The 143920-nt window shown below is 47.8% G+C and overlaps 2 protein-coding genes across 8 annotated transcripts; one reads left to right on the forward strand and one right to left on the reverse strand.

The window, feature by feature from the left end:
- Nucleotides 1-60848: 60848 nt before the first annotated feature.
- Nucleotides 60849-116050, reverse strand: LOC132828668 (zinc finger protein 239-like). Of its 7 annotated transcripts, none has more exons than XM_060845727.1 (5): nt 115967-116050; nt 96467-96629; nt 89418-89530; nt 80640-80745; nt 60849-64249 (listed from the first exon to the last, which is right to left on the reverse strand). In XM_060845727.1, exon 5 carries the CDS (start codon nt 63543-63545, stop codon nt 62871-62873), a length of 675 nt encoding a protein of 224 aa, XP_060701710.1. In that variant the 5' UTR covers nt 63546-64249; nt 80640-80745; nt 89418-89530; nt 96467-96629; nt 115967-116050; the 3' UTR covers nt 60849-62870. The 7 variants fall into 7 exon arrangements, with proteins under 7 accessions (XP_060701710.1, XP_060701708.1, XP_060701712.1 ...); XM_060845725.1 differs by lacking the exon at nt 115967-116050 and adding an exon at nt 106858-107020; XM_060845729.1 differs by lacking the exon at nt 96467-96629.
- Nucleotides 107287-118641, forward strand: LOC132828670 (gastrula zinc finger protein XlCGF26.1-like). Its single transcript, XM_060845734.1, has 4 exons — nt 107287-107473; nt 108615-109598; nt 117249-117255; nt 117410-118641. Exons 2-4 carry the CDS (start codon nt 108925-108927, stop codon nt 118436-118438), a joined length of 1710 nt encoding a protein of 569 aa, XP_060701717.1. The 5' UTR covers nt 107287-107473; nt 108615-108924; the 3' UTR covers nt 118439-118641.
- The last annotated feature ends 25279 nt before the right edge of the window (nt 118642-143920 follow it).

Below are 143920 nucleotides of genomic sequence, written 5' to 3' on the forward strand. Positions count from 1 at the left end.
GAATTAAAATTAGAATTTAGAACTAGCATTAGAATTTAGAACTAGAATTAGAATTTAGAATTAGAAATTAGAATTGAATTTAGAATTTAGAACCAGCATTAGAATTTAGAATGGGAATTAGAATTTAGAATTAGAAATTAGCATTAAATTTTGAATTTAGAACTATCGTTAGAATTTAGAATAAGAATTAGAAACTGGAATTAAATTTACAATTTAGAACTAGCATTTGAATTTAGCATAATTTAGAATTACAAATTAGAATTAAAATTAGAATTTAGAACTAGCATTAGAATTTAGAAAAAGAATTAGAATTTAGAATTAGAAATTAGAATTAAATTTAGAATTTAGAACTAGTATTAGAATTTAGAATGAGAATTAAAATTTAGAATTAGAAGTTAGTATTGAATTTTGAATTTAGAACTATCGTTAGAATTTAGAATAAGAATTAGAATTTAGAATTAGAAATTAGAATTAAATTTACAATTTAGAACTAGCATTAGAATTTAGAATAAGAATTAGAATTTAGAATTAGAAACTAGAATTAAATTTAGAATTTAGAACCAGCATTAGAATTTAGAATAAGAATTAGAATTTAGAATTAGAGTTTAGAATTAAATTTAGAATTTAAGAACTAGAATTGGAATTTAGAATTACATTTAGAACTAGCATTAGAATTTAGAGTAAGAATTAGAATTTAGAATTAGAAATAAGAATTAAATTTAGAATTTAGAACTAGCATTAGAATTTAGAACTAGCATTAGAATTTAGAACTAGAATTAGAATTTAGAATTAGAAATTAGAATTGAATTTAGAATTTAGAACCAACATTAGAATTTAGAATGAGAATTAGAATTTAGAATTAGAAATAAGAATTAAATTTTGAATTTAGAACTATCGTTAGAATTTAGAATAAGAATTAGAATTTAGAATTAGAAACTAGAATTAAATTTACAATTTAGAACTAGCATTTGAATTTAGCATAATTTAGAATTACAAATTAGAATTAAAATTAGAATTTAGAACTAGCATTAGAATTTAGAAAAAGAATTAGAATTTAGAATTAAATTTAGAATTTAGAACTTGAAGTGGAATTTAGAATTAAATTTAGAACTAGCATTAGAATTTAGAATTAGAAATTAGAATTAAATTTAGAATTTAGAATTACCTTTATTGTCCCACACGCTCAAATGAGTACGGTGAAAAGTACACATTGCCATCTTAGGTACAAGGTCCTTTGGTATAACCAGTTTGTTGCAGGTCTTGGAAAAAAGGAGAAGTTAGAGCTGGGGCCGAGCAGATTTAGGTATAGGTCATTACATGGAGAAAACAAAAGTTGAGAACCATGGTCTTCCGACCCAGTCTCCACACCAAACAGGGCCGGAACTCCAACACCACAACTAGCTTCACCTCAGGGATCACGAGGCTGGGAGATTGCTCGGCATCACCTTGAGACGGGAAGTCCACACTAAGGCCATGCCAGGCCAAGACACCACCACGTACTGCCTGAAGACCACCGCGCTGGGCTGCTAGATCACCACGCCAGGCCGAGGGAATGCCACACTGAGGTGGGACAATGCCACACCAGGCCAAGCGACTGCCATGCTGGGCTGGGGATGATGCCATGCCAGGCCGAGAGGACACACTGTTACGTCTCTGCCGAGGCCAGGAGGTCAGTGGCCGGAAATTCTGAGGCTGGGAGGTCTGAAGCCGTGAGTTGTGAGACCAGGAAGAGGAAGAGAAAAGACAAAAGGGAAGAGAGTGGATGAAGTGGATATGTTGTGGTATCATGGAAGGACATAGGATTCATTAGGTTAGATACCCTACAGTGTGGAAACAGGCCCTTCGGCCCAACCAGTCCACACCGACCCTCCGAAGAGTAACCCCCAGACACATTCCCCTCTGGCTAATGTACCTAACACTATGGGCAGTTTAGCATGGCCAATTCACGCTAACCTGCACATCTTTGGACTGTGGGAGGAAACCGGAGCACCCGGAGGAAACCCACACAGACACAGGGAGAATGTGCAAACTCCACACAGTCAGTCGCCTGAGGCTGGAATTGAACCCTGGTCCCTGTCGCTGTGAGGCAGCAGTGCTAACCCCTGAGCACCCGATCACATAGACATGTGTCCACAGGTTGCAGCATTGAGTTTGAAGGAGAGAGGAATGAGTCTGAGACTAAGTTTTTAAAATGGCAACAAAGGCAACTGTGAGGATATGAAAGCCAGGCTAGCTGAAGTCAATTGGCAATTAAGGTTAAACGGCTGCTCCCTGACTCAGCGGTGAACCTGTCCAATTACTGCCTTTGCTGTTTGAATTGAAGCATTGCTGGACATTGGAGTGCTCCTGGGAAAGTGAACAAACAGTGAAATTCACAACTGATCTTGGAGAGGTCGCAGCACAGAATCAGACAAGTGAATATATTTAAGCGTGGGCTTACAGTAAGTCTGCAGTAGTGAGGAGAGTGGGTTCTTTCCTGGTTATGTTTTATTGACATATGTCTCTTGATTAACCTTAAAAATATAAGGCATAGGTATGAAGTTAGCCTGGATCAGTGTTTTGGAGTGGAATAAGACGGTGTTATTTTTGGGGTCTGTACATTGATAGAAGCAAAAATGGCCTTTAGTAGAGTGATATGCTCTTCTTGTCGGATGTGGGAGTTTAGGGAGAGTTTATGTGTCACTGAGGATAATATCTGCAATAAATGTCATTGGTTGTGAATCCTATCATATTGAATGGATCGGTTGGAGAGACAGTTAGAGGCAATGAGAAATTTACAAGAGCAAGGGGATGTGATGGATGGCAGTTATAGGAAGGGGGAAAGTTGCAGATACAGTCACATAGATGGGTTAACTGCAGGAGAGGTTAGGGAGGTAGGCAGGTAGTACATGAGTCTTCTGTGGCAAACAAGTCTGCTGTTTGGAAAATGTAGGGGGTGACGGATTCTCAGGGGAATATAGCACGAACAGCCAAGTTTCTGGTATTGAGACTGGCTGTAATGCAATGAGGGGTACATCGGGTTCCAAGGGATCAATTGTGTTAGTGGATTCTGTAGTCCGAGGCACAGACAGATGTTTCTGTGGTTAGCAATGAAAAATCAGAATGGCGTGTTGCCTCCATGATGTCAGGATCAAGGATGTCTCAGAGAGGGTGCAGAATGCTCTCACTGGGGAGAGGGGCCAGCAGGAGGTCATTGTCCACATCGGAGCCAACAATATTGGAAGGGAAAAGGTTGAGATTCTGAAGGGAGATTACAGAGAGTTAGGCAGGAATTTAAAAAGGAGGTAATATCTAGATTACTCCCAGTGCTACGAGTTAGTGAGGGCAGGAATAGGAGGATAGAGCAGATGAATGCATGGCTGAGGAGCTGGTGTATGGGAGAAGGATTCACATTTTTGGACCATTGGGATCTCTTTTGGGGTAGAAGTGACCTGTAAAGAAGGATGGATTGCACCTAAATTGGAAGGGGACTAATATACTGGCAGGGAGATTTGCGAAATCTGCTCGGGAGGATTTAAACTAGTAAGGTGGGGGGGTGAGACCCAGGGAGATAGTGAGGAAAGGGATCAATCTGAGACTGGTACAGTTGAGGACAGAAGCGAGTCAAACAGTCAGGGCAGGCAGGGTCAAGGTAGGACTAATAAATTAAACTGCATTTATTTTAATGCAAAGGGCCTAACAGGGAAGGCAGATGAACTCGGGACATGGTTAGTAACATGGGACTGGGAAATCATAGCAATTGCAGAAACATGGCTCAGGGATGGGCAGGGCTGGCAGCTTAATGTTCCAGGATACAAATGCTACAGGAAGGACAGAAAGGGAGGCAAGAGAAATACATCCAGGGAAGTTATTTGGGTGGAACTGAGAAATAAGAAAGGGATGATCACCTTATTGGGATTGTATTATAAACACCGTAATAGTCAGAGAGAAATTGAGAAACAAATTTGTAAGGCGATCTCAGCTATCTGTAAGAATATTAGGGTGGTTATGGTAGGGGATTTTAACTTTCCAAACATCGACTGGGACTGCCATGCTGCTAAAGGTTTTAGATGGAGAGGAATTTAAGTGAGTACAAATCAATTTTCTGATTCAGTATGTGGATGTACCTACTAGAGAAGGTGCAAAACTTGACCTACTCCTGGGAAATAAGGCAGGGCAGGCGACTGAGGTGTCAGTGGGGGAGCACTTTGGGGCCAGCTACCATATTTCTATTAGATTTAAAATAGTGATGGAAAAGGATAGACCAGATCTAAAAGTTGAAGTTCTAAATTGGAGAAAGGCCAATTTTTACCGGTATTAGGCAAGAACTTTCAAAAGCTGATTGGGGGCAGATGTTCGCAGGTAAAGGGACGGCTGGAAAATGGGAAGCCTTCAGAAATGAGATAACGAGAATCCAGAGCCAGTATATTCCTGTCAGGGTGAAAGGGAAGGCTGGTAGGTATAGGGAATGCTGGATGACTAAAGAAATTGAGAGTTTGGTTAAGAAAAAGAAGGAAGCATATGTCAGGTATAGACAGGATAGATCGAGTGAATCCTTAGAAGAGTATTAACGCAGTAGGAGTATACTTAAGAGGGAAATCAGGAGGGCAACAAAGGGGGAACATGAGATAGCTTTGGCAAATATAGTTAAAGAGAATCCAAAGTGTTTTTACAAATACATTAAGGGCAAAAGGGTAACTAGGGAGATAATAGGGCCCCTCAAAGATCAGCAAAGCACCCTTTGTGTGGAGCTACAGGAGATGGGGGAGATACTAAATGAGTATTTAGCATCAGTATTTACTGTGGAAAAGAACATGGAAGATATAGACTGTAGGGAAATAGATGGTGACATCTTGCAAAATGTCCAGAATATAGAGGAGGAAGTGCTGGATGTCTTGAAACACATAAAAATGGATAAATCCTGATCAGGTGTACCCTAGAACTCTGTGGGAAGCTAGAGAAGTGATTGCTGGGCCCCTTGCTGAGATATTTGTATCATCGATAGTCACAGGTGAGGTGCCGGAAGACTGGAGGTTGGTTAACGTAGTGCCACTGTTTAAGAAGGGTGGTAAAGACAAGCCAGGGAACTATATACCAGTGAGCCTGACCTCAGTGGTGGGCAAGTTGTTGGAGGGAATCCTGAGGGACAGGATGTACATGTATTCAGAAAGGCAAGGACTGATTAGGAATAGTCAACATGGCTTTGTGCGTGGGAAATCATGTCTCATAAACTTGATTGAGCTTTTTGAAGAAGTAACAAAGAGGATTGATGATGGCAGAGCAGTGGATATGATCTATGTGGATTTCAGTAAGGCGTTTGACAAGGTTCCCCATGGGAGACTGATTAGCAAGGTTAGATCTCATGGAATACAGGGAGAACTAGCCATTTGGATACAGAACTGGCTCAAAGGTAGAAGACAGAGGGTGGTGGTGGAGGGTTGTTTTTCAGATTGGAGGCCTGAAGGATCAGTGCTAGGTCCTTTACTTTTTGTCATTTACATAAATGATTTGGATGTAAGCATAAGAGGAACAGTTAGTAAGTTTGCAGATGACACCAAAATTAGAGGTTTAGTGTACAGCGAAGAGGGTTACCTCAGATTACAACAGGATCTTGACCAAATGGGCCAATGGGCTGAGAAGTGGCAGATGGAGTTTAATTCAGATAAATGCAAGGTGCTGCATTTTGGGAAAGCAAATCTTATCAGGACTTATACACTTAATGGTAAGGTCCTAGGGAGTGTTGCTGAACAAAGAGACCTTGGAGTGCAGGTTCATAACTCCTTGAAAGTGGAGTCACAGGAAGATAGGGTAGTGAAGGCGACGTTTGGTATACTTTCCTTTATTGGTCAGAGTATTGAGTACAGGAGTTGGGAGGTCATGTTGCGGCTGTACAGGACATTGGTTAGGCCACTGTTGGAATATTGCATGCAATTCTGGTCTCCTTCCTATCGGAAAGATGTTGTGAAACTTGAAAGGGTTCAGAAAAGATTTACAAGGATGTTGCCGGGGTTGGAGGATTTGAGCTACAGGGAGAGGCTGAACAGGCTGGGGCTGTTTTCCCTGAAGCGTCGGAGGCTGAGGGGTGACCTTATAGAGGTTTACAAAATTATGAGGGGCATGGATAGGGTAAATAGGCCTGTTTCCGTGCAGGTGGGGTGCATGAGAGACTGGTTAGCGCGGTTAAACTCCACCTGCCACTCCTTGGCCCATTGATCAAGGCTTTGTTGGACTCTGAGATAACCTTCTTCACTTTCCAGTGCACCACCAGTTTTTGTGTCATCTGCAAATGTCCCAGCCATCCCTCCGATATTCACATCCAAAGCTCTGAGATAGTACGACGCCCCATAAATACTTATAAAAGAAAGAAGATGACGCAGTGTGCGCTGATCCTGTAGAAAGTGGGTCTGGAGAATTAATAATGGAAAATAAAGAGGTTGCGGGTGGATTGAACAGGTCATTTGCCTCGTTCTTCACACCGAGGGTACGAGGAACATTCCAGAAGCAGCAATAAACGAGGACATGGGCAGAAGGGAGGACGAGCACAAAATCACAAGCACCAGAGAAGTGCTTGGAGCTGGGGCACTGACCTGGGAGAGTGCCGGTCAGTGGAGTTGAAATGCCCATCAGCCATGATTGAATGGCGGAGTGGACTCGATGGGCCGAATGGCCTTGCTTGCACTCCTGTTTCTTATGGCCTTCTGGACTCTGATGGATATGACGGCCTTCAGAGAAGGGGGCTAGGGATCCCGAGTCAGACAGCACCCAAACAGCCCTGTGTGTCTGTGTGGAACGTAATCCCCAGCTCAACTAGTCTCACCTGCCTGGCCCTCCCAACCTCTCCTACTCATCGACTGACCTAAACGTCTTTTAAACCTCATCATTTCGCAGGTTCGTTCCACAAGTGAACCACACGTGAATTTGGGTGGCACGGTGGCTCAGTGGTTAGCACTGCTGCCTCACAGCGCCAGAGACCCAGGTTCAATTCCCGCCTCAGGTGACTGACTGTGTGGAGTTTGCACGTTCTCCCCGTGTCTGCGTGGGTTTCCTCCAGGTGCTCCGGTTCCCTCCCACAGTCACAAAGATGTGCAGGTTAGGGTGAATTGCCTGTAGTGTTAGGTAAGGGGTAAATGTAGGGGTATGGGTGGGTTGCGCTTCGGCGGGTCGGTGTGGACTTGTTGGGCCGAAGGGCCTGTTTCCACACGGTAAGTAATCTAATCTAATCTCAACCCCCATGTAAAGTTGATTTGCCTTTCATGTCTTTCTGAAATGTCTCTCCTCTCACCTTAAAAATGTACCTCCTAGGGTTGAAATCCTCAGGAAAAGACGCCTGTCATCAAATCTATCTATACCCCTCAGTATTTTGAAAACTTCTATAAAGTCTCCCCTCAACCTCCTTCGCTCCAGTGAAAAAAGTCGCCTAGCCAGCTTCTCTTGAGAACTCAAATCCTCCATACCCGGCAACGCCCTGGGAAATCTCTTCTGTACCCTCTCCAGTTTAATAATACCCCTCCGATAACAGGGCGATCAGAACCAGACACAGTATTCCAGAGGAGGACTCACTAATGTCCTATACGACCTCAACGTGATGCCTCCAACTCCTCCACTGAAAGGGCTGAGCAATGAATGTAAGCACAGCAAATGTCTCTTTCATCTCCCTGTTTATATATTTTTTCTTCTTTTTGTTTCTTTCTTTTTATAACTAACCCCCACACTACCGCCTAACTGTGGTAGTGCTTATTTTTCCCCAGCACCCATGGTGTGTTTTGTGTGTGTGTGTGTGCAGGTGTGAGACACAGTGAGAGACACAAAGCGCACGAATCTTTATTCAATTTCCACCACCAGGAAGATAGGAAAACACCCGGGTGGCCAGTGACAGGCAGTGCCCTTCACATCAAAGGGCAATGCTGTGTGATCAAAACAGTGAAGGGGAGGGCAGGGACTAAATCAAAATAGAGTTGGAGGGGGAAATGATGCACTCCACTCCCTGCGGCGCCCACCTCTCCCTGAACAACTCCAGGGTGTTGGTGGACACCGCGTGCTCCTTCTCCAAGGACACCCAGGCCCTAACGTAACCGCGGAAGAGGGGCAGGCAGTCGACCCTCACGACCCCCTCCACGGCCCGCTGCCTGGACCTGTTTATGGCCAGTCTGGCCAGGCCCAGGAGCAACCTCCCTGTTTATAGGTGACACAAACTCCAAAGAATTATGGATCTGAACCCCCATGTCCCTAAAGAACCTCACCAACGTTTATAGATGCCCCCATATTGCCTGGGTGCATGATGGTCTGAGATGGCAACTGCTCCACAACACGACCCCCAGGCTGTTAATGGTACATGCCCTGTTGTCCCAAAATGCAAGGCCTTGTATTTATCCAAATTGAGCTCCAGCTGCCAATTCTCAGCTCATCGAGCCATCTGGCCAAGATCCCTTCTGTAACCTGGGATAACCTTCCTCACTATCTCCCACCAATTTTGAGTACCATCTGCAAACTGACGAATGACGTCTTCGATTTTCATTGGTGTAAATGAGTGGGCCCAGCACCGATCCATCCCTGTGGAGCCGCCGCTGGTCCCAGGCCTCCCAGTTCAGAAAGCAGCCCTCCGGCACCGCCCTCGGTCTCCTGCTGCTCAGCCGATTCCGTACCCAACTGGCACTCCCAGCCTGAATCCCGTGTGACCTCATTTAGGCATTGGACGCCTTGGCTTTAACTTCCCGAGATTCCGGGAAAGGTTCGGCAGATTACAAGGTGTCAAATGGAATTCCGTTATTTCCAGAAAGAGAGGGAGACAAAAAGTAGGAAACTTGCGGACCGGTTAGCTGGACAATCGTTCGGGAATGTTGGGAGTAGTTATCGCAGAGCACTGCGATAATTTGAAGGTGATTGGGCAAAGACAATGGGGATTGCGAAAGGGGAAACCTTGTTTGACCCATCCTTTGAAGTATTTTAAGTCAATGACAGAAAGGGTGATTGAGGGCTTGGTGATAACCTGGGGCAGCATGGTGGCTCTGTGGTTAGCACTGCTGCCTCACAGCGCCAGGGTCCTCGGTTCAATTCCAGCCTCGGGTGACTGTGTGGAGTTTGCACGTTCTCCCCGTGTCTGCGTGGGTTTCCTCCGGGTGCTCCGGTTTCCTCCCACAGTCCAACGATGTGCAGGTTTGGGTGAACTGGCCGTGTGAAATTGCCCGTAGTGTTAGCTGCGTTAGTCAGAGGGAAGTGGGTCTGGGTGGGCTACTCTTCGGCGGGCCGAAGGGCCTGTTCCCACACTGTAGGGAATCGAATCTAACCTCTCTCTCTCACGCTCCCAGATACATCAACGGAGCTGAGCGGGAGAAGGTTAAGAGCATCAGGTTCCTTGGTGTGACGGTAACTGACAATCTGTCCTGCACCTCCCCACAGAGATGCGGTGGGCAAGGCGGCACAGGAGCACCCCTTCCTCGTCAAATGGCTCTCAGGAAATTCGGCATCTCCATTAGGACCCTCACTAACTTTGACAGATGCGTACTGTGTAACGGTCTGGTACAGCAACTGCTCTGCCCAGCGCTGGGACTAGGTGGTGGGCACAGCCCAGTACATGAGGGAAGCCAACCTCCCGCCCACCCACTCCACTTTCACCCCTCGGGGAAAGGCTGCCAACCTCATCGAAGACCCATCCCACCCCAGTCATGCCCTCCTAGACCCTCTCCCGTCAGGCAGACGCGACAGAACACACGCACCGGCAGATTCGAGGACAGCTTCTTCCCAGTTGGTATTAGAGCGATGAGTGAGCTCTCCAGCTTCTCCCGTTAACATGCACATCGGGTGCGGTATAACCTCTATCCTCTGCTCAGTCCAGGCTTTTTTCTCACCTTATAATCTGTACGTCGTTGCTTGCTATGATCCGCATGTGCTCCTCACCAAAAACCAAAGCTTTTCACTGTACTTAGGTACACAAGGCGAGAAATCAAATCAAATCAATGTATTCACGCACATGACGTGGAGATGCCAGTGTTGGGACTCAGATGGTTAAAGTTAAACACTAGGTTATAGTCCAACAGGTTTAATTGGAAGCACACTAGCTTTCGGAGCTTACTGCACTAGCTCCCTGAATAACGGCAGTGCTCCGAATAAACGTGAAATGAAATAAATATAGATCTTGCCTAGAACACTTCATGTGCAACTTAACCCATATGCCTTAATCTGTCCATGCTTTCTCTTCCACCCCATGGTCTATATTTCTTTGCTTGCTGTAATCTGCCTGTTATGCTTGCAAACAAAACTTTTCACTGGACTTAGGTACACACGGCAACAAACGAAGGGCGACTGGGTGGATGAAGGGGAACCGGTAGACGTACGGTAGTTAGAATTTCCAAAAGGCATTTGGTAATGGGCCCAAATCGGAGATGATTGCAGAAAATTAAAGTTCCCGTTGTCGGGGATAGTTGATGATTGGCTGGCTAAGAGGAAGCAGTGTAGGCAGAACTGGATGCCTTCCGTTTAGCAAGCTCAAATGCACAAGAATTCCCAGAAGCATGGCATTGCAACCGGAACTCTATCAACAAACACATCGGAGTTAGACCACCCCCTGAGAAAAGGAACAGGAAGTGACGTCACCACAGGAACTCACATCACCACAGGAAATGACGTCAACCCCCCCCCCCCCAAAGAAACCCAAACATATAAATAGAAAGGTGGAATTATCAGCAGTGCTTAGCCTGAGGCCCACTGAAGATGTTACCTAGTAGGGTGACGAAACGTCTGGAAATGAACCTTCCAGCTCAGCAAGCTAACCTACATCCAGAACCTCAACCTGAGCTGCAAATCTTCTCAAAACTCGCTAAGCTCAAAAGAGGTTTCAGTGCCTCAATTATTTACAATTTATCCAAGTGACTTGGATACAGAGAACGCAGGAACGGTCGGCAGGTCTACTGAAGACACAAGAGTAGCTCAGAAAGAAAGCTGCAAAGGAGGCGACAGAGGGATTAAAAATAGGTTTCGTGAGTGGATAAGTTGTTTCGAATGGGGTTAAAAAAAACGGCAATTGTCTGTTTCGGCAGGAAGAAGGGAAAAGAAACATGTTGGCCAAATGGTGGGAGGTTGGGAAGCCAAGGGCATGCAGAGGGATCTGGTTCTCCCAGTGCATGGATCAGAGAAGGTGACTGAGCAGGGACAGTAAGTAATCAGGAGAGTTCATCGAGCCTGATCACCAACGATGAGGGGAATTGGACACAGAGGATGGATGTTAGGCAGGGCACTGGTGAGATCACACCTGGAGTACTGGGGACAGAACCGGGCCCCTTGTTACAGGAAGGGTAGTAGACCAGACTGATACCCGGAATGGGGTGCGTTACCGTTGGGGTGGCTGCGTTGTCTTGGTGGGACAGGTTGCACTCGGGTCCACGGGGATTTGGTAGTGGAAGAGCTGACTTGACTCAAACATGTCAGGTCCTGAGGGGTCCTGATGGGGGTGGGGGGTGGGGTGGCTGTTCCCCCTCAGAGGAGAAGCATCAGGGCTTGGCCATTTACAACAGAGACATGAGGTGATGGTCTTTTCTCTCTCAGAGGGTTTGTGCGTCGTTCAACCTCTCTCCCTGAAAAGGTGGTGAAGGAAGGGTCCTTTTAAGAGAGAGGTCAATTGATTTTTGCTAAACTAGGGGGAGTGGGAGTGGGGGGAGGGGGTGAAAGTTAAGAGGGGTGGGCAGAACTAAGTGGATTTGAGTTTTCAAATCATGATCAGCCATGATTTTGTGAAGTGGGGGAGCAGATTCAAGGGGCTGTATCGTCTATTTCTGCTCCCTTGCTCAGCTCGGCCCGCTGGCTCAGGGGCTAGAACCACTGCCTCACAGCGCTTAGGGGCCTTGGGTTTGATTCCAGCCTCGGGCGACTGTCTGTATGGAGTCTGCACCCCCTCCGTGTCTGCATGGGTTTCCTCCCACAGTCCCAAAGGTACGCAGATCAGGGTGTTAAATTATCCCAGAGTGTCCAAACTAAGTGGATTAGCTGTGGAAAGGGTGGACGCTAGGAAATTGTTTCCGTTAGGCGAGGAGACTAGGACCCGTGGACACAGCCTTAAAATTAGAGGGGGCCAATTCAGACCAGAAATGCGGAGACATTTCTTCAGCCAGAGAGTGGTGGGCCTGTGGAATTCATTGCCGCAGGGTGCAGTGGAGGCTGGGACGCTAAATGTCTTCAAGGCCGAGATTGATCAATTCTTGATGTCACGAGGAATTAAGGGCTACGGGGAGAATGTGGGTAAGTGGAGTTGAAATGCCCATCAGCCATGATTGAATGGTGGAGTGGACTCGATGGGCCGAATGGCCTTACTTCCATTCCTATGTCTTATGGTCTTATGGGTCTAGAGGGTCAGTGTGGACTCTGAATGTCCTGCTTCCACACTGTAGGATATGGGCCAAGTGCAGGGAAACGGGATTAGAGTTAATGGACATTTCAGTCGGAGGGTCTGCCTGGTATGGCAGGTGCAAGCTATGAAGAGAGGTTGAGTAGGTTAGGTTTATTTTCACTAGAAAAAAGGAGATTGAGGTTTACAAACCCATGAAGGGTATAGACAGTTGACTCAATGGTTCACTCTGCTGCCTCACAGCTCCAGGGCTCCAGGTTTGATTCCAACTGTGTGGGGCAACTGTCTGTGCAGAGTTTGAACGTTCTCCATGCTCCCCCCACCCCCATCCCATGTCTGCATAGTTTCCCTCTGTGTGCTCCAGCTCCCCCCAACTGTCCAAAGGGTGTGCAGTTTGGCTAAACGAGCCATGGGAAATGCAGGGATAGCGTAAGTCTGGGTGGGATGCTCCTCAGAGTACTTTAGTTGGGTCAGTTTCTTTGTCCAGTGTGTGCTGGAGGACTTCCTGACCCAGTATGTAGACAGGACCTACAAGGGGTGAGACCACATTGGATTAGGTACTGGGGAATGAACCAGGCCAGGCGTTAGATTTGGAGGTAGGTGAGCACTTTGGTGATAGTGACCACAATTCGGTTACGTTTACTTCAGCGATGGATAGGGATAGGTATATACCGCAGGGTAAGTGACGTAGCTGGGGGAAAGGCAATTATAATGCAATTAGGCAAGATTTAGGATGCACTGGATGGGGAAGGAAACTGCAGGGGATGGGCACAATTGAAATGTGGAGCTTATTCAAGGAACAGCTACTGCATGCCCTTGATAAGTATATACCTGTCAGGCAGGGAGGGAGCAGTTGAGAAAGGGAACGGTGGTTTACAAAAGAAGTTGAATCTCTTGTCAAGAGGAAGAAGGAGGCTTATGTTCTGATGAGACGTGAAGGCTCAGTTAGCGCACTTGACAGTTACAAGTTAGCCAGGAAAGACCGAAAGACAGAGCTAAGAGGAGCCAGGAGGATATGTGAGAAGTCTTTGGCGGGTAGGGTCAAAGAAAACTCTAAAGCTTTCTATTGTATGTCAGGAATAAAAATGACTGGAGTAAGATTAGGGCCTGTCAAGGAGAGTAGTGGGAAGTTGTGCGTGGAGTCCACAGAGATAGGAGAGACACTAAATAAATATTCTTCCTCAGTATTCACACAGAAAAAAGATAATGTTGTCAAGGAGAATACTGAGATACAGGCTATTAGACTAGATGGGAATAGAGTTCATAAGTAGGATGTGTTAGCAATTCTGGAAAGTGTGAAAATAGATAAGTTCCCTGGGCCGGATGGGATTTATCCTAGGATCCTCTGGGAAGCCAGGGAGGAGATTGCCGAGCCTTTGGCATTGATCTTTAAATCGTCATTGTCTACAGGAATAGTGCCAGAAGACTGGAGGGTAGCAAATGTGGTTCCCCTGTTCAAGAAGGGGAGTAGAGACAACCCTGGTAATTATAGACCAGTGAGCCCTACTTCAGTTGTTAGTAAAGTGTTGGAAAAGGTCATAAGAGATAGGATTTGTAATCAATGAGAAAGGAATAATCTGATTAGAGATAGTCAGCACGGTTTTGTGAAGGGTAGGTCATGCCTCACAAACCTTATTGAGTTCTTTGAGAAGGTGACCAAACAGGTGGGTGAGGGTAAAGTGGTTGATTGTAGGAAATAGGAAACTACCTGCAAACAGGGCCTCGCAAGGAGTCGACCATATTCGGCACCATCTTGTATCTTGATGTAGTACATATGGATTTGATAAGGTTCCCCACAGTAGGCTATTGCAGACAATACAAAGACATGGGATTGTGGGCGATGTAGCAGTTTGGATCAGAAATTGGCCAGCTATAAGAAGACAGAGGGTGGTGGTTGATGGGAAATGTTCGTACTGGAGTCCAGTTCCTAGTGGTGTACCACAGGGATCGGTTTTGGGGCCACTGCTGTTTGTCATTTTTATAAATGACCTGGATGAGGGTCAGTGCAGATGATACTAAAGTCGATGGAGTTCTGTGCAGTGCTGAAGGATGTTGTAGGTTACAGAGGGACACAGATAAGCTGCAGAGCTGGGCTGAGAGGTGGCAAATGGAGTATAACGTGGAAAAGTGTGAGGTGATTCACTTTGGAAGGAGCAACAGGAATAAAGAGTACTGGGCTTAATGGTAAGATTCTTGGTAGTGTGTATGAGCAGAGAGATCTCGGTGTCCATGTGCATAGATCCCTGAAAGTTACCACCCAGGTTGATAGGGTTGTAAAGAAGGCATAAGGTTTGTTGGCTTTTATTGGTAGAGGGATTGAGTTTCGGAGTCACGAGGTCATGTAGCAGGAGGATAAAACTCTGGTGCGTCCGCATGTGGAATATTGCGTACAGTTCTGGTCACCACATTATAGGAAGGATGTGGAAATATCAGAAAGAGTTCAGAGGAGATTTACTAGGATGTTGCCTGGTTTGGAGGGAAGGTCTTATGAGGAAAGGCTGAGGGAACTGAGGCTGTTTCTGTTAGACAGAAGAAGGTTGAGAGGTGACTCAATAAAGACATATGAAATAATCAGAGGGTTAGATATAGCGGACAGGGAGAGCCTTTTTCCTCAGATGGTGACGGCTAAATTGAGTAGCGATAGATATAGGACAGATGTCAGAGGTATCAGAGTGTAGTAAGGGCATGGAATGCCCTGCCTGCAATAGTAGTCGACTCACCAACTTTAAGGGCATTTAAATGGTCATTGGGTAAACATATGGATGTAAATGGAATAGTGTGAGTTCGATGGGCTTCAGATTAGTTGGTGCAACATCGAGGGCCGAAAGGCCTATACTGCGCTGTCATGTTCTACGAGGGTAGCAGTGTGGACTTGATGGGCTGAATGGCCACACTGTAGGGGCTCTCTGAGGTGATCACATTCATAGCCATCAGAGCCTGAAATGGGAACAGCTCACTGCCTGGCAGTCAGAAGGAGCCAGGCAGGGAGTGCAGGAGTACCCCATGGAGCTCCATCGGTGAATTAGCTTTTCCATTTTGGATATTGAGGGTATTGGCCCCTTGGAGTATCAAATCAGCATCAACTTCAAAAGCCCTTCACCTTCAGCTAAGGACCTTTCACTTTGACCCAGAAATCGCACCGAAAAGCATTTTTCCTGAAATAAGCTTTGAGTTTGTGGTGAAGTTTTTTTTGAAGGGTTGGGTTGGTAAGGGTTGTGGAAGAACGGATTTAGTTTGGAGATAACTGGGTCAATGAAAGGAGCATTTACTTTAGCAAAGCATCCTTTTGGAAAGCCCATGGTCTCGGCTGGTAGCTGGACTTGTTTGCTGTTGAGTCCCTCGACTAGATCTTCGGGCTGCTCAGTTTCCTTTCTCAGTGGCGAGGGATTCGTGCTGAAGACCAGACGGCTCTGCTCACCTCTCCCATTTCTGAAACACTTGCATTGTGAAACCTCATTGACCTCACAGAAAAACGTGGAAAATCTTTTGATACCCTGTTGCAGGAGCAAGCTGCATCCGCTAAGATTCCAGAGACAACTGCCAGGTCTGGTCACAACATGCCAGATGGATAGCCATCTGGAGATTTGACCTTGTGACCTTTTGCTTCTTTGAAGACCTAACCATTATGGGCCGAAAGTGATTTCCCACCAAGTTATTCTCTGCTTAGAGATCCATTTTTGTTTTCCTTTACCCTGTTCTGATGTGCATGTGTGGGAAGAGATTAAAAATCACACAACTGCAGGGTATAGTCCAACAGGTTTATTTGGAAGTGTGTCGCTCCTTCGTCAGGGAGCTAGTGCTGCAAGCTCTAAAAGATTGTATTTCCAAATAACCCTGTTGGATTGTAACCTGGTGTTATGTGATTTTTAACGGTGTCCACCCCAGTCCAACATCGGCACCTCCACCTTATGGTGTGTGAATGGATTGGCTCATTTGATTTATTGTCATTTGTACCTAAGTACAGTGAGAAGCTTTGTTTTGTGAGCACTACATGCGGTTCATAGCAAGAACATACAGATTATAAAGTGAATTAAAGCCTGGACAGAGAAGGGCTTAGAGGTTATACCGCACACTATGTACATGTTAACGGGATCAGCATAATTGCAGTTGAGAGAGTCCATTCGTCGCTGTAATAACAGCAGGGAAGAAGCTGTACCTGAACCTGTTGGTGCGTGTGTTTTGTCGCGTCTGCCTGACAGGAGAGGGGGGTCGGAGGGCATTACTGGGGCGGGATGGGTCGTTGATGATGTTCGCAGCCTTTCCACAGCAACGAGCGGTGTAAATGGAGACCCTGGGTGGGAGGTTGGCTTCCATGATGCTCTGAGCTGCATACACCATCTTCTGTAGTTTCTTCTAGTCCTGGGCAGAGCAGTTGCCGTAGCAGACCGTGATGCACCCAGATACTATGCTTTCAATTGTGCCTCTGTAAAAGTTGCTTTGGGTCCTTGTGGACATGTCTGGGTTATTTAAAGGGGTCAATAGAAATATTTTCACATTATAATCTGTGTTAATCTGTCCTCCTTTATAACAAATCAATAACTCTGTGCTTATTAGAACAACTTGTTTGATGGGTCTTTTTATTCAATCTCGGGAAAGTGTAGGATTGCCATTGCAGGAACTGGGAGAAACAATTACATTTATGCTGGGACAAGAAAGATCTCCCAGTATATAAAAGAATTAAACAGAAGTAACACTGCATAACAGGGGCGGTTTAGAATCATCTATGTCATGTGTTAAAGTTTCCTTATTCGTGTAAATCTTAAAGTTCTGCCAGAACCGCAGCATACCAAAACCTTCTGGAGAATTTCCCTCAGCTCCACCTTCTCTCGGACGGAAAAGTTTAATTTACCATCTTTTAACTGCTCCTTCCTTTGTCTGGCTGTGTTTCCAACACTCCCCTGCCAGCTACTTCCTTTTACAGTGAGACACTGTGAGGGCTCGGAGGGCTACTGTTGCTTCCTCCACCTGCTAGAATCCAGGCCGTCTTTAATCTTTTGTTCCTCACAAGGTTTAAACTGGGATTGAGCCGCACCCACCTGCCCCCGTGGTCACCAATGATGTTAACAGGTTTACTCTGCTTACAGCGCAGGCCTGTCAGGCGGCTTTATTTTGGCTAAACTTGCTCTCTGAGCTGAAAGCACACCAAGTCCGAACTGCAAACAAAGCTTCTGCAAGGACAACATGGGGAATGTGAAGCGAGTTGGTCATCCAGTGCTCAATCCATCTCCATACAATCTGTTGCTGCTCTAACACTTTGCAAAAAAGTGTTCTTAGGTGTTCCTAGCTTTCTCAAGTACAACATATCTCTGAACTCCAACCTCAGCAAACATAGGCACCATCCAAAGATTCTTTGTAAATGCAAAACCATGAGTAGGACCCTAAAACATGACTGGATCTTCCCCTCTTTTGCCTCATAACAAGCTTACATTGAGCCAATTGCTGCTTTTTAAGTGACATTTCTATTGTTGAAACTGCATCTCTTGCCTGATTTGCTTTCCTTCCTGGTTGATGTCAGTCGCTGGAGTTCTGACAAAATGGCCACCGACGCCCTTCCCCACACTGTGTTCTATTTGCCCAGTCATGGTCTATGTCCGTGTGTGTGGGCTCCTCTGTTCCTCTTCACAACCGGCCTTCGTGTCGTCAGCACAATTAGCTACCACCCCTTTAGCCAAGTCAGCCACACAAATTGGGAGGGGTTGGAGGTCCCATCATAGACCCCATCGCACTCCCCTTTGTAACATCCAGGGGAAAAAGATCCACTTTATTCCTACTCACTGCTTCCTGTTTGCCACCCAGTCTTCTACCCGTCCGGATGTGTTCCTCCCTCTATTACGAGCTTTTATTTTTTGCTGAGACACCTTCTGGAAACGTCAATACATCCACTGGCTCCCCTTTATCTAGAGTGCAAGGTATTTCTTCAAAACATTATTCCAATGTTATTTCCCACTGACAAAAACACATTCACGCTGCCTGATGACCTTGATTACAAGCGCCACGTTATGACATCTTTAATAATAGCTTCTGACATTTGCCCTGTAACATATGTTAAGGTAAATGGCCTGCAGTTCCCCATTCTCTGCCTCCCTGTTTGAAGAAAGAGATTTACCGATCTAAAGAAGCCTTCCCTGAATCTAATTAAAATTAAAACGAATACATTAACTAGTTCACTAGCTAGTTTTCTTTAAGAGTTTCGGGTGAAATCCTTCGGGAACTGGGATTTGTTGACTCGTACTCCCAACAGTTTACTCAGTACTACTTCCCTGGTAATTGTAATTTCCTTTCAATTCCTGACTTACAGCCGGTTGTCAGATGTAACTTGTATCCTCTCGAGTGAAGACGGATTCAAACTGTTCAATTCTTCTGCCCTCTCTTTATCCTCCATTATTGACTCATTTTCTGCAGAACCAGCACTAATTGCGGTGCTACTGCCTGCATTATTTCTGATGTTTTGCCCCCAGCTCTCAACTCTAGCGTCAACCTGTCTGCGTATTCTATTGAACTGACCTTGGTTAAGTGTTGCAAAACACACAAGGGCAAATCTTTCCTCTCCAGAAAGTCTTGGTACTTAACACGATAAAATTCACTTTGAAATATCGTTCATTCAAACTTTACCAAGCACATCCTCCAGATTCAACATCCCACAATGACATGCAGTTTTGTTACGATCATTAATTTTGAAGAGAAAAATGATTAATTTTGAAGAGAAACTTGAACACCCAGTGATTAACTGGAAGAGCGACTCATTAAGTTTTCACATTTTAAAACTAAAACAAAGTTAATAAGCAACTGGAGTAACTTAGCAGAATAACATGCACGGCCTTAAATTGTAAATCTAGTTTTCTTTACATCCCTGCAAGAGTTCCCTCTACTCTTCACAGGAATCTTGATAGTTCATTCACTTTCTGGGAGTTGTCCAAGGCATGCCACATCTCAGTGGAATTCACTTGAACCCTTTTCAGGATTTCAAGTATTCCTGATAATTTTAGGAGGATACCTCCATTAGCTTTCGGCGAAGTGAACTTCCAGATTTCCTTTCAGACCTCAAAGGTTCAGGCTGATCAGTTTGAATGTTGGTTGGAAACACCCCTGATTCTGTATGTATTTTTAATCTCCCAGCACCTACAGCCACACACTTACTGTGTGACGGAGCTGCTGCTGAACACAAGCTGCTTTGTGGTATTCATGCAAACTCCACAGTGGGTTGTTTGAGTGTTCTCACCATCTGGGATAACTATGGCGACAATCTGAGTCAAGAAAACACAACCACGCCTCTTCTTCCCTCAGGATTCTGAGGAAATCCAGCAGGTCCATAAGGACCCTCACCGACTTTTACAGATGGACCACAGAAAGTGTTCTGCCTGGGTGTGTAACAGCTAGGCACAGCAACCGCTCTGCCCAGGACTGTAAGGAGCTACAGAAGGTTGTGTGCACAGCCCAGGCCATCACGGAAGCCCACCATGGTCCCTATCTACACTCCTCATTGCCACCGAAAGGCTGCGAACATCCCCAAAGTCCCCTCCCACCCCAGTAATACGGTCTGACAATCTCTTCCGTCAGACAGAAAATACAGAAGCTTGAACACACACAACAAGAGTCAGAAACATCTTCCCTGCTGTTATTAAACTGATGAATGGACTCTCGATGGAATGAGCTGCCAGAGGGAGTGGCGGAGGCTGGTCCAATTACAACATTTAAAAGGCATTGGATCAGGATATGAATTGGGAAGGGTTTAGAGGGACCGGGATGAAGTGTGGGCAAATGGCACTCGATTGATCCAGAATCTCTGGTCAGCATGGACACGTTGGACTGATGAGTTTGTTATTGTGCTGGACATCTCTATCCCTCTCCGTCCAATGCTCACTTACCGTCCCTTCAATAACTGTATAATTGGAAATATAATGACATAGCTACAACCCAATATTACAACAAATAAAATATAATCGAACCTTAGAGAAACCATGAATAGCACATTGAATGTTTAACCATTTAATAACACGAGATAGATCCCTGCTCTTTCTCAAGTTCCAGTCCTGATAAATGCCATGAGGATGTGAAAGCTGGAGAGAGAGAATCTGAAACCCCTTCCCTTACATTCACCCTCTCTGCCTCCAGTTGCCACCAGCCAACAGTTTCATCCACCATCTCTCTCTCTCCTGTCTTTCTCCCCACTGCCAGGATGAGGAATGGAAAGGGGAGACATCGCTTTGCTCCCAGATATTGTCCAGAGAGAGAGGAGACGTCCACAAAGGAGGGACAGGGGCAGAGAGGTCCCGAAGGAGCTAATAGAAGTCGCAGTGTTGGACAGTGACGTCTATGTTTACTCCAAACTGTTTGTCCTCTATTGGCCAACCATCCTTGTGTCACCCAACGCCATAATCAGCAGTGCCTGGAGACTGACCAATTGGAACCGTTGGAGGACCGGATGGAGATTGGTCCTCCTGCCAATCAGAGCCTCCTTATTGTCTGAAGTTGGACCATGAGCTGCTGAAGCTGCTCCTCTCTCTCTCTGAATGAAGATTGAGCTTCAGCCCAGACTGCAGCTTCCTCCCTCTGTCCAACATCTGAGAGTACAGCACGCTCTCTTTTCTCACCATCCCCACTTTCCATCCCCTTTTTCTCATTTTGGGGTCAAACTGCTCAGTTTCATGAACTGAAAGGAAATGAGTTCAGGGAGGGGACAGACTCTGGGAAGGTTGACCTGGTCTCTCTATTGAGGACATTTGACAGCCTTTGCTTCCTGAACTTTGGCAGATTCCTTTGTTTTAGAGAGTGGTGCTGGAAAAGCACAGCAGGTCGGCACAGTGGTGGGCAGCACGGTGGCACAGTGGTTAGCACTGCTGCCTCACAGCGCCTGAGACCCGGGTTCAATTCCCGACTCAGGCGACTGACTGTGTGGAGTTTGCACGTTCTCCCCGTGTCTGCGTGGGTTTCCTCCGGGTGCTCCGGTTTCCTCCCACAGTCCAAAGATGTGCAGGTTAGGTGAATTGGCCATGCTAAATTGCCCGTAGTGTTAGGTAAGGGGTAAATGTAGGGGTATGGGTGGGTTGCACTTTGGCGGGTCGGTGTGGACTTGTTGGGCCGAAGGGCCTGTTTCCACACTGTATGTAATCTAATCTAAAGGTCAGGCAGCATCCCAGGAGCAGGGAAATCGACGTTTCGGGCATGAGCTTGGTTAATGCTCTCAACTATAGGGACTGCCTACCCCAGGAGATGGTCAGCATTTAATAGGACGACATATTTTCATTAGCTGCTTGGCAGTACAGGCTATTGAGTCATACTCATGGAGTCACAAAGCACAGAAACAGACCTTACGGAGTCCACGCCGAACATAATCCCAAACTAAACTAGCCCCCACCTGTCTGCTCCTGGCCCATACACCTCCAATCCGTTTCTAATCACGGAACTATCCAAATGTATTTTAAATGTTGCAATTGTACCAGCATCCAACTCTCCCTCAGGAATTTCATTCCACACCTTACTCACCGTCTATCAATAAAAATTGGCCATGTGTTTTTGTTAAGCCTGCCTCCCCTCACCTTAAAAATGTGCCCCCCCCGCCCCCCCCAGTTTTGAAATACTCCATTCTAGGGACGAGACAAACTGTACTTATACCTCTCACTATTTAATAAACTTTTATCAGCTTCCCTCTCAATCTCCCTATGCCCCAGTGAAACTGGTCCCAGCCTTTCCTTCTGGCAGATTGGGTCTCCAGTCACTGGGTTTAGCAGGATCAGGGCTGAAAATGTGTTGCTGGAAAAGCGCAGCGGGTCAGGCAGCGTCCAAGGAGCAGGAGATTCGACGTTTCGGGCATGAGCCCTTCTTCAGGAAACGTCGATTCTCCTGCTCCTTGGATGCTGCCTGATCTGCTGTGCTTTTCCAGCAACACATTTTTTTTCAGCTCTGATCTCCAGCATCTGCAGACCTGACTTTCTCCTTAAAAGGATGAGAGGTGACCTTATTTAAATGAATAGAATTCTGAGGGCGGAGGGGGGGAGGGGGGATTGTCAAGACCCATTTGGACAAAATACTTCCAAATCAGAAAGCCCAGTACTCGCTCGACACAGATTAAAAATAAGGGCTCTCCCATTTCAGGCAGAAATTAGGAATTGATTTTCTCTTGTTAGTTTGTGGAATGCTCCCCCCACACAGAGAGTAATGGAGACTGGCCCATGGAACATATTCAGGGCTAAATTGAAGAGAATTTTGAGTGACAGGGGTATGAAAGGTTACAGAGAACAGGCAGGAAATGGAGTGAGGACGCCCACAGCACAGACATGGTCTTATGGAACTTCAGAGCAAGACCCAAGAGCTGATGAGCTCTCTCCTGGTCCAACCTCTTACAGCCCTGTGTCTAGGGCAGGAAGAGGTGAGCAGAGATTTGTCAGTCGACATCCATCAGCAGTTTTAGGAGAATTGGGAGTGGGGACAGCAAGAGCCACAGCAGAGTGAGAATGGAGGGAGACTGTGGCATTGAGGTTCACATTCTGGGGGGAGGGAGAGAAGAAAAAATGTTCCACAGGAACCAGAATTGTCTGTTTTGAGTTTCTGTCCTGCGTAGATGGTGATGTTTTCTCTAATCTCCTTTTACAGGATATGAGAAAGGAAAGGAATTGCAGCCAGAAATCTCAAAACAAGATCTGATCGAGACAATCGCTTCATTGGAATGGGAAGATCATCAGCCTTTGAATCTCACGGGATTTATCATTTCTCTTCTGTCCTGTCCGCTTCGAAAGGTTGCAAACATCAGTGAGACGGAGACACACAGACCCGAGTGAGAGTGTCCCAGTGAACTGACTGTGGGGACAGCTGAAGTAGCAACACCCCGATCCGCAGCAGAGAGAGACAGAACAGGTTCTCTACGCGAGTGGTCTTTCAACTGAAGCTGCAGAGTGACAACAATTCCCACCTGATGGAGAAACCGTGGGAATGTGGGGACTGCGGGAAGGAATTCAAATTCCTGAGCTTGCTTGAAAGCCATCGCCGCCGTCGCACTGGGGAGAGGCCGCTCACCTGCTCCGTGTGGGGGAAGGGCTTCATTCATTTATCCACCCGGGTGACCCACCAGCGGGTCCACACTGGGGAGAGGATATTCTCCTGCTCTGAGTGTGGGAAGGGATTCCCTAGTTCCTCCAGCCTGCAGGGACACCAGTGGGTCCACACTGGGGAGAGGATATTCTCCTGCTCTGAGTGTGGGAAGGGATTCCCTCGTTCCTCCAGCCTGCAGGGACACCAGCGGGTCCACACTGCGGAGAGGCCATTCACCTCAGCGAATACGGGAAGGGATTCAGTCAGTCATCCCATCGGCTCAGAAACCAATCCGGTCATGAGCTGAAGGGCTTATGCCTGAAGCATCGATTGTCCTGCTCCTGAAGTGCTGCCTGACTGGCTGTGCCTCTCCAGCACCACACTCTCGACTCAGATCTCCAGCATCTGCAGTGCTCACTTTCCAGTCAGACTGAGTAGAGAACGTTTGGATTTGGTGTGGGTGTGACTTGGATTAGTATTGAAGAGGGTGTACATTCCCTGGTCAGCTCAGCACCTAGGGAGACACATTTACTCATTTGGAACATGCAGTGGAGTCGGGAGGTGTAGACGTGTCATGTTGGACTCTGTGAGGAAACCTACCCTGCGTAAAGATTAGCTCCGGTTTCTCCCTTCCCTGTCAGAACGATAACAGGGTGTGAGATATTGTATTATCGGTCTCTTTACTCACCAACTCACAAACACTTTCTATTTACTCATTTATAAGTCTTTACTAACCTGCTCACAGGAGCCCTATATCTAACAATACTGCACTCCCATTTCATTCATTCATAACTCCTTTGTGTAATGTGGCTTCATTCATAAAACTGTGGTTTTGTAGTCTATTTTACTATTACAAGATAGACTAAATTAAAACATCTCTTCCAACTCATTCCTGCTTTTTCACACTTTCATCCCTTACCAGCTCTTGCTACAAGCAGTGTCTAGGCCTATTTGTACAGCAAAAGCTACCCCTCAATAACTGTCAACACAGTAACATATTCAGAACAATACCATCCCCTGCCATCGTGTCTCCATGAAAGATTCTGATATTAATTATCCCTCACTAATTGTCTCTCGGGACCTGAATAGACACAGGACATCAAACAGTTTCCCCCACTTGAGCCACTGTCCCCTTTCAGAAACTGAGTATTGAGACTACCTTCTGTGAAATTGTAGGAATGAAACTCATGCTGGCAAATACTAAACAAATCTCACAATCCAGCAGTGATAAACAATTTAATATCCTATGTTATTATATTCAGTGCAGGTACAATGTCTAACTTATTTAGAGCACACAGGCCTCGTAATTTTACTAACATTTGCTGACTTAAAAGGCAAAAGGACTGTCACCTCTTAGTTCTGCAATTAGACCACACAGACAATCTCAATCCCATCGGGAGTAGCAGCCAGCGTTTGTGTACAATAGATAAAACAATGGGACACCATAGTGATGGAGTGTTAATCTCTATAAGAACTGTGTGTAAAGAGGCTGCTGTAAGGACGGTATTTCGGGTTTCCATCACCACCTCAAACTTGTACAACTTGCAGTTGCTGAATAAAGAGACTATTTTCGCCGGTCGCTGATTTTGGTCGCTATTTGAACACGATCCCACAACGGGAACAGAGAATGCCTGCCCAGTGCTGAAGGATGGATAAAAAGGGCAACTAAAGTTTCTGACAGTGGCTGACAATCTGAGTGGCGTTTGTGAGAAATGCCCAGAGCTATGTGGAAATTGTCAGGGTCTGGGTGACTCAACGATGTTCCCGGGCTCTGAGCCACACAATGAGTGGCAGGGTGGAGGGGGGAATGTGGACACAGGTTATGTTCCAACCATAGAACTGGACAGCACGGACACAGTCCACTCGGTCCAAAACAGCCATGCCAATCAGATATCCGAAATTAATCTTGTTCCATTTACCAGCATTTGACCCATATCTCTCTCAACACATAAACCCATCCAGATGCCCTTTTAAGTGCTGTAATTGTAGCAGCCTCCACCACTTCCTCTGGCAGCTCATTCCATACACGTACCACCCTCTGTGTGAAAAAGTTGCCCCTTAGGTCCAGTGATGGATAAGGATAGACCAGATCTACAAGTTGAAGTTCTAAATTGGAGAAAGGCCAATTTTGACGGTATTAGGCAAGAACTTTCTAAAGCTGTTTGAGGGCAGATGTTTACAGGTAAGGAGATGGCTGGAAAATGGGAAGCCTTCAGAAATTAGATATCGAGAATCCAGAGAAAGTCTATTCCTGTGAGGGTGAAAGGAAAGGCTGGTAGGTATAGGGAATGCTGGATGACTAAAGAAATTGAGGGTTTGGTTAAGAAAAGGAAGGAAGCATATGTCAGGTATAGACAGGATAGATCGAGTGAATCCTCAGAAGAGTATAAAGGAAGTAGGAGTATACTTAAGTGGGAAATCAGGAGGGCAAAAAGGGGACATGAGATAGCTTTGGCAAATAGAATTAAGGAGAATCCAAAGGGTTTTTATAAAAACATTAAGGACAAAAGGGTAACTAGGGAGAGAATAGGGCCCCTCTAAGATCAACAAGGCAGCTTTGTGTGGAGCCGCAGGAGATGGGGCAGATACTAAGTGAGTATTTTGCATCAGTATTTACTGTGGAAAAGGACATGGAAGATACAGACTTTAGGGAAATAGATGGTGACATCTTGAAAAATGTCCAGATTACAGAGGAGGAAGTGCTGGATATCTTGAAACACATTAAAAGTGGATATATCCCCAGGATGATCAGGTGTACCCTAGAACTCTGTGGGAAGCTAGAGAAGTGATTGCTGGGCCTCTTGCTGAGATATTTGTGTCATCAATAATCACAGGTGAGGTGCCGGAAGACTGGAGGTTGGCTAACGTGGTGCCACTGTTTAAGAAGGGTGGTAAGGACAAATATGATGAGGGCAGAGTGGTGGACATGATCTATATAGACTTCAGTAAGGCGTTCGACAAGATTCCCCATGGGAGACTGGTTAGCAAGGTTAGATGTCACGGAATACAGGGACAACTATTACTGTGCCTACCTCTCCCACCTCTGCTGGCAACGCGTTCCAGACACCCACCACCCTCTGTGTGAAGTACTTAACGCGTGTGACCCCCTTAAGCTTTCCACCTCTCACCTTGAAAGCATGGCCTCTCGCTATTGAATCCTTCACTCTGGGAAAAAGCTTGTCTCTACCCACTCTGTCTATACCCTTCTTGATTTTGTAAACCTCAATCAGGTCCCCCCCTCAATCTCCTTTTTTCTAGTGAAAATAAACCTAACCTACTCAACTTCCCTTCCATACCAGACAACATCCTCGTAAACCTTCTCCGCACCCTCTCCAAAGCGTCCACATCCTTTTGGTAATGTGACGACCAGAACTGTACACAGGATCCTAAATGCGGCCGAACCAATGTCTTGTACAATATTAACATGACCTGCCAGCTCTTATACTCAATACCCTGTCCGATGAAGGCAAGCATACTATATGCCTCCTTGACCACTCTGTCCACCTGTGCAGCAACCTTCAGGGTACAATGGACCTGAACTCCCAGATCTCTCTGTTCATCAACTGTTCCCAAGGCTCTTCCATTCATTGTATAATTCACTCTGGAATTAGACTTACTTAAATGCATCACCTCACATTTGTTTGGATTGAAATCCATCTGCCACTTTTCCGCCCAACTCTCCAGTCTATCTAAATCCTCCTGCATTCTCTGACAGTCCCTTATGCTTTCTGCTACTCCACCAATCTTTGTGTCATCTGCAAACTTGCTGATCATACCAACAGTGCCCTCTTCTAGATCATTTATGAATATTACAAACAACAGTGACCCCAATACTGACCCCTGTGGAACACCACTGGTCACCTTCCTCCATCTTGGTGAATTGGGCCTATCGTCCCTGATCTGCGTAAAGGTCCGGCTGTTGCCGTGTCTGCACCCACCTTTTGTCCCCGTACTTGTTCTGCTGCCTTGTGGCTTGCAGCTTCCTGTTTTAAAGTTAGCCATCGCCCTTTTGGGACGGTGACAGGGGAAAGTGATTTCTCTCAGCGGATTTTGCAACCCTACGATTTTTTGAAAAACGGATGCACCGTAGAAAGCATCCCTATCCAGATGGTTTGGAATGCTCTGCCCAGGATCCGTCAGAAACTCTGGAGAGAGGGAGAGTCGTGGACACAAGCCAGTCCATCACGCAAGCCAAGCTTCCATCCAGTGACTCCATTTATACTACCCCACCCCACACCCCCATCCCCACCTTGCACCAGCCCCAGAGCCACCATCATCAAAGACCCCTCGCATCCCAGTTTTAAGCTCTTCCATTGGAGCAAAGACACAAAAGCTAAATCACACGTACCAACAGATTCAAGGACAGCTTCTTCCCTGCTGAGGTGATACTTCTAGACCAACCTGCTAACTTTTCAATGTAATGCTGACACAATTCTCTGTGCACCTTGTCTGCAGCCAGAACATTGTATTCCTCGCACTGTTACCCTACTGCTCCCCGTGTGATCGGTCTGTAATAGAGACATTGAGTCATGGAGATGTACAGCACAGAAACAGACCCTTCGGTCCAACCCGTCCATGCCGACCAGATATCCCAACCCAATCTAGTCCCACCTGCCAGCACCCGGCCCATATCCCTCCAAACCCTTCCTATTCATATACCCATCCAGATGCCTCTTAAATGTTGCAATTGTACCAGCCTCCACCACTTCCACTGGCAGCTCATTCTATACCCGTACCACCCTCTGTGTGAAAAAGTTGCCCCTTAGGTCTCTTTTATATCTTTCCCCTCTCACCCTAAACCTATGCCCTCTAGTTCTGGACTACCCAACCCCAGGGAAAAGACTTTGCCTATTTATCCTATCCGTGCCCCTCATAATTTTGTAAACCTCCATAAGTTCACCCCTCAGCCTCTGACGCTCCAGGGAAAACAGCCCCAGCCTGTTCAGCCTCTCCCTGTAGCTCAGATCCTCCAACCCAGGCAACATCCTTGTAAATTGTTTCTGAACCCTTTCAAGTTTCGCAACATCTTCCAATAATTAGCATTTCTCTCTGGATTGGTTGATTGGCAGATTCCACACAATGCACGCAAAACTGAACTTTTCACTGTACCGAGGTGCGTGTGACAAGAATAAATCAAGTCAAAAGAGGTGCTGCTCAGGTGTGGAGTTCCGAAGGGCCTGCTATACTTCCTTGGAGTGATTGTGGATGTGGAACAAGGCCAGTGAGCCTTTGGCGCCATGCTGAAAATGTTTCAGGAAACATTCCCGCAGTTTCCAGGGTCGAGCTGCATCGGGCTTCATGTTTCTTCGTTTCGGATTAGCTTCCCTACAGTGTGAGAAACAGGCCCTTCGGCCCAACAAGTCCATACCAACCCTCCGAAAAGTAACCCACCCAGACCCGTTATCATACCCTATATTTATCCCTGACTGATGCACCTAATGCTATAGGTAATTTAGCATGGCCAATCCACCCTAACCTGCACATCCCTGGGCACTATGGGTAATTTAGCATGGCCAATCCACCCTAACCTGCACATCCCTGGGCACTATGGGTAATTTAGCATGGCCAATCCACCCTAACCTGCACATCCCTGGGCACTATGGGTAATTTAGCACGGCCAATCCACCCTAGCCTGCACATCCCTGGGCACTATGGGTAATTAAACATGGCCAATCCACCCTCACCTGCACATCCCTGGGCACTATGGGTAATTTAGCATGGCCAATCCACCCTAACCTGCACATCCCTGGGCACTATGGGTAATTTAGCATGGCCAATCCACCCTAACCTGCACATCCCTGGGCACTATGGGTAATTTCTTCTAGGAGAAAGTGAGGACTGCAGATGCTGGAGATCAGAACTGAAAATGTGTTGCTGGAAAAGCGCAGCAGGTCAGGCAGCATCCAAGGAACAGGAGAATCCACGTTTCGTGCATAAGCCCTTCTTCAGGAATGAGAGAGAGTAGCCAGGCAGGCTAAGATAAAAGGTAGGGAGGAGGGACTTGGGGGAGGGGCGATGGAGATGTGATAGGTGGAAGGAGGTCAAGGTGAGGGTGATAGGCCGGAGTGGGGTGGGGGCGGAGAGGTCAGGAAGAAGATTGCAGGTTAGGAGGGCGGTGCTGAGTTCGAGGGTTCAAACAATTCTTCCACCCCCGCGCCCACCCTCTGATGACCCTTTCTCCCGCCTCCAACACACGCCATCCACCTGGACACCCCGTGCTGGCCTCTTACCCGCCCTCGATCTCTTCATAGCCAACTGCCGCCGCGACATTAACCGACTCAACCTGTCCACCCCACTCACCCACTCCAACCTCTCACCCTCAGAACGTGCAGCCCTCCACTCCCTCCGCTCCAATCCCAACCTCACCATCAAACCCGCAGACAAGGGAGGCGCGGTAGTAGTTTGGCGCACCGACCTTTATACGGCTGAAGCCAAACGCCAACTCGCGGACACCTCCTCCTACTGCCCCCTTGACCATGACCCCACCTCCCACCACCAAACCATCATCTCACAGACCATCCATAACCTCATCACCTCAGGGGATCTCCCATCCACCGCCTCCAACCTCATAGTCCCACAACCCTGCACCGCCCGTTTCTACCTCCTGCCCAAAATCCACAAACCTGCCTGCCCCGGCCGACCCATTGTCTCAGCCTGCTCCTGCCCCACCGAACTCATCTCCCAATACCTCGACACGGTCCTGTCCCCTTTAGTCCAAGAACTCCCCACCTACGTTCGGGACACCACCCACGCCCTCCACCTCCTCCATGATTTTCGCTTCCCCAGTCCCCAACGCCTTATCTTCACCATGGACATCCAGTCCCTGTACACCTCCATCCCCCATCACGAAGGACTCAAAGCCCTCCGCTTCTTCCTTTCCCGCCGCACCAACCAGTACCCTTCCACTGACACCCTCCTTCGACTGACTGAACTGGTCCTCACCCTGAACAACTTCTCTTTCCAATCCTCCCACTTCCTCCAAACTAAAGGAGTTGCCATGGGCACCCGCATGGGCCCCAGCTATGCCTGTCTCTTCGTAGGATATGTGGAACAGTCCATCTTCCGCAGCTACACTGGCACCACCCCCCACCTTTTCCTCCGCTATATCGATGACTGTATCGGCGCTGCCTCGTGCTCCCACGAGGAGGTTGAACAGTTCATCAACTTTACCAACACCTTCCACCCCGACCTCAAATTCACCTGGACCTTCTCAAACTCCTCCCTCCCCTTCCTAGACCTTTCCATTTCTATCTCGGGCGACCGAATCAACATTGACATCTACTATAAACCGACTGACTCCCACAGCTACCTAGACTACACCTCCTCCCACCCTGCCCCCTGCAAAAACTCCATCCCATATTCCCAATTCCTTCGTCTCCGCCGCATCTGCTCCCAGGAGGACCAGTTCCAACACCGCACAGCCCAGATGGCCTCCTTCTTCAAGGACCGCAGTTTCCCCCCAGACGTGATCGACGATGCCCTCCACCACATCTCCTCCACTTCCCGCTCCTCCACCCTTGAGCCCTGCCTCTCCAACCGCCACCAGGACAGAACCCCACTGGTTCTCACCTACCACCCCACCAACCTCCGTATACAACGTATTATCCGCCGTCATTTCCGCCACCTCCAAACGGACCCCACCACCAGGGATATATTTCCCTCCCCTCCCCTATCAGCATTCCGGAGAGACCACTCCCTCCGCAACTCCCTCGTCAGGTCCACACCCCCCACCAACCCAACCTCCACTCCCGGTACCTTCCCCAGCAAATGCAGGAAATGCAAAACTTGCGCCCACACTTCCACACTCACTTCCCCCCAAGGCCCCAAGGGATCCTTCCATATCCGCCACAAATTCACCTGCACCTCCACACACATCATCTATTGCATCCGCTGCACCCGATGTGGCCTTCTCTATATTGGGGAGACAGGCCGCCTACTTGCGGAACGCTTCAGAGAACACCTCTGGGACACCCGGACCAACCAACCCAACCACCCCGTGGCTCAACACTTTAACTCTCCCTCCCACTCCACCGAGGACATGCAGGTCCTTGGACTCCTCCACCGGCAGAACATAACAACACGACGGTTGGAGGAGGAGCGCCTCATCTTCTGCCTGGGAACCCTCCAACCACAAGGGATGAATTCAGATTTCTCCAGTTTCCTCATTTCCCCTCCCCCCACCTTGTCTCAGTCGGTTCCCTCGAACTCAGCACCGCCCTCCTAACCTGCAATCTTCTTCCTGACCTCTCCGACCCCCACCCCACTCCGGCCTATCACCCTCACCTTGACCTCCTTCCACCTATCACATCTCCATCGCCCCTCCCCCAAGTCCCTCCTCCCTACCTTTTATCTTAGCCTGCTTGGCAAACTCGCCTCATTCCTGATGAAGGGCTTATGCCCGAAAAGTCGAATTTCCTATTCCTTGGATGCTGCCTGACCTGCTGCGCTTTTCCAGCAACACATTTTCAACTATGGGTAATTTAGCGTGGCCAATCCACCCTAACCTGCACATCCCTGGGCACTATGGGTAATTTCGCATGGCTAGGACTGGAGTGGGCCCTTCACCAGGGACTGGAGAGTGCCCAGCAGCACGGACTGGAGTGGTCCCAGCAGCATGGACTGGAGTGGTCCCAGCAGCACGGACTGGAGTGGTCCCAGCAGCATGGACTGGAGTGGGCCCAGCAGCACGGACTGGAGTGGTCCCAGCAGCACGGACTGGAGTGGTCCCAGCAGCACAGACTGGAGTGGTCCCAGCAGCACAGACTGGAGTGGTCCCAGCAGCACGGACTGGAGAGTGCCCAGCAGCACGGACTGGAGTGGTCCCAGCAGCATGGACTGGAGTGGACCCAGCAGCATGGACTGGAGTGGTCCCAGCAGCAGGGACTGGAGTGGTCCCAGCAGCACAGACTGGAGTGGTCCCAGCAGCACAGACTGGAGAGCGCCGGACAGCACGGACTGGAGTGGTCCCAGCAGCACAGACTGGAGTGGTCCCAGCAGCACAGACTGGAGAGTGCCCAGCAGCACGGACTGGAGTGGTCCCAGCAGCACGGACTGGAGTGGTCCCAGCAGCACAGACTGGAGTGGGCCCAGCAGCACGGACTGGAGTGGTCCCAGCAGCACGGACTGGAGTGGTCCCAGCAGCATGGACTGGAGTGGTCCCAGCAGCACAGACTGGAGTGGGCCCAGCAGCACGGACTGGAGTGGTCCCAGCAGCACGGACTGGAGTAGTCCCAGCAGCACGGACTGGAGTGGTCCCAGCAGCATGGACTGGAGTGGGCCCAGCAGCATGGACTGGAGTGGTCCCAGCAGCACGGACTGGAGTGGTCCCAGCAGCATGGACTGGAGTGGGCCCAGCAGCACGGACTGGAGTGGTCCCAGCAGCACGGACTGGAGAGTGCCCAGCAGCACGGACTGGAGTGGGCCCAGCAGCACAGACTGGAGTGGTCCCAGCAGCACGGACTGGAGTGGTCCCAGCAGCACGGACTGGAGTGGGTCCCAGCAGCACGGACTGGAGTGGGGCCCAGCAGCACAGACTGGAGTGGGCCCAGCAGCACGGACTGGAGTGGGGCCCAGCAGCACGGACTGGAGTGGGCCCAGCAGCATGGACTGGAGTGGGCCCAGCAGCATGGACTGGAGTGGTCCCAGCAGCATGGACTGGAGTGGTCCCAGCAGCACGGACTGGAGTGGACCCAGCAGCACGGACTGGAGTGGTCCCAGCAGCATGGACTGGAGTGGTCCCAGCAGCATGGACTGGAGTGGTCCCAGCAGCACGGACTGGAGTGGGGCCCAGCAGCACGGACTGGAGTGGTCCCAGCAGCACGGACTGGAGAGTGCCCAGCAGCATGGACTGGAGTGGGCCCAGCAGCACGGACTGGAGTGGTCCCAGCAGCACGGACTGGAGTGGTCCCAGCAGCACGGACTGGAGTGGGCCCAGCAGCATGGACTTGAGTGGGGCCCAGCAGCACAGACTGGAGTGGTCCCAGCAGCACGGACTGGAGTGGTCCCAGCAGCACAGACTGGAGTGGTCCCAGCAGCACGGACTGGAGTGGTCCCAGCAGCATGGACTGGAGTGGTCCCAGCAGCACGGACTGGAGTGGTCCCAGCAGCACGGACTGGAGTGGTCCCAGCAGCATGGACTTGAGTGGGGCCCAGCAGCACGGACTGGAGTGGGCCCAGCAGCACAGACTGGAGTGGGGCCCAGCAGCACGGACTGGAGTGGTCCCAGCAGCACGGACTGGAGTGGTCCCAGCAGCACAGACTGGAGTGGTCCCAGCAGCACGGACTGGAGTGGTCCCAGCAGCACAGACTGGAGTGGTCCCAGCAGCACGGACTTGAGTGGTCCCAGCAGCACGGACTGGAGTGGTCCCAGCAGCATGGACTGGAGTGGGCCCAGCAGCATGGACTGGAGTGGTCCCAGCAGCACAGACTGGAGTGGTCCCAGCAGCATGGACTGGAGTGGTCCCAGCAGCACAGACTGGAGTGGGGCCCAGCAGCATGGATTGGAGTGGTCCCAGCAGCACGGACTGGAGTGGGTCCCAGCAGCACGGACTGGAGTGGTCCCAGCAGCACGGACTGGAGTGGTCCCAGCAGCACAGACTGGAGTGGTCCCAGCAGCACGGACTGGAGTGGTCCCAGCAGCACGGACTGGAGTGGGCCCAGCAGCACGGACTGGAGTGGTCCCAGCAGCATGGACTGGAGTGGTCCCAGCAGCATGGACTGGAGTGGGCCCAGCAGCACGGACTGGAGTGGGCCCAGCAGCACGGACTGGAGTGGTCCCAGCAGCACGGACTGGAGTGGTCCCAGCAGCACGGGCTGGAGTGGGGCCCAGCAGCACAGACTGGAGTGGTCCCAGCAGCACGGGCTGGAGTGGGGCCCAGCAGCACAGACTGGAGTGGTCCCAGCAGCACGGGCTGGAGTGGGCCCAGGTACACGGACTACCACTCCGGGGACCTGGGTTGGGTTCCAGCGTTGGACGGACTGTCTGGGTGGAGCTTGCACCTTCTGCCCGTGTCTGCCTGGGTTTCCTCCGGGTGCAGGTCAGGGTGGACTGGCCGCGTGAAGTTGCCCGTCGTGTGAGCTGCGTGAGTCAGGGGAAAGGTAGAGTAACAGGGCTGGGGGAATGGGTGTGGGTGGGTCAATCTTCAGAGGGTTGGTGTGGACTCGTTGGGCCGAATGGCCTGTTTTCTCATGGTCGGGATTCTATGAATTCAGAGAGAAGTGGAGACAGTCTTCCAGAAGGATCCTGACCAGGATCCTGGATAACCTCGACATCATATCCCAACGTCCCTGCTCACAGGTCTGTAGCCAAGCCTGCTAAACACCTTCTTAACCACCCTCGCTGTCGGTGAGGGAACCTTCCAAGATTTCTGGGCCTGAACCTAGGCCTCTCTGTTTTTTTCCACCACCCGAGGGTCTACATTTGATTGTCTGAGTCTTGTCTGTTTTTCCGAAATGCAGTACCTCACGTTTATCCAAATTAAACTGCAGTTTGTCGCTCCTCAGCCCATTGACCCAATTAATCCGGATCTCTTTGCAATCTTCGATTCCCAAGCTTGGTGTCGTCTGCAAGCGTACAGACCAAACCCATCGATATTCTCACCCAAATCATTGACACCATTGACAAACAGAGGTGGACCCAGCGCCGATCCCTGCTGACCAACGCTGGTCAGGGGTCTCCAGTCCGAGAAACCAGCCCCCGCCGTCACTCTGGGCGCGTGGTGAGTGTCATCGGTCCCTTCCCTCCCCCCCTACTCCCCACTGCCTGCTCGGGCAGCAAGTGCTTTGCCAATGAGGCACGGCCCACCCCTCCAGCCCAGGGTGGGTGTGACGTGCACAGCGGGATCCCACTCGCCGCTGCCTTAACAGCGGGCGGCGATGGGTTGAGGTCTTGGAGGTTGGTTACCGTGATGTGGCTGTTGCCTGGACCCCCTCCGCTCCACTGATTTGGGAGGGAGGGTGGAAGGGGGTTGGGGTGCCGATATGCTACCGTCCTGGCTGAGAAAATGCAACCCCCCCCCCTCCCCTCCCATCCCACTCCACTCCCACCAGGAAACCTGGGACTAGTGAGGCACCATCTCCAGCGTGATGTTTCAGGCCAATCCCCATCTCAACCCGACCCTTTTGATTCCTCCGTCCAATGAGAAGCTACTTGTCGATACACTTTCTGATAGGAAGGAGACCAGAATTGCACACAATATTCCAACAGTGGCCTAACCAATGTCCTGTACAGCCACAACATGACCTCCCAACTCCTGTACTCAATACTCTGACCAATAAAGGAAAGCATACCAAACACCTTCTTCACTATCCTATCTACCTGCGACTCCACTTTCAAGGAGCTATGAACCTGCACTCCAATGTCTCTTTGTTCAGCAACACTCCCTAGGACCTTACCATTAAGTGTATAAGTCCTGCTAAGATTTGCTTTCCCAAAATGCAGCACCTCACATTTATCTGAATTAAACTCCATCTGCCACTTCTCGGCCCATTGGCCCATCTGGTCCAGATCCTGTTGTAATCTGTGTGAAACTTGAAAGGGTTCAGAAAAGATTTACAAGGATGTTGTCAGGGTTGGAGGATTTGAGCTACAGGGAGAGACTGAACAGACTGAGGCTGTTTTCCCGGGAGTGTCGGAGGCTGAGGGGTGACCTTATAGAGGTTTACAAAATCATGAGGGGCATGGATAGGGTAAATAGGCAAAGTCTTTTCCCTGGGGTTGGGGAGTCCAGAACTAGAGGGGCATAGGTTTAGGGTGAGAGGGGAAAGATATAAAAGGGACCTAAGGGGCAACTTTTTCACACAGAGGGTGGTACGTGTATGGAAGGAGCTGCCAGAGGAAGTGGTACAGGCTGGTACAGTTGCAACATTTAAGAGGCATTTGGATGGGTATATGAATAGGAAGGGTTTGGAGGGATATGGGCCAGGTGCTGGCAGGTGGGACGAGATTGGGTTGGGATATCTGGTCGGCATGGACAGGTTGGACCGAAGGGTCTGTTTCTGTGCTGTCCATCTGCATGACTCTGTGACTCCACCATCATTTTGTATTTAAATTTGATTCATTGTTATCACACGTACAGTGAAAAGTTTTGTTTTGTGTCCATTTCAGGAAGATCAGACCATACAAGGTATATAAGGGTAATAGAGGGGGGCACGGTGGCTCAGGGGTTAGCACTGCTGTCTCACAGCAGCAACGTCCCAGGGCTGATTCCAGTCTCTGGCAACTGTCTGTGTGAAGTTTGCACATTCTCCCCGTGTATTTGTGGGTTTCAAAGATGTGCAGGTTTGGGTGGATTGGCCATGCTAAATTACCCATAGTGCCCTGGGATGTGTAGGTTAGGGTGGATTGGCCATGCTAAATTACCCATAGTGCCCAGGGATGTGTAGGTTAGAGTGGATTGGCCACGCTAAATTACCCATAGTGCCCAGGGATGTGCAGGTCAGGGTGAATTGGCCACGCTAAATTACCCATAGTGCCCAGGGATGTGCAGGTTAGGGTGGATTGGCCATGCTAAATTACCCATAGTGCCCAGGGATGTGCAGGTCAGAGTGAATTGGCCACGCTAAATTACCCATAGTGCCCAGGGATGTGCAGGTTTGGGTGGATTGGCCATGCTAAATTACCCATAGTGCGCAGGGATGTGCAGGTTAAGGTGGATTGGCCATGCTAAATTATCCATAGTGCCCAGGGATGTGCAGGTTAGGGTGGATTGGCCATGCTAAATTACCCATAGTGCCCAGGGATGTGCAGGTTAGGGTGGATTGGCCAGGCTAAATTACCCATAGTGCCCAGGGGTGTGTAGGTTAGAGTGGATTGGCCATGCTAAATTACCCATAGTGCCCAGGGATGTGCAGGTCAGGGTGAATTGGCCATGCTAAATTACCCATAGTGCCCAGGGATGTGCAGGTCAGGGTGAATTGGCCATGCTAAATTACCCATAGTGCCCAGGGATGTGCAGGTTAGGGTGGATTAACCACGCTAAATTACCCATAGTGCCCAGGGATGTGCAGGTCAGGGTGAATTGGCCATGCTAAATTACCCATAGTGCCCAGGGATGTGCAGGTTAGGGTGGATTAACCACGCTAAATTACCCATAGTGCCCAGGGATGTGCAGGTCAGGGTGAATTGGCCATGCTAAATTACCCATAGTGCCCAGGGATGTGCAGGTTAGGGTGGATTAACCACGCTAAATTACCCATAGTGCCCAGGGATGTGCAGGTTAGGGTGGATTAACCACGCTAAATTACCCATTGTGTTAGGTGCATTAGTCAGAAGGGAATGGATCTGGGTGGGTTACTCTTCGGAGGGTCGGTGTGGACTGGTTGGGCCGAAGGGCCTGTTCCAACACTGTCGGGAATCTAATCTAATCAAACAGTGGGGAAGAAGTGTGTGTTTAAGCTTTTATACCTTCTGCTGGTTGGAAGAGTGTTACCGGGGTGGGAGGGACCTTTTGATTATTTTAGCTTCCTTCCTGAGGTAGACGACGGAAGTATGGATGGAGACAGTGGATGGAAGGTTGCCTTGCGTGATCGACTGGACTGTGTGCACGACCCTCTGTAGTTTGTCACGGTCCTGGGCAGAGCACTTACCATTCCAGGCCGTGATGCATCCGGATAGGGATGGTTTCTATGGTGCATCTGTCAACACTTGCAAGCTGAGGCAGAGAGTCGCACTGTCCACTGATGAATAAAAAGGCGTTTTCCCTCATCGCTGTCCGATAAGGGCGATGGCTAACCTTAAAAACAGGAAGGTACAAACCACGAGGAGATGGCAACAGAACAAGTATGGGGACAAAAGGTGGGTGCAGACATGGCAACGGCGGGATTAGATTAGATTAGAAACAGGCCCTTCGGCCCAACAAGTCCACACCGACCCGCCGAAGCGCAACCCACCCATTCCCCTACATTTACCCCTTACCTAACGCTACGGGCAATTTAGCATGGCCAATTCACCTAACCCGCACATCTTTGGACTGTGGGAGGAAACCGGAGCACCCGGAGGAAACCCACGCAGACACAGGGAGAACGTGCAAACTCCACACGGTCAGTCGCCTGAGTCGGGAATTGAACCCGGGTCTCAGGCGCTGTGAGGCAGCAGTGCTAACCACTGTGCCACCGTAGGCAGAGCAGGGACGATGGGCTCAATTCACCGAGACCAATCTTGGGCGTGATGTGGCGATGGCGGTGGGGTGGACAAACTCAAACGTCACACGAACACCAGCTTATACCCCAGCAGGTTTCTTTGAAACCCCAAGCCCTTCCCTCAGATGTCCTGACTTTGGGCCAGTCATCTCCAACTGGCTGTTTTTCCTAAACGATTCCCTTGTGGGCCATGGTTAACTTGGGGTGGGCTAGCGTTGGTGTCTGGGTGCCTTGAGAAATGGAGACAATGAAGCAGGAAAGGGCCATTCGAGCCTTCACGCCTGCTGCAGCGTTCAGTAAGCTCACGGCTGACCATTTAGCTGAGGACCCAGTTCCTGCTTTCTCCCCAGACCCCTATAAAACCATAGAGAAGGCGGTGGTGGGCTGTCTCCTTGAACCACTGCGATGGTCCATGTGCTGGAGGGAGATGCCCAATGCCGATAGAGGGGGCTGGGGAGCTCCAGGATTTTGACCCAGTGACAACGAAGGAACACGGATATATTTCCAAGTCAGGACGGTGAGTGGCTCCGAGGGGAATCTTTGCTCCCAGATGCTAGAATTCTCAGACTGCTTCCGAGAGCAATATTTCAGGGAACCAACCAGGGATGAAGCTATTTTAGGACCTGGTCATGTCCACAGGAACAGAGGCAGTATGGTGGCTCAGCAGTTAGCACTGCTGCCTCACAGCACCAGGGACCCAGGTTCGATTCCAGCCTCAGGTGACTGTCTGTGTGGGGTTTGCACATTCTCCCTGTGTCTGCGTGGGTTTTCTCTGGGTGCTCTAGTTTCCTCCCACAGTCACAAAGATGTGCAGGTTAGGGTTAACTGGCCATGCTAAATTACCTGTAGTGTTAGGTGCATTAGTCAGAGGGAAATGGGTCTGGGTGGGTTACTCTTCGGAGGGTCGGTGTGGACTGGTTGGGCCGAAGGGCCTGTTTCCGCACTGTAGGGAATCAGATCTAATCAATACCCGATCTCAGAGCTAACGATCCCCTGGGGTTATGGTCCAGACCAAACCCCCTCAAACTATTCAGAGGATAGTGCAGACACTACATGTTTCTTATTGTGTTGCGTTGCAGATGCAATTCGATTGAATTTGAATTGGACGTAAAGCCAGGACACACTTTATTCCTCGCCGATAGTAATAATACATCAAAAGAAAGCAGTTGTTGGAATAACTGAACTCTACAGAAAAGCCTAACAGAGTAGCAGATGCAGCAACTAAATAACGGCTCCAATACAATAACATCCCATAAACACACCCTTTGAAAACAGATTGTCTCACCTATAGACCCCCTCCCCCACACCCTTGAGAAACATACAAGATAGGAGCTGGAGGAGGCCATTTGGCCCATTCATCACCATCATGGCTGATCGTCCAACTCAATTGCCTAGTCTTGCTTTCTCCCCATAGCCTTTGATCCCTTTCACCCCAAGTGCATATCTAGTCGCCTCTTGAATACACTCAAAGTTTTGGCATCAACTACTTCCCGTGGTAATGAATTCCATAGGCTCCCCACTCTGTGGGTGAAGAAATGTCTCCCTATCTCCGTCCAAAATGGCTCACCCTGAACCCTCAGACTGTGACCCCCACCCCCTGGTCCTGGACACACTCACCGTTGGGAACATCCTCCCTGCGTCTACCCTGTCTAGTCCTGTTAGAATTGTATAAGTGTCTGAACTCCAGCGAAAACAATCCTAACCTCGTCAATCTCTCTTCATATGTCAGTCCCTGGGATCAGCCTGGGAAACCCTCGCGGCAATCCCTCCAGAGCAAGAGCATCCTCCCTCAGAAAAGGGGACCAAACCTGCCCACAGTATTGTAGGTGTGGCCTCACCGGGGTCCTGTATAACGGCCACAACACATCCCTGTCCTCGAAACCTCTCGCAATGAAGGCCGACATCCCACACACCTTCTTTACTGCCTGCTGCCCCTGTGTACTTACCTTCAGCGCCTGGTGTACAAGGACACCCAGCTCCTGCTGCACACACCCCTGTCCCAATGTACAGCCCGTCAGGTGTTTGTTTCCAAAGTGTAAAACCTCACGTTTATCCCAATGATACTGCATCAGCTATTGACATACCCGCTCACTCAATGTGTCCGAATCCCACTGAAGGATCTCTGCCTCCTTGGCACAGTTCACCCTTCCACCCAACTTGGTATCATCTACAAACTTTGAGATCTTACTTTTTGTTGCCTCATCCAAATGGTTAATATCTATTGGGATTGGCTGGGGTCCCAGTACAGATCCCTGTGGCACCCCACCAGTTTCTGCTTGCCAATTTGAAAAGGACCCATTAATTCCTCTCTGTTCGCTTCCTCTCTGCCAACTAGTTTTCTACCCATCTCAATAAACGTCCCCAATGCAATGTGCTTTAATCTTGGTCAAATGCTTTCTGAAAGTCCAAATATACCACATCGACTGGCTCCCCCTTGTCAGCTGGTTACAGCTTCATAGAATTCCAACTGATTTGCCAAGCGTGACTTCCCCTTCATAAATCCAGAAAAATGTGAGGCAATGCATTTAGGCAAGACTAATTCTAGAGTGAATTATACTGTGAATGGAAGAGCCTTGGGAACAGTTGATGGGCAGAGAGATCTGGGAGTGCAGGCCCATTGTACCCTGAAGGTTGCTGTACTGTTGGACAGAGTGATCAAGGAGGCATATAGTACGCTTGCCTTCATTGGTCTGGGTATTGAGTATAAGAGCTGGCAGGTCATGTTAATATTGTACAAGGCATTGGTTCGGCCGCATTTAGAATCCTGTGTACAGTTCTGGTCACCACATTACCGAAAGGAAGTGGATGCTTTGGAGAGGGTGGGAGAAGGTTTACGAGGATATTGCCTGGTATGGAAGGTGCTAGCTATGAAGAGAGGTCGAGTAGGTTAGGTTTATTTTCACGAGAAAAAAGGAGATTGAGGGGGGACCTGATCGAGGTGTACAAAATCATGAAGGGTATAGACAGAGTGGATAGAGACAAGCTTTTTCCCAGAGTGAAGGATTCAATAACGAGAGCTCATGCTTTCAAGGTGAGAGGTGGAAAGCTTAAGGGGGTCACACGCGTTAAGTACTTCACACAGAGGGTGGTGGGTGTCTGGAACGCGTTGCCAGCAGAGGTAGGAGAGGCAGGTATGGTAGATTCATTTAAGATGCATCTGGACAGATACATGAGTAGGTGGGGAGCAGAGGGATACAGAGGCTGAGGAATTGGGCGACAGGTTTAGACAGTAGATTTAGATCGGCTCAGGCTTGGAGGGCCGAAGGGCCTGTTCCTGGGCTGGAAATTTCCTTTCTTCTTTGTTTAAATCCATGCTGACTGTCTGACCCCACCACTGCTTTCAAAATGCTCCGTTATAAAGTCCTTGATCATGGGTTTGAGTATTTTCCCCACGACTGATGTTAGACTGACTGGCCTGTAATGCCCTGGTTTCCCTCCACACTCTGTCTGAATACTGGGCTGACTCTCCACTCTGCAGGGACTGGAACAGGGTCTATCGAATCTTATCGGCTGTAACAGACAGAGATGAAAAATAACTTCCACTTCTTCAAGACCTCAAAAGCAACTGCTGAAAGCGAAACTAGAGATCCAGGTTCTGTGGGATTTTGACCACAGTCAGCTTCTGTTACAAAGAACAAAGATAAACAGAGCACAGGCCCTCCAACCCTCCAGCCCTCCAAGACCACACCAGCACATTTTGCCCTTCTATACGAAAACTGTCTTCACTTACATGATCCATATCCCTCTATTCCCTTCATATTGGTGGATGTGATCTATATGGACTTCAGTAAGGCATTCGACAAGGTTCCCCGTGGAACACTGATTACCAAGGTTAGATCTCACGGAATACAGGGAGAACTAGCCATTTGGATACAGAACTGGAGGCCTGTGACCAATGATGTGCAACTAGGATCGGTGCTGGGTCCATTACTTCTCGTCATTTGGATGTAAACATAAGAGGTACAGTTAGTAAGTTTGGAGATGACACCAAAATTGAAGGTGTAGTGGACAACGAAGAGGGTTACCTCAGATTACAACAGGATCTGGACCAGTTGGACCAATGGGCTGAGAAGTGGCAGATGGAGATTAATTCAGATAAATGCGAGGTGCTGCATTTTGGGAAAGCAAATCTTAGCAGGACTTATACACTTAATGGTAAGGTCCTAGGGAGTGTTGCTGAACAAAGAGACCTTGGAGTTCAGGTTCATAGCTCTTTGAAAGTGGAGTCACAGGTAGATAGGATAGTGAAGAAGGCGCTTGGTATGCTTTCCTTTATTGGTCAGAGTATTGAATACAGGAGTTGGGAGGTCATGTTGCGGCTGTACAGGACATTGGTTAGGCCACTGTTGGAATATTGTGTGCAATTCTGGTCTCCTTCCTATCGGAAAGATGTTGTGAAACTTGAAAGGGTTCAGAAAATACTTACAAGGATGTTACCAGGGTTGGAGGATTTGAACTACAGGGAGAGGCTGAATAGATTATTGTGTTCAGTTTTGTTTGGTATGGATGGATTGGGCCAAAGGGCTTGTTTCTGCAGTCTATGACTCAATCCAGGCAGAACTGATACTGTTACTGGACAGTAGTTTGGAATCACAGGCTCATGTTCTGGGGGCATGGGTTTGATCCCATGGGTGATGTTTGAATTTGATTTTTTTTTAAAACTGGAATTAAAAGATAGCATGATGATAACTATTTATATGATTGCAAGTCACCATGTGGGAGCTTTTGGGAAGGACATCTGCTGTCTGACCTTGGTATGGCTCCAGAGCCACAGTAATGTGGTTAATTCTTGAAGATTAAATCTAATGGACGGAACGGTGGCGCAGAGATTCAATTCCTGCCTCAGGCGACTGACTGTGTGGAGTTTGCACATTCTCCCCGTGTCCAAAAATGTATAGGTTAGTTGAATTGGCCATGCTAAATTGCCCATAGTGTTAAGTGAAGGGGTAAATGTAGGGGAATGGGTCTGGGTGGTTGCGCTTCGGTAGGTCGGTGTGGACTTGTTGGGCCGAAGGGCCTGTTTCCACACTGTAAGTAATCCAATCTAATTCCACTCCCGGAGCCGGGGAACTGTCTCTCCCTGGTGTTCTGACTGAATGAATTCTCCTAACTCCCCAGATCAGGCAAAAGGGCTGTTCCCTGTATGTTCATGAATGATCTTTAAGGAAGGAAATCTGCCATCCTTACCTGGTCTGGCTGATATGTGACTCCAGACCCACAGCAAAGTGGCTGACTCTCCATTGTCCTCTGGGCAGATTAGGGATGGGGCAATAAATGCTGGGTCAGACCAAAATCAGGACAAAGAGCAGGCTCGATCATTTAGTGCCTTCAATCTGCTCTGCTGTTCAATAAACCGATGGCTGGAACAGAGCGTTACCTCCTGCCTCCTCCCAATTACCTTTCACTCCCTTGCCTGGCAAGAATCCACCCACCACTGCCTTCAAAGTATTCAAACTCTCTGCTGCTGCTACTAGCTTTTCAGGAGGAGCCCTCCATGGCTGTGACTCTGGAGCTTAATTCAGACGGATGTGAGGGGCTGCATTTTGGGAAGGAAACCTTAGCAAGACTTATACACTTAATGGTGAGGTCCTAGGGAGTGTTGCTGAACAAAGAGACCTTGGAGTGCAGGTTCATAGCTCCTTGAAAGTGGAGTCACAGGTCGATAGGATAGTGAAGGCGGCGTTTGGTATGCTTTCCTTTATTGGTCAGAGTATTGAGTACAGGAGTTGGGAGGTCATGTTGCCGCTGTACAGGACATTGGTTAGACCACTATTGGAATATTGCGTGCAATTCTGGTCTCCTTCCTATCGGAAAGATGTTGTGAAACTTGAAAGGGTTCAGAAAAGATTTACAAGGATGTTGCCAGGGTTGGAGGATCTGAGCTACAGGGAGAGGCTGAACAGGCTGGCGCTGTTTTCCCTGGAGCGTCAGAGGCTGAGGGGTGACCTTATAGAGGTTTACAAAATTATGAGGGGCATGGATAGGATAAATAGGCAAAGTCTTTTCCCCCAGGGTTGGGGGAGTCCAGAACTAGAGAGCACAGGTTTAAAGTGAAAAGGGAAAAATTTAAAAGGGATTTAAGGGGCAACTTTTTCATGCAAAGGCTGGGTGATGTGTATAAGGAACGAGCTGCCAGAGGAGGTGGTGGAGGCTGGTACAATGACAATATTTAAAAGGCATCTGGATGGGTATGTGAATAGGAAGGGTTGAGAGGGATATGGGCCAAGTGCTGGCAAATGGGACTAGATTGATTTAGGATATCTGGTCGGCCTAGCCCGAATGGTCTGTTTCTGTGCTGTACATCTCTCTGACTCTGGTCACCACACTGTCAGAAGGACGGGATAACACTCGAGAGGGTGTGGAAGAGGTTCACCAGGACATTGCCTGGCCCATAGCGATTCTGCTACGAGGAGGGACCCAGCAGGTTGGGTTTGTTTCCCTGTGTTTCTGTGTGTGTGAGGGAAAAGGGAATACGATTAACGTGCACAAAGCTATGAGGGAGACAGATGGAGAGACGACGAGAGAGAGAAACCGCCCCCCCTTGGTTGAGACATCAATGACCGGGGGCAACATTTTAAGTGGAAAGTTCAGAGCAAGTTTGAAAAAAGAAAACTTCACTCAGAAGGTGATGGGAATCTGGGACTCACCGTCTACAAGGGCGGTAGTGGCAGGAAGCCTCAAGACATTTAAGAAGTTAAATGAATATGTTAGGGTGAGGTGGTCCAGGGCGTTGGTGAGTCCTGTGCCCAGTTCCAGTCTCCCTGCTATACGAGGGATACTATTGAAGCTGGAGAGATTTCCCAGGGGATGTTGCCAGGTATGAAGGGTTTGAGTTATAAGGAGAGGCTGGACAGGCAGTGAACATAGGAGACCGAGGTGTGACCTTATAGAGGTTCATAAAATCATGAGGGGCATAGGTAAGTGAATGACAGGGGGCTGTTCCCTCAGCTTGGGGGGGGGGGGGGCGGTTTCAAGACGATGGGGCATATTTTTAAGGTGAGAGGAGAAAGATTTATGACACATTTTTTAAAAAGCTTTTTTTAAAAAGTTTTTTTTTACACAGAAGTAGTTTGTGTGTGGAATGAACTTCCAGAGGAACTGGTGGATATGGATACAGTTATGTTTAAAAGACAGTTAGGTAAGGACACGAATAAGAAACGTTTGGAAGGATATGGGCCAAGCGCAGGCAGGTGGGACTAGTTCAGTTTGGGGTTATGGTCAGCATGGACTGATTGGGCTGAAGGGCCTGTTTCCATGCTGTATGACTCTAGGACTCCAAGTATTGAGATGAGCACTTGAAATGCCACAGCATATAAGACCAAGTGCTGGAAAATGGGATTGGAATAGATGGATGTTTGATGACTGACATGGACATGACTGGTCACTGCTGTAATACCCTCTGACTCTGCGCTGTGACTCACAACTCTCAGAAACAAAGGAAAGGTCATCTCATTTCTGTCTTAAATGGGCGACCACTGATGTGTAAGAAGTAACCCTAGCTCTGGATTCTTCAGGTACACCCTGAGAAGACACCTCAGGATCTGACATGGTCATCTCTTCCTCTCCAAGCTCCAGCAGATACAAACCAAGTTCTGCCCAAACTTTGGGAAGACAAGAGGGGAGATGAGAAAGTAGGGAGGTGATGGCCTCGTGGTATTATCACTGTACTGTTAATCCCGAGACCCAGGTAGTGTGCTGGGGAACCATGGATCCATAATCCCACCATGGGCAGATGGTGCAATTTGAATTCAATACAAACTTGGAATGAAGACGCTAATCATGGCCATGAATCCCTTGCCAATATTTGGAAAAACCCACTAATGTTCCTTTCGCCATAACTAATGTTACCTTTACCTGACGTGGATTCCATGAGACTCCAGACCCACAGCAATGTGGTTGACTCTTAACTGTTCCTTGGGCAAGTAGGGATGCCAATAAATGTTGGCTTAGACAGCGATGCTCTCATCCCGTGAATGAATTTTAAAAAAAGGTTTTTGCCTCGAAGGGTGGAGGGTGCTGGAATTCACTGCGTGGAAGGGCGGTACAGGCAAAATACCTCACCACATTTAACAAGTGCTTGAATCTCTGTTTGCAAAGCAAAGGTTCAGCCAGGGCTACAGCCTCGGGTGACTGACTGTGTGGAGTTTGCAGATCCTCCCCGTGTCTGCGTGGGTTTCCTCCGGGTGCTCCGGTTTCCTCCCACAGTCCAAAGATGTGCAGGTCAGGGTGAATTGGCCATGCTAAATTGCCCGTAGTGTTAGGTACATTAGTCAGAGGGAAATGAGTCTGGGTGGGACACTCTTTGGAGGCTCGGTGTGGACTGGTTGGGCCGAAGGGCCTGTTTCCACACTAGAGAATCGAATCTAATCTAACCTAATCACAGATGGAGTTCAGCAAAGGCTGGGATGCTCTTTGTTTTGGTTAATTGCAAGGAGTTTGGAGTATAGCACTAACAGAAGTCATAGAGCTGTTGCACAGCACGGAAGCAGACTCTTTGATCCAACCTGTCCATGCCGACCAGATATCCTAAACTAATCTAGTCCCATTTGCCAGCGCTCGGCTCATATCTTTCTAAACCCTTCCACCACTTCCTCTGGCAGCTCATTCCATACACGCACCACCCTCTGTGTGGAAAAAGTTGCCCCTTAGGTCCCTTTTAAATCTTTCCCCTCTCACATTAATCCTATGTCCTTGAATGCTGGACTCGCCCCACCCCAGGCGGAAAAGATCTTGTCTATTTATCCTATCCATGCTCCCTCATGATTTTGTAAACCTCTACAAGGTCACCCTTCAGCCTCCGACGTTCCAGGGAAAACAGTCCTGGCCTATTCAGCCTCAAACCCTCCAATCGCCAGCAAAATCCTTGTAAATCTTTTCTGAACCCTTTCAAGTTTCACAACATCCTCCTATAGGACCTTGCTGCAACTGGACAGGGTCCTGTTGAGACTACATTTGGAAGACCACACGTGGTTTTAGTCCATACACTGAAGACAGGATATACTTGCTTTGGTGTGGTGCAGGAAAGGATGAGAGGGAGAATAAGGGGTCAAGGTGTACAGGATATGGGGTAGGCTACTTAGCACTGGGAAGAGGAGAAATCTCTTCAGAGTGTGGTAAACATGTGGTCTCTCCACCGCAGAATGCCATTAAAGACAGGGTCACTGATAATATTCAAGGAAGAAGCAGGTAGATTTCTGATTGCTGAAGGTGGGTACAGCAAGAGAGTGAGAGAGTGGTGGAGATGAAGGATCAGCCAGGATCTTGTTGAGAAAAGGAGTGGTTTCGATGAGCCAAATGTCCTCCTCCTATTTTCCGTGTTCAGGCAGACGGTGAATCGGAAGTTCTAATCAACTGCAGGACCAAAACATTCTGGCTTGATGTCTCTCCAGTCAGAGGAAGGAATGAGGTCTGGTTCTGCTTGTGTGGGGAACGAGGTCAGGCAAAGTGGAGTGTGCGACGAGAGGAAGAAGTTGAAATAACCGAGACCACAGCAAGTTTTTCAAAGGAAAAGCGATTAGAGAACACTGCACGTACAGAAATGATCTGCCGGTTGCCTGGGCTAATTTCAGCCGATTAGGAAGTGACCTCGCAAAGGTAACTCAGGGAAGGGGAGAACCAGGAGAAAACAGGAACATAGTTGCTCTCCCGGCACTTTTCAAAACCATGACCACGACTGTGTAGAAGGGTAGGGGAAGCAGATATGGGGGAACACTACACCCTGCAGGTTCCCCTCCAAGTCACTCACCATCCTGACTGGGAAATAAATTGTTGTTCTTTCAGTGTCATAGATTTGTACATTCTCCCAGTGTCTGCGTGGGTTTCCTCCGGGTGCTCCGGTTTCCTCCCACAGTCCAAAGATGTGCGGGTCAGGGTGAATTGGCCGTGCTAAATTGCCCATAGTGTTAGGGGCATTAGTCAGAGGGGAATGAGTCTGGGTGGGTTACTCTTTGGAGGGTCAGTATGGACTTGTTGGGCCGAAGGGCCTGTTTCCACACTGTACGGAATATAATCCAATCTAACCTTATCTATAGCAGCAGACCATCATGTGCACTTACTGACCCTCCGAAGAGCATCTGACCCAGACCAACCCCTGTATCCCTACGTTCCACTGGCCTGTACATCCTTGGACACTAAGGACAATTGAGCATGGCCAATCCACCCTAACCTGCACATCTCTGGTCTGTGGGAGGAAACTGACGTAGACACGGGTAGAATGCGCAAACTCCATACAACAGTCGCATGAACTGAATCCTGGTCCTTGGCGCTGTGAGGCAGCAGTGTTAACCGCTCTACCACTGGGTCAACATCCTGGAATTCCCACCCTAAGGACATTGTGGGTCTATCTACTGCACGTGGATTCAAGAAAGCAGTTTCTCACCATCTTCTGAGGAGCAAGAGGGACGGTAATAAAGGTTGGTCCTGCTCACTCGGACTCTCCCATTCACTTCCTCCCCTCTCGCAATCAGTCTTTCTTGCACACACTCACTGACACTCTGCCACCCCCAACTCCCAACCTCTCAGTAAAAACAAACCTGGAACCAACATAAAACAACAAAGATTTACAAAAAGGAGGGAAAAACAAAAGGATGAGAGAAAGTTAGCTAAAAATATAAAAACAGATATGAAAAGTTCCTTCAAATACTTAAAAAAGAGAGTATTAACAAAGTATAGTTCTATAGAAAATGAGTATATGGAATTAATGATTGAGGATTAGATTAGATTCCCTACAGTGTGGAAACAGGCCCTTCAGCCCAACAAGTCCACACCGACCCTCTGAAGAGCAACCCACCCAGACCCATTCCCCTACATTCACCCCTGAATGATACACCTAACACTACAGGCAATTTAGCATGGCCAATCCACCTGATCTGCACATCTGGCTCAGTGGTTAGCACTGCTGCCTCACAGTGCCAGGGATCCGGTTTCAATTCCTGCCTCGGGCAACTGTGTGGAGTTTGCACATTCTCCCCGTGTCTGTGTGGGTTTCCTCCGGGTGCTCCGGTTTCCTCCCACACTCCAAAGATGTGCAGGTCAGGGTGAATTGGCCATGCTAAATTGCCCATAATGTTAGGTGCATTAGTCAGGGGTGAATGTAGGCGAATGGGTCTGGGTGGGTTCCTCTTTGGAGGGTCGGTGTGGACTGGTTAGGCTGAGGGGCCGGTTTCCATACGGTAGGGAATCTCATCTAATCTTTTGACTGTGGGAGGAAACCAGAGCACCCAGAGGAAACCCACGCAGACAGGGGGAGAATGTGCAAACTCCACGCAGACAGTCACCCGAGATGGGAATTGAACCTGGGTCCCTGGCGCCATGAGGCAGCAGTGCTAACTACTGAGCCACCATACTGCCCCCAAAACAGGATAAGGAGATGGCAGATGAATTGAACACATACTTTGCATTTGTCGTATTAAAGAGTGTGCAAGTAACAAGGGAGTGTCAAACACAAGAAAATTACATCAGTGCTGTTAGTTTCTGTTTTATTGCAAATGGAATTTAATACAACTGTATACTTCAGTTATACAGGGACTGGCAAGAACACATCAGGAGAACTGTGAACAGTATTGGTCATCTAGGTAAAAACAATGACTGCAGATGCTGGAAACCAGTTTCTGGATCAGTGGTGCTGGAAGAGCACAGCAGTTCAGGCAGCATCCGAGGAGCAGTAAAATCGACATTTTGGGCAAAAGCCCTTCATCAGGAATACAGGCAGAGAGCCTGAAGGGTGGAGAGATAAGCTAGAGGAGGGTGGAGGTGGGGAGAGTAGCATAGAGGACAAGAGGTGAGTGGGGGAGGGGACGAAGATGAAAGGTCAGGGAGGAAGAGCTTCAGGGCAGAGGAAATGACCTGGGAGTTGCAATTCCCTTAGGGTGGGAATTGCAGTGGGAGAGGGACTCCCTGAGATTCTTGTAGAGAGAGGAGGAAAACTTCTTCAAGGCAGGCATCCTTGCAAGAGGATTCGCAGTAGGGTTAAAATCAAACTAGGTAAAAACAAGGACTGCAGATGCTGGAAACCAGATTCTGGATTAGTGGTGCTGGAAGAGCACAGCAGTTCAGGCAGCATCCAAGAAGCAGGAAAATCGGCGTTATTGGTCATCAGAAGGGTGTTAATGCATTGCGGGCAGCACAGAGGGAAGGTTTACTAGGTTAATACCGGGAAGAATTGGATTGCGTTTTCTGATGAAAGGCTAGAGAGGCTAGGCCTGTATCCTCTGGAGTTTCAAAGAGTCAGAGCTGACTTTATTGAAACATTTAAGATCCTGAAGGGACTCCACCACGTGGATGTGGAAGGAATGCTTCCTCCTGCTGCTGAAGTTAGAACTGTAGGTCATATAAAAAGAAAATAAACGACGGATTATGAAATATTTGTTTCTTTCAGAGGCTTGAGGGTCTTTGGAATCCTCTTCCTCAACTGGCAGTGATTTTGTTTTAAAGGCAGAGGTAGATATACTGTTGATCGCCAAAGGAATGAAAGATTATCGGGTTGCGTGGGAATGTAGACTTGAGGTTAAAATCAGATCAGCCACGATCGTGTTGACTGGCTGGAAAAGCTGAGTGCCCTCCTGTTCACATGTAACCTGCACACAGCAGACGGTGCCTCCTGCTGGCTCCCCCCCAAAGTCAGCGTTTCTAACTGACTGTTCTAAAGAGCCCGAACCTGATATTTTAAAAGCCCGTAAACAGAAAAGGAAATGCCACTCGTTGACTGGCTCCTGACTCTGGATTCTTCCCCAAGTTGGAAAGAGAGCTTGCACCAAACTGAACACCCTGGAGTCCCCCTGCTCCAGCCCAACCTCATTGACCCAGCACCTTCCCCTCTCTTCCCCACCCCCCATTGTTACATCCCCGAGGGGGAGGGGTGGGCGGGGCTGGGAGACGGACTCTGATTGGTCGGGGAGCCGCCCGGCCGATTGCCTTCTCCTGATTGGTTGAAGCCACCCGGCCCATTGCCTTCCCCTGATTGGTTGAAGCCGCCTTGGCCGATTGCTTTCCCCTGATTGGTTGAAGCTGCCCGGGCCGATTGCCTTCTCCTGATTGGTTGACACCGCCCAGCCGATTGCCTTTAGCCGATTGGTCGGGGCCCACCCGCCTGCCGATTGTCCCGCCCTCTGATTGGCTGCTCCCCACGTCAATCCGAAGTGCACTTGACCCCCCCCAATCGGGAGGGAGGGACATTTCGAGGCGGTTGAACAGTGAGTTTTTTTTTTACAAAAATTAAAACTTAAAGGTGAAACTTGCCCTGAAGTTTTACACTTATAGCAATAGCGGGGGGACGGGGCGAGCGACCGGATGTGACCATTTACCTCCGGTCAACGACCTCCTCACTTTCTACGGGACCGCGCATGCGCGCCCTACTCCGGCAGCTCGGGATAGAGCGCTTTCCGACGCCCAGCGCCTTCTGGGTAGCGCCGCCCGCCATTGACCATTAGCCCCGAGCGGTGACACCTCCCAGTGGGAAGAGGGACGGTGTCTGAGGTGCGGGTGAACATTCAAAGTGGGTGGGGTGATCACACTTGATGTCTACAGTCCCTCTCTTCCCGGGGAGAGTTTCCAGTTCAAGGGGAAAGTGACTTCTTTTGTTCAGTCGTAACCAACTGGATCGAGGCCCCTGGGTCCCACGCCGGCTGCCTGAGGAGTGATCCAGTCAGTTTCCTCACTGTCGCTGGCTCAATGGTTAGCACCGCTGCCTCTCTGGGAATCTGGGTTCGATTCCAGCGAGTCTCTGTGTGGAGCTTACACATTCTCCCCTTGTCGGCGTGGGTTTCCTCCGGATGCTCCAGTTTCCTCACACAATCCAAAGATGTGCAGGTCAGGTGAATTGGCCATGCTGAATTGTCCATGGTGTTAGGTGCATTAGTCAGGGGTAAATAGTGGGTGGGAGAATGGGTCTGAGTAAGTTACTCTTCGGAGGGTCAGTGTGGACTTGTTGAGCTAAATGGCCGGTTTCCATATGGTAGGGAATCTAATCAAAATCTAAAATGTGAATGAACAGCAAGGAGGAAGTGATTAGGCACCTACATGGCTCAACTGGACCAGAATAGGGAAAGGAACAGAGCGAACCTGACGGTGAAAGGCAGCAGCACAGCTTCTGGACGAAAACCTGAGGAGCGGGCACCAGTTCAAACTCAGTACAAGTGGAGCAGGAGGGCTGTGTTGCAGTAGGAGAGCAAAGAATTGAGCCCATTTGGAGCAACAGCGGGGGAAGAGTGGATTGAGCTTAGTCAGAACAGCAGCAGAAGAGGAGTGAATCCAGCTCAGTCACATCAGCAGGAGTGGAGCAGGTGAAACCTTCAATGAATCAAGAAGCAGAGCTCCCGAGATGATGCCAGGCTTGAAAACTGTTATGTAGGGCTGCTTATGAACTAGCTTTAAAGATTGATTACATTGTTTGCCTCTGGTACTATTCAAAGTCCTTACTTTTGTTGTTCGTAGTTAGGAATAGAGTGACAATGAGAGAGAGAAAAATCTGAGTTGGTGAAGAGTGGATAAAGTTGAGTCATTTGTTAGTTTATTGTTTGCAGTTGATAATGTTCGCAATGGAATGCTCCTCCTGCAATGTGGGAAATCAATGACACTTCCAGTGTCCACGGTATACATAGCAGCTGGATATAAATAGTTGTAGAAGGAATACTGGGACAGACCAGTAAGTGGAGAAGACATGGGCAGGATAAGACACTTGGGAGGTCTACGGAGTTAAACTGTACCTATTTTAATGCAAGGGACCTGACTGGTATGGCAGATGTACATTGATCAGCAAGTGGGATATTGTTGCAATCACTGAGACATGGTTGAAGAAAGGACAGGACTGGCAACTCGAAATTCCAGGGTATAGAAGTTTCAAGCATAACGGGAAGCAAGAAGTGGATGCATTGCATTATTGATAAAAGACACCTATCATTCACCTTAAAGTGGTGAGTGCTTAGAAATAAAAAAAGGGTGGTGACCTTGTTGGGAGTATCGTACAAGCCTCCCAACAGTCAGAGGGAGGAGCACAATGGAGGCAAATCACAGAAATGTATGTGAGGAATACGGTTATAGTTGTAGGGAACCCTAACATGGTAGACTAATTGGGAAAGTGAGATCACATGGGATTCAGGGTGAACTGGCCAATTGGATCCAGAATTAGCTTCCTGGCAGGGAATAGAGAGTGGTCATGGATGGATTTTTTGGACTGAAGGCCTGTGACCAGCAGTGTTCCACAGGGATCGGTGCTGGGGCCACTTTTGTTTGTCATTTATATAAATGATTTAGGTGAGAATATAGAGGTTGGAAGGTTATCTAAGATTACAAAGAGCCCTGGATCAATTGGGTTAATGAAGAGTGGCAGATGGGGTTTAATTTGGACAAATGCAAGGTATTGCATTTTGGGAAAACAAGTCAGGGCAGGACTTGTACAATTAAAAGTAGGGTCTTGGGTAGTTTTATTAGAACAGAGAGACCTAGGGTTCAGGTACACAGTTCTTTGAATTCTGCATCTATAGATATGGTAGTGAAGAAGGTGTTTCATATGCTTGCCTTCATTGCTCAGACCTTTAAGGATAGGAGTTGGAACATTATGTTGAGGTTGAACAGGATGTTGGTGAGATCACTTTTGGAGTACTGTGTCTGGTTGTGTTTGACCTCTTGTAGAAAGGATATTAACAAGGTGGAGAGGGTTCAGAAGAAATCTTATCAGGATGTTGCCAGGAATGGAGGGTTTGAGTTAAAAGGAGAGGCTGGACCAGCTAGACTTATTTTGTTGGAGGTTGAGAGGTAACCTTAAAAAGGATTTTAAAAACATATGGGGTATAGATTAGGCAAATGTCTTTTCCCTAGGGTGGGAGATTTCAAGACTAGGGGGCATATTTTTAAGGTGTGAGGAGAAAAATTAAAAAAGAATTGAGGGACTATTTTTTATTACACAGAGTGGTTCATGTGTAAAAAGAACTTGCAGAGGAAGTAGTGGATGCAGGTAAGGTTATAGTTACGATGTTTAATTTAGGTAAGTGCATTAAGAAATGTTTGGAGGGATATGGGCCAAGCGCAGGCAGGTGGGACTAGGTTAGTTTGGGATTATGGTCACCATGGACTGGTTGGACCGAAGGGTCTGTTTCCGTGCTGTATGATTTGATGACTGTCCTCGCGTTAATTAGGATAGCTGTAGTGTGAAGGGATTGGGAGGGCTAGAATTTTTAAATTGCATTCAGGAGAGCTTTTTGTGCAGGAATAGTCCTATTACAGATGGGGCAATGCTAGACCTAATCGTAGAGACTGAAGCCGGTCAATTGGTTGAGCATTTTGGAGATTGAAACTTAAGTAATGGTCACCAACTCATTGTGGAAAACAATCAGGATATTTCAGAAGTTAACCATTTAAATTGGGGGAAGGAAGATTTCAATATCAAAAGATGGGATCTGGCAACCATAAACTGGGAGTTGCAACTTGCAGGTAAGTCTACATTTGGAAAGTCTTTCAAAAGTAGTCCAGTAAGAATTCAGACTCAGCGTGTTCCTTGAAGAGTGAAAGGCAAAGGCAGCAAGTCAAGCGATCCCTGGATGTCAAGGGACTTTGAGGGTTGGATAAAGGGAGGAAGCATATAACAAGGTACAACACATTGAAATTGAAGTGGCCTTTCAAAAGTATAGAGTGTGTGAGGTTAATTGAGAAGGAAATTAGGAGGGTAAAGACGGGCCATGGGATCAAGGAAAACCCCAAAGTTTTGTATAAGTTAGAGGATTACCAGGGAAAGACTGGGACCTATTCCAGACCAAAGGGTGCGTGTGGAGCCAGTGAACATGAGTGAGGTCATAAATGAATACTTCTCATTTGTATCCACATGGTAGAAAACATTGTAGCCAGGGATTTCATTTGGGATAATGAAGTTCTGGAACATAAGATTAAGAAGGAGGAGGTGTCAGATTGTTTAGCAGTCACAAACGTCCCCAGGGCCGAATGAGATTTAACCCAGGCTATTAAGGGAGGCAGGAGAGGAGATAGATGGGGGTCTTGGCAGGGATAGTTAATACTTCACTGGCCACAAATGAAGCGTCAGATGACTGGAGGTTAAGTAATGTGGTTCCTTTGTTCAAGGACAGGATCAGGGATAGGCCAGGTAATGACAAATGAGTTAGTCTGATGTAAGGGGTAGGAAAATTATTGGAAAGATTTCTGAGGGATGGGATCAAACAATATTCGGAAAGGCAGGGATTGAGCAGGAACAGTCAGCATGGATTTGTTAGAGGGCAATCCAGTCTAATTTAATTGGGGTGTTTTGAAAAGGTGAGGAAATATATTGACAGGGGTAGTGCGGTTGATGTGGTTTACATGGACTTAAGTCATTCCTTTATCAAGTTCCCACCTGGAAGGCTGGTCTAAAAGTAAAGAGCCCATGGGATCCAAGGCAAGTTGGCAAACTGGATCCAAAACTGGCTTAGGGATGGGAGGTGAAGGATGATGGACGGTTGCTTTTGTAATTGGAAGCTTGTGACGACTGGTGTCCTACACAGATCAGTGCTAGCACCCTTACTGTTTGTTACGTACATTAACAACTTGGATGTGAATGCAGAAGGTGGACAGGTAATGAGTACAATTGATGCCAGTTAGTGTGCTGTTGGTGAGCTGGATGAGCTCAGCTACAGTTTGTTGAGCAGTTGTAAACTAAGCAGGTCAATGGCAGGCGAAATTTAATCCCAATAAGTGCAAAGTCATGCATCTTTGGAGGTTGATGAAGGGAAGGAAATATACAATAAATGGCCAGTCCTGAGGGGGCACTGAGGAACAAAGGGACCTTGATGTTCAAGGCTACAGATCCCTGAAGGTATCAGCACAGAAAGATGGTACTGAATAAGGCATACAGGATGCTTGCCTTCATTTGCCTCATTAGACATAGACTATAGCGGCAAGGAAGTCATGTTCCAACTTCATAAAACCAGGTCTTGGCCACCGGTGCAATACAACATGCAGTTCTGGTTGTTACACCATTGAAAAGATGTGTCTGCATTAGAGAGGGTGCAGAGGAGATTCACCAGCATGTTGCCTATGCTGAAAAATATCAGTTATGAGGAGAAACTGGACACGATGGGTTTTTCTCCTTCCCACAGTCAGCTCACTGGGACACACTCTCTCAGTCTGTGTAACTGGTGACAGCTCCATCCCACAGTCAGCTCACTGGGACACACTCTCTCAGTCTGTGTAACTGGTGACAGCTCCATCCCACAGTCAGCTCACTGGGACACACTCTCTCAGTCTGTGTAACTGGTGACAGCTCCTTCCCACAGTCAGCTCACTGGGACACACTCTCTCAGTCTGTGTAACTGGTGACAGCTCCTTCCCACAGTCAGCTCACTGGGACACACTCTCTCAGTCTGTGTAACTGGTGACAGCTCCATCCCACAGTCAGCTCACTGGGACACACTCTCTCAGTCTGTGTAACCGGTGACAGCTCCATCCCACAGTCAGCTCACCAAAACCTTTCGTTTGAATGTTCATATGTGTGCGCCTCAATATTTTTCCGGTCACACTGATATATCTTAAAACGTTTCCTGATGAAACTAGATTAACAATGTAGGAAATCTACCACCTCCTTATGGCTATATATTTTTAAGTTTCACATTTATGAACTGAATTTAAACATGACAAGGGCAGCACGGTGGCTCAATGGTTAGCACTCCTGCCTCACAGTGCAAGGGACTGGGGTTCAATTCCAGCCTCAGCACACAATGCTATTCAGCACCCCCCCCCCCATATCTATGCTGACCAACAAACACCAAACTGCATACATCCCATGTACTTGCACTTGGTCCACCCTGGTCACTTAACTACTGGCATCGTGGGCAGCACGGAGGCACAGTGCCAGAGAGCAGGGTTCAATTCCTGCCTCAGGTGACTGTGTGGAGTTTGCACATTCTCCCCATGTCTGTGTGAGTTTCCTCCCTCCCTCACTGACTGCACCCTCCCTCCCTCACTCACTCACTCACTGACCGGACCCACCAACACTCAGTGACCGGACCCTCCCAGACCCTCCCTCCCTCCATGACCAAACCCTCCCTCACTCACTCACCGGATCCTCCCTCCCCGACCGGACTATCCCTCACTCATTCACCGGACCTTTCCTCCCTCACCGACCGGACCCTCCCACACTCACTGACCAGACCCTCCCTCACCCACTGAACGGAACCTCCCTCCCTGATTGGACCATCCCGCACTCACTCACCGGACCCTCCCTCACTGGATCATCCCTCCCTCCCTAACTCACCCAGACGTGCACTCACAGACCAGACCCTCCCATCCACACTGACCGGACCTTCCCTTCCTCACTGATGGGACCCTCATCCCTCACTGACGGGACCCTCCCAGTCCCTCTCTCACTGACTGGACCCTGCCAGTCCCTTGGTCACTGACTGGACCCTCACTCACTCACCAGACCCTCCCTCTCTCAACGGTCTGGACCCTCCCTCCCTCACTGACCTGACCTACCATCACTCACTGACCGGACCCACCCTCCCTCGCTGACCGGACCCTCCCTCCCTCACTCACTGACCGGACCCACCATCACTCACTGATCAGACCCTCCCAGTCCCCCCCCTCATCCACTGACCGGACCCTCCCACCCTCACTGACCAGACCATCCCTCCCTCCATGACTGGACATTCCATCCCTCACTCAGTCACCAGATCCTTCATCTCCGACCGGTCCTTCCCTCCCTCACTGACTGGAATCTCCCTCCCTCACTGACCGCACCTGCCCAGTCCCTCCCTCACTGACTGGACCATCCCTCCCTCCATGACTGGATCTTCCATCCCTCACTCACTCACCAGATCCTCCCTCCCCTACTGGTCCATCCCTCACTCACTGACCGCACCCGCCCAGTCCCTCCCTCACTGACCAGACCCTCCCAACCCCTTCCTCACTGATCAGACCCTCACTCCTTCACTGACCAGACCCTCCCAGTCCATCCCTCACTGACCAGACCCTCCCTCACTCACTGACCGGACCCTCCTAAACCTTCCCTCACTGATCGAACCCTCACTCCTTCACTGACCAGACCCTCCCTCACTGACCGGACCCTCCCTCCCTCACTGGCTGGACCTTCCTATTCCCCCTCTCACTGACTGGACCCTCCCTCACTGACTGGACCCTCCTAGCCCCTCCTTTACTGATTGGACTCTCCCTCCCTCACTGGGAGGGTCTGGTCAGTGAAGGAGGGGCTGGGAGGATCCAGTCAGTGAGTGAGGGAGGGTCTGCTCTGTGAGTGAAGCTGGGTCCGGTCAGTGAGTGAGGGCGGGAGGGTCCAGTTAGTGTGGGAGGGAGGACCACTTGCAGTCTCCGGGGGGCGCTCTCTGTTCTCCCACTGGGCGAGGGGATGATTGGCATTCTACACTGGTTATGCTCTAGTTGTTTCCTTTTACTTCATGCACAGGATGATGGTGTAGCTGGCTAGACCCAGCATTTATTGCCCCATCCCTAATCTGCCCAGAGGACAATTGAGAGTCAGCCACTTTGCTGTGGGTCTGGAGTCACATATCAGCCAGACCAGGTAAGGATGGCAGATTTCCTTCCTTAAAGATCATTCATGAACATACAGGGAACAGCCCTTTTGCCTGATCTGGGGAGTTAGGAGAATTCATTCAGTCAGAACACCAGGGAGAGACAGTTCCCCGGCTCCGGGAGTGGAATTAGATTGGATTACTTACAGTGTGGAAACAGGCCCTTCGGCCCAACAAGTCCACACCGACCTACCGAAGCGCAACCACCCAGACCCATTCCCCTACATTTACCCCTTCACTTAACACTATGGGCAATTTAGCATGGCCAATTCAACTAACCTATACATTTTTGGACACGGGGAGAATGTGCAAACTCCACACAGTCAGTCGCCTGAGGCAGGAATTGAATCTCTGCGCCACCGTTCCATCCATTAGATTTAATCTTCAAGAATTAACCACATTACTGTGGCTCTGGAGCCATACCAAGGTCAGACAGCAGATTTCCTTCCCAAAAGCTCCCACATGGTGACTTGCAATCATATAAATAGTTATCATCATGCTATCTTTTAATTCCAGTTTAAAAAAAATCAAATTCAAACATCACCCATGGGATCAAACCCATGCCCCCAGAACATGAGCCTGTGATTCCAAACTACTAGTCCAGTAACAGTATCAGTTCTGCCTGGATTGAGTCATAGACTGCAGAAACAAGCCCTTTGGCCCAATCCATCCGTACCAACCAAAACTGAACACAATAATCTATTCAGCCTCTCCCTGTAGTTCAAATCCTCCAACCTTGGTAACATCCTTGTAAGTATTTTCTGAACCCTTTCAAGTTTCACAACATCTTTCCGATAGGAAGGAGACCAAAATTGCACCCAATATTCCAACAGTGGCCTAACCAATGTCCTGTACTCAATACTCTGACCAATAAAGGAAAGCATACCAAACGTCGCCTTCACTATCCTATCTACCTGTGACTCCACTTTCAAGGAGCTATGAACCTGCACTCCAAGGTCTCTTTGTTCAGCAACACTCCCCAGGACCTTACCATTAAGTGTCTAAGTCCTGCTAAGATTTGCTTTCCCAAAATGCAGCACCTGACATTTCTTCACTTTCCAGGACCTTGCCATTGAGTGGAGAAGTCCTGCCCTGATGTGTTTCCATTCAATCAACTAGTTGTTTTAAGACATTTCTGAGTATTGTCACTCCTTCCTGCTACGTACAGACCTCTGCTCCAAACCTCTGAGGCTCCATACAGATTCTCACCCCTCAGTGAGATTTCAAAAGTGAAAGCAAAAAAACGACCAGGCTATAATGCAGGGTCGTGATGTGGAGGATGATGCTTCAGACCAGACCAGACCCCCTCAAAATATATTCACAAGGTAGCCTGGGCACTAACGTTTTCTTACTTTAAAAGGTACATGCGAGGTGCTGGGTCCCAGTTGCAATGCGATTCCTCAAACTACTCGATGTGGAGTAAAACACAATTTATTCAAACCCTCCAGTTAAAATACACCAAAAGAAAGAGGAACATGGAATAATTTAACCCTACCGGAAAGCTTAACAGAATAATAGATTATTCTACTACTGAACAGTAACTGTTCCAATATCGTAACATCCCACAGACACACCATGGCAAAAAAGTGAGTTCAGAAAGCAGATTGTCTAACATGCAGTTCTCCAATCCAGGGAGAAAGAATAGCAAAAATACAATTCTGAGAGGGAGAGAGAGAGAGAGAGGATGCAGCTGGGAGAGATTCCCTGTCTTCCAGGGTCAACAGGGCTGTTTCTGCCATTATCTTCTCCGGTGCCTGGGTCAAAGCCAAGCGGTCCATCAAGCTTAAAGAACAGTGCCAGGACTGCAGAGGTTAGATGTGATCCATGAGCTGTGGGATCACTCAGTCCTTCAATCACTCCTTATGCTGTTTGGCCTGTTAGTAGCCCTGTTTGGTAGCTTTCCAGCTGCAATTCAATTGAGCAAACTACCGGTCTTGAAGTAAAACACATTTTATTCAAAACATTATAGTTAAAATACAACAACAGAAAGAAATAGTGATAACTTAACTCCCATTGGAAAATGTAACAGAATCATAAATTATTCAACTACGAAACAGCAACTGTTCCAGTATAGTAACATCCCATAACCACACTCTTGGCAAAGGCAAATTCAGTAAAATAGATTGTCTCATCTGCAATTCTCGAGTGCAGAAGGAAATAAAACATTCAGAAGATTCAGAGAGAGTGAGAGTGAGTAGCAGGGAGAGATGTACTGCAACTTCCAAATCCAGCTTCAAGATCCCAGCAACGGGTACCGAAAAACTAATACTAAAAGTCCTGATTCTATGGGAGCTTGACCCCACCCATTCAGACTGCTTCTATTGTTTGAACATTTTAAGAAAAACCCAAGGCCTCTCAAGCGGTTTATTGACTCTGTGTAGATTGATTGTCACCCCTTGTCTCAACCTTTCTTCACTAAAGACAAAATAGGACAGAAGTACACTTGGTAAAGCCATCATATCGTCACAGGCCACATGTGGCGTACAATATACACTTTTGGTCCCTATGATACCGAGGATGGGTAGGAAGGGGCGGTGGATCTTATGAGGAAGGGTTGGATAGGTTGGGCCAGTCTCCTTTTAGAGTTCAGCAGCAATTATTGAGACACACAAAAGATCCTGATGGGACTCAACCAGGTGGGTGCTGAGAGATTATTTCCCCTTTCCCCTTGACCAGAACCGGAAACAGTTCGTTTAAGTCAAGTGTTGAGCAAAAATATTTTTAAAATTCATTTATTCACTTGCAGGATGAGGTCAGCACTGGCTGGGACAGCATTTATTGCCCTATCTCTAATTGCCCAGAGGCAGTTAAGAGTCAACCATGGTGCTGTGGGTCTGGAGTCATGTGTAGTCCAGACTGGGTAAGGATGACAGTTTCCTTGCCTAAAGGACATTAGTGAACCAGATGGGCTTTGCCAACAATCGATTCTTAATTCCAGATTTTACTGTGTTCAAATGACACCATCTGCCGTGGTGGGATACAAACCCGGGGCCCCAGAACACTACTTGGGTCTCTGGCTTCACAGTCCAGCGATAATACCACCAGGCCATTGCCTTCCCTGAAAACGGTCGAGAGTCTGGATATTTCACAGGCCAGGGCAGATAAATCCATGACTAACGTGGAACTCCAAAATTTTTTTGGGGGGGGGGGGGTTTGGGAGGCAGCAGTGCTAACCGTGCCACCCTCGGCATATCCTTGGACACTATGGGCAATTTAGTACGGCCAATCCACATTGCCGTTCACATCTTTGGACTGTGGGAGGAAACCAGAGCATCCCGCACATTGACGCGGGGAGAAGTCGGTCGACTGAGGGTGAAATCGAACACAGGTGCCTGACACTGACCATTGCTTCTCATACTGACTAGTCTGCAGCCTTGATGTCAAAGGCAGTCAACGCTTGCATTTGTTTATTCATGCAGGTGGGTACGAGTGTCACTGGCTGGGCCAGGATTTATTAGCCATCCCTAGTTGCCCTTGAGAAGGTGGTAGCGAGCAGTAGGCAGAACCAATTCCATTCTGGAGGGAGCTCCAGGACAGTAAAGGAGCATTGCTACTGTGGCTCAGTGGTTAGCACTGCTGCTTCACAGCTCCAGGGACCCAGGTTTGATTCGTTGATACGCATTGAATCCACCATCCGTTGAACCCAGGTGCCAGGAACATGACCTGGGTCAACAGTCCACGATAACACTGCCAAAGCATTGCCTCCCCAGGGAGTTTCAGTGGCTCTGATTCAATTAACAGAAACAGAATATTAGCTTCCACCTTAGAGCACATGAACATCAGGAGAAACAGACTCCAACTTTCGGAATGAACAGCGTTCAGTCTGACGTAACTGACTGTACAGCCGCAATGACAGAATCCATCCCCAGCGGTCACTTGTGAATTTGCTGGTGTGTCAACAGGGTGGACAGCCGAGTGAATCCCTTCCTGCACTCGCAGCAGATGAATGGCTTCTCGCCGGTGTGTACCAGCTGGTGTCTCCGTAGGTGTTGTGACTGACTGAATCCCTTCCCGCACTCGGAGCAGGTGAACGGCCTCTCCCCGGTGTGAACCCGCTGGTGGGTCAGCAGGTTGAACGACGTTCTGAACCTCTTTGCACAGTGAGAGCAGATGAACCGTCTCTCCTCGGTGTGAATTCGCTGGTGGGCCCTCAGGTCCTTAGAGCTTTTGAAGCCGTCCCCGCAGTCAGAGCACTTGAAAGATCTCTCATTGGTATGACCTCCACGATGCTTCAGCAGGCTGGTCAACTGAGTGAACCCCTTCCCACACACGGAGCAGGGGAACGGCCTCTCCCTGGTGTGCACTCGCCGGTGTGTCATCAAGTTGGACGACTGAGTGAATCCCTTCCCACAGTCAGAGCAGATGAACGGCCTTTCCCCGGTGTGCACTCGCTGGTGTGTCAGCAGGTTAGAGGGATCACTGAATCCCTTCCCACACACGTGGCAGATGAATGGCTTCTCCCCGGTGTGAGTGCGCCGATGAATCTCTAGCTGCGATGAGCAATGGAACCCTTTCCCACACTCCCCACATCTCCGCAGTTTCTTCATGGCACACGTATCCTTTAGTTTCTCCAGTTTCAACAATCAGTAGAAGTTCCCTCTACCCCCAGAAAACATGGATATTCTCTTCTTGCAGTGGATGGTAAGACTTTTTTTTAAGTCTGTGTAACTGGAGAAATTTCTTTCCAGTCAGTTCACTGGCACACTCTTACTCAGGGGAGGCAGTGGTAACCCAGAAGCCCAGCTTAGTGCTCTGAGGACGCAGATTCAAATCCCACCACGGCAAACAGTGACACTATATTCAATGAAAATCTGGAAACTGGAAAATAAAACTGGTGTAATGGTGACCGTGATGGTTGTAACATTTCACTGAATTCGTTAATGTCCTTCAGGGCAACAATCTGCCATTCATATCTCCTCTGGCCTACTTGTGACTACAGACCCATGGCAATGGGGATGATCCTGAACAGTCCTTTCGACAATTAGGGATGGGAAGGAAACCCCAGCTTAGCCAGCAATCCCCCCACATCCAACGAATGAATGAACAAGTCTGTGTAACTGGTTGAAGATCTTTCCACAGTCAGTTCACTGGAACACTCTCCACTTGGGTGAGCGCCTGTATCGATGCTTTCCCAGCCAAACTAATGTTTGAAATCTTTGCCCAGTGAATAATATTTCTCCTTCCACCTTTCAAGGCTGACGATAGCCAGGTCCTGACAAATCGAGTGGCCTTGATGTCTCCTATTGAAACCCTGCAAAAACAGTTCACAACTGAGAGTATTGGATCGAAGTTCACAATTGATTGACATCTACACAACTTTCCCCCCAACTCTTTTATCCTGAGAACTTTGAATGGTTCCTCCCTGTCCTCCACCCCTCCTGGGGGATTACAGCACCAGTGTGACCTTCTAACTGGTGGCATGTTCTTCCTCTTCTTTGAGAAGACTGGCCATCTCAAACTTCCATTCAGGACAATCTTAAGTCATTCGTACAGTCACAGCAAGACACAGCATGAACACAGACCCTTCGGACCAGATATCCTAACCTAATCGAGTCCCACTTGCCAGCATTTGGCCCGTATCCTTTCCTAATCATGTTTCAATTCAGATCATTCACCATTCTGCCCTAACAGCACCCATGATCTCTCAAAAGCCTGCCCATCCTAACCATCTTTGCTGAAACATAAAAAATATGCCAGTACTGTCCACTACATAGCTAATGTTAGAAATTGCTGCAGAAATTCAGGAGAACAGAATTCTGAAGAAGCATCGCTGGACTCGGAACGTTAACGTTTCTCTCCAGAGCTGCTCCAGACCTGCGGAGATTCTCCAGTAGTTTCTGCTTTTGCTTCTGATTCCCAGTTGTTTGTTTTAGACGCTAATGGCATTCCCAACACTGATCCTCACACCATTCACGGTAAATGACGATCCAGATCATCAACAGCTATCTCCACAATTTTTATCCAAAAATAACCACTTGGAAATAACTCAGAGGTTTGCATCTCATTCTCTTGAAGCAAATGAAACCACAATGCATCCCAATTGCTGCACCGACCCTGCCTGTCCTTGGGTGGCCATTAGCACCTGGCTGGGCCCCAGCTATGCCTGGCAATATCAAACTGTCCCTCTTCAGTCCCTACACAGGCACCCTGCCCCAACGCTTCCACCAGTACATCAATGACAGCATCGGTGCAGAGTCCTGCACCCAGGCTGAACTGGAACAGTTTATCGACATCACCCACAACTTCCAACCCACCCTCAAATTCACTTGGTCCATCTCAGACACCTTCCTCCCATTTCTTGACCTCTCCATTTCCATCTCTGGTGACTGTCTCCAGACGGTCGTTTACTACAAACCCACAACTACCTGGACTACACCTCCTCCCACCTAGGATTCGGCAAAAACTCTACCCTGTTCTCTCAAGTCCACTCCTGAAGCTGCCTGGCTTGCTGCACTTGTTGGTGCCTCTGGGCTAACAGGCAGGTTTGCACCTTTCGAGGGGGGTGGGGTGTGTGTGCGTGTGTGTGGGAGATTACACCAGAGGAAGCTCGCAGAATGGTTGGAGGACCGCTAGGTCCTCAGAGTACAATCACGATTCCTACTGGCTCGCAGACCCGCCCATCATCTGAGGTGGGCGCCACCTCTTCCGGTTCCGGTGGAAGTGGTGGGTCAAAGAGCCAGAGGGAAGTACTCAGAGGTCAAGGAGTTGGAGGGGAAGGCTGGAAATTTCTTGGGAGGTCAGCAGATATCTTAGGGGAGCAGGGGGAAAGGGAATGGCTTCTTAAATGTGACCGATGAAAGTGAGTTTTTCATGACTATAGGAACAGGTCGCCATCTGGTGGACTGGAGGGGGCGGCCAAGACCCATGTGCCACCAGCACAATAGGTGGGCGGGGCTGTAGGGTCACCTGATCCCAAGCTTGGTCCCAGAGCCCAGGAGAGAGCTTCCTCACCTTCAATTGGGCACCTTCTCACTCTGCTCCTCCATACAGATACTGTCAGCATCTGTACAGAGAAGTCAGAGTTAACCGATCGTGACAAAGGCGTATGGTACATTTCCTCTATTGCTCAGAGCATCGACTGTAGGAATTGGGAGGTCAAGTTGTGGCTGTGCAGGATATTGGTTTGGGCCACTTTTAGAATATCACGTGCAATTCTGGTCTCCCTCTTACAGGAAGGATGGTGTGAAACTTGAAAGGGGGGAATTCACAAGGATATTGCCAGGTTCAGAGGTTTTAAGTTACAGGGAGAGGCTGAATAGAATAGAATCCCTACATTGTGGAAACAGGCCGCTTGGCCCAACAAGTCCATACCATCCTCCGAAGAGTAATCCACCCACACCTATTCCCAACATTTACCCCTGACTAATGCAGCTAACCTACACATTCCTGAACACTGGACAATTTATGGGTAAAAAATGAGGTCTGCAGATGCTGGAGATCACAGTTGAAAATGTGTTGCTGGTTAAAGCACAGCAGGTCAGGCAGCATCCAAGGAATAGGAAATTCGACGTTTTGGGCAGGGCTTATGCCCGAAACGTCGAATTTCCTATTCCTTGGATGCTGCCTGACCTGCTGTGCTTTAACCAGCAACACATTTTCAACACTGGACAATTTAGCATGGCCAACCCAACTAAGCTGCACATTTTTTTGGTTTGTGGGAGAAGATCGGAATACTGAGAGGAAACGCTTGTAGACACTGGGTGACTGTGGAAACTCCACACAGAAGTCATACAGTCATAGAGATGTACAGGACAGAAACAGACCCTTCGGTCCAACTCTAAAATTTGCTTTCCCAAAATGCAGCACCTCACATTTATCTGAATTAAACTCCATCTGCCACCCCTCAGCCCATTGGCCTATCTGGTCAAGATCCCATTGTAATCTTCGCTGTCCACTACATCTCCAATTTTGGTGTCATCTACAAACTTACTAATTGTACCCCTTATGCTCGCATCCAAATCATTTATATAAATGATGAAAAGTAGTGGACCCAGCACAGACCCTTGTGGCACTCCACTGGTCACAGACCTCCAGTCTGAAAAACAACTCTCCACCACCACCTTCTGTCTTCTACCCTTGAGCCAGTTCTGAATCCAAATGGCTAGTACTCCTTGTATTCCATGTGATCTAACGTTGCCAACCAGTCTCCAATGGGGAACCTTGTCAAACGCCTTACGGAAGTTCATATAGATCACATCTACTGCTCTGCCCTCATCTATCCTATTTTGTTACTTCTTCAAAAAGCTCAATCAGGTTTATGAGACATGATTTCCCACGCACAAAGCCATGCTGACTATCCCGAATCAGTCCTTGCCTTTCCAAATACATATACATCCTGTCCCTCAGGATTCCCACCGACGTCAGGCTCATTGGTATAGAGTGCCCTGGCTTGTCCTTACCACTATGTTAGCCAACCTCCAGTCTTCCAGCACCTCACCTGTGACTATCGATGATAGAAATATCTCAGCCAGAGGCCCAGCAATCACTTCTCTAGCTTCCCACAGAGTTCTGGGGTACACCTGATCAGGCCCTGGGGATTTATCCACTTATGTGTTTCAAAACATCCAACACCATCTCCTCTGTAATGTGGACATTTTTCAAGATGTCACCATCTATTTGCCTACATTCTATATCTTCCATGTCCTTTTCCACAGTAAATACGGATGCTAAATACTCGCTTAGTACCTACCCCAGCTCCTGCAGCTCCACACAAACGGCGCCTTGCTGATGTTTGAGGGGACCTTTTCTCTCCCTAGTTACCCTTTTGCCTTTAATGTATTTGTAAAAACCCTTTGGATTCTCCTTAACTATATTTGCCAAAGCTATCTTATGTTCCCTTTTTGCCCTCCTGATTTCCCTCTTAAGTATACTCCTACTGTCTTTACACTCTTCTAAGGATTCACTCGATCTATCCTGTCTATACCTGACATATGCTTCCTTCCTTTTCTTAACCAAACCCTCAATTTCTTTAGTCATCCAGCATTCCCTATACCTACCAGCCTTTCCTTTCACTCTCACAGGAATAAACTTTCTCTGGATTCTTGTTAACTCATTTCTGAAGGCTTCCCATTTTCCAGCCGTTCCTTTACCTGTAACTTCTGCTCCCAATTTGAACGTTCTTGCCTAATACCATCAAAATTGGCCTTTCTCCACTTTAGAACTTCAACTTTTAGATCTGGTCTATCCTCTTCCATCACTATTTTAAATCTATTAGAATTATGGTTGCTGGCCTCAAAGTGCTCCCCCCCACTGACACCTCAGTCACCTGCCCTGCCTTATTTCCCAAGAGTAAGTCAAGTTTTGCACCTTCTCTAGTAGGTACATCCACATACTGAATCAGAAAATTGTCTTGTACACACTTAAATTCCTCTCCATCTAAACCTTTAGCAGCATGGCAGTCCCAGTCTATGTTTGGAAAGTTAAAATCCCCTACCATAACCACCCTAATATTCTTACAGCTAGCTGAGATTGCCTTACAAATTTGTTTCTCAATTTCTCTCTGACTATTAGGGGGTCTCTAATACAATCCCAATAAGGTGATCATCCCTTTCTTATTTCTCAGTTCCACCTAAATAACTTTCCTGGATGTATTTCCGGGAATATCCTCCCTCAGCACAGCTGTAATGCTATCCCTTATCAAAAATGCCACTCCCACTCCTCTCTTGCCTCCCTTGCTATCTTTCATGTAGCATTTGTATCCTGGAACATTAAGCTGCCCGCCCTGCCCATCCCTGAGTTGAAACACGTGGTGCTGGAAAAACACAGCAGGCCAGGCAGCATCAGAGGAGCAGAGAATCGACGTTTCGGGCATAAGCCCTTCTTCAGGAATGAGGCTGGTGTGCCAAGCGGGCTGAGATAAAGGGTAGGCGGAGGGGCGTTGGGAATACGATAGGTGGAAGGAGGTGAGGGCGAGGGTGAGGGTGATAGGCCGGAGTGGGGGTGAGGATGGAGTGGTTGGGAAGAAGATTGCAGGTCAAGAGGGCGGTGCTGAATCTGGGGGTTGGGACTGGCATAAAGGTAGGGGCAGGGGAAATGAGCAAGCTGGAGAAATCTACATTCATCCCTTGTGGTTGGAGGGTTCCTAGGCGGAAGATGAGGTGCTCTTCCTCCCGGTGTCGTGTGGTCAGGGTCTGGCGATGGAGGAGGCCAAGGACCTGCATGTCCTTGACAGAGTGGGTGGGGGAGTTAAAGTGTTCAGCCACGGGGTGGTTGTGTTGGCTGGTGTGGGTGCCCCAGAGGTGTTCCCTGAAACGTTCCGCAAGTAGAGGAAGGTGCCGGGAGTGGAGGTTGGGTTGGTGGGGGGTGTGGACCTGAAGGGGGAGTCGCAGAGGGAGTGGTCTCTCCGGAACGCTGATAAGGGAGGGGAGAGAAATATATCCCTGGTAGTGGGGTCTGTTTGGAGGTGGCAGAAATGACGGAGGATGATACGATGTATCTGGAGGTTGGTGGGGTGGAAGGTGAGGACCAGTGGGGTTCTGTCCTGGTGGCGGTTGGAGGAGCGGGGTTCACGGGCGGAGGTACGGGAAGTGGAGGAGATGCGGTGGAGAGCATCGTCGATCATGTCTGAGGGGAAATTGCGGTCTTTGAAGGAGGCCATTTGGGTTGTTCGTTATTGGAATTGGTCCTCCTGGGAGCAGATGCGGCGGAGGTGAAGGAATTGGGAATACGGGATGGCGTTTTTACAGGGGGCAGGGTGGGAGTCAGTCAGTCAGTTTGTAGTAAATGTCTGTGTTGAGTCGGTCGCCCGAGATAGAAATCGAGAGGTCTAGGAAGAGAAGGGAGGAGTCTGAGACGGTCAGGTAAATTTGAGGTCGGGGTGGAAGATGTTAGTAAAGTGAATGAACTGTTCAACCTCCTCGTGAGCACGAGGTAGCGCCAATACAATCATCGATGTAGCAGAGGAAAAGGTGGGGGGTGGTGCCAGTTTCCGCAGCTACACAAGTGCCACTCCGCCTCCTCTCCTGCCTCCCTTTCTATCCCCTAATGCGATCTTTTGGAACCCGATGTACCCATCATTGCTTAAAGCCACTCTCAATACCAGAAACTTGGCTGTTCGTGCTACGTTCTCCTGAGAATCCATCACCCCCTATATTTTCCAAAACAGCCACAGAAGACTCATGTACTAACTGCCTATCTCCCTTACCTATCCTGGAGTTAACCCATCTATGTGACTGTATCTGCAACTTTCCCCATTCCTATAACTGCCATCCATCACATCCCCTTGCTCTTGTAAATTTCTCAATGCTTCCTTCTCTCCAACCGATACATTCGATCTGATAAGATCCGCAACCAACAGCATTTATTGTAGATATAATCTGCAGTAACACATAAACTCTCCCTAAAATTTGCAGCACCCAAGCTCTCAGATATAAACTTCACCACAGTCACACTTTACCAAGCTTTCACTCACTCAAACACACACAATCACAGTCTCATGGACGCACATGCATGAAAGTTTATGGAGTGAATTTGTATCTGCAGAATTATATTTGACAACACATTCTATTTTGCTCAATAAATGCACAGTCTGCACTCAATTATTACATATAATATATTGTAAATTCCACTTTGGAAACAGAACAGTCTGACTCAAGATTGGGACACAGACAGATTAGATTAGATTTCGTACAGTATGGAAACAGGCCCTTCAGCCCAACAGGTCTATAACCGACCCTCCAAAGAGTAACCCACCCATACCCATTCCCCAACTCTTTATTTACCTTTGACTAATGCACCTAACACTATGGACAATTTACCATAGCCAATTCACCCTGACCTGCGCATCTTTGGATTGTGGGAGGAAACCCAAGCACCCGGAGGAAACCCACGCAAACACGGGGAGAATGTGCAAACTCCACAGAGACAGACTGCATTTAATGCATTGTCTGAGATGAGATGTCACTTTTTGTTATAAAATCTTAAGTTATGGCGGGAATGTATCTTAAAAGTAGTTCTCCTGATGAAGGGCTTATGCTCGAAACGTCGAATTCTCTATTCCTGAGATGCTGCCTAACCTGCTGTGCTTTGACCAGCAACACATTTGCAGCTGTGATCTCCAGCATCTGCAGACCTCATTTTTTACTGGAATTTACAGATGAATGAAACGAAACTTGCAACCCATTCTAAAAGATGAAAGACTTCACAATCCAGGTTTGGTCAATACAGAGCAACCTTGATTATTTGAGCGACACGGGTGGGGAGCATTTTGATGGGATAACTGAATGCGAGCCAAGCATCGGCACCTCGCAATCTTGCTCAGGTAACCGAGGTTCTTCTGTCTACCACCGCATGACCCCTGTAATCTTCTGCTATAAATTCTGCGTCTTATGATCTTAACCTCCATTATCACTTGATGAAGCAGCAGCGCTCTGAAAGCTGGTGCTTCCAAATAAGCCTGTTGGACTGTAACCTGGTGTTGAAAATGTGTTGCTGGAAAAGTGCAGCATCCAAGGAGCAGGAGAATCGACGTTTCGGGCATGAACCCTTCTTCAGGAATGAGGGCTCATGCCTGAAACGTCGACTCTCCTGCTCCTTGGATGCTGCCTGACCTGCTGTGCTTTTCCAGCAACACATTTTCAGCTCTGATCTCCAGCATCTGCAGACCTCACTTTCTCCTGTAACCTGGTATTGTGTGATTTTTTTATTAAACTTTGCAAACTGCTGGCACCTCCACATCATGAAGATTCCCAAGATCCAGCAGTCGGTGAGCCAGGGACTCTTGTGCAATGCTTTCCCCCAGCCCCACACTCTGGTCTCTGACCTCCGCCTGGACAATGGCTCGGGGCTGCACGACTGCGCAGCCGCCGGCCCGGTCACGTGCCCAGCGCCGGCCGCCGGCCGCGTTACCACGGCAACCCGCCGCCATCTTGCGGGCGGTCCCTCCCTCCCCCCCCACCGGACCAGTGCGCGCTTGCGCCGCCATCTCACTGCCCCGGGCTCCGCCGGCGGCGGGAGACGCCTGTCGCGGTCAGCTTTCGGTGCTCAAGAGGCCGCGGGGCAGGGACCGCCCTCGTCTCAACACACACACACACCCCCAGACGGAGAGAGGGAGGTTTTCCGAAGGGGGAGGAGGAGGAGGACGACAGGATGGCGCTCGGGCCGCAAGATGGCGGCCGGTTGCCACGGTAACGGGGCCGATCTTTTTTCGCATCGCGGAAGGAAAAGCCACCCTCGCCGTTTACCTTGGAGGAGCTCCTCCCACTGACCCGCCGGTATTTTTGTTCTTGTTTCCCTTTTCCCCGCCGCGTCTTCCCCTCCAACCTCCACCTTCGTCTCTCCAAACCGTCGCCGGCTCCGCGAGGCGGCCGGAAGAGGCGGGGATTGGGGGGAGCGGGAGAGAGTGACAGCTGCCTGCGCCAATGGGACACCCCGGGCACCGTCCCGCCTGTCACAATGGAAGCTGCAACCAATCAGGGAGCGTCCTCCGCGAGACAGCCGTAAGAGGCGGGGATTTGGGGGAGAGTGACAGCTGCCTGCGCCAATGGGACACCCGGGCAGCGTCCCGGCTGTCACAATGGCAGCTGCAACCAATCAGGGTTGTTGTTGTATCTTAGCATCCACGCCCCCCACAGGGTGGGACCAAGCCATTTGACCCAACTGGTTCTGGATCAGAGTGGGGCTGGAAAAGCACAGCAGGTCAGGCAGCAGCAGTAATCAGGAATAGGAGCAGGGTACCTGCAGTGTGGGGAGATAAGTGAGAGGAGAAAGTTGCATAGAGTACAATAGGTGAGTGGAGGAGGGGATGGAGGTGATAGGTCAGAGGGAGGGTGGAGTGGACAGGTGGAAAGGGAGATAGGCAGCGGGGCAAGTCATGGGGACAGTGCCGAGCTGGAAACCTTCGCATAAACCAAGTCATCCGCCGACATTTCCGCCACCTCCAAACGAACCTCACCACCAGGGACATATTTCCCTCCCCACCCCTTTCTGCCTTCCGCAAAGACCGTTCCCTCCGTGACTACCTGGTCAGGTCCACGCCCACCCACAACCCACCCTCCCATCCTGGCACCTTCCCCTGCCACCACAGGAACTGCAAAGCCTGCGCCCACACCTCCTCCCTCACCTCCATCCAAGGCCCTAAAGGAGCCTTCCACATCCATCAAAATTTTACCTCCACATCCACCAATATCATTTATTGTATCCGTTGCTCCTCTACATTGGGGAGACTAGATGCCTCCTAGCACAGCGCTTTAGGGAACACCTCTGGGACACCTGCACCAATCAACCACACCGCCCTGTGACCCAACATTTCAACTCCTCCTCCCACTCAGCCAAGGACATGGAGGTCCTGGGCCTCCTTCACCAGCGCTCCCTCACCACCCAATACCTGGAGGAAGAACGCCTCATCTTCCGCCTCGGAACACTTTAACCCCAGGGCATCAAGGTGGACTTCAACAGTTTCCTCATTTCCCTTTCCCCCACCTCACCCCAGTTCCAAACCAGCCACATTTGATCCAACAGGTCTAAAGTGACTCTACAAAGTGTACCCCACCCAAACTCATTCCCCTGCCCTATTTCTCTGCATTTACCCCTGACCAACACACCTCTGAGCACATGGCCAATTCACCCTCAACTGCACTGTTAACTCGAAAAAAAAATCTCTGAGCACATTAAAATTTTAATATTAAAACTTACTTTATTTCGATTAAGCCAGCTAAAGATCAATAGTCTATAGTCTAGAGTTTCAGTCAAGATATCCCTGTTTGGACTAATGAGAGATCTCAGATTTTTAGCAGCATGTTGTATAACCCTTATGTGCATAACAATTTTGTATTTTTTCATTTCCCACAATATAAGTGTTTCCACCTCTAATTAATAGCCCCATAATAAAAAATTGGATGATTAATATATTTTAGTCTTGTTCTCACAGATCAAAGACAAGGCTATTGTTTTAAAATGTTTCTTCATCTTTTTGCGTCAAAGCAGATAAAGCTAAACATTTATTCAGTATTCTATTCCTTTGAAGGTCTGCTTTCCCAGACAAAATAAAGTTATGCCAAAAGTCTCACATTCTTTATTTCATTCTCATGGTCACTGTGACTTCCATTTTAAACTCGTCAGACAAATTATTATTGCGAGATGGAGATATAAAATGGAGGCTTTCAATCGTTGATTCCCCAATCTTTGGATTGTGAGTGGAAACCCCACACAGACATGGGGGCGGAGAATGTGCAAATTCCACACAGGCAGTCACCCAAGAGCAGAATTGATCACTGCCCTGAATATTTTATATGTACAGGGCCCGAGTATCAGAGCCCTGTAGAAGAGTCAGAGGGATGACTGCTTTACACACGAGAATCTCTAGATTCCTCAGGGACCCTCCCAGTGGGGAGCCAACACCAGAAATGGGCTGCATCTGGGTTCAACCAGTTGTCTGCAAGCAAAATGCAAACTATTTGGAGAATCTCAATTGTGATTTGAACCAAACCATCTACAAGATTCAAGAGCAGCACCAAACCATCTACAAGATTCAAGAGCAGCTTCTTCCCCGCGTTTATCAGAGTTTTGAATGAACCTCTCTGATGTTAATGTTGATCTCTCTCACTGCACCTTCTCAGTGGCTGTAACACCATTTCCTGATACTTTAAACAGGGTAAGAATGGGGTATGATCTACCTGTACAGCACAAGGCAACTGGTTTCTCTGAGCCTTATATGCATGAGAGGGAGTAAATCAAATCCTTGAATCTATACACAGTGTGGAAGGAGGCCATTTGGCCCATCAAGGCCATACAGCCCCTCTGAAGAGCACCCCACCCAAACCCATCCCTATAACCCTGCATTTCCCATGGCTAAACCACTAAGCCTTCATACCCTTCTACATAACATGCACTTTTAGAATGGCCAAGCCACCTGACCTGTACATCTTTGGATTGTGGGAGGAAACCAGAGCATCTGGTGGGAACCTACACAGTTGCTCAAGGCTGGGATCGAACCCAGGTCCTTGGCGCCGTGAGGCAGCAGTCAGTGCTAACCACTGAGCTACCATGCTCCGTTGTAAGGCCTTATTGTCTGCTGACTTTGATATGTAGCTGTTTGAAGTAAAAGGTGGAGTTGGAGAATGGGAGCACAGACTGTCATGTCTATGGTGTTGGAAATGTGCATCAGGAAAGAAATGGTGAGCAATGTCCTCACCTGGAAAGGATTGAGCAGGTCCCCAAATAGAGGCAAGAACACACACCCAGAGAGGGCCTCAGGGCTGGATAGGGTCTCAAGGAGGGTGTGGGGAAGGATTTCAGAGTAAATACTCTGGCTACAAGAGCAGGTCAGAGGCTGGGAATCCTGCAGAAAGTAGCTCACCTCTGGACTCTCCCTGAGTAACCAGTCTCAGCATTAAACTACAATTCAGTAGTGTGATGGAATACTCCCCATCGCTTGGATGGGTGCAGCTCGATACCATCTTTGTCAGTGCAGACCCCCCGCCCGCCTCCCATCCCAACCTTGATTAGCACACAACACTCAGTCCCTCCACCACTGACACACAGTGGCAGCAGCATGTAGCATCTGCAAAAACTCCAGCAGCAACTCTCCAAAGTTCCTACCACAGTACCTGCTCCCCTTACCATCTTGGAAGGATGAGGTGCAGCAGATGCAAGGGGGAACACCACCTCCTGCAAGTTCTCCTCTGAGCCCCCCAACACACAGACATGCCATCCCAGTTGGGAACGAAATGAGCCATTCCTTCAGTGTTGCTGGGGTCAGACTCCTGGGACTGCCTCCCGAGCAGAACACTTTGGGGTGCCCAGACATAAAATTGGAGTGGGGGGGGGGGGGGGGTGAGTGCGGTGGTTGTAGAAGGCAGCTCACCACCACATGCCCGACAGGGTGGCACACTGGCTCAGTGGTTAGCCTTACTGCCTCACAGCGTCAGGGACCCTCGTTTGATTCCAGTCACAGGCGACTGTCCGTGAGGAGTTTGCACATTCTCCGTGCGTCTGTGTGGTTTTCTCCGGGTGCTTCGGTTTCATCTCTTCACAAAAGATTATGGTATTAGTCAGCCCTTACCAATCATCTCTCGGACCTGAACAGAGTGCAGAATACCAAACATTTTCCCCAGTTACAATGTACTTGTTAACTATCTTCTAACTGGGCCATTATCTCTTTCAGAAACTAAACAGAGAAAAACACCGCTTATGTGAAGTTACATGAGTGAAACTCACACGGGTCAAATAGTAAACAAATCTCACAGTCCAGCTGCAGTAATCAGTAAAACATCCTTTATTCTTTTATTAAGTGCAGGTACAATTTCTAACTTATTTAGAGCATGTTGACCTTGCATTTTTTACTAAGATTTCCCAACTTAAAAGACAATAGGACTGACACCTCTTAATGATGAAAGCAGACCAGACAGACACTCTTAATCCGACCAGGAGTAGCAGCCAGCATTAAACACATACAGGCACAGAGACAGTGATGTACAGCAGGGAAACAGACCCTTCAGTTCAGACTGTCCATGCCGACCAGATATCCCAACCCAATCTAGTCCCACCTGCCAGCACCCGGCCCATATCCCTCCAAACCCTTCCGATTCATACACCCATCCAAATGCCTCATAAATGTTGCAAATTGTACCAGCCTTCACCACTTCCTCTGGCAGCTCATTCCACACATGTACCACCCTCTGTGTGAAAAGGTTGCTCCTTAGGTCTCTATTACATCTTTCCCCTCTCACCCTAAACCTATGCCCTCTAGTTCTGGACTCCCCAACCCCAGGGAAAAGACTTTGCCTATTTATCCTATCCACGTCCCTCATGATTTTGTAAACTCTATAAGGTCACCCCTCAGCCTCCGACACTCCAGGGAAAACAGCCCCAGCCTGTTCAGCCTCTCCCTGTAGCTCAGATCCTCCAACTCTGGCAACATCCTTGTAAATCTTTTCTGAACCCTTTCAAGTTTCACAACATCTTTCCGATAGGAAGGAGACCAGAATTGCACGCAATATTCCAACAGTGGCCTAACCAATGTCCTGTACAGCCGCAATATGACCTCCCAGCTCCTGTACTCCATACTCTGACCAATAAAGGAAAGCATGCCAAGCACCTTCTTCACTATCCTATCTACCTGCGACTCTACTTTCAAGAAACTATGAACCTGCACTCCAAGGTCTCTTTGTTCAGCAACACTCCCTAGGACCTTATCATTAAGTGTATAAGTCCTGCTAAGATTTCCCAAAATGCAGCACCTCACATTTATCTGAATTAAACTCCATCTACCACTTCTCAACCCATTGGCCCATCTGATCAAATCCTGTTGTAATCTGAGGTAACCCTCTTCACTGTCCAGTACACATCGAATTTTGGTGTCATCTGTAAACTTATTAACTGTACCCCTTATGCTGTCATCCAAATATTTTATATAAACAATTAAAAGTAGTGGACCCAGCATCGATCCTTGTGGCACTCCATTGGTCACAGGCCTCCAGTCTGAAAAACAACCCTCCACCACCACCCTCTGTCTTCTATCTTTGAGCCAGTTCTGTATCCAAATGGCTAGTTCTCCCTGTATTCAGTGAGACCTAATGTTGTTAACCAGTCTCTCATGGGGAACCTTTTCTAAAGCCTTACTGAAGTCCATATAGATCACATCTACCGCTCTGCCCTCATCAATCTTCTTTGTTACTTCTTCAAAACACTCAATCAAGTTTGTGAGACATGATTTCCCACGCACAAAACCATGTTCACTATCCCGAATCAGTCCTTGCCTTTTCAAATACATGTACATCCTGTCCGTCAGGATTGCCTCCAACAACTTGCCCACCACTGACGTTGGGCTCACTGGTCTATAGTTCCCTGGCTTGTCCTTACCGCCCTTCTTAAACAGTGGCACCACGTTAGCCAACCTCCAGTCTTCCGGCACCTCACCTGTGAATATCTCAGCAAGAGGCCCAGCAATCACTTCTCTAGCTTCCCACAGAGTTCTAGGGTACACCTGATCATCCTGAGGATATATCCACTTGTGTTTCAAGATATCCAGCACTTCCTCCTCTGTAATATGGACATTTTGCAAGATGTCACCATCTATTTCCCTACAGTCTGTATCTTCCATATCCTTTTCCACAGTAAATACTGATGCTAAATACTCATTTAATATCTCCCCCATCTCCTGCAGCTCCACACAAAGGGTGCTTTGCTGATCTTTGAGGGACCCGATTCTCTCCCTAGTTACCCTTTTGTTCTTAAATGTATTTGTAAAAACCCTTTGGATTCTCCTTAACTTTATTTGCCAAAGCTCTCTCATGTCCTCTTTTTGCCCTCCTGATTTCCCTCTCAAGTATAAGTATACTCCTACTGTCTTTATACTCTAAGGATTCACTCGATCTATCTGTCTATACCTGACATATGCTTCCTTCCTTTTCTGAACCAAACCCCAGAACGTTTCAGGGAACACCTCAAGGACACCTGGACCAACCAACCCAACCACCCTGTGACTCAACACATTAACTCTCCCTCCCACTCCACCAAGGACATGCAGGTCCTTGGACTCCTCCACCGGCAGAACATAACAACACGACGGCTGGAGGAGGAGCGCCTCATCTTCCGCCTGGGAACCCTCCAATCACAAGGGATGAACTCAGATTTCTCCAAATTCCTCATTTCCCCTCCCCCCCCCCCCACCTTGTCTCAGTCAAATCCCTCGAACTCAACACTGCCTTCCTAACCTGCAATCTTCTTCCTGACCTCTCCGCCCCCACAACCACTTCAGCCTATCACCATCACCTTGACCTCCTTCCACCTATCACATCTCCATCGCCCCTTCCCCAAGTCCCTCCTCCCTACCTTTTATCTTAGCCTGCTGGACACACTTTCCTCATTCCTGATGAAGGACTCATGCCCAAAACGTCGATTCTCCTGCTCTTTGGATGCTGCCTGACCTGCTGCACTTTTCCAGCAACACATTTTTCAGCTCTGATCTCCAGCATCTGCAGTCCTCACTTTTTCCTTTCACCCTGACAGGAATATACTTTCTCTGGATTCTGGTTATCTCATTTCTGAAGGCTTCCCATTTTCCAGCCGTCCCTTTACCTGCGAACATCTGCCTCCAATCAGCTTTTGAAAGTTCTTGCCTAATACCGTCAAAATTGGCCTTTCTCCACTTTAGAACTTCAACTTTTAGATCTGGTCTATTCTTTTCCATCACTATTTTAAATCTATTAGAATTATGGTAGCTGGCCCAAAATGCTCCCCCCACTGACACCTCAGTCACCTGCCCTGCCTTATTTCCCAAGAGTAGGACAAGTTTTGCACCTTCTCTAGTAGGTACATCCACATACTGAATCAGAAAATTGTCTTGTACACACTTAAATTCCTCTCCATCTAAACCTTTAGCAGCATGGCAGTCCCAGTCTATGTTTGGAAAGTTAAAATCCCCTACCATAACCACCCTAATTCTTACAGATAGCTGAGATCTCCTTACAAATTTGTTTCTTAATTTCCCCCTGACTATTAGGAGGTCTATAATACAATCCCAATAAGGTGATCATCCCTTTCTTATTTCTCAGTTCCATCCAAATCACTTCCCTGGATGTATTTCTGGGAATATCCTCCCTCAGTACAGCTGTAATGCTATCCCTTATCAAAAATGCCACTCCCCCTCCTCTCTTGCCTCCCTTTCTGTCCTTCCTGTAGCATTTGTATCCTGGAACATTAAGCTGCCAGTCCTGCCCATCCCTGAGCCATGTTTCTGTAAATGCTATGATATCCCAGTCCCATGTTTCTAACCACATCCTGAGTTCATCTGCCTTCCCTGTTAGGCCCCTTGCATTGAAATAAATGCAGTTTAATTTATTAGTCCTACCTTGGTCTCTGCTTTGACCCTGCCTGCCCTGACCGTTTGACTCACTTCTGTTCTCAACTGTACCAGTCTCAGATTGATCTCTTTCCTCACTATCTCCCTGGGTTCCCCCCCCCCAACCTTACTGGTTTAAATCCTCCCGAGCAGCTCTCGCAAATCTCCCTGCCAGTATATTAATCCCCTTCCAATTTAGGTGCAATCCGTCCTTCTTGTACAGGTCACTTCTACCCCAAAAGAGATTCCAATGATCCAAAAATGTGAATCCTTCTCCCATACACCAGCTCCTCAGCCTTGCATTCATCTGCTCTATCCTCCTATTCCTGCCCTCACTAACTCGTAGCACTGGGAGTAATCTAGATATTACTACTCTTGAGGACCTCCTATTAAAATTCCTGCCTAACTCTCTGTAATGTACCTTCAGACTCTCAACCTTGTCCCTTCCTATGCTGTTGATTCCAATGTGGACAATGACCTCCTGCTGGCCCCTCTCGCCAGTGAAAGCATTCTGCACCTTCTCGGGAGACATCCTTGATCCTGGCACCAGAAAAGCATCATACCATTCTGATTTTTCACTGCTGGTCACAGAAACATCTGTCTGTATTTCAGACTGGAGAGTCCCCTAGTGCAACCCGACGTACCCCTCATTGAAATGTTTTAACCCATCTCCTGACTCCCAGGACAGAAGCCCCCTTAAACCTTTGTGTACTGTAGTTAAAACAATGTAACACCATAGTAATGGAATTTTAACAACTGTGTATGAAAAGGGGAGTGTAAGAAGTGCATTTCAGGATTTATTGCCACGTCAAACTTGTGCTACTTGCAGTTTCTGAATAAAGAGATTAATTTTACCACTCACCAATTTTGGTCGTTATTTGAACCCAATCCCACAGGCTGTTGAATGATTTTATTCATCTGAACTGAAATACAGAGACTCCAGAAGAGGATGAATCGTCCAGGTAATACTGTGTCAAAGAAACAGAATAAAAACAGTTTTGTTGCCAAGTTACCACGGTATTGACAGATTTTTAGGGTTAAGGAGAGCAGGCAGGAACATGACATTGAGTCTGCGAGGAGGTCAGCTGTGACTGAATCAAATGGCGGAGCAGGCTTGAGGGGCTGAGTGGTCTCCTCCTGTTTCTAGTTCTAATGTAATATATAAGGTGAGGTATTGGAGTGTGATTGTGATATTAAATCAGGCTCCATGGGCAGAGGGAGAGGGGATATAAAAGCTAGCCTCCGTATCCTGGGCAATTTTAGAATGGCCAATCCACCTAACATGCATGTCTTTGGACTGTGGGAGGAAACCAGAGCAGCTGGAGGGATAACATGCAAAATCCACACAGATAGTCGCTCGAGGCTGGAATTGAACCCGGGTCCCCAGTGCCGTAAGGCAGCAGTACTAACTACTGAGCTACCATGCTCTGTTAAGTGAGGGCTCCTGGTCTGCTGACTTTGATGTGTAGCTGTTTGAAGTAAAAGGTGGAGTTGGAGAATGGGAGCACACACCTTCATGTCTGTGGTGTTGGAAATGTGCATCAGGAAAGAAATGGTGAGCAATGTCCTCACCTGGAAAGGATTGAGCAGGTCCCCAAATAGAGGCAAGAACACACACCCAGAGGGGGCCTCAGGGCTGGACAGGGTCTCAAGGAGGGTGTGGGGAAGGATTTCAGAGTAAATACCATGGCTACAAGAGCAGGTCAGAGGCTGGGAATCCTGCAGCAAGTAGCTCACCTCCTGACTCTTCCCCCAGTAGCCTGTCTCATCATGGACAAACTACAATTCAGGAGTGCAATGGAATACTCCCCACTTGCGTGGATGGGTGCAGCTCCGACAACACTCAAAAAAATTGACACCATCTGTCTCCAAGCAGCTCCCCACCCCCACCCCAATCCCAAACTTGTTGTGAGCCATTCCTTCAGGGTTGCTGGGGTCAAAATCCTTGGACTCCCTCCCTAGTGGGACACTGTGTGGGGTGTCCCTCCACCAAATTGGAGGGGACGGTGGTAGCAGTGCAGTGGTTGGAGAAGGTGGCTCACCACCGCATGCCCAACAGGTTGGCATAGTGGGTCATTGATCATGGTGGGTCAGCATGGACGAGTTAGACCCTTTGGTCTCACTCATTTGTGCCGACCAGATATCCTCAATTCATCTCGTCCCATTTGGCCCATACCCATCCAGATGCCTTTTAAAATGTTCCAATCGTACCACTTCCTCTGGCAGCTCAATCCAAACACGCACCACCCTGTGTGTGAAAAAGTTGATCCTCAGGTCCTTTTTAAACCTTTCCCCTCTCACCTTAAACCTAAGCCCTGTAGTTCTGGCAGCCTGGCCCCCCCCAGCCTCGAGGTGATTCCAGAGCGGTGAAGCCCAGCACCATCTGCAGTCACATGGGGTGGACTGGGTTTGAAGGAATGCTGTTCTGATCTTTTTATATCTCAATATTTTAATTTAGTCTATAATGTTAGACTTTTTATTTGTCTAAAGTTTTTTCTGAAGAGTTTGTACTGAAGAATCTGCACTTGGGTGCCGTAAGTGGCAACTTATAAACTCGTGCGAGTACGTGTGACAATAAAGCCAATTCTAATTTTCCTTTCCCTTTCATCTTCAACGTAGGTGCTACAGCTTTAGGCTCCCCCAGCCTGGGAAAAAGACAGTGACTATTCACCCTATTCATGCTCCTCGTGATTTTATAAACCTCGATCAGGTCATCCCTCAGCCTCTGACATTTCAGGGAAAAACAGCCCCAGCCTGTTCAGCCTCTCCCTTTAGCTCAAACCCTCCAGTCCTGAAAAATCTTTTCTGCACCCTGCCAAAGCCAACTTTTTTGAAAAATTAATGGCACTAAGTAATGGCAGCACAGTGGCTCATTGGTTAGCATGGGAGTCTTACCGTTCCAGGGATCTGGGTTCAATTCCAGCCTCAGGCGACTATCCAAGTGGAGTTTGCACTTTCTCCCGTGTCTGCGTGAGTTTCCACCTGGTGTTCCAGTTTCTTCCCATGGTCCATTTGCTAAGATTTGCTTTCTGAAGACGCAGCACCTCATATTTATCTAAATTAAACTCCATCTGCCACTTCTCAGCCCATTGGCCCATCTGATCAAAATCCCCTTGTAATCGGAGATAACCCTCTTTGCTGTCCACTACATCTTCAATTTTGGTGTCATCAGCAAACTTACTAACTGTACATTAATGACAAAAAGTAGTGGACCCAGCACCGATCCTTGTGGCACTCTGCCGGTTACAGGCCTCCAGTCTGAAAAACAACCCTAATGGGAAGGTCCAAGGGAGTAATGCTGAACAGAGGGACCTGGGAGTGCAGGTTCATAGCTCCTTGAAAGTGGAGTCGCAGGTAGATAGGATAGTGAAGGCGGCGTTTGGTATGCTTTCCTTTGTTGGTCAGAGTATTGAGTACAGGAATTGGGAGGTCATGTTGTGGCCGTACAGGGTATCAGGCAAAAGTAGGTTCTGCAGATGCTGGAGATGAGAGTCAACAGTGGAGTGGTGTGGGAAAAGCACAGTCATCATCCTTCCTGATGAAGGGCTTTTGCCCAAAACATTGAATCTCTTACTCCTCGGATGCTGCCTGACCTGCTGTGCTTTTCCAGCACCACTCTAATCTGTACAAGACATTGATTAGGCTACTTTTGGAATATTACGTGCAATTCTGGTCTCCTTCCTATCGGAAGGATGTTGTGAAACTTGAAAGGGTTCAGAAAGGATTTACAAGGATGTTGCCAGGGTCAGAGAATTTGACTTATAGGGGGAGGCTGAACAGGCTGGGGCTGTTTTCCCTGGAGGAACTTTCAAAAGTTGATCGGAGTAGACTGTTTGTCGGTAAAGGGACGACTGCCAAGTGGGAGGCTTTCATAAGTGAGACAAAGAGAGTTTAAAGGCATTACGTTCCTGTTAGAGTGTGAAGGGCAAGGCAGGTAAGAGTCAGGAACAAAGAATGAATAAAGATATAGGGGCTCTGGTGAAGAATAGGGAGTTTGTATATTAGGTATAGACAACTGGGATCAAGTGAATCTCCGAAAGACTATAAAGTGTCATGCTTAAGAGGGAAATCAAGAGGCCAAAAAGGGGATATGAAATAGCTTTGGCAGATGAAGTTAAGGATAATCCAAAGATATTCTACATTGTGGAGGATGAGATTTATGAATACTTGGAAGTGTATGGCAAAATAGGGCATGGATTCATCAAGGGGAGGTCATGCCTGACAAAGCTGCTGGAATTCTTTGAGGAAGTAACGAGTAGGTTAGAACAAGGAGAGTCAATGGATGTTATCTACCTGGACTTCAAGAAGGCCTTTGACAAGGTGCTGCACAGGAGGCTGCTGGGTAAGAGAAGTTGTCAGAAGCCAGGTGCTAGCATGGGTTAGAAGCTTGGCTGTCTGGCAGAAGGCAGAGAGCGGGGAGAAGACGGCCCTTCAGAGGATGGCAGCCGGTGACAAGTGGTGTTCTGCAAGGCTCGGTGTTAGGGCCTCAATTTTTCACTCTATACATTAACAATCCAGATGAAGGAACTGAGGGCATCCGGGCTAAGTTTGCAGATGATACAAAGATATGTCGAGGGGCAGGTAGCATTGAGGAGGCAGGGAGGCTGCAGAAGGATTTGGACAGGTTAGGAGAGTGCGCAAAGAAGTGGCAGACGGAGTACAATGTGGGAAAGTGTGAAGTGATGCACTTCGTTAGGAAGAATAAAGGCATGGACCATATTGTAAATGGGGAGAAAATGTAGAAATCTGATTCTACAGATTTCTAGAATCTTTGATTCTAGAGGCTTTGGTGTCCAAGTCCAGGATTCTCTCAAGGTAAACTTGCAGGTTGAGTCAGTAGTTAGGAAGGCAATTACAACAATGGCATTTATTTTGATCAGACTTGAATATAAAAGCAGGGATGTACTTCGGAGGCTCTGGTCAGGCCACAATTGAAGTAATGTGTGCAGTTTTGGGCCCCATATCTCAGGATGGATGGACTGGCCCTGGAGTGTGTTCAGAGAAAGTTCATGAGAATGGTTCCGGGAAAAAAAAACAGCTTAACGTATGAGGAACATTTGAGGACTCTGGGTCTAGACTTGAAGTTTAGATGGATGAGGGGGGATCTAATTGAAACATACAGAATATGAAATGGCCTGGACAGCTTAGATGTTGGGAAGAGGTTTCCATTAGTAGGGGAAACCAGGACCCGAGGGCGAAGCCTTAGAGTAAAGGGAAAGCCTTTCAGAATGAAGATAGGGGAAACTTCTTCATTCAGAGTGGTGAATCTATGGAATTCATTGCCACAGAAGGCCGTGGAGGCCAGGGCACTGAGGGTATTTAAGACGGAAATAGATAGGTTCTTGAGTATCAAGGGTTACCAGGAGAAAGCGGAGGAAGGGGATTGAGAAACTTGTCAGCCATGATTAAATGGCAGAGCAGACTCAATGGGCTGAATGGCCTAATTTCTGCTCCTGTGTTTTATGGTCTTACAAGTACATCAGTCGCAAAAGTTTGACTCGGAAAAGGATAGGGCACCTTAAAAATTAGGTGAGGATATCGACGTGTAGAATCTTAGGAGATGGGAGAGATACTAAACAAATAATTCACGTCAATTTCTACTGTGGAGAAAGAAATGAAGGCTAGGGAACTTCTGGAAATAAATACTGATGTCTTGAAAACAGTCCACTGCAGAAGGTGCTGGAGGTCTTTTAAAAACCCATAAAAGTGGATAAATTATCCTGGAAATTTATCTCCAGGATCAAGTGTATCCTAGGACGTTAAGGAAACTTAGGGATGCAGAGATAGATAAATATCTCTCACTAGCAGAGATATTTGTATTAGCTACTGAAAGGGGGGAGGTGCTGGAGGACTGGAGGGTGGCTAATGTTGTGCCTTTATTTAAGAAAGGTTGTAAAGAATAAATATTGACTGGGAACACTATAGTACGAGTACTATAGATGGGTCAGTTTTTGTCCAGTGTGTGCAGGAGGGCTTCCTGACACAGTATGTAGACAGGCCGACAAGGGGCGAAGCCACATTAGATTTGATACTGGGTAATGAGCCCAGCCAGGTGTTAGACTTGGAAGTAGGTGAGCACTTTAGTGATAGCAATCACAATTCTGTTATGTTTCCTTTAGTGATAGAAAGGGATAGGTGTATACCACTGGGCAAGAGTTACAGCTGGGGGAAAGGCAATTACGATGTGATTAGACAAGATTTAGGAAGCATAGGATGGGGAAGGAAACTGCATGGGATGGGCACATTAGAAATGTGGAGCTTATTCAAGGAAAAGCTCCTGAATGTCCTAGATAAGTATGTACTTGTCAGGCAGGGAGGAAGCTGTAGAGTGCGGGAGCCGTGGTTTACAAATGAAGTGGAATCTCTGGTCGAGAGGAATATGAAGGCTTATGTTAGGATGAGATGTGAAAGCTGTTAGGGTGCTGGAGGGTTACAAGGTAGCCAAGAAAGACCTAAAGAGGGAGCTCAGAAGAGCCAGGAGGAGACATGAGAAGTTGTTGGCGGATAGGATCAGGGTAAAACCTAAGGCTTTCTATAGGTATTTAAGGAATAAAAGAATGACGAGAGTAAGATTAGGGCCAATCAAGTATAGTAGTGGGAAGTTGTGTGTGAGTCAGAGGAGATAGGGGAAGCACTAAATGAATATTTTTCGACAGTATTCACTCTAGAAAACAACAATGTTGTCAAGGAGAATGCTGCGATACAGGCTACTAGACTCGGTGGGATTGAGGTTCACAAGGAAGAGGTATTAGAAATCCTGCAAAGCGTGAAAATAGATAGGTCCCCTGGGCCGGATGGGATTTATCCTAGGATCCTCTGGGAAGCCAGGGAGGAGATTGCCGAGCCTTTGGCTTTGATCTTTAAATCGTCATTGTCTACAGGAATAGTGCCAGAAGACTGGAGGGTAGCAAATGTGGTTCCCCTGTTCAAGAAGGGGAGTAGAGACAACCCTGGTAATTATAGACCAGTGAGCCCTACTTCAGTTGTTGGTAAAGTGTTGGAAAAGGTCATAAGAGATAGGATTTATAATCAGCTAGAAAAGAATGATTTGATTAGGGATAGTCAGCACGGTTTTGTGAAGGGTAGGTCATGCCTCACAAACCTTATTGAGTTCTTTGAGAAGGTGACCAAACAGGGAGATGAGAGTAAACCGGTAGTTGTGGTGTATATGGATTTCAGCAAGGCGTTCGATAAGGTTCCCCACAGTAGGTTATTGTACAAAGTGCAGAGGAATGGGATTGTGGGAGATTTAGCAGTTTGGATCAGTAATTGGCTTGCTGAAAGAAGACAGAGGGTAGCGGGAAATGTTCATCCTGGAGCCCAGTTACGAGTGACGTACCGCAAGGATCGGTGTTGGGTCCACTGCTGTTCGTCATTTTTATATATGACCTGGATGAGGGCGTAGAAGGGTGAGTTAGTAAATTTGCAGACGACACTAAGGTTGGTGGAGTTGTGGATAGTGACGAAGGATGCTGTAGGTCACAGAGAGACATAGATAAGCTGCAGAGCTGGGCTGAGAGGTGGCAAATGGAGTTTAATGCGGACAAGTGTGAGGTGATTTACTTCGGTCGGAGTAACCGGAATGCAAAGTACTGGGCTAATGGTAAGATTCTTGGTAGTGTAGATGAGCAGAGAGATCTCAGTGTTCAGGTACACAGATCCTTGAAAGTTGCCACCCAGGTTGACAGGGTTGTTAAGAAGGTTTAGTGTTTTAGCTTTTATTAATAGAGGGATCGAGTTCTGGAACCATGAGGTTATGCTACAGCTGTACAAAACTCTGGTGCAGCCACACTTGGAGTATTGTGTACAGTTCTGGTCACTGCATTATAAGAAGGATGTGGAAGCTTTGGAAAGGGTGCAGAAGAGATTTACTAGGATGTTGCCTGATATGGAGGGAAGGTCTTACGAGGAAAGGCTGAGGGACTTGAGGCTGTTTTCGTTAGAGAGAAGAAGGTTGAGAGGTGACTTAATAGAGACATATAAGATAATTAGAGGGTTAGATAGGGTGGACAGGGAGAGCCTTTTTTCAAGTATGGGGACGGCGAGCACGAGGGGTGTAGCTTTAAATTGAGGGGTATAGAAAAAGGACAGATGTCAGAGGTAGTTTCTTTACTCAGAGAATAATAAGGGTATGGAATGCTTTGCCTGCAACAGTAGTAGATTCGCCAAGTTTAAGTACATTTAAGTTGTCATTGTACAAGCATATGGATGTACATGGAATAGTGTAGGTTAGATGGACTTCAGATTGGTACGACAGGTCGGTGCAACATCGAGGGCCAAAGGGCCTGTACTGCGCTGTCATGTTCTATGTTCTAAGACTGAGAATTACAGACCTGTCTGACATCAGTTGGGGGGAGTGAGTTGATGGTGAGGATTGAGAGATAGGACTTACATGATTTTAAAGAGGCAAGTTCTGATTAGGGACAGTCAGCATGACTTTGTGCTTGGGAAATAGTGTCGCACAAACTTGACTGAATTTTCTTTTGAGGACTTAAGCCAAAAGATTAATAAGAGCAGACTGGTAGATGTTGTTTACATGTTTAACAACATTCTGCATGGTGGACTCATTAGTAAAATTAGATCACATGGGTTTCAGGGAGAGCTTACCAACTGGAAACAAAATTGGCTTGACGGTTGGAGACAGAGTGTGGTCGAGCCTTATTTTTAAAACTGGAAGCCTGTGACCAGTGATGTTCCAAAGGGATCGCGGCTGGGTCTGCTTTAGTTTGCCAGTGAAATAAATGATTTGGATGAGAATTGAGGAGACACATTTGTTTTTAAGATTAGATTAGATTTCCTACAGTATGGCCGTACAAGTCCACACTGACCCTCCGAACAGTAACCCAACCAGACCCATTCCCATATTCACCCCTGACTACAGGCAGTTTAGCATGGCCAATCCACCCTAACCTGCACATCTTTGGATTGTGGGAGGAAACTGGAGCACCCGGAGGAAACCCATACAGACACGGGGAGACTGTGCAAACTCCACACAGTCAGTCACCCAAGGCAGGAATCAAACCTGGGTCCCTGGCACTGTGAGGCAGTGGTGCTAACCACTGAGCCACCACGCCGCCCCATGGTTAGTAAGTCTGCAGATGACACCAAGATTGGTGATGTAATTGACAGTGAAGCAAGATCTCTAAGGTTACAAAGGGATCTTGATCAAATGGCAGTGGGCTGGGAGTGGCTTTTGGAGTTTAATTTGGATAAATGTGAGGTACTGCATTTTGGGAAAACAAACTGGGGGAAGGACTTGTCCAATTAATGGTAGGGTCCTGGGTAGTGTTGTTGAACAGAGAGACCAATGGAGCCAGGTACATAGTACTTCTGAAAATTGTGTCACAGGTAGACAGGGTGGTTAAGAAGGCACACTCACCTTCATTGCTTTGACTATTGAGTATAGGAGTTAGGATGTGTTGCTGGAAAAGTACAGCAGGTGCGCTTTTCCAGCAACACATTTTCAGCTCTGATCTCCAGCACCTGCAGTCCTCACTTTCTCCTATAGGAATTAGGATGTCTTGTTGAGGTTATCCAGGATGTTGGGGAGGCCACTTTTGGAATACTGTGTACAGTTGTGGTCGCTCTGCTATTGTAAGTCTCCTTCCAAACACCAAACCCAATGAAGATTCACCATTACCTCCACAGTAAAGCTTCTTGCTCAGGCAGACTTAGCTGCAACCAGTTTCCTTCCAGTGAATTCCTGCATTGGTGAGGGCTTCTTCTGGAGTACCGTGTCCAGTTCCAGTCACCCTGTTATAGGAAGGATATTGTTAAATGGGAGAAGGTTCAGAAAAGATTTATTATGATGTTGCTGGGACTTTGAGTTGTGAGGAGAGGCTTGGGACTTTTTTAACTGGAACGTAGGAGGTTGGGGGGAGTGACCTTATAGAGCTTTATAAAATCACGAGGGACAGAGAAAAGGTGAATCGCAAAGATTTTTTTCTCCCTAAGTTAAGGGAATTAAAAACAAGGGGCATCTCATTAAAGTGAGAGGAGAAAGATTTGAAAGGGTCCGAGGGGCAACTTTTTCACATGCTTTGTGTGTGGGGAATGAACTGCCAGGGGAAGTGGTAAATGCAGGTACAGTTACAACATTTAAAAGACATTTGGATAGATGCATCAAGAGGAAAGTTTTGGAGGGATATGGGCCAGGAGCAGGCAGGTGGGACCAGTTTAGTTTGGGAAACTTAGTCGGCATGGCCGGGTTGGACTAATGGGTTTGTTTCCATGCTGTATGACCACAGACTCTACAAGGGGTAATGTCCTCGCTGAATCCAACCAATCAGCTCTGCTCATATTAGTTCTCGTTCTTCTGAACTTCAATAGTTAAAAGGCACAACCTGTCCAACCTTTCCTCATCAAATGACCTCTTCATCTCAGAAATGAGTCCAGTGAACCTGCTTCGAATGCAATTATACCTTTTTTTCCAAATAAGCAAACCAAAATTGTGTGTGCAATTCCAGCAAAGTAAAGACAAGATGTAGCCAAACAACTTGTACTTTTCTCTCCTTCCCGTATTCAGCATTATACTTATGTGATGAAGTTGAAAGAGTGTATCGTCACTTTAAGAGGTGCCTTTTCGGAGTTGAGGGGTTGCAACAGCACAGGTATCGGTGACTAGCTGAAAGGTGCAGAGAGAATGCTGAGAATCGATAATATGTGCCCTTCAGCATGGGGTTGTGTTTTAATGTTAAGGCAAGTGGATTTGAATTGAAGCAATTCACTCAAATTATGCCCTTACCAAACATCAATTGAATTTGAATTCGATTGGTCCAATGTTGCCAATACAATGGGAGGGTACAAGTCGTTGGGGTGTTAAGGGCATTTGAAAATTGGTCCGAGCTAACTGCCCACTGAACATGAGAATACATGTAATCTGAAAGGGCTCTCAACGCTCTCAAAGAAACTCCACTATTAAAAGGGACCAAGGCAATTTATCGCTGAAAAATACTCGCAGTAAAAAGACGACAGCCGGAAAGACAAGACAGAAGGAAGACACAGCATAAGAAATGGTATGGACTTTGAGAGATTAAATTTATTTAATGTTTGGTCATTTCATTACTGGAGCAGCATTCTAATAGGGTTGGGGTCAGATAGCGATTGGTTAAGGAAAAGGGGGCTCGGGTTTGTTCATAGTTTTTAACTAGCGTTCACTGTTAGAGCTAGGAAAATAAATTATTATTTTTTTTCTTTAAGGAGTGGAAATGAGGGGTTTTCTTTCATTCAGTCACCCTTTTAGCAGATTATGAGGGGAAGCTAGCGTTTCTGGGTGCTTTAGTTTTAATTAGCAGAGGGGTTCCACCTCTGCGCCATAACACTTACCTGGGTTTAAAGTTGCAGTTAAGAAACCAGAAAAGTTTCAACATGCTCTCGAAAATGCAGATACAGCTGCAGCGTTTCGAAGACAGGTAGGTGAATAGGAAAGCTTTAGAGGGATATGTGCCAAATGCAGGCAAGGACTAGGTTAGCTTGGGAAACTTACTTAGCGAGGATGTGTGGGACCAAAGGGTCTGTTTTCCACAATGTATGAATCCACGTGATCTCACCAATGTCCTGGACAGCTGCAATGAAACTTCTTTTCCCCCCATGTTCCACTGCCCTTGCAATAAATGCCAAAATCCTGTTTGCCACCCTTATCACTTATTACACCTGCGCGCTAACCTTTCGTGATTCATGAACCAGGATGCCCAGATCCTGTTGTACCACAGTATACTGCAAATCTCTCCCTTCAAGTAGCATACTGAGTTTCTATTCTTTCTGTCAAAGTTCAACAAGCTCATTTTATACAGTTAACTCCTTGTTAATGGGCACACAACCAACCCAGAGTGCTTTGCCAACCAGAATCTCCGATATGCTCCTGATACACCACTGTGGCCACATAATATATTGGTGTTATATCAGTATTGCGGGAAAGAAAGTAACATATTGTTGAAGGTTTTCATCTTATGCAAGGACAAGAAAAAGACTGATTCCTGGGATGGCAGTACAGATGTACGAAGACAGACTGGACTGGTTAAGACTGCATGCTCTAGAGTTAAGTAGAATTGGGGGGGGAAAGAGGGGAGGGGGCTGGTGGTGGTGGTGGTGTATATCAGAAACCTCTACAATTCTAACGTGACACAGTAATTGCAGGATGTTCCGGATGACCGGGATGGCCAGAACCAGTCGAAGGACGTTAAGTAGGTCATTTGGGACTGTGATGAGGAGAGATTTCTTCACCCAGAGACTGGGTGAGGCCATAGGTTTCTCTGCCTCAGAGAGCAGTTAAAAGCCAAAACGTTGAATGTCTTCAAGAAGGTGTTAGATATAGACCTTGGGGCTAAAAGGCTCAAGGAGTATGGGCTGAAAACAATCAAAGGGTGCTGAGTTCAATTGTCAGCCATGGTCACATTGAATGGTAGATGTGAGGTCTTGCATTTTGGAAAGTCAAACCGAGACAAGAGTTTCATGGTGAACGGTCGGGCCTTAAGGGGTGTAGTGGGACAGAGGGACCTTGGAGTTTGGGTGCACATTCTCTGAAAGTGGAGACACAGGTAGACAGGGCAGTGATGAAGGCTTCAGGCACACTGGCCTTCATCAGTCAGGGAACTGAGTATAGAAGCTGGGAAGTTATGTTGCAGTTGTACAGGACATTGGTGAGGCCGCACTTGGAGTATCGTGTTCAGTTTTGGTCACCTTGCTATAGGAGGGATGTTATTAAACTGGAAAGAGTGCAGAAGAAATTTCCAAGCATGTTCCCAGGATTCGACGGTCTGAGTTATAGGGAGAGGTTGGACAAGTGAGGACTTTTCTCTTTAGAGTGTAGGAGACTGAGGGGGGGAAACCTTATAAAGGTGCATAAAATCATGAGAGGCATGGATAGGATGAATGCACTCAGTCATTTAACACAGGGTAATCACAGACTCAAAGGCACCAGTTTAAAGTTAGAGGGGAAAGATAAAAGGGAACTTGAAGGGCAACTTGTTTTTACAGAGGGTGGGATGCATATGGAATGAGTTGCCAGCAGAAGTTGTTGAGGCAGGCACATGAACAATATTTAAAAGGCATTTGGACAAATGCATGGATAGGAAAGGTTTAGAAGGATATGGGCCATGTGCAGGGAAATGGGGGTAGTGTCGATAGACATTTAGGTCAGCATGGACCAGTTTGGGCCAAAGGGCCTGACTCTCTGAATAGAAGTAGTCTGAATGGGTATGGTCAAGCTCTCGGAGAACTAAGAATTTTAGGTTCTTAGGTTTTCAGTAGCAGTTGCTGCAGTACATCTCTCGCTGCTACGCTCTCCATGAGTTTTCCCATGGTGCTTTTTCTCTTGGGCCGCTGGAGTTGCAAGTGGGACAATCTGTTTTCTGAATTTGCCTTTTGCCAAGGTGTAGATCAGAGTGGGGCTGGAAAAGCACAGCAGGTCAGGCAGCATTCGAGGAGCAGGAAAATCAACATTTCGGGCAAAAAAACCCTTCATCAAGAATGGTAAGGTATGTTTATGGGATGTGACTATATTGAAACAGTGAAATAGTAACAGTTCCTGTACCTATTATTTTGTGAAGCACTTCCGGTGGCATTACAGCTAAACCAATTCTTTTCTTTTATCTTTCATTGTATTTTAATTGTAGTTTTTGAATAATTGAGTTTTGCTCAGCGTTGTGTAGCTTGTCCAATCGAATTGCATCTGGAATGTAACACCTTACATTGACCTTCAAAATAGGAAAAAGTTAGCTTAACTTAACATATTTTGAGGGGGTCTGGTCTGGTCTGGTCCATAACTCAGAGCAGGCTGAAAACCCTTTTCCTGTTCTTATTTTCTAAGTTTCTATTAGAAATACCAATGAAAATGAAAAAAAACATTTTGCACACAGTGTTAAAATATCATGCTGATTATCATAGATTCCCTACTGTGTGGAAACAGGCCCTTTGGCCTAACAAGTCCACACCACCCTCTGAAGAGTAACCCACCCAGACCCATTCCCCTACCCTATTACTCTACATTTATCCCTGACTAATACACCTAGCCCGCACATCCCAGAACACTATGGGCAATTTAGTATGGTCAATTCACCCTAACCTGCACATCTTTGGAGCACCTAGAGGAAACCCATGCATACATCGGGGGAGAGAGTGCAAAACTCCACACAGACAGTCGCCTGAGGCACTGAGAGGCAGCTGTATGAACCACTGTGCTGCTCCAATAAAAGTTCCCATCTCCTGGAGGCTAGGTGAAGACACTAACCATAATGCTAACGAGTAAGCACTGTCGATTAGAGTCATAGAGATGTACAGCATGGAAACAGACCCTTTAGTCCAACTCATCCATGCCAACTAGATATGTGAACCCAATCTAGTCCCACCTGCCAGCACCCGGCCCATATCCCTCCAAACCCTTCCTATTCATATACTCATTCAAATGCCTCTTAAATGTTGCAATTGTACCAGCCTCCACCAGTTTCTCTGGCAGCTCATTCCATACACGTACCACCCTCTGCATGAAAAAAGTAGTCCCTTCGATCTCTTTTATATCTTTGCCTGCTCACACTAAACCTATGCCCTCTAGTTCTGGACTCCTCCACCTAGGGAAAATACTTTGTCTAGTTATCCTATCCATGCCCCTCATAATTTTATAAACTTCTATAAGGTCACCCCTCAGCCTCCGATGCTCCAGGGAAAACAGCCCCAGCCTGTTCAGCCTCTCCCTGTAGCTCAGATCCTCCAACCCTGGCAACATCCTTGTAAATCTTTTCTGAACCCTTTCAAGTTTCACAACATCTTTCCAATAGGAAGGAGACCAGAATTGCACGCAATATTCCAACAATGGCCTAACCTATGTCCCGTACAGCAGCAACATGACCTCCCAACCCCTGTACTCAATACGCTGACCAATAAAGGAAAGCATACAAAACGCCTTCTTCACTATCCTATCTACCTGTGACTCCACTTTCAAGGTGCTATGAACCTGCACTCCAAGGTCTCTTTGTTCAGCAACACTCCCTGCGACCTTACCATTAAGTGTATATGTCCTGCTAAGATTTACTTTCCCAAAATGCAACATCTCAAATTTATCTGAATTAAACTCCATCTGTCACTCCTGAGCCCAGTAGCCCATCTGATCAAGATCACTCTGTAATCCGAGGTAACCTTCTTCACTGTCCTCTACACCTCCAATTTTGGCATCATCTGCAAACTTACTAACTATACCTCATGCTCACATTCAAATCATTTATATAAACTGATAAAAAGTAGTGGACACAGCACTGATCCTTGTGGTACTCCATTGGTCACAGGTCTCCAGTCTGAAACACAACCCTCCACCACCACCCTCTTTTCCACTTTTGAGCCAGTTCTGTATCCAAATCTAACCTTTCTAATCAATTAGTCTCCCATGGGGTACCTTGTAGAATGCCTTACTGAAGTCCATACAGATCACGTCTACCACTCTGCCCTAATCAATCCTCTTTGTTACTTCTTCAAAAAAAAACTCAATCAAGTTTGTGAGACATGATTTCCCATGCACAAATCCATGTTGACTATCCCTACTCAGCCCTTGCCTTTCCAAATATATGTATATCCTGTCCCTCAGGATTCCCTCCAACAACTTGCCCACCACCGATGTCAGGCTCACTGGTCTATCGTTCCCTGGCTTGTCCTTACCACCCTTTTTAAATAGTGGCACCACATTTGCCAACCTCCAGTCTTCCGGCACCTCACCTGTGACTATCAATGATACAAATATCTCAGCAAGTGGCCCAGCAATCACTTCTCTAGCTTCCCAGAGTTCTAGGGTACACCTGATCAGGTCCTGGGGATTTATCCACCTTTATACATTTTAAGACAACCAGCACCACCTGCCCTGTAATATGGACACGTTTCAAGATGTCACCATCTATTTCCCCACATTCTATATCTTACATGTTCTTCTCCACAGTAAACACTGATGCAAAATACTTGTTTTGTATCTGCCCCATCTCCTGCAGCTCCACACAAAGGGCGCCTTGCTGATCTTTGAAGGGGCCCGATTCTCTCCAGAGTTACCCCCTTGTCTTTAGTATATTTGCAAAACCCCTTTGGATTTTCCTCATCCTTTTTTCCAAAAGCTATCTCATGTCCCCTTTGTTGCCCTCCTGATTTCCCTCTTCAGTATACTCCTACTGCCTTTATACTCTTCACTCGATCTATCCTGTCTATACTTGACATATGCTTCCTTCTTTTTCTTAACCAAACCCTCAATTTCTCTAGTCATCCAGCATTCCCTATACCTAACGACCTTTCCTGTAAATTCAGAATGGTAGCAGTATCACCACGGATATGTTTGGGTGACTGATAGTTAATTGCTGAGCTTTGTTTAGATTGAAACCAGGCAGGTTGAGTGTGATTAGTCATGACATTGCGCTGTGGAATAAACCAGGGAATGGTTTATATACTGCCTTTGTCCCATTGAAACAGGTGCAGTGTGTGTAAGTGCTGTTTCTGCCTGTTGAGAACAGGGTCCTGTGGATTAACACATGCAAGTGTGCCAAATCGCCAGCCCAAGTGACAATCTTAAATTGGTAGTTGCCATAACTTGTAGCACAATCAGGAGTAACCAGCAAATAGTACACCCACAGAATTCCAACTGGGAAAAAAAATGGGATGAGATTAATTTCGGATAAATGTAGATGATAAACATTACTCTTTCTTCTCAATAAACCACGCCATTACCATAGGAACAGGTCACCATCATGTAGGCCAGAGGCTTCAGTCAGGACACATGCGCCGCCATGTTGATTGATGGGCGGGGATTCAGGGTCAGCGGTTCCCAACTTTGGTCTTGAACCCTGGGAGGCACTCCTCATTTCCAATTCAGTCCATTCTCACTCTGCTCCTTGACACAGATACATACAATAGGCAGTTAGAGTTGTAAGGCATGGAATCTCAGTCCAACTCATCCATGCCAACCAGATATCCTAAATTAATTGAGTTCCATTTGCCAGCACCTTGGCCCATATCCCTCTAAACTCTTCCAATTCATGCCTTCCCATCCAGATACCTTTTAAATATTGTAATTGCACCAGACTCCACCACTTCCTCTGGCAACTCATTCCATACACACACCATCCTCTGCGTGAAAAAGTTGCCCCATCATTCCCTTTTATATGTTTTTCCCTCTCACCTTCAACTTATGCCTTCTAGTTTTGGACAGACCTACTCTGGGGAAAAGACCTTTGCTATTCACCCTATTTATGCCCCTTGTGATTTTATATAGAAGGTCACCTCTAAGCTTCCAGTGCTCCAGGGAAATTAACCCCAGCCTTCTCAGCCTCTCTATAGCTCAACCCCGCATTCCTGGCAACATCCTTGTAAGTCTTTTCTGCACCCTTTACTTTCTGTAAAAAGGACATCGCATAATTAAGATATGGTGCAATGGGGAATGACGAATGCAGTTAAAGCACAGGCCAGTCCTGATCCCACTAAGAGGGCAAGAGAGGGTCTTAATGGTTTCCTCTCTGTGTGCCTGTTGAACTTTTTAATTCATTCCTTTATTTTCCTAGTTTTAACTATGAAAGACTTTAATGCAAACCATTATCTATTTCTTTACTTATCTATTATTCTGAAAAGCAATGCTTAACTTGTTAACTCTTGTTTCTTAGTACCTTGTACCTAAGCATTAGGTACCGGAGATAGCACCATGTGCGGTGACACTGCACACTTTTCAATGCACTCCCATACCTCTGCTCTTGTGTACACGTGAGAATCAAATCTCAATCTAAAATCTATGGCCTGGTTCACATGCAGCAAATGGCATTTGAATGGCCAGGGTTTGCTGTCCCATTAAATTGTCACTTCATTGCCATCACCTTTGGCACAGTAAGGACTGCAAAGGATGAGAGTGTGTGTAAGTGTGAGTGTGAGTGTGAGTGTGTGTGCAAAGGTGAACCCAGATTGACAAAGATGTTCCTTCCTGGGCTCTGGGACCAGTGTTGGAGGACAGCTGACCCTGAAGCCCAGCCCACCAATCGTCCCTGGAATGTTGGCGGAGGTGCACAAGACCCAGGCCCCCCCCACAGCCGCAATGACTGAACCAGAAGAGGCGGGAACAACTGCAAGGGATTTATTGATGGTGGGACGTCCAGGCAAAGAGGGTGGTGGAAAATGCGTCGATTCTGTGGTGGACCAAGGATGAAGATAGTTTGGGTTGGATGGGATGTGGCTGATTTAAAATTAAGCAAACCTCACAAGCTGGTTGGTGGGGGGAAGAGGATGGCACATCCAGTGATGAGGGGGTCAGTCATAGAGAGATATACAGCACAGAAGCAGACTCTGCGGTCATGCTGACCAGATATCCGAAATTAATCCAATCCCATTTGCCAGCACTTGGCCCATGTCCCTCTAAACCCTTCCTATTCATATACCCATCCAGGTGCCTTTTTAATGTTGCAATTGTACCAGCGTCCACCACATCCTCTGGCAGCTCATTCCATACACGTACCACCCTGTGTGAAAAAGTTGCCCCTTAGGTCTCTTTTATATCTTTCCCCTCTCACCCTAAACCTATGCCCCTCTAGTTCTGGACTCCCCCACCCCAGGGAAAAGACTGTCTGTTTACTTTATCCATGCCCCTCATGATTTTATAAACCTCTATAAAGCCACCCCTCAGTCCCCAACGCTCCAGGGAATTTAGCCCCCAGTGTATTCAGCCTCTCCCCACAGCTCAAACCCGCCAACCCTGGCAACACGCTTTTCTGAAGCTTTTCAAGTTTCACAATATCCTTCAGACTCCTGAAGAATGGGGCAAGGCAATACCCTCAATGAGGAGGGAGGTTGTCAGAGTGGGTTCATAAGGGTTGGGGGAAACTTCTGCAGGAACTCAACTTGCCTTCTAAGAATTTTTACCCTGTACCTGTGGTGACAACATTGTACAGAACCTGTTTTTTTTAAAAACAGGGTCAGAGAGGGGGAGAATTTTAGGTGGTAAGCTGAAACAAACATTTGACTGATTCTATCCATCAGAACTTGCTCATCCAACCTCCTGACAAATCAAACCGCCACACCAATGAGAGAACCCTTGCTTCTAACGATCTGATATACGAGTGGTAACTTTTAAAAGGTTGAAAGAGCTGGCAGCATGGTGGCTCACCGTGCCAGGGACCCGGGTTCGATTTCAGCCTCGGGTGACTGTGTGGAGTTTGCACATTCTGCCCATATCTGCGTGGATTTCCTCTAGCTTCCTCCCACAGTCCAAAGATGTGCAGGTTAGGTGGATTACTGGTGCTAAATTGCCCGTAATGTCCAGGGATATGCAGGCTAGCTGGATTAGCAATGGGAAATGCATAGTCATAGGGATGTGGCGTGGAGGAGGTGGTCAGTGTGGAGTCGCTGGGCCAAAAGGCCGGTTTCCACCCTAGAGGGATTCTAGGATTCTATGACTTCACACTGAGGAGGTTGTCATTCAGTTTCTCTCGCTGTGTGACGAGATTTCAACAGTTGTTCAACCTACTGTGCCACGGGATTCCACTCACACAGAAGCTGTTCCCCTGCTCCCAGTGTGGGAAGTACTCAGTCAGTTCGCTGCTCCATGCATACACCAGCGAGTTCAGAAGAAGAACGGGATCTGCATCACGTTGTTGTCGAGTCCATTCGTCACATCCAGGGCAGAACCCTGCCTCATTCTGATAGCTGGCTCTGACTCTGCTTCTGTTAATGAGGCTCAATAAGTGACCTGGAAATCAATAATCTCGCTCTGTTCAATAAATCAACTGTGTTTGACGATGCGTGTGCCAAATCCTTGTTGTCTCTCAGGTTAGTCGAGAGCTTTGCACTTGCCTGACTAGCTGTTTTGTGCACCTTTTCAGGCTGTTAGAAATCTTGTGGAATCCTTGGCTTTATTGACAGAGACGACAAACAGAAAATCAAGGGAGTCACTCTGAACCTTTGCGATGTTGTGGCTTCCTGTCAGCTGGGCATATTCTGTCCAAATGCAGGTGCTACAGTTTCAGAAAGATGTGAAGGCAGTAGAGAGTGTCCATAGAGAGACACAGCAGGGAAACAGACCCTTCGGTCCAATCTGTTTGTGCCAACCAGACATCCCAAACTGACTGGCTACCATTTGCCAACATGTGACCCATATCCCTCTAAACCATTCCGATTCACACACCCATCCACATGCCTTGTAATTGTACCAGCTTCCAACCACTTGCTCATGCCATACACACACCACCCTTGGAGTGAAAAAGGTACCCTTCAACTCCTTTTCAAATCTTTCCCCTCTCACCTTAAATCTATGCCCGTGAATTTTGGACTCCCCTATCCTGGAAAAAAGACCTTGTCTGTTCACCCTATCCATGCCCTCCATGATTTTGTAAACCTCTCTGAGGTCACCCCTTGGCCTCCGATGCTCCAGGGGTAAAAGCCCTTAGCTTACTCAGCCTCTCCATAAAGTTCAAACCCTCCAGTCCTGGCAACATCCTGGTTAATATTTTCTGAACCCTCTCCAATTTAAGAATATCCTTCCTCTAGCAGCGTGACCAGAACTGTACACAATACTCCAAAAGTGGCCTCACCAACATCCTGTACAAGTGCAACATGACATCCCAACTTCTATACTCAGTGGTCTGAGCAATGAAGGCAAGCTTGCTAAATGCCTTCTTAACCACCCTATCTCCCTGTTGTGCAGATTTCAAAGAATGAAGTACCTGAACCCCCAGGTCTCTTTGTTCAGCAACACTCCCTAAGAGACCTACCATTAACTGTACAAGTCTTCCCCTGGTTTGCCTTAGCAACAGCATAACACCTTAAATTGGTGTAAATTAAGCTCCATCTGCCACTCCTGGGTGCACCGGGTCAAGAAAACGAATCATGGGAACTCAGGGACGAGGACCTTCAGATATGTGGATGGATTGGAGAAGCTGGTGGGGATCGCCTTGGAGAAGATTTGGCTAAGGAGGTCTGGATGAAGCAGACGGAGAGAAACTGCTCCCAGCGGTGGAGACCATCAGGACGCTGAGGGTAATGCTCAGAGGTGATTGACAAAAGGAAGTGGCGTGAGAGATAGCCGTTTTCACACAGCGAGCGGGCCGGGAATGGAATGCACAGTCAGGGAGGGTGTTCGAGGGCAATACAACCATGGCTTTCCCAAGAGGACTGGATAAGTATCTGAAGAAGAAACATACGCAGGACCCATGAGCTCAGGGCAGGGGAGTAGGGTTGCTCCAGGAGCACCAGCAATGAATACAATGGGCCAAACATTTGCTAGTACGATCTTAGGATGATGGGTGATGACAGAATGGTTGAGTGACTAGATTATTCTGCTATTGGCATGATATTGTGAAACTTGAAAGGGTTTATAAAAGATTTACAAGGATGTTGCCAGGGTTGTAGGGTTTGAGCTATAGGGAGAAGGCTGAATAGACTAGAATTATTTTCTTTGGAGAGTCGGATCCTGAGGTTTATAAAATCATGAGGGGCATAGATAGGGTGAACAGACAAGGTCTTTTTCCTCCGCAGGGTGGGGGAGTCCAAAATTAGAGGGGGCATAGGTTTCAGGTGAGGAGAATGATTTAAAAGGAACAACTTTTTCATGCAGAGGATGGTGTGTATGGAATGAGCTGCCAGAGAAAGTGGTGGAGGCTGGTACAATTACACCATTTGAAAGGCATCTGGATGGGTATATGACTAGGAAGGGTTTGGAGGGATATGGGCAAAATGCTGGCAAATGGGATGGGATTAATTTGGGATATCTGGTTGGCATGGACGAATTGAACCGAAGGTTCTATTTCCGTGCTGTGCATCTCTATGACTCTAGTTCTCCAGGAGCCCAGGTTACTGTTCTGGGTTCGGATCCCATGATGGTGAAACTGGAACTCAGTCTACATCTGGAATAAAAGGTGAGCATCAAGGCAACCATATAATTGCTGTTGACGGTCCTTTTGGGAAAGGAAATCTGTGGCCTACATGTGACCCCAGATTCTCAATCACCGCTGGACTCCTAACTGCTCTCTGAAATGGCCAAGCGAGTTCAGGGCAATTAGGGAGAAGATCTCATTAACCTTGAACTGGTCCAGTGAAGCGTGAAAAGGTCCCTTTGACCTTGAACAGGTCCATTTAGCAGTGAACTTTTCCCATGAAGTAGTGTCAACCAAAATGAACATGGCCATGTATGTGGGCTGCTGATGCTCAGTGCATTTAACATTCCGTGTAAACTTGACCCAGTTAAGCATAGTTACAACATTCCGGGTGTTCACGATCAGCTCAGCACTGTCACCTTTGAATTGTCACTGCACTAATAATGATGAACCCCGGGCTAAATTGTTCTGTGGACAAATTAGAAATTGCCTGAGAAATTCAGCAGCTATGGCAGAATCTGTGGAGAGAAAGCAGTTAACTTTGCTTTGTCTCAATAGAGTCAAGATTAGAGTGGTGCTGGAAAAGCACAGCAGGTCAGGCTTCCTGATGAAGGGCTTTTATCCGAAACGTCGATTTTTCCTGCTCCTCAGATACTGCCTGACCCTGCTGTGCTTTTCTAGCACCACTCTAATCATGACTCTAACCTCCAGCATCTGCAGTACCCACTTCTGCCTTTGTCTCAATAGATGCTGCCCAAACCTACCGAATTTTTCCTGCAATTTGTGTTTTTTGTTTTAGATCTTCAGAACCTGCAGTTTTGTTTTTTTTAAAAATTGTTCTGTGGAAACGATTCATGGCAGATGGTGAAATCTGAATTCAATAAAATCCTGGAACTAAAAAGCAAGCCTATTAAGACCATAAGAGAGAGGTGCAGAATTAGGCTATTCTGCCCAAAGAGCCTGCTCCACCATGCAATCACGACTGATTCGTTTCTCAACCCTATTCTCCTGTCCTCTCAGTGTAACCCTTAATCTCCTTACAAACCACAAACCTACGTATCTGTCTTAAATGCCCTCAAAGAGTTAGCCTCCACAGCCCTCTGCAGCAATGAGTTCTACAGAGTCACCACCCTCTGGCTGAAGAAATTCTTCCGTATCCGAGTTCTAAAGGGTGGTCCCTTCGCTCTGAGGTTGTGGCCAACTTCAGTTCTTGGTCTCACCTAAGAGTGGATTCACCTTCTTTGCACCCACTCCATCCAGGCCTCTCATCCTCTAAACTCCAACAAGTGCAGACCCAGAGTCCACAACTGCTCCTCATATGAGGAGCCCTTCATTCCCAAGACCATTCTTGTAAACCTCCTCTAGAGATCCTCCAATGTCAACACATCCTCCCTTTGATACAGGGTCCAACACTGCTCACAATTTTACCAAATGCGATCTGACCAGAGCCTTGTACTTGCTGAGGCTGTACATTCCTGCTGCTGTGTTGTAGCTATCTGCATTAGCTGTGCTAACTGCCAACTGAACCTGCATGTTAATTAACCTTAAAAGGGACTAGTTTATTAGAATAGATTATAAGCCCACACCGACCGTCCGAAGAGCAACCCACCCAGACCCATTCTCCTACATCTAACACTATGGGCAATTTAGCATGGCCAATTCACCTGACCTGCACATTTTTGGGAGGAAACCGGAGCACCGGGAGGAAACCCACACAGACACGGGGAAAGTGTGCAAACTCCACACAGACAGTTGCCTGAGGCTGGAATTGAACCTGGGTCTCTGGCGCTAACCACTGTGCCACCGTGCCACCCATAGTTTGGGTACATTGTTGGTGTGGACTGATTGGACCAAAGGGTTAGTTTCCATGCTGCATGATTCCATGTAACCACTGCTGATTATCATAAAAACACATCTGGTTCAGTGATGTCCTTTTGGGAAGTAGATTTACTGTCCTTACCCTGACTGGCCTAGGTTTGATTCCAGATCCACAGTAATGTGGTTGACTCTTAACTGCTCTTTGGGGAATAAGTACTGGCCCAATGCTCATGTCTCAATGACTCCTGCCCAGTGGCCCTAAGTTCGGTGGTCATGAAGTGCTTTGAAAGGCTAGTCATGGCATTAATCAACTCCAGCCTCCCTGCTGTTCTTGACCCACTCCAATTTGCCTATCGGACTATTGGATAACTTGCCCTTCACTCCTCCCTAGAACACCTTGACACCAAGAATAGCTACGTAAGAATTCTACTCATTGACAACAGTTCAACCTTCAACACTATTATCCCCTCGAGACTGATTACTAAACTGAGTCTGAGGTCACTAAGCCCCACTCTCTGCAACTGGATCCTCAGTTTCCTGACCCACAGACCACAATCAGTGAAGACTGGGGACAATATTTCATCCTCACTAACACTCACCACTGGAGCCCCTCAGGGGTGCTTACTCAGCCCCCCACTGCGTACACCCAGACTAATGCCATTTACAAGTCCGTGGATGACACCACCGTAGTCGGTTGAATTTCAGATGGCGACGAAACAGACTACAGACAGGAGGTGGAAAACCTGGAAAAATGGTGCACTGAGAACAAGCTAGTTCTTAATGTCGGCAAAACCAAAGGAACTCATTATTGACTTTCAGCAGGATGTTACTCATGCCCCCTACACACTAACAGCACAGAGGTGGAACGAGTGGAGAGTCAAGCTCCTGTGGGTGGTCGTCCACAACAAACTTTCTTGGACTCTTCATGTGGACGCACTGGTTACAAAGGCCCAGCAACGTCTCTTCTTCCTCAGGCACCTAAGGAAATTTGGTGTGATGGCGAATACCCTAACCAACTTGTATAGGTGCGCCAGAGAGCATTCTGTCTGGATGTATCACTACCTGATATGGCAACTGTACCATTCAAGATCAGAGACGGTTACAGAGAGTGATGAACACGGCCCGGACAGTCACAAAGGCCAACCTCCCATCTATAGAATCCATCTCCCAGGCCCGCTGTCAAGGAATTCAATTCAATAATTTAGGATATCTGTCAGCATGGATGAGTTGGACCGAAGATTCTGTTTCCATGCCGTACAACCCCAAGATTCTATCTATCCTATATTCACATATAGGTCCAAAGTTTCCCATCGGTGGTCTCAAATGTACCACTTGTTAAAACCTCCACCTTGAAAAGTGCTAACTTATTCATCATCAGTTCGCACTGGCTTATGTGAGAGGTACAGGGAGATCTCCGTTGGCCACAGTTAACAAAGGACTCATGGTGGGGAATGAGAATCGGCATCATTTGTTTTTTTCCCTCAATTTTTGACCCAATGACTCTTGTACATTGGTAGCTGAGCACGACTGTTCTTGTCCACGTCCATGTGGCTAGCAAGTGACCACCCCCAAAATGAAATTTTTCCATCTGTGGGCCTGAACATCTGTGGTGGGGACTCTATCATCAAGGATGGAGGACAACTGATGTGTTGACGCTGCGGCTTTAAGAGGCTAGTTTGTCATGTTGCTTTAGAGGAGAGGTTTTCAGGCAGAGGTGAGGAGCAGTCTACCAGACCCACTTCTGTAAACAGCTTGTGCAGCTTTGGTTTTTATTAAGAAGTTGGAACAATAGAAGCAGCTCCAACTCCCACTGAACCGGGATCTTTAGGTTAACTTTCAGTAGTCGCTGTTAGGGTCTTGAAGGAGTGAAAGCTGTTTTTTTTTCCTCTCTCTCGGTTACAGCCAAAAGCTTGGAGGGAGGGGGGAGTCTCTCTGCCTGCTACGGAAGATGCAGTTGAGATAATCTGTTTTTGGGATTTGCCTTTATCCAAGGGTTTATGGGCTGTTACTATATTAGAACAGTTAATTAGTATGTTTCCAATAAAGGTAAGTTATTCCAATTCCTTCTTTGTTTTGTTGTACTTTAACTATAGCAGATGAATAAAGTGTGTTTTACTTTTAATCTGATAACTTGACCAATCAAATTGCATCTGGAAGGCAACATCGTACATTTACTTTTAAAGGAAGAAAAAGTTAGGGTTTACCTTAATTTTTTTTAGGGTGTTCGGTCTGGTTTATAAAAGTGAACACCTTAATATTTTTAAGTTAATCAGGCAGAGCCAAAATGGATTTATGAGCAGTAGTTATGCCCGACAAAGCTCGTTGAATGATTTGAAGAGGTGCCTAAGATAATAGTTAAGAGGACATCCAATGATGCTATTTATACGAATTTCCATTTGATAAAGTTGCACATAGAAGAGTGATAGCTAAGGTATGTGCCCACAGAATCCAGGGATTTGTGTTAGTGCCTCAATTATTCACATTAGAGTAACAGACCTTTGCGGTTAGGGCATACAAAAATGAACAACCAAGGGCTGGTGGGCCTCATCGCATTCTAAAGGTTACACTCTGCAGCACACAGTAAAGGCTGAAAATGCCAGGAAAACCAACCTGTGTGTTTGAGGAGCAGGAATGGGAATGAGCTCCATTTAAAAAAAACACACAACAGCAGGTGATAGCCCAACAGGTTTATTTGGGAGTACTATCTTTTGGACCGCTGCTCCTTCATCAGATTGCTGTGGAGCAGGATCATAAAACATAATTTACATTAAAAGATTACAGCATCGTACAACGAAACGATATGTTGAACAAACCTTGATTGCTGTTCAGTCTTTCATCTTTTAGATTAAAGGTTGCAGGTTTTGGTTCATTAGTGTGTAAAATCCATAACTCATTTCAAGTCACATACTTGAGGTAACTAAGAAGATTTTATTTTAAAAACGCATCTCACATCAGACAATGCATTAAAGCAGTTCTGGGCTTTACGTATTAATGAACCGAAATCTGCAACCCATTCTAAAAGATGGGAGACTGAACAGCAATCCAATATATGGTTTCAGTTGCAAGACACTGTGATCTGTAGCTAAAAATTCTGCGTTTTATGATCTCGCCCCACCTGATGAAGGAGCAGCGCTCCGATATCCAGTACTTGCAATAAGCCTGTTGGAGTATAACCTGATGCTGGGTGATTGTTAACATTACCCAGCCCAGTCCAGCACCAACACCTCCACTCCACTGAAAACAATGATGCTGCCTCCTGGGGAACTCAGGCACCACACCACGAAGCCCCGCCCACCCATTGTCCCTGGAACGAGGGGATGGCGTCGGTGGCGCATGCGCCTACACATCACCCACGCGGCCCCCAAGATGGCGGCCGGTTGCTGGAGTAACGCGAGCCGCCAGCCTCTCCAGCCCGCGCAACGCGTGTCGATAAAGCGAGAGTTGGATTTGTACTTGGAATCGGAGAAACTCCTGTCCTGTCGTGTCGTGTCGTCTCGGTTGCTGCCTTTTCCTTTCTTCGGAAATCCCACCCCCTCCTCCACAAACAAGCGTGACAGCCGGGCGATGAAGCGGTACGATTAACGGCAAAGCTCGCCGAACAGGAAGCGGATGTGTCGTCAGGTCAATGCCCCGCCCCTTTATGTCACCAGGCTGCACGTGACAGGGCTGTGATGACGTTAAAGATAGGCAGGACAATGGGAGCGGACACATGGTCCTCCAACCAATAACAGATGCCCGCCGGATTATTGTCAGATAAGGCGGCCAATCGCGAGTAGGCCCGCTTGTTTCACCCCGACCAATCACAGAGCGCAGAGACTAGAACCACGCCCTCCCGCCGCCCCAGGGTTGTCACGCCCTCCGACAATGATTGATGGGACTGCCCGCCAATGGGGCGGGTGTTATAGGGCCGAGGGTCTCCCTCCACCCAATCACAGAGGATGGGGTTCTGGGCAGCTCGCGCCAAGCTGGATCTAACAAAGAAATGCTGGAGAAACTCGAAACGTTCACCCTGTCCATTCTCCAGGGAGGATGCTGGGCTGGTGTGTACAGGAGCTTCCACGCTGAGGAGGTTAGATTTGATTGGGGCTGGAACATGCATTAACACAATGCATTTTATCCTCCCCAGAAAATTGTGTTCTGCAATTTGTGGAGGTAGTTAATTGTGACTTGGGCCAAACCTTTTGTTGCTCTGTGAGTGAGCAAAAGGAGGAGCAATGCAGGACCATTATTATTTTCAGAAGTTTAAGGAAAGATTTTTGTTTTGGGTTTGTTGGGAAAGGAGGGGGGGGTAAAGAAGGGGGAGGGGGGTAAAGAAGGGGGAGAGGGGGGTAAAGAAGGGGGAGGGGGGGTAAAGAAGGGGGAGGGGGGGTAAAGAAGGGGGGGTCAAGAAGGGGGAGGGGGGGTCAAGAAGGGGGGGTAAAGAAGGGGAGGGGGGTCAAGAAGGGGGGGTCAAGAAGGGGGAGGGGGGTAAAGAAGGGGGAGGGGGGTAAAGAAGGGGGGGTAAAGAAGGGGGAGGGGGGGTAAAGAAGGGGGAGGGGGGGTAAAGAAGGGGGAGGGGGGGTAAAGAAGGGGGAAAGAGGGGGAGGGGGAGGAGGGGGAAAAGAGGGGGGAAAGAAGAGGAGGGGGAAAAGAGGGGGGGAAAGAAGGGGAGGGGGAAGAGGGGGGAAGAAGGGGGGGGAGCGCGGGGGGAGAAGGTGGTGTGGGGAGAGAAAAACATGTGTCCAGCAGCTGGTTAAATTAGGATGGGATTCTAAAGAGGGCATAGTGTGGGATAGTAATGAAGTGGAGGATTGTTGGAGGTGGCCAGATAATGACACTCTCTTCAATTGGGTTCATAAAAAGGGGAAAGATTGCTTAAACTGTCTGGAAACTGGAGGAGAAAATTGCTGCAGATGGTGGAATTCATACTGAAAACAAGAATGCTGGGGATCTCAGTGGATTCCTGAAGAAGGGCTCATGCCCGAAACATTGATTCTCCTGCTCCTTGGATGCTGCCTGACCTGCTGTGCTTTTCCGGCAACACGGTTTCAGCTGGAGATCTGTGGGTCAGGCATCATCCATGGATAGAAAGCAAGCTAACATTTCAAGTCTAGATGAATCTTCTCAGGACCTGCTGTGGTCTCTCGTATTTCTTAGTTTCCAGTATAGAAGCTGGAGTTGTTTGTTGTGAATTTCAGTCCTGTCATGACTTTTGTAACTTCCTCTTGCAGGGTATCAGAAGGGGGCAGATTTGCAGACGAGAAATGCAAAAGCATCATCATTTCGATAACAGACACTCGATTCATCAGGACCTGAATATCACTGCACGTTTAAAGGGAGATGGAAAAATATTTTCAATATCGGTGTGACTGGAAAAAATCACTTGTGAACACACCCTAGTGAGACATACAAGTGAACTGACTGTGGAAAGAGCTTTAACCAGGTAAAAGGCATCACATCATTTACAGTGGGAAAAACTGTGTTTGTGAACAATCGTACAACCAATGTTCAGACATGGAGAAATAAGAGGATAGCAGAACAATGAAGAAACCATGGAAATGTGGGGACTGTGGGAAAGGATTCAAGCAGCCGTCTCTGCTGGAAATCCATCGGCGCAGTCACACCGGGGAGAGGCCATTCACCTGCTTCGAGTGTGGGAAGGGATTTGCTGCTGCCTGCAATCTTCAGACACACCAGCGGCTTCACACTGGGGAGAGGCCGTTCGTCTGCTCGGACTGCGGGAAGGCATTCAGTGATTCGTCCAGTCTGCGCAAGCACCAGCGCGTCCACACCGGGGAGAGACCATTCACCTGCACGGAGTGTGGGAAGGGGTTCATTGATTCATCTAACCTCTTAACGCACCAGCGGCGCAGCCACACCGCAGAGAGGCCGTTCGCCTGCTCTGATTGCGGCAAGGGATTTGGTGATTCGTCGTCCCTGCTGACCCACCAGCGGGTTCACACCGGGGAGAGGCCGTTCGCCTGCTCCGAGTGCGGGAAGGGGTTCGGTGACGCATCCACCCTGAGGAAGCACCGGCGTGTTCACACCGGGGAGAGGCCGTTCACCTGCCCCGAGTGCGGGAAGGGGTTCACGCAGTCCACGCACCTGTTGACACACCAGCGGGGTCACACCGGCGAGAAACCGTTCGCCTGCTCAGTGTGCGAGAAGAGATTCACCCGGTCATCCACCCTGCAGACGCACCAGCGAGTTCACAAGTGACGGTGCCAGGACTGGATTTTGCTGTTCAAAAACCTTCATTTACGATGGTTGGTGTCTGCTGTGTGGATGTTAATGAGGCCATTGACTGAATGGGCATCGCTGGCTGGCCAGCATTTATTGCTCATCCCTAAATCTATCCCTTAACGTTCAGGATGTGTGAGATGGATCAGTTGTGTTTAAATGATCAGCTCACTCGCCCTTGCCTTCATTGCTCAGACCTTTGAGTATAGGGGTTGGGAGGTCAAGTGGAGATTGTACAGTGTGGACTGTGTCCAGTTCTGGGTGCCCTGTTATAGGAAGGGTGCTGCTCAGCTGGGGAGGGGGTTCTGAGAGTTTTACCAGTATATTGCCAGGAATGGAGGGCTCGAGTTCTAAGGAGAGGATGGACAGGCCCACATCCCTCTATACCCTTCCTATTCATGTACCCATCGGATGCCTTTTAAATGCTGCAATTGTACCAGCCTTCACCACTTCCTCTGGCGGCTTGTTCCATTCACACACCACCCTCTGTGTGAAAATGTTGTCCCTTTAGGTCCTTTTTCAATCTTTAGCCCCCCTCACCCCAAACCTATGCCCTCTGGTTTTGGACTTCCCTACTCTGGGACAAGACTCCAGCTGTTCACCTTATCCATACCCCTCATGATTTTATAACCTCTATAAGGTCACCCCCTCAAGCCTCCGACTTTCCAGGGGAAACAGCACTAGCCTATTCAGCCTCTCCCTTCAGCTCAAACATCGTTGTAAATCTTTTCTGCACCATTTCAAGTTTAACACCATCTGTCCTCTTGCAGAGAAACCAGAATTGAATGCAGCATTCCAAAAGTGGTCAAACCAATTTTGGATGTAGGTTTGCTGGCTGAGCTGGAGGGTTCATTTCCAGATGTTTTGTCACCCTACTAGGTAACATCTTCAGTGGGCCTCCAGTTGATGCACTGCTGAAAATTCCTGCTTTCTATTTATATGTTTGGGTTGGTGATGACATCACCAGGAAATGACATCACCAACCCAAAGAAACCCAAACATATAAATAGAAAGCAGGAATTTTCAGCAGTGCATCAACTGGAGGCCCACTGAAGATGTTACCTAGTAGGGTGACAAAACATCTGGAAATGAACCTACATCCAAAACCTCAACCTGAGCTACAAATCTTCTCAAGACTCGCTATGGCCTAACCCATGTCCTGTACAGCCGCAACATGACATCCTAACTCCTATACTCATTGCTCTGACCAATAAAGGCTTGTTTCTCAGATAAGAACTTCTGTAATGACCGAGTGCCCTTGATAGTGCACCTTTCAGACTATTACAGAAGTTCGTGGGATCATTGACTTTAGTAATGGTAGCATAGAGCACAAAGGGAGTTCTGGCGAACCTTTGTCAATCTCCCTTTCTCTTAGCTGTAGCACTGTGTTCTGTTTTGGGATCAACACTTCAGGAAGGATGTGAAAGCATTGGAGAGGCATGGAAAAGATTCAAAGGAAAGGAATGGGGAATTCCAGATACATGGATAAATTGAGGAAGTTGATGCTGTTGGTCCTGAAGAGAAAGAGATTAAAGAAGGTTTTAAATAAGGGGTGTTCAAGGGTCTCTGAATGGGTGGGTAGTCAGAAACGTGTAAAAAATGAGGTCTGCAGATGCTGGAGATCAGAGCTGAAAATGTGTTGCTGGTCAAAGCACAGCAGGCCAGGCAGCATCTCAGGAATAGAGAATTCGACGTTTCGAGCATAAGCCCTTCATCAGGAATAGGAAATCCTATTCCTGATGAAGGGCTTATGCTCGAAACGTCGAATTCTCTATTCCTGAGATGCTGCCTGGCCTGCTGTGCTTTGACCAGCAACACATTTTCAGGGTAGTCAGAAACAGCTCCTCTTGTCAGATGGATGAAGAATCAGGGGACGCAGACTTTAAAACGCTAGATAAAAAAGTGACGAGAAAGGGAATAGTTTTACAACACACAAGTTGAGGATCTGGAGCACACCACCTGAGAGTCCGGTGGAGATAGATTTGATAGAGGCGCTCAAGAGAGAACTGGATCGTTATCTGAAAAGCAGAAATATATTGGGCTGTGGAGAAATGGCAAACGGGTTGAACAAGTTGAATTGCTCTTTGGAGGACCAGCGTGGACACAACGGACCAAATGTGTAACCATTCCATGGTATTATCATAATGGACAATATAACCTTTGTCTTTAATTCGAGGACTTGTGACTGAAAGCTATTTGCAATGAAAAATATTACATATTATGTTCTTAATTTGAAACCACCAGAATGTCCTATAACTTTCCACTGATTAAATCTTCAATTTGAAACGTGCTAATTCATCACAATTCCTCATTGCCAGAGTCATACTGAGTTTGGAAGTTTTAACTCTGATTCTGTCTTCACAGAAGCTGCCAGACCTGCTGAGGTTCTCCAGTACTTGCTGTATTATGGGATTAGTAGATCCCTGTGACCAAGATGGCAACAGAGTCGGAGACTTCAGCTGCAGCTCACCTGCTCTGTGTGTTTCTTTCTCTTTCTGTCTCTTGGTATTTTTTTTCTTCACTTCCAGCCTCAAGCCCGGTATCTGGCGAGGCGTCCTTTCGGGCTGGCTGGCGTGGTGGTATCTGGGCATGTTCTGGAGGCAGCAGGAGGGGACTGGGAAGCAGTGGTAACTATGACAGCATTGTGGTGCAACAGAGGAGGAGGAGTGAGCGGTGAGGGAGGCCCCACTCAGTATCTGCAGGATCGGTGTCAAGAACAGACAATGGAGGTATCCCAGAGAGCGAGCTAAGCAGAGGACTCAAACACTGTTGAACTTTTAACTTCCTTTATTTTTCTAGTATATATTAGGAAGGGCGTTAATTTTATTTTTCTATTTAATCTACGAAAGTAATGCTCAACTTTTTAAAACTTTGTTTCTTTTACAAGCTTGTACTTGCGTTTTTGTACCTAGTATCTTTGTTTACCTAAAATGGCACAATGCGTGGGCAAGATCATCTGCTTTTCACCGTACTCCTGCAGTTGAGTACACGTGACAATAAAACCTAAAAGTCTACAGCCTTGACCAGGAGTTCCCGATCGTTGTGTTGGCTGTTTGATGGTGACTTATAGATCAGACCAGACCCCCTCAAAATGTTAAGATAGTTTGGACCCTAGCTTGTTCTTGCTTCAAAAGGTAAGAATGTAGCGCTGTAGTCCAGGTGTAATTTGATCGGTCAAGTTACCAGCTTTGAAGCAAAACACACTTTATTCATGCACTCTGGTTAAAATACAAGAACAACTTACATTTGCAATGCTGATAAACTAGGTACAATTTCCACGCCAGCTGAGGTAACCCTGAAAGTTCTGCCTTCTCAACTTCACCCCTCACCTGAGGTGTAGTGACACTGTAAAGACGGAGCAGCCCTGTAGTCCTTCAGCCAGCAGTATACAGCAAGACACCCTGCCAGCCACCACGCACTCCATTATTATATAGCACATCTACTGTATCTACCAGTATCACTTCACCATGGAGAGAGTGCAACAAAGATTCATCAGACCATTTATGGGATTTCGTTGAATCCTCTGGATGGATATATGAATACGAAGGGTTTGGAGGGGAATGGGCCGGGTGCTGGCAGGTGGGACTAGATTGGGTTGGGATATCTGGTCAGCGTGGACGGGTCGGACCGAAGGGTCTGTTTCCGTGCTGTACATCTCTATGACTTAGTGTGGAGGTAAGCGATTTCACCCATAAGAGTCTACACAACCCCTGCTCTCGAGCATCCCCACCCAGACCCATTCCCCTACCCTATCCTGGTAACCCTGCATTCCGATGGCTAATCCACCTCACTTGCACATTCCTGGGCAATTCAGTATGGCCAATCCACCTAATCTGCACACCTCTGGACTGTGGAGGGAAACTGGAGCACCCGGAGGAAACTCCCACAGATGGGAAGAATGCGAAAACTCCATGCAGCCAGTCGCCTGGAATCGAACTCAGACCCCCTGGTGCTGTGAGGCAGCCAGTCCCTGAGCCAGCAGCGAAGAGAGATGGAATTGGTTAGGTCTACGTTCATGGGTTTTGAGGAATGGGCTGGAGAAGAATCTCAGAGAAACCGATAAAATTCTAACAGGACTTAGACAACGTCAACGCATGAAGGATGTTCTTGATGCCCAGGGGGTCAGGAACGAGGGGTTACAGTCAAAGGAGTAGGCCATGTAGGAGTAAGATGAGAATTTTCTTCACCCAGGAAGTGGGTGTAACCTTGTGGAATTCTCTGCCACAGAAAGTGGTTGAGGCTAAAATATTGGATGTTTTCAAGAAGGAGTCAGATATCATTCTAAGGAATAAAAGGATATGGGGTCAAAATGGGAACACTGTATTGAGTTTGGATGATCAGCTCTGTTCATAATGAATGTCAGAACAGGCTGCAAATCACATGAAGACACTAACATAGGGGCGGTGACCTGATCGAGGTATACAAGGTAATGTGAGGCACGGATAGAGTCAGTGGCCAGAGCCTTTTCCCCAGGACAGGATTGACTGGCACGAGGTGTCATAGTTTTAAGATATTAGGAGGAAGGTCCTTTATGCAGAGAGTTGTGAATGCATGGAATGCGTTGCCAGCGGTGGTGGTGGAAACAGTCATTAGGGACATTTAAGTGACTGCTGGACATGCACATGGATAGCAGTGAATTGAGGGGAGCATAGGTTAGGTTAGATATAATCCTCAGCACAACATCATGGGTCAAAGGGCCTGTTCTGTGCTGCACCTTTCTATGTTCTGTAAGGCACACAGTACCCGAAAGAGTTAAATGATGTTAAGAGATGAGCTCAGTCCATCAGCTTTTTAAAATTTGTTCTCAGGATATGGGAAACGCTGGCTGGATGACCTTGTAATGCCTTGAGAAAATGGGAACAAGCTGCCTTCTTGAGTCACTGCAATCCGTCTAAAATATTAAGAACTGTTCATGGAAGGTGCTAACCAGTGTCGAAGTGTTGTGTAGCAAAACAGTGATGTGTAGTCACTCCTCAGTCTCAACTAAACTTATGAGAGACTATCGTGACATTCAGATGTAGTTGGTTATTATGTACTTGGTAATAAACCTATTCTGCTCTATCAGACCAAGCCTCATGAATGAGTACCTATTTCCCTGTGTGGTAGCTGTGATAAGGTCGATTAGATTAGATTACTTACAGTGTGGAAACAGGCCCTTCGGCCCAACAAGTCCACACCGACCCCCGCAGTGCAACCCACCCATACCCCTACATTTACCCCTTACCTAACACTACGGGCAATTTAGCATGGCCAATTCACCTGACCCGCACATCTTTGGACTGTGGGAGGAAACCGGAGCACCCGGAGGAAACCCACGCAGACACGGGGAGAACATGCAAACTCCACACAGTCAGTCGCCTGAGGTGGGAATTGAACCCGGGTCTCAGGCGCTGTGAGGCAGCAGTGCTAACCACTGTGCCACCGTGCCGCCCATTGGTGGGAGTGCACCTGCCCGAAATATCAGATAGTTCTGTGGGCACAGCCACAGCAGAGACCAGGCATTTGCCATGGAGCATGTTGGACACCAGGGGTTGTTAGTGCACTGTAACTTTTAATGGCCATGATGTGGAGATGCCGGTGTTGGACTGGGGTGTACAAAGTTAAAAATCACACAACACCAGGTTATAGTCCAACAGGTTTAACTGGAAGCACTAGCTTTCGGAGCGACGCTCCTTCACAAGCAGTGCTCTGAAATCAATGCTTCCAATTAAACCTGTTGGACTATAACCTGGTGTTATGTGATTTTTTAAATTTTAAGGGCAGAGACTTCAATACAAGTGGGAAAGGTAGCTGCAGAGGAAAATAGCGCTGTGTGCCGAGGTGCAGAATAACTGCCGTGTGTGTGTGTGTATTTGCTATTTTCCACTGGACCAGAGTGGGAGAGCAGAGGGGCTGAACGGCCAGGGTCACACTCAGCAGGAGTGGGTTGTGTACCCCAATGTAATGTGGATGGAGAAGGCTGTCCCCATCTCAATCTGTGTGTTGGGACAAAGCTACTCCCTCCAGGGCTCTGGGACCAGCTGACCCTGAGGCCCCGCCCACCAATTGTCCTCCAAGCCCCGCCCGCCCACTGTCCTCCAAGCCCCGCCCACCCAGTCCTCCAAGCCCCCGCCCACCCACTGTCCTCCAAGCCCCGCCCGCTCATTGTCCTCCAAGCCCCGCTCATTGCCGGGGAGGTGCGGCTGCGACGCATGCGCGCCCACGGCCCGCAAGATGGCGGCCGGTTCCCATGGTACCGTGAACTGACCGTCCGTTGCAAAGAGAAAGTCCACGACCGCCCTTTACATTGAGGGGGTCGCTGCCTTTCTGCCTTCCCCCCCGCCTCCCAGAGATGTCCGCTAACCTGCTGAGCGGTTTCCAGCGTCGTCCTATCCCTCCTCCTCCTGCTGCGGGTCTTCCCTCCAGCGGCGCCATCCGCCTGCTCGTCCTGCGCCGATCGCCTGAACCGGAAGGGGCGGAGCTGGAAGTGTCACTGCCGACCCGCCGGTGAGTGACGGCGCCCGGAGCCAATGGAGAGCAGGGCTCGCCTAGAGGACCCAGCGGTCCTCCAACCAATCAGAGATTCGTCTCTGGCGGGAGGGGTGGGACGAGCATTGATGGTTGGAACCTTGCAGGGTTGTTGTTGTTGTTGTCCTTGTGTCTTCATTGTCCCAGGAACTTCCAGAGCAGATCCTGCAGCTGGGCTTGGGCATGTGTTTTAAACTCACTGGCAAAGGGACAACAAGCAAGTAAGACGTAGATTACTTTTGTTTTTAGAATTTGCACCGTGCATTTCGATCTTTGCAGTCAAGTCACAGCTCATTGAGTGGTCATAACCCCCACTCTCCCCACTGCTGCTGGGTCCAGATGTTTCACCAAAGCTGGTGGGGTGATGGGACGCTGCAAGCCGAGCAAAGAGGGGGCTGTGGACCATGTAAGGAAGTCTTAAATTGGGGTGCACAGCAGGTTGTTCCAAGGGGGTGGGGGGAGGGTAGGAGAAGGGAGGGGGGCACGGTGGCACAGTGGTTAGCACTGCTGTCTCACAGCGCCTGAGACCCAGGTTCAATTCCCGACTCAGGCGACTGACTGTGTGGAGTTTGCACGTTCTCCCCGTGTCTGCGTGGGTTTCCTCCGGGTGCTCCGGTTTCCTCCCACAGTCCAAAGATGTGCGGGTCAGGTGAATTGGCCATGCTAAATTGCCCGTAGTGTTAGGTAAGGGGTAAATGTAGGGGAAATGGGTGGGTTGCGCTTCGGCGGGTCGGTGTGGACTTGTTGGGCCGAAGGGCCTGTTTCCACACTGTAAGTAATCTAATCTAATCTAAGATGTGCCCAGGGAGAAGTGAGGTTTCAGAGTAGGGTAGGGTCCTGAGGAAGGAGGCCAAGGGCAGGACCGCATCCTGGTTGGGGTTGGACGGTCGCAAAGAGTGGATGCTCTGAGGGAGTGTTGCGTAGAAGTTAGAATATTGAGTCTGAATCCCGTGCCTCCAATCCTGATGTTTGCAAACTCCTTTCACAAGGTACCGCCGAAGGCAGGGAGAGAACCTGGTGCATCGCTCGATTCGGCCGGGGCTCGAATGTCACCGGTCTTGGATTGCGGAATGTTCGTCTCTGCAAAACGATGTTAAACGTCAACGTGACTGGGAAAGCGGAAAGGTACACACACACGAGTGAGAGTGTTCCAGTTCACTGGCTGGAAAACTTTAGCATTCTATGAAAACGCAGCACAGCGGGAACAAATGGGACACGTGTTCTGAGTGTGGATGAGACTTTAATTGGATTAAGCAGCCATAAGGAGAAGCCCATGGAGAAGCCATGGAAATGTGTGGACTGTGGAAAGGGGTTTAATTATCCATCCCAACTGGAATCTCATCGACGCAGTCACACCGGGGAGAGGCCATTCACCTGCTCTGAGTGTGGCAAAGGGTTCAATGATTCATCCAGCCTGCAGACGCACCAGCGGGTCCACACCGGCGAGAGGCCGTTCATCTGCTCGGTGTGTGGGAAAGGATTCACAGATTCATCTAACCTGCAGAGGCACCGGCGTACTCACACCGGGGAGAGGCCGTTCACCTGCTGTGAGTGCGGGAAGGGCTTCGGTGATTCGTCCAGCCTGCTGACCCACCAGCGGGTCCACACCGGGGAGAGGCCGTTCATCTGCTCCGAGTGCGGCAAGGGCTTCGCGCAGTCAGCGAACCTGCTGGCCCACCAGCGGGTCCACACCGGCGAGAGGCCGTTCACCTGCCCCGTGTGCGGGAAGGGCTTCAGCCAGTCATCCAACCTGCTCACCCACCAGCGACTTCACACCGGGGAGAGGCCCTTCAGCTGCTCCATGTGCGGGGAGGGATTCGACGACTCGGCTGCCCTCCAGAGCCACTGGCAGGTTCATTCCGGGGAGAGGCCGTTCACCTGCGCGGAGTGCGGCAAGGCCTTCGCTCACTCCTCCCACCTGCTGAAGCACCAGCGCAGTCACACCGGGGAGAGGCCCTTCACCTGCTCTGACTGCGGGAAGGGCTTCACCCAGCTCTCCAACCTGCTGACCCACGGGCGCACCCACACCGGGGAGAGGCCGTTCACCTGCTCTGACTGCGGGAAGGGCTTCACTCAGCTCTCCAGCCTGCTGACCCACAGGCGCACCCACACCGGGGAGAGGCCGTTTGCCTGCACGGTGTGCGGGAACGGTTTCAGCGATTCGTCCACCCTGCGCAAACACCGCCTGGTGCACACCGGGGAGAAGCCCTTCACCTGCACCCTGTGTGGGAAGGGGTTCACCTCTTCCTCCAACCTCCTCAGGCACCAGAGCGGTCACACCAACGAGAGACCCCTGCAAGCACACTGACTTGGGCTGGCGCCCCGATGGCACTGAAGGGCCGAGGGGGGAGAGGGCATTACGGCTGCTTCCGCAGCACCAAGAGATTTGGGTAGTGTGTACGCACCAGCGAGTTCACAAGAGATTCAAGGATCCAATTCTGACATTCAGGACTGAACCATGTCCGTTCTGATTGCTGGGGTCTCTGTTTCCACTGACGATAATAAGTGAGCTGGAGATTAAAAATTCAGGATGTGTTAAAGATGCTTTATCGTTACTGTGCCAACTCCTTGTGTCTGAAGTTAAGCCAAGTTATGACTCATGAGCACGACAGTGCATCTTTTAAGGCTGCTGTAAAATCTGCTGGGGTCATTGACTTGTTACCAAAAGAGAAAATGCTGGAAAATCACAGCAGGTCTGGCTGCATCTGTAAGGAGAGAAAAGAGCTGAGGTTTCGAGTCAAAGCTGATAAAGGGTCAGTTAGACTCGAAACGTCAGCCCCTTTTCTCTCCTTACAGATGCTGCCAGACCTGCTGAGGTTTTCCTGGCATTTTCTCTTTTGGTTTCAGATTCCAGCATCCGCAGTAATTAGCTTTCATTCATTGACTTGATTATTGGAGGCACAGAGCACAAAAGCAGAGAGGCAGTTATGGTGAATCTTTGCTTCAGTATCATCGTGTCCAATTGGCAGATGGAGTTCAATTTGGACAAATGCGAGGTGTTGCATTTTGCTAGGGGGACTTACACAATTAAAAGTAGGGCTTTGGGTACAAAGAACATTCCGGCACAGGAACAGGCCCTTCGGCCCTCCAAGCCTGCGCCGATCCAGATCTTCTATCTAAATCCGTCACCTATTTTCTAAGCATCTGCTCCCTGCCCATTACTGTATCTGTCTGGATACATCATAAATGACACTATTGTGCTCGCTGCTACCACCTCCACTGGCAATGTGTTCCAGGTACCCTCTGTGTAAAGAACTTCCCACGCATATCTCCCTTAACCTTTTCCCCCCCTCTCACCTTGAACTTGTGACCCTTAGTAATTGAGTCCCTCACTCTGGGGGGGAGAAAGCTTCTTGCTATCCACCCCCTGTCTGTACCTATCATGGTTTTGTAGGCCTCCATCAGGTTCCCCCCCTCAACCTCCAATGAAAATACTCCTGATCTATTCGACCTCTCTTCACAGCTAGCACCCTCCATACCAGGCAACGTCCTGGCGAACGTCCTCTGCACCCTCTCCAAAGCGTCCACGTCCTTTTGGTAATGAGGCGACCAAAATTGTACGCCATGTTCCAAATGTAACGTTGGAGAACAGAGAGAGAGCTCGGGGTTCAGGGACATAATTCTTTGGAATTTAGGTCACAGGTGGGCAGGGTGGTTAAGAAGGCATTTACTGGGCTTGCCTTCATTGCTCAGACCTTTGAGTACAGGAGTTGGGACGTTATGTTTATACAGGACGTTGGTGAGGTCTCTTCTGGAGGGCTGTCTCGTTTGGGTCACCCAGGAGATTATTAAACTGGAGAGGGTTCAAAAAAAAGAGACTTTTATTTTAGATTACTTAGTGTGGAAACAGGCCCTTCGGCCCAACAAGTCCACACCGACCCGCCGAAGCGCAACCCACCCATACCCCTACATTTACCCCTTACCTAACACTACGGGCAATTTAGCATGGCCAATTCACCTGACCCGCACATCTTTGGACTGTGAAAGGAAACTGGAGCACCCGGAGGAAACCCACGCAGACACGAGGAGAACGTGCAAACTCCACACAGTCAGTCGCCTGAGTTGGGAATTGAACCCGGGTCTCAGGCGCTGTGAGGCAGCAGTGCTAACCACTGTGCCACCATGCCGCCCACTTACCAGGATGTTGCTGGGAATTTTTTAAAGAATTCATTCACAGGATGAGGGCATGGCTAGCCAGGCCCAGCATTTATTGCCCCATGGGTGGCATGGTGGCTCAGTGGTTAGCACTGCTGCCTCACAGCGCCAGGGACCCAGGTCCGATTCCAGCCTCGGGCGACTGTCTGCGTGGAGTTTGCATGTTCTCCCTGTGTCTGCGTGGGTTTCCTCCGGGTGCTCCGGTTTCCTCCCACAGTCCAAAGATGTGCAGGTCAGGGTGAATTGGCCATGCTAAATTGCCCATTGTGTTAGGTGCATTAGTCAGAGGGAAATGGGTGGGTTACTCTTTGGAGGGTTGGTGTGGACTGGTTGGGCTGAGGGGCCTGTTTCCTCGCTGTAGGGAATCTAATCTAATCTAATCTTCCCACAATCCTGAATTACCCAGAGGGCTGTTAAGAGTCAACCACATTGCTGTGGGTCTGGAATCACACGCAGGCCCAGACTCGATGAGGGTGGCAGATCTCCTCAGATGGCCTTTTCCAACGATCGACAATGGATTCACGGTCATCATGAGACTTTTCGTTCCAGATTTGTATTAAATTCAAGTTCCACCATGTGCCATGGCGGGATTCAAACCCAGCTCCCCAGAACATTGCCTGGGTCTCTGGATTAATAATCCAGCCAGGCCATTGACTCCCCTTGTGGAGGGGTTGAGTTATGGGGAAGAGGACTGTCTTCCCTGGAGTGGAGGAGGTTGAGGTGTTATAGAGGTCTCTCAAATCACAAGCGGTATGGATGAGGTGAATGTCAGCTGTCTGTTCCCTACAGTAGGGTATTTCAAGACTAAGGGGGGCATATTTTTAGGCTGAGAGGAGGAAGGTTTAAAAAAAGACATGGGGCCAATGTTTTTACACAGAGATTGGTTCGTGTGTGGAATGAACTTCCAGAGGAAGTGATTTCTGTGAGCACCGTTACAATGTTTAAGAGACATGGAGCATTGGAGGCTGAGGGGTGACCTTATGGAGGTTTACAAAATTATGAGGGGCATGGATAGGGTAAACAGGCAAAAGTCTTTTCCCTGGGGTTGGGGAGTCCAGAACTAGAGGGGCATAGGTTTAGGGTGAGAGGGGAAAGATATAAAAGAGACCTAACGGGCAACTTTTTCACACAGAGGGTGGTACGTGTATGGAATGAGCTGCCAGAGGAAGTGGTGGAGGCTGGTACAATTGCAACATTTAAGAGGCATTTGGATGGGTATATGAATAGGAAGGGTTTGGAGGGATATGGGCTGGGTGCTGGCAGGTGGGACTAGATTGGGTTGGGATTATGCTCGGCATGGACGGGTTGGACGGTAGGGTTTGTTCCCATGCTCTTTGACTCTGTGCCTCAAATCTGGGGGAGGGCCTTTGGGAAAGATGTGAGGGCATTGGAAGGGGTGCGGCAGAGATTCGAGAGAATGATCTTCGGCATGAGGAAGCTAAGTGGATAAACCTGAACGTTTGGAGTGAAACGATTGAGAGATCTGATAGAGTTGTTAAAAATCACAATAAGAGGGGACAGAACATCTCAGGAGAATGATGGGTGAAAGGATCAGGAACTCAAAGACACCAACTTAAGGTGATTAACAAAAGAAGCAAACGATCACTTGGTAGTGCAGGACTTGAGAGTGTTGCTGAAAAAGACACATTTCTGTCAAAGATTTTTCGCTCCAGATGTAAGGACGTTCACACCGATGCAAAGGAGAACAATATTTGACACTGTACGAGTAGATATTGCTGAGTGGTTGGCGAGTGAGCTCTGGTAGAGTGGTTGCTATGGGGAATACACCAGTTAGATGATGACTGACAGTTAGCTATCAAGGCAATGCTTCTGCCAAACAGAGTCCACTTGGCACCCACGTTTTACACTAATACCCGATCAACTGTTGCTTCCTTCACACTTGACATCCTTGTGAATGTGCTGACGAGCGCAAGGTAAAACATTTGTTAAGACCTGGGCCAGACTCCCAAAAAATGTGTTCAGGTAGCCCAGACGCTAACTTTCTCTTATTGTAAAGGCAGATGTGAAGTGGATATTCCATGTGTGATACTGCTGGTCAAACCACTCGGCTTTAAACACTACAATTGATTCACGAACAAAAGAAAATGAAATTTAGAATAAATGTAAGTGTTAGAAAACCCGATACAGCAACTTAACTAAGGAGCTGTTCCAATCCAGTAATTCCTATAAGTCCACCCCTTGGCAAAAAGGGAAATTCAAACACGGTTTGTACAGGCAGAAGGGAACAACATCCGAAGAGATTTCAGAGAGAAGGTCAGCTGCTGAAGCTTGCAACCTTTCTGGACTCCAGCATCTTGTGAGTGTCACAGCTAAACCAAATGAGAAAAAGACCCTGAACTGGCCACTGCCCTGCCATTGTTAAACAAGGCTCCTCCCAGACCCCCCAGCACCTCTGCCTTTATGACCTCACTTACTACATTAAACAAACCCGAAGACGGTATAGTGGCTCAGTGGTTAGCTCTGCTGCCTCACGGAGCTGGGTTTGATGCCAGCCTCGGGGCAACTGTCTGTGTGGCGTTTGCAAATTCTCCCCTTGCCTGTGTGGGCTTGCTCTGGTTTCCTCCCACGGTCCAAAGATGTGCAGGTCAGGGTGAATTGGTCATGCTACATAGCTCAAACTGTTAGGTGCATTAGTCAGAGGGGAAATGGGTCTGGGTGGGTTACTCTTCGGAGGGTCGGTGTGGACTGGTTGGGCCGAAGGGCCTGTTTCCGCACTGTAGGGAATCTAATCTTAATCTAAAGTGACAGCACGGTCATGAGTTTCAACAAAACAGGTTTTTTTTAATCAGCAGTGCACAGAGGCAAAAGCAACACCACGAAAGACCGTTTTTGTTAATGCAGTGAGAGGTTCGGACGTGGAATATACTACCTGAGAGATTGGAGGAAGAGTCGCCTCACAACCTTCAGAAGGGAATGAGATAATAATTTGTGAAGCAAACGTTTGCAGGGTGACGTGCAAGAGGGAAATGCAGCTCAGGAAAGGTGTGCTGGAACCATAGAATGTGGAACAATACAGCGCAGTACAGGCCCTTCGGCCCTCTGTTGTGCCGACCTGTGGAACCAATCTGAAGCCCATCGAACCTACACTATTCCATTTACATCCGTATGTTTATCCAATGACCATTTAATTGCTCTTAAGGTTGGCGAGTCTACTGCTGTTGCAGGCAGTGTGTTCCACACCCCTACTACTCTTTGAGTAAAGAAACTACCTCTGACATCTGTGCTATATCTATCACCCTTTGATTTAAAGCTATGTCCCCTCACGGTGGCCATCACCATCCAAGAATGATGTATTAGAATTGCAGATAATACATTAACTAACTGTTGTCATGCATAACTATGTAGGTGTAGTGGTAGGATTAAAAATCACACAACACCAGGTTATAGTCCAACAGGCTTATTTGGAAGCACACTAGCTTTCAGAGCACCGCTCCTTCATCAGATGGTTATGGAGAATAATATTGTAGGACACAAAATTTATAGCAAAAGTTTGCAGTGTGATATAACTGAATTAATATAATAATCATAATCTATCTTGTCCCATCACTGATTCAACATCTTGCATTCAACCTCAAATCTCAATATATTATTTCAGTTACACCACGTTGTAAACTTTTGCTAAAACTTCTGTGTCCTACGATCTTATATTCCACAACCACCTGATGAAGGAGCAGCGCTCCGAAAGCTAGTGCTTCTAAATAAACCTGTTGGACCATAACCTGGTGTTGTGTGATTTTTTTGAACTTTGCCCACCCCGGCCCAACACCGGCTCCTCCAAATCAGGATTAAACCTGATATCTTCACACCGGGTCATTACGAGTTAGCTGAACATGAGAATGGGTGATTGAAGGCAAGTGGGTAATTACTGGGTAAGTGCAAGATGGTTGTCAAGGGCAACCGTGTGACGCCTGGAGGATGGTTTTTCGCACAATGGAATGTCTGGAAAAGTACTGAAAGCATAGGATAATGTTTCGTCCCCTTTCTAGGTGACATCTTCAGTGCTTGGGAGCCTCCTGTGAAGCGTTTCTGTGCTGATTCCTCCGGCATTTATACTGGTTTGAATCTGCCGCTTCCGGTTGTCAGTAGCTGTCCGCTGCAGTGGCCGGTATATAGGGTCTTGGTCGATGTGTCTGTTGATCGAATTCGTGGATGAGTGCCATGCCTCCAGGAATTCCCTGGCAGTTCTCTGTTTGGTCTGCCCTATAATAGTGGTGTTGTCCCAGTCGAATTCATGTTGTTTGTCAACTGAGTGTATGGCTACTAGGGATAGCTGGTCGTGTTGTTTCATGGCTAGTCACAAAACGGAGAACAGCCAGGGAATTCCTAGAGGCATGGCACTCATCCACAAATTCTATCAACAGACACATCGACCTAGACCCTATATACCGGCCACTGCAGCGGACAGCAACTGACAACTGGAAGCGGCAGATTCAAACCAGTATAAATGCCGGAGGAATCAGCACAGAAGCGCTTCACAGGAGGCTCCCAAGCACTGAAGATGTCACCTAGAAAGGGGACGAAATGTTTGCAACAAAAACTCCCAGCTTGGCGAACAGAACCACAACAACGAGCACCCGAGCTACAAATCTTCTCACAAACTTTGAGCACAGGATAATATTAATAGCAGGACACTGGTTAGACCCCACCTCAGAGTGCGATCACAGTTGGTTAAGTTCTTCAGACCAGCCATTGTAAAGCAGTGTCTCAGATGGGTAGAAGGCTCATTGTTAGATATGTTGGACATGTCTAAAGTAGTTTCGCTAATTGGCTTGCATATGTTTCTAGTATATCTAAAGTAGATTATGTAGTTTCAACTAACAGATGTGCTCATGAGTTTGCATGTGTTTCCAACACATATATAGATTACTGTTAAATATATATTTACTGCTTAACATAAATTATAGAATCCCCTACAAATTGGAAACAATTCCAACAACTTCACACCAACCCTCCAGACAGTAACCCACCCAGAACCATTCCCCTACACTATTATCCTATATTTCACCCTGACTAATGCACCTACACACCCCTAAACACTATGAGCAATTTAGCACACCCAACTCCCCTAACTTGCACATTTTTGGACTGTGGGAGGAAACTGGAGCACCCGGAGGAAACCCATGCAGACACGGGGAGAATGTGCAAACTCCACTCAGACAGTCCACACAGATGACTGGAATTGAACCCAGGTCCCTGGCGCTGTGAGGCAGTAGTGCCGTCCCAGTAAATATATATGTTTACTGATCAATATCCACTTTGTTTCTAAATAACCACCGATAAATCTCACATTTATCTAATCAAACTGCATCTGCCACTCCTCAGCCCATCTGATCAAGATCCTGTTGTAATCTGAGGTATCTTCGCTGTCCACTACACCACTGGTGTCATCTGCAAGTTTGCTAACCATACCTCCCATACTCCCATCCAAAAAGTATCCAAACACTTATGGAATTATGGTCACTATTCCCAAAATGCTGCTCCACTGAAGCTTTCATCAGCTGGCCGGGCTCATTTTCCAGAATGTGCCACCTCCCTCATCTGTACACTGGTTCAAAAAGCTCTCTAGGACACTCCGGTCCCATATCTCTCCATCCAAAACCCCAACACTAAGGGATTCCCGGTCACTATGGGGGAGGTTAAAATCACTCACCACAACAGCCCCATTTTTCCAGAGGCTGAAGACATTTCCCTTCCTCTATCTCCCGCTGGCAGGTGGGAAGGCTGCAGTCCAATCCCAGTGTTGGACCCTTCCTATTCCTGAGCTGTACCCATAATGCAAAATCCCTCCAGAAGTGTGCTCCCTCAACACGGCTGTGATATGCTCCCTCACCAGTAAGGCAACTGCCTCACCTCTTCTGCTGCTTCCTCTGTCTTGTCTCACATGTCAATATCCTGGAACATTAAGCTGCCAATCCTGACACGCTTTCAACCATGTTACAACTAGGGGTGTCTGTGTGGGTTTCCTCCGGGTGCTCCGGTTTCCTCCCACAGTCCAAAGATGTGCAGCTCAAGTGAATTGGCCATTCTAAATTGCCCATAGGTGCATTAGTCAGAGGGAAATGGGTCTGGGTGGGTTACTCTTCAGAGGGTCGGTGTGGACTGGTTAGGCTGAAGGGCCTGTTTCCACACTGCAGGGAATCTAACCTAATCTAAACCCTCCTGCTTAATTTAAACCAGCAACACAGAAAAGATTTATCCCACACAGTAATCTGTGAAAATTTGAGAGGCCAAGAACTATTTCAAGTAAACATTAACAACTTTATTTCTGAGAGTGTAACAGAGAATAGTTAACTACCAACTATTTACAACTCCTTCCTCTAACCTATCTTTTACTTTCCCTGCTATAATACTAGTCCAATAAAACGTCCGATTAAGATTTACAAAAAATTCAAATTTCAAAACCAACCAGCTGTCGAATCTTCCCTTTGTATCTTCCTCTGTAGATTTTCTTCTGCTTGGGATTTCTCTTTCACCGGTCATTCATAGATAAAGGTACCTGTAAGAGAGCTAATTTTCCGGGCAGACTGCAGATATTGAAGGCTTGGCAGTTCTCTCTCAACTGTTCACGTTTTCCCATTTCTTACATCCCAAAGCATCAGATTGTGTCAATGGTTTTAATGTTGTCAATATACGCAATTTAAATTGGATTGGAGTTTGGTGTTTTTTGGACATAATTTAAACTGATTGGCCGCATGTGAATTTGTTTTTGTATACAGGCAACCAGCTACTCCAGCTGCTGGACCACATGTTACATGGTAAATTCTCCATCTCTCTGTGTGCCTCTCCAAGTCCTTCACTCTCTTAAAGGTACAGTACACTTCTACACCTTCATAACAACCATGTCTTTGTGATCACAACAGCATCATGAATTAATCCAGACTCTAAGTTCATCTATTTTAGCTGTTATCAAAATGCATTAATGCCTTGTGTAGTTTTAGCAAATCCTCCCTATTTTGTATACTCTGTTCCCTTTGAAATAAGACACAGTGATCCATTTGTTGTTACCTGCCAAATTTGAAAGCTGGCTTTAGTAATTCATGCAGAAGGACCCCAGAATCCTTCCGTGTTGTCCCTTTCTCCAAAGCTCCAAGAGAATCTCTGTGCGGGTGGCATGGTGGCTCAGTGGTAGCACTGCTGCCTCACAGTGCCAGGGACCCGGGTTCGATTCCAGCCTCAGGTGACTGTCCATGTGGTGTTTGCACATTCTCCCCATGTCTATGTGGGTCTCATCGGATGCTTCGGTTTTCTCCCACAATCCAAAGATGTGCAGGTTAGGGTGGATGGCCCATGCTAAATTACCCATAGTGTCCAGGGATGTGCAGATTAGGTGAGTTGGCTATGCTAAATTACCCACAGTCAAGAATGTGGTGTTGGATAAGTGCAGCAGGTCAGGCAGTATCCGAGGAACCGGAGAAGTGATGATTTGGGCATTAGCTGTTCATCAGGCTGATAGTGTTCAGAGATGTGCAAGTTAGTGTGCTAAATTGCCCATAGTGTGAGAGGATATGCAGGTTAGGGTGGATTGGCCATGCTAAATTACCCATAGTGCCCAGGGATGTGCAGGTTAGGGTGGATTGGCCATGCTAAATTGCCCATAGTGTGAGAAGATATGCAGGTTAGGGTGGATTGGCCATGCTAAATTACCCATAGTGCCCAGGGATGTGTAGGTTAGGGTGGATTGGCCATGCTAAATTGCCCATAGTGTGAGAAGATATGCAGGTTAGGGTGGATTGGCCATGCTAAATTACCCATAGTGCCCAGGGATATGCAGGTTAGGGTGAATTGGTCATGCTCAATTACCCATAGTGCCCAGGGATGTGCAGGTTAGGGTGAATTGGTCATGCTCAATTAGCCACAGTGCCCAGGGATGTGTAGGTGTGGTGCATTAGTCAGGGGTAAATGTAAAGTAATAGGTTAGGGGAATGGGTCTGGGTGGGTTAGTCTCCAGAGGGTCGGTCTGGCTTTGTTGGACTGAAGGGCCTGTTTCCACTCTGTAGGGATTCCATGATTAAGATGGCGTTGGAGTACCAGAGCTCTTGCCCGGGGCTCACCTGCTTTCTTTTCACTTCTGCTCTTTTTCTTTGGTGGTTTTGTTATTTTGTTTTCCCGTCCTTCGGCGAGTGGGTCAGCAGTATGTGGCACGGCAGATGAGAACAGACTGTGTGCGGAGTGGTCTGCAGGCGTTGCTCCTCCCAGTGATCGGAGGGGTCAGCAGCAGACCCTTCACGTGCTGGTGCTGCTGGCCTGGCCATGGAGCCGGGGACTCCTGGATGCTGGCAAGGCCGTGGCTGCAGTGTGCTGTGCCTACAATCAGGGACTCCTGGTTGTAGTGTGCCCTGTAAGTGGCCACTCCTGGCCTTGGCAAGACCGCGGCTGCAGTGTGCTGCACCTGGAGTGGAGACTCCTGGTTATCAGCGAAGCAGTGATGGCAGAAGGCCGGGGACTCCTAGTTGCAGGGCGAGAGTGGGTTCAGCCTGGGAACTCAATGGCAACATTGGCACAGCGGCAAGGTTATGGTACGCAAAGAGAGGTGTTACAAGACTGAAGGCGTGTATTGTACCTTTAGGAGAGAGCAAATGCTGTTCTGAATTGAGAACTTACAAACCTGTATACAGGTATCCCTCACCTTTCGAAAGTTCACCTTATACCACTTTGCTTTTATGAAAGACCTATATTAGTACCTTTTCTGCTAACCAAAAGAAATCCAGAGGATTTTCGCTTTTACGAGAAAAGGCAAAATTTTTCCTGTATACATTAATGCTTCTTCGCTTTACACCATTTCATAGGAACGCTCTACTTTCAGATAGCGGGAGATACCTCGATGTGCCTAGATGGAAGTCCCAGAGTGTACTGGAAAATTGAAAATATGGCTGTGAAATGGATACCTGAGTTTTGGTCGAATTGAAACCAATCAGTTTAAATTATCCCAGGATACTAAAACCCAATCGAGTTTGAAATTATTGTTTTGCCAACATCAAACCAATGAGACGGTCTGATGTTGGGGATATAAAGATGCGGACTGGAGAGAGAGCAACTGCCATTGAGACAGACTTTAAGAATTAGGAAACATTCTGTATCAAAGGTACCTTCTCATATGAAACACACTCACAGTAAAAAGGAAGACAGCTGGTAGAGGGAAGTCACAGAAGATGACAGGTTTTGAAATTAACTTGATGTAATTTTAATAAGTGTTGTATCGGAACAGCATATTGTTAGAGAGTTGGAGGCGGGTAATAGGCTGTTAAGAGAAGGGGGGGTTGGTTCAGAATTCTGAATAGTTGTTGTTCAATAAATCAATATTATTTTCTTTACATAGTAGAATTTGGGAGTTCTCTGACACTCATATTTTAACAGATTTTAAGGTGAGATGAGCGTTTCTGGGTGTTAGGTTTAATTAACAGAGGATTTCACCGCCGTGCCATATTAGTAGCAGCTGCTATGTTGGTGGGTTCAGTGGAGAAGGGATGGCGGTGCAGGTGGTGAGCTGACTCAGGACTCATGGTGGATGCCCATGGAATGAAGATACACTCTCTTTCAGTTATAGAGTCAAAGAGATGTACAGCACGGAAACAGATCCTTTGGTCCAACTCATCCATGCCGACCAGATATCCTAACCAAATCTAGTCCCGTTTGCCAGCACCTAGCCCATATCACTCTGAACCCTTCCTATTCATATTGCTATGAAGATGTGGATGTACCTTTTAAGAGAATTAAAAGCAGCAGAATTATCAGACACAGCACCAAGTGTTCTTAATAAGGCAACAATGTATGTAACACTGAGTCGAACAACTCAATTAGCTCGTTGCCTGGAGAAAAAAAACAAATTCAAATTCGGCCAACCAGTTTAATATACCCCCCAAAAATACCAATTTCCAATCCGGTTTGAATTGAGTATATTGACAATCTTAAAAGTCAATGACGCACTCCGATGCTCTGGGGATATATGACCGGGACAAAATTTAACAGTTGGGAGGAGAACTGCCAAGTCCTAGCATGTAACAGACTGCTTGAAAAAAATATCTCTCTTAAAAGATTAGTATCCTGTAATGCAGAAATTCCTAACAAGGAGAAAAGAAGATGCAGGAAGATCCGAACACAAGAACCTACAGCTGCCTGAGATAAGAAATGTTGTTTTGTAAATCTTAATTGAAAGTTTAATTGGACTATTATGATAGAAGGGAAGGTAAAAGATAGATTAGAGAAAGAATTTGTAAATAGTGATTAGTTAATTATTCTCTGTTATACTTTAAGAAATAAAGTTGTTAATTTTTACTTTACACAGTTCTTGACCACTCAATGTTTTACGGATTACTGCATGGGATAAATCTTTGCTGTGTTGCTGGTTTTAAATTAAACAGGAGAGTTTACGGCATGTTGTAACAATATTCCCATCCAGGTGCCTTTTAAATGTTACAATTGTACCTGCCTCCACCACTTCCTCTGGAAGCTCACTCCATACACATACCACCCTCTGTGTGAAAAAGTTGCCCCTTCGGTCTCATTTATATCTTTTCCCCCTCTCCCTAAACCTATGCCCTCTAGTTCTGGACTCCCCCACACTAGGGAAAAGACTTTGCCTATTTACCCTATCCATGCCCCTTATAATTTTATAAACCTCTATAAGGTCACCCCTCAGCCTCCGACGCTCCAGGGAAAACAGCCCCAGCCTATTCAGCCTCTCCCTATAGCTCAAATCCTCCAACCTTGGCAACATCCTTGTAAGTCTTTCCTGAACCCTTTCAAGTTTCACAACATCTTTCTGACAGGAAGGAGACCAGAATTGCACGCAATATTCCAACAGTGGCCTAACCAATGTCCTATACAGCCACAACATGACCTCCCAACTCCTGTACTCAATACTCTGACCAATAAAGGAAAGCATACCAAACGCCTTCTTCACTATCCTATCTACCTGCAACTCCACTTTCAAGGAGCTATGAACTTGCACTCCAAGGTCTCTTTGTTCAGCAACACTCCCTAGGACCTTACCATTAAGTGTATAAGTCCCGCTAAGATTTGCTTTCCCAAATTGCAGCACCTCACATTTATCTGAATTAAACTCCATCTGCCACTTCTCAGCCCGTTGGCCCATCTGGTCAAGCCCCTGTTGTAATCTGAGGTAACCCTCTTCGCTGTCCACTACACCTCCAATTTTGGTGTCATCTGCAAACTTACTAACTGTACTTCTTATGCTTACAACCAAACCATTTATATAAATGATGAAAAGCAGTGGACCAAGCACCGATCCTTTGGTACTCCACCTGGTCAGAGGAGAGATGCAGCTGGTCAAACCGCTTAGTTTTAAACAAAACAATTTATTTACAAGTTGACTCAATGAAACACGAACAGAAGAGAACAGAGTCCAGAGTAATCTAACCTCTCCAAAAACCCAACAGATTATCCCAACTGAATGATGCCATTTCAAGTATTTGCAACAATCCCCATGAGCACCCCTTGGCACAAAAGGGTCTTACGGGAGAGATGTCAGAGAGAGAGAGTGACAGTGAAGAGCCCAAACTGCTCAAACCCAAACCAGAGAAAAGCTGAGCTGGGATAACTGGCTCCTCCACTTGCAGTGTACAAGTGTTTTTCTTTGAAACGTGAAAGCCTTTTGCCTGAGGCAGTACCTGTTAGCTATCATCAAGTTGGTCCTAAAAGCCATCCAAGCCCAGACTTCTTGTCATCGCTGCTTTTATGACCTCTGTTGTGACACGGGGTAAACCCCTTTGCTAATTTAAACCTGACACACACACAGAAGCTCACCTCATACCTTAATCTGGTCAATTTGAAGAATCAAAGATCGATCCCAGATTTCACTATTTAAAGTAAAAATTAAAAATTTTATTCTTTAAGTCCAACAGAGAATATTAGACAACTCCTTTCTCTCAACCTATCTTTTACCTCCCACTCTCCAATCCTGGTCTGATTTTAAAAAAAATTAGTTTTTTTTGGATTCCCTACAGTGTGGAAACAGGCCCTTCAGCCCAACCAGTCTACACTGACCCTCCGAAGAGGAACTCACCCAGTCCCATTTCCCTCTGACTAATGTGCCTAACATTATGGGCAACTTAGATTAGATTCCCTACAGTGTGGAAACAGGCCCTTCGGCCCAACCAGTCCACACTGACCCTCCGAATAGTAATCCACCCAGATCCATTTCCCTCTGACTCATGCACCTAACCCTCTGGCCAATTTACCTGAGCTGCACATCTTTGGATTGTGGGAGGAAACCGGAGCACCCGGAGGAAACCCACGCAGACACGGGGAGAATGTGCCAACTCCACACAGACAATCGCCTGAGGCTGGAATTGAACCTGCGACCCTGGTGCTGTCAGGCAGCAGTGCTAACCACTGAGCCACCAATTTACAAAAGGAAAATCACATTTCAAAACCACTTAGCTTTGTCGATTCTCCTTTATAGATTTTTCTCTGGGTCAGCTTTGATGTTTTGCTGCACAAAAGTTTCTTATGGACAGGTATGTTTCAGAGAGCTATTCGGCTATTAGTCGATACTTGTTGGTTCTGGGCAGTTCTCCCTCTAATTGTTGAGGAGCGACCTTGTGGAAGGTTATAAACTTGTGAGGGTTGATGATAAGGGATAAGAGAGTTAATAGTAGTTGCCTTTTCCCTTGGATGGGGGAATTTCACAACCGGGGGCACATTTTTAAGGAAGAGAGAGGGGCGAGGTTCAGAAAAGACACGAGGGGCAATTCTTTCTATGCCGAGAGTGGTTAGTTTGTGGAATGAATGGCCTTCCTGAGGAAATGGTGAATACGGGCAAAGTTTACAATGTTTAAAAGATGTTTGGATGAGTATATGAGTAGGAAAGGTTTGGAGGGATACGGGCTAGGAGTAGGTGGGAACACAATCGACATTGAATGGTGGAGCAGGCTGAAAGGGCCAAATGGCCAAGTGCTGATCCCGGTTTCTATTGTTCTTGGATATTTTTAAGGCAGGGTTAGACGGATTCATATGAAGAAGTGAGGACATGGCAGTGAGGGGGAGAGGATGGGGCCCTGAAGGTCATCGGAGGTAAGCTAGAATGTGGAATAATTAGATTGGACTGAATGGTAGACCAGTCCCAAAGGGCTGAATGGCCAGCTCCTGCTCCTCTTTTGGATGTTGAAATACTTCTGCCTCCTTGGGATTGGCTGACATCTTTTCAACCAACCCAGTGAGGCCATCTACGAGACCTGGGAATGTCAGGGTAACTCACCACTCCCACCCGACTCCCCGAAAGGCGTGCCCACCACCCACAAGGGCGCAAGGTTCAGACAATTATAGAATCCCCACAGTGTGGAAACAGGCCGTTCGGCCCAACAGTTCCACACCAACTCTCCACAGAGTAACCCACCCAGACCCATACCCCAGCTCTATTACTCTACATTTACTCTTGACTAATCCCTAAACACTATAGGTAATTTAGCATGGCCAATCCACCCTAACCTGCACATTCCAGGGCATATGGAACAATTCAGCATAGCCAATCCACCCTAACCTGCACATCCCTGGGCACTGTGGGTAATTTAGCACGTACAATCCACTCTAACCTGCATATCTTTAGACTGTGGGAGGAAACCAGAGTACCTGGAGGAAACCCACGCAGGCACAGGAGGAGAATGTGCAAACTCCACACAGATGTCAAATGAAACAAATTTGAACCGGCAGTGAACTGTCAATCGGCAGTAGTGTGTGCATTCGCCATGGCAGCGCCTCCACCAATCAGGAGACCACATGCCCACCAGTCAGCACCTCTCCTCTCATGCAACATCAAGGCTGGTTGACCCTTTGAATGGGTATTCTTTGTGAAATGTCCTGACGAGCGCAAGGCAAAAAGTCTTTGACAAACCGTGCCTTTTAGCAGGACTGGTCAAGTCCCGTTCAGGAATCTCGCAACATCCAAGTTCCAGATCACCCTCTTCAAGGATTGGTCATCTTCTGCTTTCATCAGAACAGCTGTAAATGCTGGGGTTTGTGACTTCAGAAAATACCTCTTCCTGATTGACATGAGGATGAAGGCAAACTTGAAACCACGCTTTCCCTGTGAACAACAGGAGTTGCCTGCCCCTTGAAGCCCACTCCGCTATTCAATCGCATCACGGCTGAGCTGGTTTTGTTTTATTCATCAGCAAGGTGAGGGTGTGACTGGCCAGGCACTAGGTTCATTGCCCATCCCCAATCACTCGGATGGCAGTTCAGCGTCAACCACATTGCTATAGGTCTGGAGCCACATGTATGCCAGATGGGGTTTTCCGACAGTCGGCAATCATCATCATTTTGACTTAATTCCAGATTTTCTTTTCCATTGAATTCAAACGGCACTGTGGCTCGGTGGTTAGCACTGCTGCCTCACAGTGCCAGGGTCCCAGGTTCGTTTCCAGCCTCGGGCAACTGTCTGTGTGGAGTTTGTACATTCTCCCTGTGACTGCGTGGGTTTGCTCCAGTTTCCTCCCACAGTCCAATGATGTGCAAGTCAGCTGAATTGACCATGCTAAATTGCCCTTAGTGTTAGGCGCATTAGTCAGAGGGGAATGGGTCTGGGTGGGTTACTCTTTGGAGGGTTGGTGTTAACTGGTTGGGCTGAAGGGCCTGTTTCCACACTGTAGGGAATCTAATCTAATCTAAATCCCACTGACTGCCTTGGCGGGATTCCAAGTCGGGTTCCCCAGAACATCGCCTGGGTCTCTGGATTCGCAGTCCAGTGATAATACCACCCGTCAACTCCACATTCCTGTGTGTCCCTACCAATCATTCACCTCCTTGGTCATTTGTCTATCCCTGCCTTAAAAAAAAACACACAAAATATTCTTCATCTCCAGCCTTTTGAAGAACAGAATTCTACAGACTCTCAATTGTTATGAAAGTGCAAGGGACACTGTATCTTTAAGAGAGTTGAAAGGCTAGCAAGGACTTAGAGAAGCATAAAGTCTGGAACAAGGTAACAATGTAACACTTGATCAATACAGCCTATGCCAGGATACAAAAACAAATTCGGCCAATCAGTTTAAATTATGCCCCAAGATACCAAACTCCAATCAAGTTTGAATTTAGTGTTTTGACAATATTAAACCCAATGAAATGATACGATGTTTTGGAGTACAAATATCAGACATTTTCAACAGTTACTCAGAGCAGCAAAGAGCAGCTAACACCAACAACTAGAGAGACTGCTTGCGATAACATCTGGTCTCTTAACGTACCTTTATCCACCAAAGACCTGTGAAGCAACATCCCTAAGGAGAAGAAGACAGAAGAAAATCTACTAGAAGACACCCGGCTAAGCTGTCTGATTTTGAAATGTGACTTTTTTTTTGTAAATCATAATCGGGATTATATTTTTTTGTAAATCGTAATCGGGATTTTTTTTGTCAGACCAGTATTGTAGAGGGGAAGGTAAAAGATAGGATTAGAGAAAGGAGTTGTCAATAGTTGTTAGTTAATATTCTCTGATAGACTCAAAGAAATTTTTTTTTAACTTTTAAAGATTTACCCTCTGGGATGGTTCTTTGCCTCACGGGGTGAATTTTTTGTGTTGCCGGTTTAAGTTAGCAGGGGGAGAGTTTATCCCATGCTGTAACGCAATCTTCTGAGAGAGAAAAAGGTTTCCTCTGTTTTAAATGGCTGCCTCCTTATTTTCAAACTCTAACAACTTTTTCTATATTCTGCTACGAGAGGAACTATCCTTTCCACATCCACCTCAGGAATTTACATGTCTAAATTAAGTCACCTCTGACTTAGTCATAGACTCGGAGAGATGTACAGCACGGGAACAGACCCTTCAGTCCAACTCATCCATGCTGACCAGATATCCTCAATTAATCCAGTCCCATTTGCAGCCCTTGGTCCATGTCCCTCTGCACTCTTCTTGTTTAAATGCTCATCCAGATACCTTTGTGTTATCTTGAGAGAATATAGGCCTAGTCTTTCCTCAGAATACAACCCACAGATTTCCAGGTATGTCCGGTAAAGCTTCTCTGAACTGTTTCCAATGCATGAACATCCTACTGTAAATATAGTGACCAGGACTGTACACAGTATTCCAGGTGTGGCTTCACCAATGCTCTGTATAACCAAAACATAACCTCTCTACTCTTATATTTAACCCCCCTCGTCAAATAAACATAACATTTTGTTAGCTTTCCTGATTATCTGCTGTGCCTGCATAATATGTCTTGCTGTAGTTACACAACACCTTGGGTGAGGCCACATTTTGAGCACAGTGTGCAGTGTTGGTCTCCAAGTCTGAGGAAGGATTATCCTTGCTACTGAGGGAGTCCACTGAAGGTTCACGAGACTGATTCCCAGGATGGCCCGGAGTGACATCTGAGGAAAGACTGGATCGACTGGGCTTGGATTCGCTGGAATTTAGAAGGTTTTGGCAGTGGATCTCACAGGAACACACAAACTCCTGAAGGGACCGAACGCGCTAGATGTGGAAAGTATCTTCCCGATGTTGGGGCAAGTCCCAAACTAGGGGGTCACAATCAAAGAGGAAAGGGAAAGCCATTCAGGACTGAGCTGAGGAAGAGTTGCTTCACTCAGAGAGTTGTGAACCTGTGGCGTTCTCTCCCTCAGGAGGTTGTGGGGGCTGGTTCATTAGAAATATTCAAGAGGCAGCCGGACGTGGCCCTTGCATCTAAAGGGATCAAGATTAGATTCCCGACAGTATGGAGACAGGCCCTTCAGCCCAACAACCCTCCAAAGTATAACCCAGACCCATTCACCTACCCGATATTTAACCCGACCAACGCACCTAACACTATGGGCAATTTAGCACAGTCAATTCACCTGACCTGCACAGCTTTGGACTGTGGGAGGAAACTGGAGCACCCAGAGAAAACCCATATGGAGAATTTGAACCTAGGACCCTGGTGCTGTGAGGCAGCAGTGTAGCCACTGTCCCACCCCAAGGGGAGAGGTGCGAGAACAGGATACTGAGATTGCATGATCAGCCATGATCATATTGGATGGTGGCGCAGGCTCGAAGGGCCGAATGGTCTACCCCCGCACCTATTCTCTACATTTCTAAATGCGGAAAGGAAGATTTCACACCTTCCCATTTACCAGATCTTGGCTCATTCTGGTAACCAACCCACATCCCTTTGCCTGCTCCCTGTGATCTCTCTGCAGATGTACATGCTCTGAGAGGTTGACTTGGGCTGAAAGTTGACACTTCTTTGGCTAACAGAGAGTTCCGTCTCGTGTTTTTCTTTCAGGATTTCATGTCACGGGATTCCTCAGTGTATCTTGCTAATCTTGTCTCGTTAACATCTGTTCCTGCCCCATAGTGCTCCCCTCCTCCCACTTTGGCCCAGCTTCCCATTGGGAATCTCGCCTTTTGCTGGATCCACCTGCACCTCCCGACGATGGAAGCATTGTCCAAAGCCCACTGTGCATTCAGCCAAGCACTGGAGCCGGGAACTGCATTGCACAGTTCCTGCCATCTCCCCTGCCCAACACCGGGGAAACTGGCATCTTGCCTGGCGAAGAGGGACAGTGCAGGCATGAGGAGGCATTGGCATTATTGCTCAACTGTTAATCCAGAAACTCAGCTAACATTCTGGGGGTTCGAAACCCAACCACAGCAGATAGTGGAATTGGAATTCACTAAATAAAAATCTGGAATAACCGCCGACCACTGTCGGAAACCCACTGGTTCACTAATGTCCTTCAGGGAAGGAAATCTGCCCCCCTCACCTGGTCTGGCCTACATGTGACTCCAGACCCGCAGCAAAGTGGTTGCCCTCTGAAATGGCCTCACATTCAGTTGGACCGAGTGCCAAAAGACTCAAAGAAATAAATTCAGACCCTCTTCAACCAGGAGACAGTGAGGACTGCAGATGCTGGAGGTCAGAATCGAAGAGCGTGGTGCTGGAAAAGTACAGCAGGTCAGGCAGCATCCGTGGAACAGGAAAATCGACGTTTCAGGTATAAGTCCTTCATCAGTGAACCATCCCATTCCTGAGGAAGGGCTCATGCCCAAAATATCGATTCGGATGCTGCCTGACCTGCTGTGCTTTTCCAGCACCGTATCCTCTTCCCCCAGGACCAGTCACAGAGGCCAGGACACCAGACATCCAATCATCGAATCCCTACAATGTGGCAACAAGCCATTCGGCCAACAAGTCCACACTGACGGTCCGAAGAGTATCCCACCCAGACCCACACCATTTACCCCTGACTAATGCTCCTAACCTACACAACCCTGGACCCTACGGGTAAATTAACATGGCTAATCCACCCTAACCTGTACATCTTTGTGACTGTGGGAGGAAACCGGAGCACCCGGAGGAAACCCACCCAGACAATGGGGGGAGAACTTGGCAAACTCCACACAGTTGCCCCAAGGGTGGAACCAAGACCGGGTCTCTGGCGCCGGGAGGCAGCAGTGCTAACCACTGAGCCACCATGCCACCCATGACCATGCCAATCTGGTCCGAGGTAATCTCCTGCTGATGGACTGCCCCAGCATTGTAGGAAAACCATCCAGGTCTTGCTGCACTTAAACATAGACGCTTCTAGATCTGTGGAGTCACGAATGGAGCTGAACAACACACAGTTGTTGATGACCATCCACCCACTTTTGACCATATGGTGGAAGGATATCGAAAAGGGAAGAGGGTAGTTAAGGTGAATGTTGGTCTTTTGGGAGACAACACTAGAAAGTTGATAGTGGGGTATACTGCAATGGCAAAGACGTTAAATCAATACTTTGCCTCAGTTTTTACAGTGGTACCATTCCTGTTGGAACGGGCAAGTCAGAGGCTATACAGAACCTAAGTAATCAATGTCCACAGGGAAAAGCAAACTATTAGGATTGAGGGCAGACAAGTCCCCTGGGTCTGATGGCCTACATCCCAGGATACTAAAGGAAGTGGCAGCGGATATCCATTGGTTACAATATTCCAAAGTTCCCTGGATACAGAGAAGGTACCAGTGGATTGGAAAATGGCTAATGTAACACCCTTATCCAAAAAGGGAGGGTGGCAAAATGTGGGAAATTACAGACCAGTTAGTTTAACATCAACTGTTGAGAAAATGTTAGAATCACTTGTCAAGGAAGCAACATTTGCAAAGTCAAAACTCTATCCATCAGTCAACATGGTTTCATGAAGAGCAAATCATTATTTGACTAACTTGCTAGAGTCCTTCAAAGGCACAATGAGCAAAGTGGATTATGGGTATCTTATCGATGTAATATATGAGGACTTCCAGAAGACATTTGATGAGGTGCCACACAAAAGATTCATTCACAAGGTTGGATCATATGGGATTAGGGGTAATTTATGATCTTGGATAGATGACTGGCTGATGGACAGAAGAGAGAGAGTCAGGATAAATGTTTTTTTCCCTGGATGGCAAGATGTAACTAGTGGCTTGCTACAAGGTTCAGTCCTTGGGCCCCAGCTGTTTACAATCGACATTAATGAATTGGATGCAGGGATAGAAGGCTCTTTAGCCAAATTTGCAGATGACAGAAAAATAGGTGGGACGGTAAATTGCAATGAGGAAATAACCTTACAAATGGATCGAGATAAGTTAGGAGAGTGGGCCCAAACGTGGCAGATGGAGTTTAAGGTGGATAAGTGTGAGGTCATGCATTTAGGTGGAAAAAACAGGAAGGTGACCTATTATCTAAATGGGGAGAGACTTTGGGGTGCTCTGGTGCAGAGGGATCTGGGTATCCTCATTCATGAGTCATAGAAAACTAGCATGCAGGTGCAACAGGTAATAAAGAAAATGAATGCAACGTCGGCTTTTATAGCTAAAGGAATAGAATATAAAGGTAAAGATGTGTTGCTGCAACTATACATGGCATTGCTGAGGCCGCACTTCGAGGATTGAGCACAGTTTTGGTCCCCTTATTTCAGGAAGGATGTAATAACATTGGAGGCAGTTCAGCAGAGGTTCACGGGTTGGGGGAATTGGTCATGCCATATTGCCCATAGTGTTCAGGGATGTGCAGGTTAGGTGCATTAGTCAGGGGTAAATGTGGAATAATAGGGGAAGAGGAATGGGTTGGGGTGGGTTACTCTTCAGAGGGTCGGTGTGGACTTGGGTCAAAGGGCATGTTTCCACACTGAAGAGATTCTACAATTCTATGAGGGCTTTGTCATATGAGGAGAGATTGAATGTTTTAGGCCTATATTCCCTGGAATTTAGAGGAATGAGGGGAAATCAAATTGGGGTATTGGATGATAAAAGGTGTGGATCAAATAGATGTGGAGTGGATGCTTCCTCTTGTGGGGCATCATGGGACGGCAGGTCATAATTTTAAGACAAGAGGTAGCGAATTTAAAACAGAGATGAGGAGAAACTGCTTCTCCCGAAGGGTTATGAATCTGTAGGATTTGCTACTCCAGAGCGTGGAGGATGCTGGGACATTGAGTAAATTTAAGGAGGAGTTAGACAGATTTTGAATTGGTGAAGGGTTGAAGGATTATGGGGGAGAAGGCAGGAAAATGGGGGTGAGGAGTCGATCAGCCATGATTGAATGGCAGAGCAGACTCGCTGGGCCGAATAGCCTAATTCTGCTCCTATATCTTATGAGCTTCTGAAAGGTCATTTTGATCAAGCAACTGAAGATGGTTGGAGCTAGCACACTACCCTGAGGAACCCCTGCAAAGATGTCTTGGAGCTGAGATGACTGACCTCCAACCACCACAACCATCTCTCAACGGAGAGTTGGCCCATTCTCATTAAGTTCTGTTTTGCCTCTTTGATGCCACACTGGGTCAAGTGTGGCCTTGATGTCTCAGCGACTCTTACACATGCAATTCAGGTTCAAGTTAAGATTATGGATCAGATTTTTAATTGAAAGGCGAGTCTCCATTAAAATACAAAGTCGCAAGTACTTATGTACAGAGTCTTAATACATTATCACATCCATTACCACCATGAGTGCAAAACACAAATGAAAATTGAAGAGCTTTCTCTCTGCAGTGGTGTCTCAGTAAGTGTTGGGATTCTGGTTGATATTATTCCAGGACACTCACGTAGGACAGCACTGTTGTCTCACAGCATCAGGGACCCAGGTTCGATTCCAGCTGTCTGTGTGAAGTTTGCACATTCACCCCGTGTGTCTGTGTGGGTTTCCTCTGGTTTGGTCCCGCCGTCCAAAGATGTGCAAGTTAGGGTGAATTGGCCATGCTAAATTGCCCATAGTGTTCAGTGGGTTAGGTACATTAGTCAGGGGTAAAATCAGAGTAATAGGTTAGGAGAATGGGTCTGGGTGAGTCACTCTTCCGAAGGTCGGTGTGGACTTGTTGGGCCAAATGGCCTGTTTCCACACTGTAGGGATTCTGTGATTTCTCTGAAGTCAAATGCCAGATCCTGGTGGTTGTGCTCGAAGACGTGTTGCTTCACCACTAATGGCAATTGAAGAATTTCTTTACAGAACGCAAACTTTACTGATCTGTCGTGGCTACAGCACGATACTAGTCCCAAATGGCTGTGATTTTCTTACAACGTGGGACGGCAGGGGAAGGGAACTGTTGGGTCGCATCAGAAGGGACTGGCGATCCCTGGCTTGACAGATCCACATTTCACGGAGCTGGTCTCTTCCTCGGAATGATGAGTGCCCGCCGCTGCAGACTTCGCTTCCCTGAGTGAACCGATGTTCCTCGATATGCAACGACAGGAGCGAGTGAAGCGGACCGACCCACTTGCTGAGACAAGTCAAAAGGGGGCCGGGCTTTCCTCAGAGAGGCCATCTGGTGCAGAGTGCAACCCCCCCAGCATGTTTTCTGACTCACCCAGACAAGGGAGCTTTGTGACAGAGATGCGGCTCAGGGGTGCGGAGTTCTCTCGTCATGCAGAGCAATGAGAGAAAAGCAAAGCGTTCGCCCTATTCCCACAGCAGTCAGCTGCCATGTTCGCCAGTGTGGACGTCCACCTCCTCAGACTGCTGCCGAGAGGCTACCTTTCTGAGGTGAGCGTGTCGCCCAGGGGAACAGGGAGGTGGGGAGAGACCACCGTGCCCGTTGGGTGCTTGGACTGCAGAAGGGATTGGATGCCAAGTTGCTAAGGTGCCAGGGTGGGGATGAGGGAGGGGTTGAGGTGCGTGTTCAGGTTGAGCTGGAGAAATAAAGTGGGTGTGAGGGGTGAAGGTCAGGTCCAAGGGACCATGGGCTGGGTCGGGCCCGGTGAGGGGGGGGGGGGGAACAGAGGGGAACACTCCATCCAGCTGAGGGGTGCACGGGGAGGGGGGAGAGATTCAGGTCCAGGATATGGACGGCTGGATCTGAGGCAGTGTGGAAGCTGGCTATTCCGCCCATTGAGTCCACACCAATTCTCTGGTGAGCATCCAGCCCAAACCCAACTCCCTCACCATACCCCTGTAACTTTACATTCCTCACGGCTAACCCACCCAGCCTGCATATCCCTGGGCACTATGGGTAATTTAGCATGGTCAATCCACCCTAACCTGCACATCCCTGGGCACTATGGGTAATTTAGCATGGTCAATCCACCCTAACCTGCACATCCCTGGGCACTATAGGGTGAATTGACCATGCTAAATTACCCAAACTGCACATCCCTGGGCACTATGGGTAATTTAGCATGGTCAATTCACCCGAAACTGCATGTCCCTGGTCACTATGGGTAATTTAGCATGATCAATCCACCCTAACCTGCACATCTCTGGGCACTATGGGTAATTTAGCATGGTCAATCCACCCTAAACTGAACATCCCTGGGCACTATGGGTAATTTAGCATGGTCAATCCACCCTAAACTGCACGTCCCTGGGCACTATGGGTAATTTGCTGAAAATGTGTTGCTGGTTAAAGCACAGCAGGTCAGGCAGCATCCAAGGAACAGGAAATTCGACATTTCGGGCCAGAGCCCTTCATCAGGTCAATCCACCCTAAACTGCACATCCCTGGGCACTATGGGTAATTTAGCATGGCCAATCCACCCAAACCTGCACACCTTTGGACTGCAGGAGGAAACTCACCCCTTAAGAACTCAACATGTCTGCCCCTCGCGAGGATCTGATATCCACATCGTGGCTCAGTGGATAACACCACAGCCTCACAGACCCTGGTTCGATTCCAACTTTGGGCGACTGTCTGTGAGGAGTTTGCACATTTTCCCTGAGTCTGTGTGGGTTTCCTCTGGGTGCTCCAGTTTCCTCCCACAATCCAAAAATGTGCAGGTTAGGGTGGATTGGCCCTGTTAAATTACCCATAGTGCCCAGGGACGTGTAGGTTAGGTGGTTAGGGGTGAATCTAGAGTAATAGGGATGAGGGAATGGGTCTGGGTGGGTTACTCTTCAGAGGGTGGGTGTGGACTTGTTGGGTCGAGGGCCTGTTTTCATACTATAGGGACTCCATGAAACTGGAGCAACCGAGGAATCCCATGCAGGCACAGTGGGGGAGAATGTGCAAACTCCACACAGACAATCGCAACGAGGCTGGAGTCGAACCCAGGTCCCTGGCACTGTGAGGCAGCGGTGCTAACTAGTACACCACCGTGTGGATATCGGATCCTAGTGAGGGGCGGGAGTGCTGAGTTCTTGAGGGATGCATTTGTGGGGGTGGGGGAGGCGTGGGCTAGTCAGGATGAGTTGGGACTGTGTGGGATGAGTTGGGACTGTGTGGGTAAGTGT

This window comes from Hemiscyllium ocellatum, chromosome 27, assembly GCF_020745735.1.
Source record: "Hemiscyllium ocellatum isolate sHemOce1 chromosome 27, sHemOce1.pat.X.cur, whole genome shotgun sequence".
Classification (NCBI taxonomy): Eukaryota; Metazoa; Chordata; class Chondrichthyes; order Orectolobiformes; family Hemiscylliidae; genus Hemiscyllium; species Hemiscyllium ocellatum.

Bases quoted from the DNA above. Each gene is read 5' to 3' on its own strand.
- LOC132828670 (XM_060845734.1), top strand. From the start codon at position 108,925: ATGAAGAAACCATGGAAATGTGGGGACTGTGGGAAAGGATTCAAGCAG.
- LOC132828668 (XM_060845729.1), bottom strand. From the start codon at position 63,545: ATGAAGAAACTGCGGAGATGTGGGGAGTGTGGGAAAGGGTTCCATTGC.